General features: G+C 45.9%; 5 protein-coding genes across 7 annotated transcripts in view; 2 read left to right on the top strand and 3 right to left on the bottom strand.

Moving 5' to 3' along the window:
* The window catches only part of LOC119184931 (uncharacterized), a 54,666-nt gene extending 49,889 nt beyond the window's left edge, over positions 1–4,777 (top strand). The window contains exons 4-5 of the mRNA XM_075868350.1: positions 1,356–1,721; positions 4,072–4,777. Of these exons, the coding sequence (XP_075724465.1) occupies positions 1,356–1,721; positions 4,072–4,734 (1,029 nt within the window). The 3' untranslated portion in view covers positions 4,735–4,777. The remainder of the gene's footprint in view (positions 1–1,355; positions 1,722–4,071) is intronic.
* A 2,012-nt stretch (positions 4,778–6,789) lies between these two features.
* Positions 6,790–36,405, top strand: LOC119164145 (retinol dehydrogenase 12-like). The gene is made up of 7 exons (XM_075891798.1): positions 6,790–7,905; positions 14,895–15,091; positions 16,822–17,061; positions 17,133–17,219; positions 23,016–23,210; positions 24,856–24,962; positions 36,075–36,405. Exons 2-7 carry the CDS (start codon positions 14,908–14,910, stop codon positions 36,279–36,281), a joined length of 1,020 nt encoding a protein of 339 aa, XP_075747913.1. The 5' UTR covers positions 6,790–7,905; positions 14,895–14,907; the 3' UTR covers positions 36,282–36,405.
* Positions 36,406–39,044: 2,639 nt separating this feature from the next.
* Positions 39,045–56,436, bottom strand: LOC119184919 (retinol dehydrogenase 12). 3 transcript variants are annotated; one of them, XM_075891777.1, is made up of 7 exons: positions 56,330–56,431; positions 47,709–47,908; positions 45,634–45,873; positions 43,112–43,204; positions 41,472–41,666; positions 40,390–40,499; positions 39,045–39,409 (listed from the first exon to the last, which is right to left on the bottom strand). In XM_075891777.1, exons 1-7 carry the CDS (start codon positions 56,374–56,376, stop codon positions 39,197–39,199), a joined length of 1,098 nt encoding a protein of 365 aa, XP_075747892.1. In that variant the 5' UTR covers positions 56,377–56,431; the 3' UTR covers positions 39,045–39,196. The 3 variants fall into 3 exon arrangements, with proteins under 3 accessions (XP_075747892.1, XP_075747901.1, XP_075747907.1); XM_075891786.1 differs by lacking the exon at positions 56,330–56,431 and adding an exon at positions 48,736–48,993; XM_075891792.1 differs by lacking the exon at positions 41,472–41,666 and having other exon boundaries at positions 56,330–56,436.
* A 3,138-nt stretch (positions 56,437–59,574) lies between these two features.
* Positions 59,575–87,668, bottom strand: LOC142813830 (retinol dehydrogenase 13-like). The gene is made up of 8 exons (XM_075891765.1): positions 87,512–87,668; positions 81,825–82,008; positions 77,988–78,227; positions 75,784–75,876; positions 72,535–72,729; positions 70,128–70,237; positions 66,619–66,703; positions 59,575–61,861 (listed from the first exon to the last, which is right to left on the bottom strand). The coding sequence occupies exons 2-8, from the start codon at positions 81,997–81,999 to the stop codon at positions 61,812–61,814; spliced, it is 948 nt and encodes a 315-aa protein (XP_075747880.1). The 5' UTR covers positions 82,000–82,008; positions 87,512–87,668; the 3' UTR covers positions 59,575–61,811.
* A 10,100-nt stretch (positions 87,669–97,768) lies between these two features.
* Positions 97,769–129,122, bottom strand: LOC142813824 (retinol dehydrogenase 12-like). The gene is made up of 7 exons (XM_075891760.1): positions 128,937–129,122; positions 124,442–124,658; positions 112,353–112,592; positions 110,424–110,516; positions 107,010–107,204; positions 104,590–104,693; positions 97,769–99,558 (listed from the first exon to the last, which is right to left on the bottom strand). The coding sequence occupies exons 2-7, from the start codon at positions 124,632–124,634 to the stop codon at positions 99,355–99,357; spliced, it is 1,029 nt and encodes a 342-aa protein (XP_075747875.1). The 5' UTR covers positions 124,635–124,658; positions 128,937–129,122; the 3' UTR covers positions 97,769–99,354.
* Between the last annotated feature and the right edge of the window lie 15,057 nt (positions 129,123–144,179).

Raw genomic sequence — 144,179 nt, 5'->3', positions numbered from 1 at the left:
GACGACATTGCCATTATGTACGATAGTATGTGGCACAAACATGGCTGCAAAATGGCATGACACTGCACTTCTTTTGGATTTTGCCGTCCTGTCGAACTTCTTCCTAGCTTGCATTTGGCACAAGGCTCTGCCAGATGGAGCGAAAGTTTGGCAAGCGTTTTATGGCCCTGTCTGTGAGGCAGTCGGCTCGAAAACGTCGAGAGGGACAAACTTGTGGTGCCGGCGTATTTTAGTCGCAGTGGCCACTACAAGAAGGATTGTTCTTTTTGGTGTGGGAATTTCATCTGATTTAATAATATCTTCGATAAATAAAAAGTCAATTTTAACTTTAAAACTCGTTTTTCCCAAAACACAAATTTTGCCATTTCTGCTAATGTGCCCCTCCTTTTTCGGGCACTTCTAGTGCTCGGATCTGCATGAAATTTTGCCCAAATTTTTTCCAAAGTATGACGAATGCAATTATCTAGTTTAAATTTTAATATTTTATAGTATAATAAAAAATTGTACGAATACCTTTACTAGGGTAGGTGACATATGGACGTTTTACGTCTATTATTTTTCACGCGTATTACATATTTTGTATGTGCTTTCCAACACTTTATTTGAAGCATCATGAACTATGAATGGTAAAAAATTACAGAATTTTAGAGATGAAAAGAGGGGGGGCAAAAGGGTTAAAGTTTTCACTTTGTCATGTTGCAGAGGTAAAAGTGTGTAACTTGCAAGAAAACTAATTATATATTTGAAACCAGCATAAAAAGTTCCATAAACAGCTCAAGTTTCATTGCTCTAGGGTGAATAATAAAGAAAAAGCGTCTTCGAGTAGCATCTCCCCTTAAAGACTACAGTATTGTAGAAATTATATGCAACATTGTACCATTTATTTGGACCGTCTAGTTACATGTATCATCAGTGCTCATCAGTGATGTTCCGAGGCTGTTCTCGGTCGAAAACTCCGGTGATCTGAGCAGGTTTGCAAGATTTTCAGGTGACTGTTTTGAACAAGTTAGGGTCAATCTGCAGTTGCATTTGTGTTTGCAAATGTGTGGTTTGTCATTGTTTAAATGCAATTGATGTTTCTATAAATAAGAGCTGAAACACGTTCTTGGTAACAGATACTGTAATAACAGACAGGATATTATCGTAGGCCCAGCTAGCGCGAACAGCAACAACTTCTAGCACGAGCCACTCCTATGTAGCGTTGACGATACGTTTCTAGTACGATAAGTACTAGAAACGCTATATTTGAAAGGCATCACAATATTTTTCCACTGTGGCTATACCTACATTCTTGTGAAATTGTCCATCTCAAAACTCGTGAAATTTCTCGTTCATGTGGTGTCGCTGTATTTCAGATGGAGCCTTGTGACAAGGGCAGCGAGATCTGGGTGCTTGGTGACATAATCACGGTGGACGAGCAGGCACACTGCATCCTGACCGAGCATGTAGCAGCAACTGATGCCAGCAGCGCAGACCATGAAGCCCTTATAGGGGGCCCCAAGCATGCATGCGCCGACTGTGGCAAGGAATTCACGACCATTTTCCACCTCCGTCGGCATAGGCGTATTCACACGGGCGAGCGGCCTTATCCATGCAAGGTGTGTGGCCAATGCTTCCGGCACAGCACGTCACTCAAGGTGCACATGCGCCGGCACACTGGCGAGGAGCCCTTCCAGTGTTCGGTGTGCTCAAAGACCTTCAAGGATCCAGCTAACTTCAAGGTGAGTTCCAACGACCAAGCACCTGCATGTAGCTACACGTTATTGAGAAAAAAAGGGGGATTCTGAAAAATATGGGGCATAAAATTGGGGGATAATTCGGCAAGGTACTGAGATTCATGAAGACTTCAATGCATACGTGTGACCAAAAGGTAAGGAGTCTTATCGATACCAAAAGCCTTATTAGGAATGAAATCATCGTGGTGAAAATGCAAATGAAGCGTGGATGTAGGCATAAGAATTTCAGCAATAGCCTACGGCTGGGCAGTGTTGGGGAGAATTCCAGTCAGATACAACATAGCCAAGTATGGCAAGTTGCAGCAAATCAGTGCTTCTTCAAGTTCAGTTGGAGGCTGCCATTGCTCAAATGCACCAAAACGTAGCAGATGGTAATATGACTGCATAGTGGGCCAAGTTGGGGCCTTGGGATGATGTCAGCATATCTAGGTGGCCCACCTGCTTGGAAGTATTAAGGTCTATAGTGACGACCTTGGCATAACTAAGTGGGACAGCTGCAGGATTGCTGGGGGTGGTGTGAACTTGAGCGTAACACAGTTGTGCAGGCGTCGGAGGGTTCTAAAGGTATTTGGGTATGGCATCCGTGATTTCCTTCTCCACCACCCACAAAGGGGAGGCAGAATTGTGGTAGACAGCTGTTGAACATGCTGCGGGTAAGCAAAGGCCAGCAGAGAGAACTGGCGTACAGTTTTCCTGTTTACTATTGTCTTAACATGTACGAGGAATGTGGAATGGTCAGAAGTGGTGGACAAGCCAGTAAGATCTGTGTTGCGTGATGGAAGACAACATTATGTGCCTGTCCAGCCTCTTGTAGTTTTGGTAAACTATTAATATTTTTTCCACAGTGAGGGGGCTTTTGGTGAGCCGCATGGTGAAGGATTCGTCGTTCATGCCTTTGATGACATTTGTGTTATCAGACTGCGACATGGTTTCGTTGGCTTTTGTGTTCAAGTTGAGCTTGTCTTCGATGTAACTTGTGGAAGCTTCACTGGCCTGCTGAGTTCATTTGCTTGAATGCTGTTCTGCTTGCTGCTTGCAAATGTTAGGGAGGCCAAACATGTCAATACTAATGATCTTGATATCGAACCAGATTAGAAGATCTGATGTGTGTGGTTGTACCACAGGCCTGCTGCACCAATGAAGTAGAAGACCGAGTTTCTCAGTGCTATTATAATTGGGTTTGCTTACGTCGCTTGTAAATCACAAGCCAGTCCTCCATGTCAGTGCGGTTCATGCCAGTGAGAACAGGCAGCTAGCAGAGACTAGGAACACCGGGACATGGGATTGTGGTTACAGCGGGAGGGAGCGTTTGTTGAGTGGCATCTTGAGGCATGGTAGAAGGCAGTATATGAGATATGTTTCATGGATGCTGAAGAGAGATTGAAATTTTTCGAGGGCCCAACTCCTCCACCTATTGTAAAGGCATTTACTGAACACCAACAAAAAAGTACATCTTCGCTTAGAAAGGTTGCTAAATTTGCAAATTCATAGCAAAACTTAACAGCAGAAAGCCGCATTGAATTTGGTGTTTGAATCACTTGGTGACACATTGTGCTGCTTGCAGCGACTTTCTCAATCGTAGTGTTTATGCTTTTCTACAAAAACAAATACATAAATGTACAGGTGATTCACTTTAGCAAATTGCTTCTAGCAACATTTGAAAATTTTAATATGTAACATTTGTGTGGTGTCACATCATGTTGAGAAGAAAAAAAAACTAGCTCATGCCAATGATTGTTGGGGTCTATGCTCTAGAAAGGTACAACTACAACCTTACAGTGTTCTATGTTCTATCTCTATGTTCTATAAGCAACATCAGTGTCACGAGGTGGTGCGACCAGTGCTGTTGTTGTGTTGACATATTCTGCGTGGAGAATTTTAAATTTTGTTTGGGAGTGCAGGTAGTAATGACTGTACGGTAAGCAGCTGTGGACGATAAAGATTTCTTGGTTAAGGATTAAGTGTCCATGTCTTGTTCTCAATGGGTCTCAGCATCACACTGTCGTGTACTGTAGGACCTAACACAACAGCTCAGCCTGCTGTGTAGTTCTGAACTGTAAAGTGTTTTGCGTAATTTCAAAGGCATCTTCAAATGTACCCTCAAACCTCGATGTAACAAACCTTGATATATTATGAAATATCGGTTATGACAAAGTAAATGAATAGTCTTAGGAATATATATTTATGTTGAGTTTTCAGATATAGCTAAGTTATTTTCGTGTAGTATGCAACTTCGTTATAATGAGGCTTGAGTGCAGTGGCTTCATTCAAGGTCTGTCCTGATTTTGGTGCTACTGCAATGCATGTGCCATATACCAAACTATTGATGCTGCAGGTTCACCAGAACTCGCATTCCAAGGAGCGGCCCTATGCATGCCGTGTGTGCGACAAGCGTTTCAATGCGGCCTCCACTCTGTATGCTCACATGAAGATACACACAGGAGAGCGGCCTTACACGTGCACCATCTGCAACCGCTCCTTCACATTCAACAACACCCTGGTGCGCCACATACGTACCCACACGGGCGAGAAGCCATACAAGTGTGAACAGTGTCCACTGCGCTTTTCCACCGCATCCAACTTGTCTTCGCATCGCAAGAAGCACTCGCAAGAGAGACAGTTTCACTGCGAGATCTGCCCGCAGGAGTTCTCCACGGCAACTGCTCTGGCCTCGCACGTCAAGACCCACACTGGCGAGCACACTCATCAATGTGAGGTGTGCTCCCGGGGATTCGCCAAGTTTGCCGGCCTGCAAGCACATATGCGCAAGCACACTGGCGAGCGAGCCTTCTTTTGTGAAGATTGTGGCAAAGGATTTACGCGTAAGCTGCACCTCAAGCAACACGTGGCGTCCGAACACGAGCCGGTCCGGCCTGTGGCCACGTGCGAGGTGTGTCATCGTGACTTTATCAATGTTGAGTCCCTCCAGGTGCACATGAAGACGCATAATGTGTCCAGGGGGACAAGTGCAATTGTTGTATACATTAACAAAAAGTGAGCTGTTGCCTTTTCACGAATAAATGATGCTCTGTTTGCATGGATACGTCATCTGGCCCTCTGCAACTGTGGACTGCCTGGAACGCTTACCACACAGGGCCTCCTTGCAATGAAAGTTCTGTTAATTTTCAACAGAACTCATTATCATTCTTTTTTGCCAGTGTGTTTATTTTGTGGTGATTAGCGAGTACAATGTATAAAAAATAATTGTTATTAAATAACGACAATCAATACACAGGTGGAGAAAAAAATAGTCTTCCTTTCTTTTTTTCAGCAGCATATATGCAGTGCATTGTCTCAGTGCAAAAAAGAGCTATAGACAGTACCCATACTAATTCTACTAATTTGTTCACAATATACACCAAGGATAAATGCAGGTGTTGCAAAAAAGTGTATTGCTGCCGTCAAGCTAATATTAGCATATGGCTGAAGTTACTTGAACATGTTTCTGCAGGCATGTCTTCTTTCAATGGACCTTTTTTAAAGACGATAGTCTTTCTTGGCGACCTTCGACAAAAAAACGTTGGTCTGTCTGTCTGTCTGTCTGTACATTTGTCTGTTTGTCCGCCCTAACGATACCTTGAGCGGCATCAAACGGCCAACCCCATCCGCAGCACCCAGCAATATTGTTCAAGGTTTAGCGTTCAAAGTTGTGCGATTGTCAATTAAAAAAGCAGATATTGCGCATATCTGAGGTGCTATAACAACATGTCAATGTTTTGTATGTCTGCCTTTATACTAGAAGAAGCACAAACAAGTAACTCTAAAGACTGTAGCGTTTATTGCGCTGCGCTGACAGTGCAACCCGATGCTCAAGAAAGTGTTTCCAACGCTTTGCTACGACGACACAGTGATGGTATCTGCCCGTCGCTTTGCATTCTACACCTTATCACCTCCAAGACTGGCGCCCATCTTTTTCCGCTGTCGTGCACGCCTTCGTTTTCGAAGATAACTGCCAGATGGAGCTCGTGTCTAACGTGCCTAGATGGGCTTGTTCACCTCCGCTACACGCTCGAGGCACTCTAATGCAGCGTCTTCAGAATACTATTCACCGATTTTCTTGCACAGAACATCAAATAAACCTTTTGTTCACTCTCTTCAAACGCAAGACTATCCTCTTTCGACGACATTTTCAGTGTAACATGTAGATTTGGGCCAATTTTTTTCTTTTTACGGGCGCGTTCTGCACATACGCACCGGAAACACTCCGACGGCACCATTCCGAAACATTTCTGGTGGCTTGTGGCCTCCGAAACCGGCTGGCACTCCATCTCGTAGGCTATGGATGCGAAGGAATGCAAAAACTCCTATGCTGTCGTGTAGACTGGAAAGCCACCCAATTTTCTTTTGGCTCTCACCGCTAACAGCGCTGTACCTATTGTGAAAAGGTCCATTCACAGCCAGAAAGTCAATACGTAATTGCAGGCCAGCCAGCAGAAAGCTTTGCATGTCAAAACATTTTCACTATCCCTCGAGGCACGATGCCTGCACCCATTCACGGAAAGGCAAGAAACTCGTTTAAGGAAGGCGGCTGCTTCGGCTACCACGTGCATTCTGGTCCTTGCAGACCAACCACGGGGTGGTCGTTTGAAGCAAAGACTTGGGCAAATTTTCGCTCGGCCGTAGATCTCCCGATGACATGCCGACAACAGGTCTGCCGATGCGTTTTATTGGTATTTTTTGGTCTGTCGTTATGTTACACTACGAAGGCATGCTGTCTCTTTTGAGGCGTCATCGCCGTCGTCGGCCTAGTGCGACGATGGGGTCTGGCGACTTCGTCGGCCGGCTACTCTTGGGCCGATGGTTTGCGTTTGCCTGGTGTCTTCATCAGGGTAGTGTTGGTGTCGTGTCCTCTTTCACTGTGGTGTAGTGGGTTACGTGTTGGGCTCGCAATGTGCAGTGCACCTAGAGATCGTAGGTTCGAGTCTCACTAGGCCATTTTTTAAACCTTTTCCTTCCCTTTTTTTGTCTTAGTGCTTGTATTTATCTATCCTTATGATCTGTGCTCGAGGAAATCCGTAAAAAACAAAGAGCCCAATTTCGGCCTAAGTTCTACTGCTTTCTTTTTTGTGAGGTGTACTGCTACTTTTTAATGTGGGGTCGTGCTACTCTGCTTTGGGCAGCGTTAAGTTACTCTGTTCTGACCCGTTCTGGAGGAATCGCTTGTATTCTGCCTCAACAAGAGGTGATTTACTCTGGAGAAGGGAGTGAAATATAGGACAAAAAAGTATACTCTCCCAAAGAGAGTGCCCAGCACTCTCTTAGTTTTTAGAGTGTAGGGGAGAGAAAATCAAGGTCAAAGTGCTAGTTTTAAATTCCGCGGCGAAATCCCCGCACGTGACGTCACGAATGTCAACATTTATTTGTCGTATTTTGCCGACAATGACTTGGCATGTTAAGAGCATGGCCCGCTGAGCGTACGTAGGCGCTAACAGATGCCCCCAAATTTTATGGCGTCGAGGCGCGGGAAAGTCAACCTGCTGTCGCTGCCCGCATTTCCTTTTTGCGCGTTTTTTCTTGTACCAAGCATCTCGCGACAAGCGATGAGATTTTGGAGCTACAAAATAGTGAAATTGGCCAACAATAGCCAAATCGTTCTGCTCTTCAGTCTCTCTTGAAGCAATGAGAAAGCGGCATAGTCCGCCAGCCGTTTATTGCTCCCCATAGAATAAGGCTGCCTTTGTGCGTGGGACCTGCCGAAATTTGATTCACTGCGACTCCGTCCATTTTTCAAGCCATGCTTCAAGGCTGAATCTGAGCCGACTCGAAGCCAACGTTCTGCTTATAGTTTATAGGCAATGAAACACTGGTAGCTCTGATGAGCTAGACTCGGTGCTGCGCAAAACGGCATTCCACGTGTTATCCCTGAAATGTGTCAAATTTTACCCCTGTCTGTAGTATGAGGAAGTAAGAGTGCATGAGGCCTGTCAGCTTGCGACGTAGAGAACGCCCCCACCATATCATGCAACGCGGCGTAATGATTGCGCGTAACCTTCGTACTGTGCCAGCATTGTGGTGAGGTCATCATGGCGTATGCTAGAGGTGAGGATGCAGGAAATAACAAATGCCTGAGCTATTGTTTCACGAGCGCTTTCGAGAAACTCTTTCGACCAAGAGCCTCACGCAGCTGTCGCTCGTGAGCGTCCGCCCGGTTTCACGTTCTTGGAAAACGGTGAGTGAACGGCATTTTGGGAACTTTAAAAAATGTTTGTCTGGTCAAAAGTTAAAAAAAAAATTATATCCCCCCCCCCCCCCCCCCAAAGAAAGCATATCCATGGAGTGAATGATCATGAGTGGGGTGAAGCTTCGGAGGGTTGTATCGACAAACTGTTGAGGGGGAGTGCTTTGACCCGTTCTGGAGGAATCTCTTGTATTCTACCTCAACAAGAGATTTCCTCTGGAAGAGAGAGTGAAATATAGGACAAAAAGGTCCTATAACAATCGTCCGCCCGCTGGCCGCGTCCGTCCATCAGCCTGCCTGTCTGTCCGTCCGTCCATGTCCAAGTGCCGTCATCTCGCATCTTTCCGTTATATATTGATGATATACAAGTACTGCACTGCCATCTAGCTGACATTCTAAGGACTAGAGCGAGAGGTGGCTACCTACATGACGGTTATTATAGCGCGAGAACAGCTCGACGACTAAGGGACAAGAATAAGACGAGTGCTTCTTGTGCCTCTGTCTTCGTTCTGTTCTCGCGCTATAACAATCGTCATGTCATACCAACTAGCCCGAACCGCCACGTGTCTAGGCTACCTACAATTACATACATCGAACATGCACGACTAGAGGAGCTTCGCCCCTGAAAAAAAAAAAAAAAGAAAGCACTCGAGGTTGCACAAGCCTTGACACAGCGAAGCTGGACCTTTGGGACGTCGAATATGATTGCTTCTATAAGTTGTTGCTAGGTCTCAGTAAGGTGATGCTGTAGTACAGCTATAAGTGATACTAGGTAGCTTCTAGGATGATTCTCAGAGCAGAGAGTTTCGAGTTAAACCACAGATATTCACAGACACGACACGGATGTTCCAACTCTGGAGACAAAAACTCGCAGTGTAACCGAGCGTTCGCACTTCCCATACATCTACGGGCACGCCTTCATTCGCGTGTCACTTCGAAGCCTTCTCGTACCTTTCCCGTTCCTTATTATTGTCGTTATATGTACCACTAGAAAGGCTAGAAGGCTAGCCTCTCTAGTACCACTAAAGTAGATTGATGATTGAGCGAAGCTGGAACGTGCGGCCTCAGTGTTTATCAGTGGGTTAATCCCAATGGTTAAATAATGTTTTCTCTAATAACTGGTTGCGTTTGTTTAGGAATGTATTGTTTTTGCCGCCCGTCTGTTGCCTTCATTTAGTAGCAGCCCGATGGCCAACTTCTGGGGCACATGCCCATTCCAATTTTTGTACACACCATATATATATATATATATATATATATATATATATATATATATATATATATATATATATATATATATATATATATATATATATATATATATATATATATATATATATATATATATATATATATATATCGAAAGCCTACCTTATGCATGGTAATCAACGGAGTAAAAATATCGAATGCGAATGTGTTTCGGGTATAAAGTCTTATGATTGCTGATAACGCCCATATAGGCACCGTTCAGTCGAGTTTTCCACTCTGACTGCAGTGCCGGAATGCATAGCATATAGTAGCATATAGCGGATTAAAAAAAAAAAAAACCTTGACGGCTTTGGTGAAAATAGAACGCGACGCGCGCGTCTCGCGCCCTGCACCTGTCGGCGTATTTTGGCCTGCACGTCTATTCTGGACGCTATCTAATTCCGCCATATTGTTAAATTTTGTAATGGTGGCATTTTAGACCAATCAAAGAGATCGTAGCAGCTCACTTGACCAATTAGCATCGATCAATGGCGACATCTGACAACATGGCAGAATTCGACAATGTCCAGAATAGCACCCCGGGATACATGGCGGACGCGCGCACGCGTTTATTTTCTGCATGCCCCTAACAGCGAATGTCAAAGACTTTAAAACGGGGCAGTATGAGCAACGCAGCTCCCTCTGGTCAGAGTGCGGTGCTTTGTCCAGCGGTCGTGGTCTGGTGGTCGGCTAGGCCTGAGGCCACAGGTCCTCAGGCCTGGCCTGAGGACCTGTGAAATCCACAGCAAATGTGTGGCAGTCACATAGCGGATTGGAGCGTCGCAAAATGAGCACGATGTGCCGTATGGACCGCGGTAATAATGCTGCGCCCAATGGGAGGTCGCAGGTGGGTAAGCGCTATATCGACACGAAAACTCCGCAACGTGACCAGGTGTTCTGTGATGTAACCTTATCGCAAAATTATTACGGCTGGCTTAACGACGAGATGGGTGATAATCACGTTTCCATCATCCGGTGAAGACAAATCAGACCACACGTTATATATTTTAAGGCGAAAACTTTAGATTCTTTATTCAACGCACCAATTGACCGTCGGCGCCGGCGTCCCACCTTGGCGGTGACAGCACGTACGAGCACAGGCGTGCACAAACGCTTACACGGTTCCCCGTCAGGGGGCAGGGGGTGAAAATTCATCGCAGCGTGCCTCCATACCTATTATGTCAACGTTTGGGGCTGACTTTGAGTCCGCCACCCACGTGTCGCAGCACCCCCTTCCTATATTGTCAATATAAGTGGGTGATCACTTTTGCGCCCCCCCCCCCCTTTTAGAAAACTAGGAAGGTGCCCTCCCTCCCCCATCCTCCACGAGCACGGCTGTGCGTACGAGTGATAAGAAAAATTATCACGTGATGGCGTCACCACGACATAAATTTGCCAAAGTTTGTGACGCCATCATGTCAGCTCATTATGGCAACGTCGCCTTACACGGTCTTCGTGATCGGCCAACCAATCACGGATGCAGTGCAAAACAAAGTGAGGTGCAGAAGTTTGAATTAAAGTACTTAAGACCCTAGAGGTAGGGCAAAACCATGTTCTATGCAGAAATCTCTCGGGAGGGGGGGGGGTAAAATAAATTTATTGACTGAAGAAAAACAACGTGTATTTCTCGTCGAGCTGTCTAAGGCGACATCACAATTAATTAAGGACCTTGCGAGTTGTTATTGCTGATGGGGGCGTAAAAGGTAAACATGTCCAGTTATTGATCTCGTCACCGATTAGTCATGTTAGTCATACAATGGCGCCGATCATAAACCAATTGAACGAGACGCTAGACTTACGCCAACTTTTATCGAGGTTTTTTTTTTTTTTTAGTACGCCACTCACATCGACGGGCACATTCCGCTTTGTATGAGCTATTTAAGGGTTTAAACTATCCGAGAAAACAGGATAAGGCAGGAGGAAGACTTAGGAAAAAAAATCTAACGCACAAAACAAAAGAGGGCTCAAAAGCATTAGCATGAGCTAGCCACTTACTGCGCACACACCCACTACATTCCAATAGTTATTTATACAATTTCTAGCTTATGATCTTCTGTAGCACATCTACATTCGTCATTCAACACGTAACTAGATTAGGTCCCCTTCGCTCATAATAAAGTGCGTCCAGAAAGCGTTCCTCAGATGGCCGAGTATGTGTGTACCATTGCGGTGATATACCAGATAGACGTAAACAAGCCAGATCTCCCTTTCGCACCGCACAAACGCGTTCTAAGCGCGGTGACTCAATGCAGTATTACGTTGCAGGGACATAGTATTCAACATCTCCAAAATAATCGCAATGTTGGCTAACAGCCGCCAAAATACGTGCGGTGGCCAGTGGTGTGCGGCAAGCTTTGTTCTAGCAAACTTCACGACTTATAGGCCAAGGTGTTCTAACTTATATACGTGCAAAAGTAAGTTTAGTACAATGCGAGTGAGACGTGTGACCAACCTTCCTGGCTCGAAAAACTCCGGCACCAAACCAGGTGTGCACGTGTCAGTTCTTTTCAGTGACATATCTTGTTGATTGTACAGAGCGTACAACCATGTCAGCACCACCATGGAAGGAGGCAACCAGCCTCATCGTAGTTAGCCGTGCACAATTGCGAGATATAGTGGGAAAAGACTTGGCAACAGCTATGATGGCCACCGTGTGGAACAACCAGACTGAGCGTGTGTCACGCTGTGACTACCGTGTGCTGATGGTGAAACGTTCAAGCCTGAGCTCGTTCATAGTCAACGCTTATGTGTATCCAGGTGGCCTCTGTGAGCCATTTGACTTCCCATTTGATTGGTGGGAGGTGTTTGCAGCTGTGGGTGCCACAAAAAACATTTCTCAGGGATGTCTGCAACAAGGCTAGGGTCCACGGCCTCCAATGATTACAAAGCCCATGACATTGTCTCACAATCGGCTCAGTTCTGAAAACCATTTGCCAAGTGACTTGGCTTACCGTATCTCTGCCATTCGGTAGACTTTCGAAGAAACGGGAGTCCTGTTGCTGACGCAATCTGCTCCCGCTCTCGGTGAAGCTATCCTCGCTGATTCAATAAGTGAAGACATATACACAACACGATTACACCAGCGGTTGAGAGAAGATCCTGTGTACCTGTTGCGCATGTGCCGGGAAAATCGTCTCTGTCGTAATGTCAGGGCCCTGCATGAGTGTTGGGACTGGTTGACACCCATCTCGGTGGGTCACCGGCGTTATGACACCAGCCGCGGCAAAGCGGCAGACACCCGCCGATTTGCCGCGGCTTCCATCGCAGAAAAAGCCCACGTATGTATGTATGTATGTATGTATGTATGTATGTATGTATGTATGTATGTATGTATGTATGTATGTATGTATGTATGTATGTATGTATGTATGTATGTATGTATGTATGTATGTATGTATGTATGTATGTATGTATGTATGTATGTATGTATGTATGTATGTATGTGTGTATGTATGTATGTATGTATGTATGTATGTATGTATGTAACCGGCTGTGCCCTTTAGATCGGGTGGTGGCTCACGCCACCTAGCCATGAAGTTAAGTACTATCACTGTGTGTTTAAGGATTGAATTTCACTCGCACCTCGATCGTAGCCACCAGTCAGTTAGCCTCCTCCTGGTTATTTCTACCCGTTTAAAGTCTATCTTGCCTTCGCTGTCCCTAAACCCCAATGCTTTGAAAAATTCGGTGCCATTATCTTCGACTGTAGGGCGGAGCCCTTTACAAAACATTATCAAACGTTCAGCAGTTTCCTCCTCCTCTTCACACGCACTACATACCGTGTCTGTGCCTTCGTATTTTGCTCGGTACGTCTTGGTCCGCAATACTCCCGTTCTACCCCCGAAGAGCAGAGAATTACCCCGAGAAATATCGTAGATCTTTTCCCTTGCAATTTCCTGCTTAAAAGTTCGGTAGGTCTCCAGTAATGATTTCGCAAGCATTCCCATCTTCCGCATGTCCCTCTCTGTTTCCTTAACCTTCTTCTTAACCAATGTTTCCTTATAGCTTGATATTCTGCTGTTGTCTATATACTTGCTTGAGAGTTTTCGAGTTCGCTTCCTCCATTTAGTATCAATATTCTTCATGTACAAGTAACTGAAAACTTTCCTAGCGCAACGCTCCTCTCCCATTTTTCTCAATCGCTCCACAAATTCTATCTTGCTGCTCGCTTCCCTGCACTCAAACAATTTCCATCCCATATCACCACGTACCCCCTGATTTGGGGTATTCCGGTGTGCTCCCAAAGCAAGTATACCTATGCCACGTTGCTTAATTTCCAATCTTGCTTGAACTCCTGATATTATGCACAAGTCAAACCCGGGACCATGACACCTTTCCAAATCCCTCTCACAACGTCATACGGGTCTGGCACGACAGCGCCGCGGCCTCGAAGTTCACCGCAAAAGGCGCTCACTCCCCCATGTATTGGCGCGGCGCTTTGGACACTTCCCCATATTCTAGGTCACTCTAGCAGACCGGAGGGCAGCTGGCTGCTGGAACCATGGAGGAAGGAAAAACTGTTTTTCCTTCCTCCATGGCTGGAACCGAAGTTCAAGTTTGTGGAGCGACGACAACGCCGCGCCTGGCCCTGGCGGCGAGCTCCGGAAAACTTGAGGATAGACGCGGGAGAGGTCGCAGGCGAGTCGGTGTGTTTCGCCGAAACGGGAGCGCGTGCGACACGCGTGCAACGCGTTCTGCAGTCGGTGCGTTAGGCGCCGTGCCGTCAGCATGGCGCGCTAAAACGAGACGCTCGCCGTGCGAAGTTGCCTTTCCGCGATGGAAGAAGCGGCCCGACGGAAGCGTCGGTGAGGTCCGAAGTATTTTTGTGTTGTGGGCTGCTCCAACAATGCAGACAACACCAAGGGACGCTCTCCACGTGTAAAGCTGTTACAGTTTCCCAGCAAGTCACAGCCGGTGAACACAGCGGCGTTCGAGAAAAACAGAGAAAACATTACACGAAAGCCGAAAAAAAAAACAACAACAACGAGGCGATCACTTCAACTTGACTCGGTGTGGTTAAACTTCAGCTTGCTGCTTTGCGGCGATGCCATCGGGTCATGTACCCACGGCTCGGAGGACATAACCCTAAATCTTCTCGGACATTTCAATGCCATGACCGTATTCGCAATGCCTGTGGTTCAAAAGTTTAGTTTTTGGGTAGCTATAGGCTGAATAGGTGGCGCCATGTAGCAGGGCCCACTTGAAGCAAGCAAGCAGAATCATGGCCTCCAAGATTGTAGAGAATTGTTCAAAGTCCGTTGTTGCTGCAGTGGCTCCCGCTACTTTCCCTCTGCTGCTACTGGTGTTGGCGGCGGGCAACGTCGGGCCTGGTAACAGTGACGTCTGAAAGACCGCTTTCAGGCGCAGATTATTTGAACTGCCCTAACGCGGTACGGACCATTAAAACATGATTTTATTTCAAAATAAGCACTTCCTCGGCACAAAACTAGCACTACGAGGTTTCCGGGACACTATTTCAATAATTAACATCGTCTTGATATTCGCCTTTAGTGTCTTTTTAAGAAATTATGAAAACACCAGCAACAAAAAATCAAAGTATTTGTGAAACAGGTCACCAGAAGGTTTACATGGTTTCTTCCCATATAATCCGTCTGTCAGCCTTCGTGCCATCATAGCTGTCTGCCTACCTGTATGCTTTCCTGTTTGTATGCCTTTCAGTCTACATTTAATCTCGAGTGCCACGATGTCGTGACATGGTGCTTCTTTCACAGCACGGACTCAGACATGACTCTGGTGCACGCGGATGCTGTCGGAGATGTCTTCGTGGGCAGCCGGTTGGTGAGATGTGCGCTAGTTGTGGTCGTCGCAGGCTTGCTCGTCAAAGTGTATCAGCTCTACAACAAGGGTATTTACCGCGGCAATGTATCGATGCTCGGAAAGACCGTTATCGTGACCGGCAGCAATTCAGGTAGGTGCCGGCCGAGCGTCTCCAATGAGAGGCAGCCGCTTTTTCTGTCATCATACTAATCGTGATGTACAATGCCGCACGATCATCAATTATCTCTGCTTTCACGTGCTAACTGGGAAAGTATGCCTGTTCACAGTGGCAGAAGGGTTGGTGCAAATTCTTAATGATAAACGAATGGTCCAGGCGTTTAAAGAGCAATCTAAATAGATGCCGTGAGGAAAATATTTGAAGCTGTATATTGATGTAAAGTTGCTGCAAAACAGGGTGCAACTGAGTTTTCGCCGTTGCAAACTTTCAAATATTTGTCCCAGTTTGCCGCGTGACATGAACCGACTCCCTGTTTCTACGAAGCTGCGTGGAAACCATAAGGTGTCATGCTCGAAACGTGGTTTACCAAACTCGACTGGGACTCGCTCGCTGGATTCCGTGCCGACCGGTTGTGCCCTCGCGATCTCCGACGTCAGCGTAGCTCTGGCCGACTGGGCTCGCCCTACGTTATCTACTGACGCCGATCTCCGACGACAGCGTAGCTCTGACCTACTGGACTTGCTCTACGCCATCTCCTGACGCCGACAAGAGCTCTCGCAAGTGGTGCCCCGTCCTCGGACTCCTGTGACCGTGTTTCCATCTTTCCTATCTCTCCTATCCCCTAGATATGTCCTCGCTCGCTGGCTTAGCGCATCTCTTTTTCTCTCTCTCTCTACACCTTTATTCCTATCTTTTTAATCCCTCCTCACCCTCATCTCTTGTGAGCTACTGCTGAGGTGTAGCACCCTGATGTAGACAGTTACGGGGCTCACTTTTCTCTTCTTTTCCTTCTTATAAACATAAATGCTCCCCCCCCCCCCCCCGAACTCGACTGGCCTGCGATAGCACGTACATCGGCCACACAGGCTGGTGCGTAAGTAGGAGGCTCCAAGGGCACAACTGATGAAGCTAACTAGCCTCGTGATTGTCGGGAGAGAGGCTGCGCGCCGCTTTTTGTGGGTTAAATTATCCCTAAGAACAAAATTCTTGTTAAAAATACTTTCTTGCTGTATTTGCAATCCCGATGTGGAATCGTAAGTACTCCAAAGTGCCGTATAATTTATGCTATTGTCGTTAATTCTAGTCCTTTTAGCCTCACTTCGAGATGTGCGGTACCGCCCAAGCACTCGGTGCACATGATTAGGGCCTGTGCACGCGCTAGCCGCTCAGCCGCACCGCACGTGGCGGGACACGTGCAGCACGCAAGCGGAAGGCGAAAGAGCGGATCGGCGACGCGTTGTCGCCCTCCTCTTGCGGGCTGCACGTGTCCCGCCACGTGCGGTGCGGCTGAACGGCTAGCGCGTGTACATGCCCTTGACAAGAGAAGCTACAGCGTGCGCCCTATGCTGAGTATTCCTTTGTTAACTTTTAGTGGAGCTGGGTGGCGATATGTGGGATATGAGCGATTTCTGTGGCACATAAAGGAGTTTTACAGCGGGCTGTTACGGTTCAGGTTTGCCTATAGACATACAGAAAGAAAGGGGCAGAAACACCTAACATAGTAAGCGGTGGCAAAGAGTCAGGTGAAAAGGTAAAAGCCTAGGCAAGTCAGAACCAGCTATAGAGGCAATCCTGCATCTCTTTTGTGACACAGTCTTGCGCGTATTGAAGCAGGCTGCGCTGTTCTTTTTTTTTTTTTGTGCTGTACGTTCTACAATTCGAGCAGTAGCATGTTCGCTGTGAACAGTTGCGAAAGTTTCCAGGAATTGGCAAGGAGACGGCCAAGGAACTGGCTCGGCGGAGGGCCCGCGTCATCTTGGCCTGCCGAAATGTACAGCGGGCCCACAAGGCGGCTCAAGAAATCTTTGCCGATACGGGAGAAACGGTGCTCGTCAAGCAGCTCGACCTGTGCTCGTTCAAGTCGGTGCGGCTCTTCGCGGAAGACATCATCCGGACGGAGCCCAGGCTCGACGTTCTCGTCAATAACGCGGGCAACATACCGGGCAAGTATATAGCAGCAGCGAGTCGTGCTCCTCTTGCCGCTCATAACGGCGTGGCGTTGCTTGCGATGCAGACAAGCTGCTTCTCACCGAAGACGGCTACGAGGTGGGCCTGCAAAGTAACTACCTGGGTCATTTCCTGCTCACCATTCTGCTGACAGGTTCGCCTTTTATTCTTATTTCTACGTGGACAAGCCGCGGGAGGCCGCGGCTTGTTCACGCGTGCGCGCGCGATCACTGAGAAAGGTGCGCATTCGAAGAAAAAAAAAAGAGAAAAAAATGGCCTCGTATCTGCATGTAATCCACAAATGTCGTCAAAAGACCTTAGTCTTGCGCGTGGAGAGTGAACAAAACATGTATTTGATGTCCTGCGCAAGAAAATCGGTGAATGGTATTTTGGAGGCGCTGCGTTAGAGTGCCTCGAGTCAAGTCACGTCACAGAGCGCCATCTGGCAGTGTTTTTTGAAAAACAAAGCGCGTGGCCCTGAGACGGGCGTGCGCGCCCGTCTCAGAGGTGATAAGGTGTAAAACGCTAAGCGACGGGTAGGGGCCACCACCATGTTTTCTTAGCAAAGCGTCGGAAATACTCGCCTTTCCGTACGAGCGTTGCATGGTCAGCGCAGCGTGATAAACGCTACGGTCCTTAGAATTACTTACGTATGCCTTTTCCAGTAAAATACGAACATGCAGAATATATACGTGTTCTTACGGTGCCTCAGATATACGCAATAATTGCTTTTTAATTGACAATCGCACACGTGTGAACGCTGATTCTTGAGCAACATTTGTGGGCGCTGCTGATGGGTTCGGCCGTTCGGGGTATCGGCTGGTGCTGTTTAAAGTGCCCGGTTCATGGTAACGGTGGACAAACACACAAATATACAGACAGACAGACAGACAGACAGACAGACAGCGTAAAGTTTTTTTTGTCGAAGGTCCCCAAGAAAGACTATCGTCTTTAAAAAGTGCTCAAGGTCACAAGGCGCACGCGACGTTTTTTTTTGTGCCCCTGCCATCTCTCTCTGCTTAGCTTTCGGCGCTTTCGTCGGGGCGAGAGAAGAGAGAATGCAATTGCTGCATGCGACAAATCTTTACAACTCCACTCGCACCGGACGGTTTTTAAATTTTTTTGCGGCGTTGAATTCGTGAGACAGTAAGCTCTTCCAGGGAATTCGTTTTATGGTTACTTGAAACATTGTTTCAGGACCCCTTTAACAAGTGAGAACAGAGAATCGCGAAGAACGGGACCGCGCACAACGACAAGCAATTACGGAATTCCTGAAAGCACGTGGTAGTTGACTCGTGTAATTACTCGCTCCATGCAATGCGGCGTCTCCGAATCACGGCTGTCCCTAAAGTGCCCGCAGGGAAAAGTTGTGCACTGTAATTGGCGCTATGAAAAAAAAACCTACAGACGTTTTTCGTCGCGACAAAAAAAAAAAAGAATGCGTTCCCGCCTTACGTTAGCCTAAAAACAAGCAAAAGGTAACGCGTGTTACTGATGCCATTATTACGGTCACAAATTTGAATCATATTGTGTCTTCACTACAGGCGCGCTTGTGTCTTCACTGTGAGCGGCGCGCTTCTTTCGTGAACGCGGCCGCGGCAGCGAGAGAATTGACGTTCGTGCTCATATTGTGTCTTCACTACAGGTACCCACAGTAAAAAAATGTCATACAGGTGAAATTCATTTTTCATGACACTCCTAGTCGAAACAAGGATTTTATAATACCAATGTTCTGAAAAGGGAATAATTTGCACATATATGCCGGATAGCGGCATATGAAGTTGCCTGTAGCCAGTGAAGCGTTACATGTGGTGGATTCTAACATGGTAGGACCGATTTTTACATTTGTACATTAAGCCCGAAATTTCATCACAAACGCTGTCCTCCCAGGAAACGTCACTCAAACTCGCAATACATTTACTGTAATTCTGATGATGTGCTTCTGCTAATGACACACTCAAATATTGTAGTCACATAGAAATGCTTAAACAATCAGTTACAGACAAGAAAAAAAAATCGAACACACGCGGTTTTTCGTTTTTAACCTGTATAATTGCCTAAAAAAATTGATGGTGTTTATACGGAGTAGCTCAAGGTCAGCCTTGTTCACTCAAAAATAAGTATCTGTAGAGATGAACGGGCATATTGCCGTTAGAAGAAAGCAGATTTTCTTTCGAGAACATGGTTAATGTACCAGCGCCACAGTATTGCAGGGAGGACTTTCTAATAACTATTAAGTAACAGCTGCATTTTAAAGCTTGTGGGATCTCTATGTGGAGAGCACGCCACACTCTTGGAGTGAACGGACACAGGAGACGCGGTCGGAATGAACCAAACAACTCACATTTATTTAACTACTTTTAGAAACTACGATATCATCCGCCGAATTATTACATTGACTTCGATCAACACGCTAAACAACCATACACAGTACTACACAGCACTCAAAAACACAACAAATACTAGGTTCACGGCCGACTGCAGGTGTTCAGAAAAGAGTACTTGTTGCATTCAAGACGTTTCTTGAGGTATCAGATATTTTTTGGAAATTTTGACCTACCGTATGCGATGTCGTCTTCATACAAAAGGACGTATGTAATATTTATATAGTGTGTTTAATATGTGGAATCATCTGTCTCAGTGCAAACTGACCTTGTATGTGGAAGTTGTGTACATATGTATCTAGTGTGAACTCATTTTGTATGTGGAAATAGTGTACACACGTATCTATTAGGCGAATATGAGCGGTCATGTGAGAAGAACCGATCGTGTGTGTGAAACATATGAACCTAATAACTTTATGTGAACTGACCTCTGAAGTTTTGTTAATGTGTACTTTCACATCGTATGTTGTACCGATTCGCATTTTGTGCCCTTATTGTTGATCGCACGGCATATTTTGCCATCTAAGAGAAAAGGAGTAGCCGGTGCCACTATAATGGCACCAACCTCTCCTATTTCATCATTTTAATAAAAAAAAACACAAGACCACACACAAGGCGGCTTTGCCAACACTTGACTCGCCACAAGGGCCCACGGCAGACGGCCCGCAGTGCCGTAATCCGCAGACCAACCACTTAAGACAACCGTTCGCGCCAACCGCCACCTGCCAAAGAGGAACGCTTGTCTCTCCTCTGCACCACAAAGGCTTACCGCCAGGTGTCACCGCCGGCCCTACCGTTCTAACCACCATGATGATGATGTTAGTTGTGGTGATAAGCGCTTGCGAACACAACGCCACCTAGCGTTCGGTAGTCGTGTACCCGAAATGCGGCCTCTGCGCGAAACACGTGCGCCACGAGGCGCGAACAACTTTACGGGGGTGATAGCACCTCCACAAGCTGTAATCATAGACCTTACTTTGATTCTATATGGATACGTACGCGTCTGCGCTAAATGGGTGCTGAACGTATACGCATTGAAAGTTACTTTCAACGCCCGGGAGCCGGTAGCAGTGCGCGCTGCAGCGAATTCCGTCAGGAGCGAAAGCGGCGAGGCGGACACGCGGAATAATTTAAGTATAGTAACGAGCTACGTAAAACCTCACGGTTAACAAAAAAATGTTAACGTTATACCCGTTAGGTAGCGTGTATGTAACGAAGTTGCCGAAAAAAAAACGTGATTGATTCCTCTCTTTAGAAATCGGTATAACGCAAAAGTGAAACGTTTCCTCGCAGAGGTAGTTGAGCATAAAATGTGCGTTGTTTCGCCACAAGGGTGAAGTAATGAATGCTGCACTAACAAGAACGACAGACAGTTCGAAACTTGCAGCGCATACCTAAAGCAGAAAGCACGCATGAAATAAGCACACACTAGGATGAGTGCGGACAAACAACTGTCACAATTCTTACTTCCTATGTGTGAGCGGCGCGCTTCTTTCGTGAACGCGGCCGTGGCAGCGAGGGAATTGACGTTCGTGATCTCTAACTACTGTAACTTCAAATCAAACTTGCGGCGGAAGCACAAGAGGTACGAGGCACCCGAATCCCGAGATGAGCGCGTGCAAGTGAGCCACCACGCTAGAGAACTTCATACGCACTTCATGTGGAGACGCGCGGGGTGGCGTGTCGTTGTAGAAGTAAATTATAACCATACGTCGGCAAACTCACTCAAACTAACTCTCTCTCTCTCTCAGATCAGAACATGAGTATGAGCCCGAGTGAGTCCGTGTGTGGTATTTTGGTGAGTTCGAGTGAGTCCAGTTGAAAAAAATTTCAGTAATTTTGTGTGCGAGCGAGTTCCGTTGAGGAAAGCGTTGGTGAATACAAGTCCTAGGGAGCGCTAGCCACCAAATCATACATATTTAGTGAGTCAGTCTGTGCGAGTTCCATGCTTTTGTTTTTACCGACCTATGGTCTTACCTAGAAATCTTGGGCATTGCTATCAAGCTTGCCTGTGCTCATGATTATACTCACGTCTACTCTTACTTATTTCAGTGCACTAGTGTTCATACACAGCATTAATAGTTATTGATTAGAGGCATGAAAAGAAATGTGCTTAACCTCCCCCCCCCCCCGATCTCTTTAACGGGAAGGTGAAAATTCCTTTGTTGAATTTAAACCGTTGATAACTCTTATTTGAGGTACCACATCAAAAGGCGCCACGTACAGCACCGATTATATGGGATATTGGCGTTAAATATGAATGACACCATGATCGAAAAAAAAAAAACTACTTTAGCGCTAACGCACTCGCGAGTCGATTCACTCTGGCTAGCTCAAGCTGAGCTCAGGCTCAGCTCGAGCCTTGATCGTTTGACGCCTTTATTAGGTGCTAAATGTAATTGTACAGCTCACAGAAAGCGCGTCGCGGGTAATTATATAGGCTGTGCTGTTTATTTGACATATATGTTCCTATTTATTGCTGGTCAATTGTTCATAAAATAAATTGGCCGTTTATCTTCGTTCTTCACTCTAAATGTCGTCCAAAGAGTATTGTGTTCTGCCGGCCAAGCGGTCATTTATGTTTTGTCTTGCCCGAGACAGCGCCTCCTCTGTGTTGAATCGGCCGCACCTGGCTGGCATTGTTAAAATAGGGGAGGCGCTGCACGAGATATGGACGCCATGCGGCAGTGCTGTAGGGAAACATGAGCTTGTGCAGAGCGCGAAGCCACTGTCAGGTAGCAGCACCATATCGTCGGTAGATCGCTTTTTTGTGTGCATAGTCTGACATTTTCGGCGCAGGGTGAGAAACACAAGGGTGTTTAGAATTACTCATCTGTGTGTTTCCTACTAAAGGAACACACCACCTAATACTTACGTATTGATGTAGCGCCTCAGATATACTTAATATTTGCTTTTTGATCGATCATGTTCACAAGTATCTATGCAGCCACCAGTTGAAGATCGCTGGGCGTTCAGCAAGTGCATAAACTTTGACAGGTTGGCTGAATCGTGTGACAGACAGACAGACAGACAGACAGACAGACAGACAGACAGACAGACAGACAGACAGACAGACAGACAGAATGTTTGCGTTGAAGTATCCCAAGGAAGACCAAGCGTAGCTTGCACTAGTGGCACAAAGCTAAAAGGGCACAACGGAGTTGATGATATGACGTTACTCAGCGGGCGCACACTCTTGGCGAGAAAGACGAGACGAGTGCAGGTGCGCCATGCGCATGCGCTGTAGGCTAAGCTCGTAGCGGAGATCCGGTGATGCGAACGCGAGCATGGACCACACCTTTCTCGGGCAGACCGAATGCGAAGCTGTGCGAACCGACACCAGTGGTTGCTAGGCAACACGAGGTTCGTTATCGCAGCATTTGTCCGTGATGAACGTATTACGGGCTTGTGCATTTCCGTGCTAAGATTCAGTTGATAGCGCAGTGTCTGTGTGTTCTCATCGGTTGTCCCGATGTTCCGAGCTCAGAACACGATCAGAAAAGCTAAGTTTGCAGGGTAATCTGACTTGGTTGTCGCGTGTAGACCACTTGAAAACCACTTTGCAGAACTTCTGAAGAAGAGCGCACCCAGCCGCGTGGTGAACATGTCTTCGGTGCTTCACCACTTCGGCACCACGTGGCGCCTAGAGGAGCAGGCGAAGGGCACGTACACGTGGAGGACGCCGTTGCTCACCTACTGCAACGCCAAGATGGCCATGGTGCTTTTTACCCGGGCGCTGGCGCCTCGGCTGAAGCCGCATGGTGAGTCGCGTTGTGAAGGACGACGGGAAACTGAGCTGGTTACGGCCTAATTTTCACGCGGTCACGCATTGGCTCGAGACGACCTTCAAAGGCGAAAACCATTTTCGCTTTTAAGTCGATTGTATTGGTCCCCCTATGGAGCTTTCTGCAGCTAACGTTGTTTTGCTTCGCCCACGATATCGGCTTACTGTTGACCAAAGGACAATATCATGTCGACGAGGCCGCCATATAACGTCATGAATTTTGCTGTCATGTGACGTCATGTGATGACTTCTTACGATGACTTCATTACTTGATGGTGCTTTTTTTCATCACACATGTTGACGCCCACGATCAACTAGCATTTGGGGAGTCATCTGAGGTTTTCACCGAAAAATAGCATCCGCCCACAGAACCACGGCGCTCCTGCCATTCACCTGCGTAAGGCTGGCTGTTAGCCGTTCGAGCCAAAAGTACATTTTCTCGGTTAAGGCAAATACTATGCATATTAGTTAATAAAGGTTCGTCCGCATAACCTCAAATGCGGTGTTTAGATGGACAGCGATTTCACATTCTTTAAAGTAAGTGACAGGGACGTTCAGGCTTCAGATCTAGCTAAAACAAATTACACGAGCCCGTGTTTGTATGGCCAAGTGAAAGAAGTGACGTCCCAGACATCAGCAAGAAAGATCGTACAGAGTGTTAATCCAGATTAACTGTGGGAGGGACACTGCGCACTGAGGTTCTCTTAGGCTGTGACCGATTGTAGGTCGCGAGGAAGAAAAAAAAAAGTTCATAGATGTAGCAGCGAGCGAGGCCACGACTCAACTGGCAGTTCGGTCACTTTGCAGCTGCCAGTGCCGTACAAAGAGTGGGACCTTCGGAAGGGGTGAACTTATTTGGTAGCTATTTGCCATTGTTGGTTTGAGATGATACACGCTGAAAGCGTATAAATAAGGTGAATACAGAGATAGACTTCATACGCACGGCGCTCGTGTGTGTCAAGCCTCATCTCTGTCTTCATCTTACGTGCTTTTCACCTTGTGTAGTGAATTCCTTCATCGCCGCAGACAGAGCAATGACAGGCAAGTAACAACCAGCCACGAAAGAAGGTGAAAGCAATAAGAGAAATCAACCAGTCCCACGCCGTGAGAAGTGTCGGGACAGTGACACGGCTGGCGTGCGAGTGTATGTGATTGGCTATAGTGAGATCGTAAATCAATCACTAGATTTGCAATACGCTCACATCAAGCACTAATAATGTTTCAGTTGTGTGCTCCAGTCATAATAATTTTTTTGGTCCTTTGAGAGGTTGCACAACAATGTTTAGGCTAAAATTGGGATTCATCAAAAATAACTCTTCGTGGTCACTGACACCCTAATCTGCAGTGGCACTTGAAACACTTTGAAAAATTCCTGTTATTCGCCTTGCTCTTGGCCGATCACCATATGTAAATGCCGGTCATATGCTAGAAGCATTGCCATCGTCTTTCAGTCGTCTTGGGCAAATGTATAAATGACCACGTGAGCTTGAAATGTTGTTCCTGTCGATTCCCGGAAGGTATACAGTCGAGTTGTCGCTTGCAGAGCAGATTATGCACTCACGGGTCTCCGTTCCCCTTTGCCCTGACCCCGTCCTTCATTTTCATCTGCATGGAGCGTGAAGGAGTGACAGTCAACGCCGTTCATCCTGGTGCAGTCAACACCGGAATAGCGGGGGAAGAAAGGCTCATCGCTTACCTGTTTCAGGTCCTCTTGGCTTTCTACGGAAGGGTATGAACAGCGTCTTTTTTAAGCTAACTTGCAAATGGTACACCGACCACATAGTCTCGTTATTGCTAGCCGACGATAACAAGCAAAGGTAGCATAGAAGAATTGTAAGTAGGCCTGGGATTTATGGGATCTCAGAGCTGATCAGCTTGACGGAACCACGCCTCAGCCATGGCGTCTGCTGCCTCGTTTGCATAACACTCAAAGGAAAAAAAATGAGTAAAAAAGAGCGTCTTTTTGTCCTACAAAAATAATCGCCATCTATCTTGCGTTCCTTTCCTTGCAGTATCGCCGCGTTCTTTGTATACTTTCAGGTCACGAACTACACGCGCGTTATCAGCGTGACATAGCTCTTTTGAGAGGAAAGTGGCCAGTGCCTAGTTTTCAATAAAAGAAGTGCAACCAAGCCGGATGATGATTATTGTGGTGAAACAAAAAAGACACCATTTCTACTCGATCTGCTTTCGAATGAATGTTTATGATCAGTGTTCCATGTTCATGCCTTGCTAATTTCGCCGTAGGCACTTTTCCGTATCACCGCGTTTTAACTAAAATAGAACCTATCTATATTAACAAGAAAGGTTTGCCGACAGTACCTTAATTGATGTGCTGCTTTAGCGTCTTGTTGGCAAAGTATGAGTGAGGTTTAAACGGCCTAACATTATGCTAGGTGAACATGCGACGAAATCCCGAGAACACTGCAATGACAAAAATGTATGCAGTTCCACTGAACGTGAAGAATGAAGGAAGTGCGAATCAGCAATTTGCATGTCCTTCAGCAGTGCTCGCGTTCACGGCTAAGCTCGCTGTGGCGCTTTAAGCGCGCAGGGCAGCCTACTCGGCCTGCATGACGGGAAAAGAAGCCTCCATTGGCGAAGCGGCACTCTCCGCATCTTTCTTTTCTTCCTCTTCTCCCTCACATGACTCCTTCTCACTCCCCTTTTTCACCCAATATGTATGCTTTCCTTTTCCATCCACTGCTAGAGTATACAACCTCCACCCTTGCTGTACAGTACACGGATATGCTATGATTTACCCTCACTATCCTCCTTGCAGCACTCCTCACCACCACATCTCTTTCCCACCTTCTTGCTGCACTGTATAGCTATACTGTGCTCAACCCACTGCCTCCTCTTTTTCCGCCAACTTAATCTCTCATTATTTCTCATCACCCTTACTTTTTTCTCTTTTCTATAATACCATACCGCATATGACTATGCTATGCTCTCAGCTCCCCTCCGCATATCCCTCACCCTCAAGTAACTCCTCCGTACCCTTGCCATAGTGGTTAGTACGCATGCCTGCGCATATTTTACCCGGGGTAGCTTGCACCGAGGTAGCTTGCTTTCCGCGCAGACGTTGAGCCGCCGCATGCAGTGCTCTCTCCTCCAGAGTAGCAGTTTGTTGTCGGCGTTGCCGCTGCTTCGAGATCTCTCGCCTCCGTGGTAGCTTGTTCTTTGCGTCGGCGTGGCCTTTCGCGGGGAAGGGCGCGTTCACCTGTGTTCAGAAAAATTTATTGTCACGAACATCAATAACATTCAACAGAACATTTTCTTTTTGGACATGCACTAACGATGTTGACAAAACAGACGTCATTTACATGAACATGGATATGATATGACGTTGGAATAACATGTACATTCGATGGTTCACACAAACACAACCACAAAAATGTTTCAAGGTAAACAAGAGACACAGATAAAACAGGAATATGTACATTTTGCTTATTTACATGTTGGCATGCCATTTCTGCCGGTGCATCGACACATCATCCTACCAATACCAGGCCGGCCGAAAGACAAGTTGCACTCGTCCGTCGCAGACCGACACAAAAGGGCAAGCCCAGTGCCGAAGAAATTCCTCTTCACCAAGGAAGAAGAGCTCCTCTGACAAAACAGACAGCAGCTCCGAGTACAATTGTTCTAGGATCGAATAGAGCACGTGGCGGCGGCGGCCCGCTGCAACCGCCTCGCAGCGGTTGCGCCAGAGGCAGAAAGAGCCGGCAACAATGAGAAGACAAGCGAAGCGGCCTCGCGAACAACACCCAAAAGAAACGAAGTTATTTACTCCGAGGCAGCAAAATCTGGCATGTACGGCTCTCCAAAAAAACGCGAGCAATGACACAATGCCTCAGAAAATGCTGATTTGTTTCCCGAAGGGAGCAGTTCGGACATGTTGCTGACTGGACCATTCTCGACCTTTCGAGGCGGTAAAGAGTGGGAAGCACACCCCATCCCAGGCGCCACATGAAGTCCCGGAGGTGTCCAGGCAGAAAAGAAGCCGTTAACCTGCTCCAAGACACCCGTCCAGAGCGAGCACGCTGGGCTGAGGGGACCAATGGAAGCAACAGAGCAGCAGTTGTCTCAACTATGGTTGTTCAACACATCTATGCCAGGACAGGTCGACTGAACATGGCGAAAAAATTCAACAGTTGTTGCATAAAACGCAGGAAGTGTTATTAACTGCGGCCCCCTGTTAAGGTGCACATTAGGCATCAAATGCCGAAGGTGAGTACCCAGAAAGTAATATGCAAGCGTTCGTGCGGGGGATTCCTCCACTTGCACTAGGTGCTAAAGGAAGCGCAGTGCCAGCAGCCGACAGCGTATGGACACTGAAGAGAAAGCAAAGCCTCCCTGAGAACGCTGCTGTCCCAGTGCCGCACGAGAGACCAACTCAGTGCCGCCTGACCAAAAAAAAGGAACACTAAGCAGACTGCAGTGATCGCACGATACGTAAAGATGGTTGCACGACGTGAGAAAGGTACCAAATGCGACCGCAAAATACAGTCTGCGCAAGGTGTCTCCGCTCAAGAAGCGGAAAGTAAAAATCCCGTGCATCTTGAATTTTCAGTCTTGCTTCTTCGAGAGCGTTTAACCAAACGGATTCGCAAATGCTGTAGTGGTTGTATAAAATACCTAAAATACGAAGCGACGTGGCCGGCTGAATAGGAAAACCGGCGCTAAGCCTGGAGTTTGGAGAGCCAATGAAGAAATACCGGGATTTAGAGATGTTCAACGCTGCACCTGAAATGTCGCCATACTGGGAAAATACACGCACGCTGCGCGAAAGGCTATCTTCATCTGAAAGGTACAAGGTTATATCATAAGCGAAAGCTGTGACTTTCACGACACCACTACCAGGAAGCGCAAGACCCCAGACACGTGAATCCGCGTCAAGAGCACGCAAGTATGGCTCAAGGCTGAGGACAAATAGCACAGGAGACAGTGGACATCCCTGACGGACCCCACGTGTTATGGAAAAGGCAGCACTTTCCCAGCCATCCAGAACTAGTATGCTTTTCAGACCAGTGTAGGTATTTCTAATCATTTCCACAAACGAATGAGGAAAGCCATAAAAGATATACGTGTGCTCTAGTCGGTCAAACGCTTTTTCCTGGTCCAAAGACACAAGGATACCACGCGCAGATCGCGACAGAGTATAGGCTATAATATCACGTGTGGTAAATTACAAGCTGTGTATTTCTCGTCCAAGCACTGATGAAGTCTGGTGATGACCTACCAGGGCGTTCAACAGACCCGGGCGTTCAACAAACGTTGAACGGCTACCGCCGCGAATATTTTATAGTCAACGTTAAGGAGCATGATAGGTCTCCAGTGTTCGGGATTAACAGAGGAAGCATCACCTTTTGGAATGAGCACAATGCGTTCATCTCGAAAACTGGATGGAAAGACACCATCCTCGTAACATCGCCGGATAACCGCGGTAAAGGTGGCACCAATCTCATTCCAAAATTTAAAGTAAAACTCAACAGGAAAACCGTCTGGCCCAGGGGCTGTTCCACGTTTCATAAATTTCAGTGCCGTCTTTACCTCTTCAGCCGACTGAGGGATGTGCAGGCAATCCGCAGCTTCTTGAGGAATACGGGGCAAACTTCTAAGCATTGGCGGTGTTTCATCACAGTTATTCCGCGTGGCCGAACACGACATTGCTTCAAAATGCGCCAAGAAAACAGATCGAGCACGCATAGAAAGCGGCTGTGCAGGTGGTATTTGTGCTGCCATAGAGACAGATGGCTGTGATTGCCCCCCCCCCCAAAAAAAAAACAAAAAACAAAAACGAATGTCTCGTGTAGCGCAGCACCTCGGGATGTGCACATGGGTTGTGTCTACAGCGCCATGATGCTGCCGCCAGGACGAAGCAGCAGTCAAGCGCTGAAAGCGTTCACGCTGCCAAACTCGCATCAGAAGAGAAGGCGTTTCGGCGCGCAAAGCAATATGTAGCTTCATTGCAGTGTCAGCAAGCTCTTAAGAAACGTATCGATGAAGCAAACGCCCCTACAGTGCGCAGTGCAGGCGCCACTGTGTTTAAGCGCATCCCAATCTTCAGGACCAGACGCCGTGAGTGACAAACGTATTGCGCGTGACAAATCTGATCTTGAGCGCGCGTCCTGCAGGACGCGAACATCAAGATGCCACGGCTTTTCCGAAAAAGGAAATGGAACTTCGAGCTTCAAGACAATAGGCCGATGATCAGATACGTACACAGGAGAAGGTGGGAAGGACGGAACGGATTAATCGGAGACAAACGCCTCTAACGCTCGTGGGATATAAGCCCGGTCGAGCCTGCTGGAGGATCGTCCGCGTCGCCATGTTTAAACAAAGGTATTTCCGTGCACTACATTGTGCGCGTCCAGTAATGAAAAGTGGTGGACAAGGCGTCGCAGCTCGCGTGAATTCCAAGCAGACCGGCCCCAGCCAGGACCTTGTACATCGGCTCGCGTATTTAGAACGCAGTCGAAGTCGTCAATCAGAATGACAATACGACCGTCAAGAAAAACTCATCCAGGTCTCTAAAAAATCATAAGACTGTCCAGCGTGTGATGGCCCATACACACACACAGTATCCTTAATCTGAAAGAAAAGTGGCTGCAGTCTAAAGCCAAAACCCTGCCCACACCATCGTAAAAAGCATGATGATCCCGTAATAAAGCCCGATTAAAAATATTAATACCTACTCCCGTAAAACGAGATGCAGGGAAAGAGAAATATCAATCTAGGTTGAACTTTCGTTTAAAAGCAAGCACGTCACATAACGAGAAGAAATTTGTTTCCTGCAGGCACGAAACATCACAATTTGCAGCACGGGTGACACTAATCACTTCAGCCAGCTTTGCCGGACTGCGAAAACACTGAACGGTCAATGAAATAATATGCAGTGTAGTAGCCATAATAAAAAGTAAAGACTAACCTGGACGCATAGTTCTAGACGTTGTCCTGGAAAGTGTCCAGGGGAAACTTCTTCAACCAAATCACAACGCTCTGTTCGACCCTCCGGAAGAGGGTCGAGGTTTTTCGGAACCTTGGGATTTACCACGGCTGTCACTGCGTTCATCGGAGCAAGAGCTGGAAGTGTGCCCTCGCTTGGTTTCACGTGGAGCTCCCATGTCGACGTCAAAATCGGCAAGGCTAGATAGTCCGATGCTATTATCCAGTCCCAGGCTGAAGTCGCTTTACGACGACGTGTCCTGTGGAGGTAAGGACCAAGCCGCCGGTAAGCTTGGATCCACGTCCTTGATGCTGGCAGCACTGTCCACGTCTCGGCAGGCCGGTGTAGGCACCCTTTGTGTGGGCGATTTTTTACGTGTACGACGCGATGTCGAAATGGTCGGAGCGGCAGCAACAGAAGAGGCTGTGGTATTTTCGGCACTGTTTTCCGAAATAACAGGGGTCGTAGGGTCAACTCCAACAACAGCAGCATGAGAACTGGGGTCATTTGTGCACTGAACATCGAGTGGCGTCAGAGAAGAAACGCCGACGCCGTTTGCAGGGCAGTGCGTTGCGTCTTTCGAAGCACACGGTTCCTGCACCAGCGGGAAGGCCGACGCGCCAAGCGTCGCATCGACAATCCTGCTTTCGTTGTACGCTTCATTCGAAGGAACTTGTAGGGGTGAGGCCAGCACAGCATCGGTGACCTCCTCCGCGTCCCGCAAACCGGTAGTTGTTTCCGTTGCCGGTGTCAGTGTTGGAAAGGCACCAGCGGCAGCGTCTAAGAGCGGCGGACAGGGCAAACCACAGTTGGGTGGCCGTTCCCGCAGCGTCGACACGGGCGGTCACATCCTTCACTAACGTGACCGTGCACACCGCAGCGACCACAATACGGTGTTGTGCACTGGGCTCGTAGATGGTCCCGTGAGCCGCATCTTCGACATACATGCTGGAGACCACGGTAGTCGAACGTGGTACGGTGACCAGAGAAGTGCAGGTAGTTCGGCACAGGATTAGCAGAGTTCATCTCCATTCGAACAAATCGCGTTCGAGTGAGTACGCCGCGTCGCCCACTCATCAAACCACTGGTGACAGTGAGCACCTTGTTATATGGGGATAACGCTTGGACGAGAGCTTCGTTTGAGACGAACGATGGCAGGAACAGGCAGGCGACGTTGGTCACTTGTGGGCTAATGGGGACGACTTCAACACGCTCGCCGCCAATCACCAGGCAGCCAGCATTGACGATTAGAGACATGGAGGCCATGCTCTTCACGGTGACTTGGAAGTTTTGAGCTCCCTGATGCTGCACGCAGTATACCTCTGAGAGGCCGACTATTGAGGCCGTCGCATCAACGACGGTCTCGGCACTAGTCCCCGTAGGGACAACGACGTCAAAGACAAGCGCCTTCGAAGGCGTCCAAGACGCGACGGGCCCCATGACTCCTACTGATGGACGCCCCTGACGTAGAATGCACAGGGACGTCCACGCGCTTCCAAGAAAGGTTGCTACGTCATACTCGCTGGGAGTAACATCCTTGGTTTTAGATAGGTTTAGCGAGCGTTGAGCCGCAGTGCAGTGAACTAGTATATGCCATGAACTCGAGGCGGTTAAAGGTGGGAAGTAGACACGAAGCGCAAGCCGTAAGAAAGTGTGCGTGTGCCACCTCTCGTTTAGTCCTTGGAATGTCCGCTGAATGGCGGTGCTTCTATATGCGGAATATATGACGAAAAGATGCGAAATGGTGGTACTTGGAGTGTTAACTAGATGGATGAATGGACACAGACAGATGCATGGACGCACGCAGGGATGGTTGCACGGACGGAAGGACGCATGGACGGACGCAGGGGCAGACGCATGTACGAACGGAGAGACTTACGCATGGATGGACGTGCGGACGCACGAACAGACGCATGCACGGACGGGCGGAGTGACGCACGGACGGTCACACAGACGGACGCATGAATGGATGGAAGCAAGAACGAACGGACGGACGGACGGATGCTTCGCACCACTCTCCATCATTCACCCCATGGATATGCTGCCATTTTTTTATCCGTGGCTGAAAGAGAATGTGTGGTCTGGAACGCGCTTATTCTTGATCGTCATCAGTGTCATTGTCACCATGACGGACAACGTACGCACAACGGACAAGCCTAGACCCTAAAGTGCTTCGCCCGCAAAGTAATAATAATAAAAGGTTACACAGTGTCCCACCAAAGAGAGCCATGAGTAGCATGCGAAGCAGCGCATGGGTCAACTTAATGTTCCGTTCGTCACGGGCACCCTGTCCGATGTTAACGCGTCCTTGCAAGTGGAGCACACCGTGGATTCACTAGTTTCTGCTGGTGTTACTCGTCCCGAACTGTTGTTGGAGCACGCAACGCTGGTTCATCGCCACGCCACTCGGGAGCACGTAGGTTCATCTCGTGTCGGCCAGATCTTGTTCCCCGACGCCATTGCTGAGAAAGTGTGAGAGGAAGAGGCCACAGGCTTTTAAGGCCTGTCCACACGTACCCTTTGCAGCGCGTTGGCACGTGTCTGTTTTTACGCAGCGTCACACCCTCTCCTGTATGGAGAGAGAGAGAGAGCTCGTAGCAACGCACCCAGTCCCTCTATAGGGAGAGGGCGCAGAATCACGTCAAAAAGCCACGCATTTACGCGCTGCGATGGTTACGCCGGGTCAGGCCTCTACACAGCCGCTTGCGCAGGCCCAAAAGCGCTAGCGCGTGTCGGAGCGTTCTGGCTAGGATAGAACGAGTTGGTTTATCGCGTGTCGGCAAAATCTCGTTCCCCGACGCCATTGCATGGTTACTGAGAGAGCGTAATGGGGAGAGGCCATAGCGTCTTACCCAGCCCCTTATATAGGCCGGAACGCGCTAGCGCGTGAGCACGTTCTGGCAATGCTTGGGTGGGCTGTTGCGCATACGCAATAAGGGTGGTCACACTGCACACCACTGGATTCAACTCCACCATAAGCTGCATGCTTCGCATCTAAAACAACGATGAGCTCCTTGAATGGAACTATAGGTGTTGAACATTTTTAGCCAACTCGTGAACATCTAGGTCAAGTTTGCTTTCCGAAAGGTGCGGAAAGTCGTGGAAGTGTTCATCGGTTAGTTTGGGGGGGGGGGGGGGGGTTATGACTTGTAGCTTGGCCCGTATAATACAGCCTCGCGGAGCTTCAGCTTGCCGATTCTAGTTCATTGTTATGCCTGTTTGACGTTACACATGAATATGCTATGCTTTACCATCTTAATTTCTCCTTTCCATTTTCCTTAACCTCAAATAACTTGTCACCATTACTTCTCTTTCCCGCCCCGTGACTTTGCTATATATCTTCTTGCCTGCGTGACAACCTTCTAGAGAGCAAATGACTCTTTTTTACTGGACAAGGACTGACTCCGCAACACGCTGGCTTGGTCTTACTGGGAGAGGCGCTTCGCCGTTTTGTGTCCCCTGTGATCATATCGGCGACATGAAACATTTTATCTGGCTGTGCCCGAGTTTTGAGAGGGAAAGAGCAGCGATGGTATGCAGCTTGCAAAAGGGTTGTCACTGGAACGGGACAGTTGAAGATGTAATTTTCCCCTAAGGGCCCGCGGCAACGAGGAAAAGCTTGCAACGTATTTTTATGACTTTCCTGCGGTATACAACGGGCTGTGTGACCTTTGGTGACGGACCGCTCTTATTCAGGAGGTGCTCACGCGGAACAATTGCCGGCCATTTAGGTCAGTCTAATCCCGGCTGTTGCAACACCACCACAACCGCCAAGCGGTGACAAGTGGTGACAACATACCTCTTCCCCTTCCCCTCCTGCTCAGCTTCACTCTGTTTCCAGCGCCTTACTATACATGGCTATGCTATACGCGAGTTTCCCTGCGTTACGCCAAACGTCATGACTCATGAGACGACGACGACAGCATATACGGCAGCCGGTGCCGCAAAAGTGCTCCCAACTTGAAAGCGGAATTCCCGGCCCTGTTAGCGGCTGCGGATAAGCTTTTCTTGCCCGCTTCGTAGCTACTAAATGTGAGCAATACACGATTCTAACAGATTAAAAGCAAATTCTTTCTTTGCACATTGGTTTTATTGAAATGTAACAGCTCAAACAAAAAAAAAATAATATCAGGATTTTACAGGCCAAAAGTACGATACGATTATGAGGTGTCCGCCGTAGTGGAGGGCTACGGAAATATCAATCTGGTGTTCTCTAACGTGCGCTGACATTGCAGAGATCGCGGGCCTCTAGCGTTCCACCTCCGATTGTGTGACCACTGGGTCTGCATGGGATCGAAGCCGTGACCGTCGAGTGAGCAGCCGAACGCCGCTGGACGAACAACGCAAACAAACCGCGGCCACAGAAGAGGTACACGACGCTGATATACTTACATCTGTCCATACTGCGGAGCATACAGCTCTTGTAAATGCCAATGCGAAATGTGGGAAACACAATGAAAGAACGCGAATACAAAGCCGACGAAGCAGAACGCAAAAACGACAATTCAAAGACACAAGAAGTCGTGTGACTTAGTTTGCATTCGGAAACGCGAAAGCCTCGCCGACAAGGTCTTCATCAAAGAAAGAAAGAATAGAGGTGCTGAACAACATACCACCAAATGTCTTGATATACTTACACGCTACCAGGCTGATACGTGCGCGTAGTACTTGAGGCTTTGATTCGAATAGTCGGCCGTTCAAACGGTCTACAGTTTCATACGTGGGTGTTTTTACCATCTAGATTTTCCAATCTGTGGGTGTAAACGGTCATTGCCTGTCGTCTATAACATCCGCAAGACACAGGTGTGAAACAAACCTGTACAGTGGAACACTTGACAAACGGCGCTTTCGGCCAGACACACCTTACCGATGTTACAAATAGGTGTGCGCCACTTTCCCAGTTTATTGAAGGCACGATGACGCAACTCGCACGCCGTGCCTACTTGCCTTTGTTTTCTTCAAATTGTGGAAAAGTTCAAAGGCATTCGATGGCCAAGCGAAATTTCGACGGCGCGGCAAACACATGAAATGACCATACAGAAGCGACGAAGACTTTTTGTCGGTTTTGGTTTTGCTGTAGACGCAAAATATTATTTTTTCTCTCTATCAAATCAACTGTCATTGTCTGTTAAAAAACGCTTAAAACAAATCAGTGACGTGTCTTTCTAGAACACAGCAGGCTCACCTGTTAGCACATCCCCCCTCCCCCCTTCATTAAAGTCTTATCTGACCATATTGTTGGTACTTATCGCAACTTGGTAATTCTTTGGAAAGCACTCTCATATTCACCCACGCATCCACTTAAGAAATATACACACCAGACACAGCACCACCCCAACATTTATTATTATTATTATTAAGTGAATGTCACCAAGTTTTGATGTTGCCTTCGCCTGGTTGCCATGGCAATGACCGAGTCCTTTGCAAGGCATGGAAGCCAAAAGGGTGACCTACCCCATTTTCTGTTCCATCGCAAAGCTCCTATTTATTAGCATTTTCCCTTGTACTGCACGAATATTGGACTACGCGGTGTAACTACGTGGCGTAAGTTAGCGCAAAGAAAAATATTTATATGCGCATGCACGGTTAAGTCCTGTGCGCCCTTTTTAGTTGATTGCGTAGCGTTGTTCTCTTGTGCTCGCATGTGTTACTTTATCTGTTATGACGAAATTTAAACAAATAGTTCAGAATTCAGGTAATCTCGTGTTAGATTAACAAACTTTTAACGCTGATTGATTGATATGTGGTGTTTAACGTTTCCAAACCACCATATCATTATGAGAGACGCCGTAGTGGAGGACTCCGGAAAATACTTCTAGCGCCAACTCTCACAAAGTGTCGAAGAGTGCTGAAGCTCTCCCTAAGCTCACGTGCTATTTCACCTTGCAGACGGTGTGGGAGGGAGTCCAGACGTGCCTGTACGCTGCCGTGGATGATCGCTTCGAAAGGGACACAGGCCTTTACTTGGACGAATGTGCACGTGGCTTTGTGAGTCACAGGGCGCTAAATAAGGAGTGCGTGGAGAGCACCTTCGCTCGGAGCATCAGCCTCTGCCACCTGGACCCAATCCTAGTGGAGAAGATTTTTCAGGCGTAGCAATAGCTTCACAATAACGCCGCCGATTGATGGGCTTTGACTATTTGGGCGCAGGCTCGCTTGATTGCAGTCAAGGTGATTACACATGATGTGCAGAAGAAAAAAAAGATGAGCATGCCTGCGGCCTCTATTGTCTTTGTTAAGAAAATGCTCTTTCATACGTGCTACTAGCACAGGAAGTGCGACCTTTTGCGACTCAAGTGACCGATGTTGACACGTGAGCACGACCCTGTATACGTAAACACAAAAAACTCTTATCTGCTCGTTTTGTTGGCTCGTAAGTTGAGCAGATGTCTTGTTCCTGCTCACGCGATTGTCTCAGAGCTTTGCAACGGCAGGGGCGATTGAGAAATGAATCAGCGAGCGACTAGGAGCCAAGTGGAGCCAAAGCAGTCGACGTGCGATCGAAACGGCTGGTTGCGACCATTCGCGACCAGTTGCTTTGCAACTAAGGCTAGCGATCGTTGCTAGTCAGCGGTGTGAACGAGCCTAATTAACACACGATTATTATATTCAACTGGTAGTTATAAACGTGGCAGAAACACACATGTTGATTACTAGAATTCCTAAGGAAACCTTTGTAGTTTTATAGTTAGCCTACGTGTCTCAGCCACTGAACGGTGCACAGTCGCTAAGACGACGAAAAATGTTGGTGCATGAGAGACTTACGCGTCAGAGCCCGAAGAGCCGTCTGGCCCCATCGTGCCTGATTGTGGAGCCTCCTCTGATGGCGTTGCATATACTTCTTCGACCTACCACACAGTCGACTCGGACCTGACTCAGCGGCTTTGACGCCGCGCCCTTTTGGCGGTGGAGTCGGGCGAACGCCACGTTTTTATACTTCATACAAGCAGCCTGCGCTGCTCTTGTTTGTTTCTTTGTTTCCTCATCGCGTAGCCTCCACGACAGATTTACCGAGACTTCACTATCTCAGCACTTTGACAAGGATTCCAGGATTGCAGAAATATAAATGAATAAATAAATAAATGAATGAATAAATAAATAAATAAATGAAAGGCAAAGCTTCACCTGGACATCACACGCTGGCTCGTACCGAATACAGTAGATTGATCAAGCAGTACACTCTATGTTTTATGTGTTTATCAGTGTATACACCATAACCAACACCCAGTACCTGAATTATATGGCATGCCAGGCGAAAAGCCAGACAGACATCTCCAGCTCTTCATTAAAATATTTCTCTCCTTTTAACGCGGAGCTGTGATGCTTTTTGTGCGTCCGCGTGGATCGTTCAGAAAGCTCCAGTGGGCACACGTCGCAAAAAAATGGGCAAGAACGACTATCGAGTATAAGAGCTTACGGGAGCAATATAAATGCGTTGCAGGTGAAAAAAAAAAAAAGGGAAGTGAGACTGAGCAGGAGGGAATCAGAGTAACTCTGGGAGGGAATGAGGGGTAGTAATTTTTTTGTTTTTTCTTCAGTCTATGCCAAGTACCCACTTTGAGGAATTGGCCGAGAAGGCGAGGTTGAAAACTTCAGATGGTATTTGAAGAGTGTTAGGCGATTTAAAAATAAAAAAAAATGAAAATGGCAATAATTTGTAATACATCAAATTAAGACTATAAGTATTATGTTATGGGGCTCGTATTTCATACTGCCGTATTGAAGAGATAAGTTAGATTTTACTTTACTTTAATAACGAATATTTATAAATTTATTTGCAGTACTGTCAGTCTCTACTGAGACCATAGCAGGTGGGCACGTTTTATAAGCAGGTAATATTTTAAATAGAAGATTAAAATGGCACTCGTTTGTAGTGATAACGGAATTACACACGGCATCAAGGTATTCCCGTGGAAAAATCCCAAACCTGAGGCACCGAAGCTTATCCATATTTTGTTAGGACTGTGCACAGTGCTCACATGACTTGAAAGGACAGGACATGACAAGGACAGGGTTCTGTGAGTGCTGCACAGTCCTAAGCATGAACGCATACCAACTGTCTAGTCCTTTTAAGGAGAGACGGTTACGGGTGGCACTGTTCCTTATCATAACTGCTTGGAGATATAATAATATTAATAATAATAATAATAATAATAATAATAATAATAATAATAATAATAATAATAATAATAATAATAATAATAATAATAATAATAATAATAATAATAATAATAATAATAATAATAATAATAAGGGCTATTGAAAGGCCGACCTTGTGATTTTCTTTCACGTGCACTAACATCGTGCAGTACACACACCTCTATCATTTCACCTCCATCGAAATGGAACTCCTGCGGCTGGAATCGAACCCGCAACCTTCGGGTCAGCTGTCGAGGACCTAACCGTCCTACTACCGTGGCGGACAGAAAAAGGAATAGGGGAGGGTATGAAGCATGACATAGTCGCGTGTAGTAGGCGTTGGTGCAGTAAGTACAGTATAACAAGGGTTCTGTAAGAGAACTGAAGGTGAGGAAGCGTGATGTGGGGTTGAGACGCAGAGAAGGAAAGGGGTATAACATAGCACAGTCTTGCACAGGTCAGTATATAGCAGGGCGTGGGAAAAGGACGTAAGCGTGAAGAGGAGTGAAAGAAGGAGAGGAACGCCACCGGCTTCGAACCCACAAATTCGAAAGTGGCTGGTTCGGATTTCACCTAAGGAATTGTTGATATTTCCTCTTCTTTAACTTTTCTCACTTTTGATCATAATTACTACAGTTAGGTTAACGATGTGCGCTATATACTTTGCTTGGCCTATTGGATTCAATTCGCTGTGCCTAACAGGGAAAGAAATCCCCAGAAAACATTTCCATTCTTTCGTTTATGACAGCACACCTTCAGACACAAGCTGCATTTTAAATAATTCTTTAAATGAATGAGGCTGAGTTCTTTATATAAATGCAAAACGAAAAAAAAAAACACTTGAAGGTGCGTTGGAGTGAGTGACGATGAGCTCATGACTGGGTTCCTAGGAGGCGATCCGGGTCAAAGCCGACCAGCCGGAGGGAAGTGCCGAACACTTCTTCGGCCAGCGCCCGGTCCTCGAGCAGCGGGTTTCGGTATCGCTTGGCAGCGGGAGCACATTCTTCGAAGAATTCGCCCGTGGTCGTCTCCAACGCCGGGTCCACCGACACCTGGATTGTGGTCTGCGCACCTTGCAGCGGTGTCTGTCACGTAAAGGCGCCACTGATCATTATCTGCGCACAAACACTTCCTGAAAATCATTTACACAGTCTACTGTGCTTGGCTGCCGCATACTTTTAGCATTGCGAAGTTTATATTAAGACCTGATCTTAAAAAAATGTAACCTGTTCCACCCTGCTTCACTATAACCAGGGGCGAAATTTGCCACTTGGGTTTGGTAATAGTCCCGGGAGCAGTCAAATAGGCCTCTTAAAGAAGCCTTGGAACACCCAGACAGACATTTTAGAGCAGGCTTGGAGCACCGAGAAATGCCTTTTCAAGCAAGTTTAGACCAGTCGCAGGGAACATTCAGAGCATAAGAAGCCCTGTTGCAAAACACTTGTGAATCAATATTTGTCCTGTGCTGCACTTCCAAACACCAAGCTAAATTATGCAATAGCATTGTTATTGTGACATAAATTATATGGACAGTCTCGACGGATTGTTGTCGCCGTCATGTCCTGCATTAAGTCCAAATTGATAACACAGTCCCGCACATGTACGTTCTACCAGCGGGTAAAAGCGCGCGAGAGGGGATGACGAACGCGGCTAAAGCAGTGATCAAAAGAGTTGGCCCATCTCGGTTGCTCGGAGATCACATGCGATAAAACCATCCCTCTCGGAAGGCCTGCCGTCGAAGCAGAGAGGAAACAGCCCGCCCGTCATGAAAGAGCGTGAAAAGAGAGGAGGCGTGAGGGGGGAGGGTCTTGGGTGTAGCGTCGCTTGATCAGCAAACAGTGAACTTCGATGTGTCAACTGTGAACTTCCCTTCACTATAGGCGGTCGCAATGGCATGGTGCACACGCTGTAGCTCCGCAGCCATCAGCGGGCGGCTTCAATACACTTTTACGTGCTGCGCACTCATTGCGAAGAGACTATGCGAAAAGTGTAGGCCTTCCTGGAGTGGCCGTATTCGCTTGCACGAGCGGACATTCTGCTGACGAAGCGAGAATGGCGTGCCCACCTTTCCTTTGGTGTGTGATAGAAGATGAAAGAGCACTCTCCGGATAAAGGATCCGTGGCTTGCGATGGGCGTCTGCACAAGGCCTGGATGAAGGGAGTTTACAGTGACCCCTGCAAGCGAATGGACCAAAATTGTTATATGCATTAGCGAGTACTGTGGCAAGCAGCGATCCTGCGCAGATAGCGCAACTGGTCATCATGTTCGGTCAAAACGAACACCACCGCGCGTTTCTGTGTTTTTTTTTTATTTCAACGAAGCTTCGAATATCGGCTTGGTAACCTCGCATTCTATTCCGTTGATTTATATTATTTCAGGAAAACTCCAACAGAAGTGGATACATTTGGGTATTACACAAAGTAGAAAGTTGAGTAGACATTCAACAGCAAATCATTTTTGGTATCGCAGCTTAGTAATAAGGAACGCAATCTTATCGTTCGGCCTTGATAACAAACATTTCCAATATTTTCAACGTATTCTTTTGGCAGAGAATGAGTCATTGACGTAGTTTCTTGAAATCAGCGATTAAAGAGTGAATTGTCGACACACACACACACACACACACACACACACACACACACACACACACACACACACACACACACACACACACACACACAACATATATATATATATATATATATATATATATATATATATATATATATATATATATATATATATATATATATATATATATATATAATAGTGTGGAGGAAAGCCGTAATTGTTTCAGTTATTCCAATTTATTTTAGTTAGAAAAGTGGTTAAACGAATTAGTGGGACCCCTGTGAGCACAAATTTAGAGCGTTTATGCTGTGACAGGGCTCATACGAGAACAAAAGGGTCAGGACCACCTCTTCGTTTTTTTCTTCGTCCCTCACCCCCCCCCCCCCCCCCCATAATATAAGTGGCTGGATCCTCCCGGTCTCTTACACGTGGAATCCCTTACAATAGGAATTAACTTACACGTGGAATTACTGAAGGTGAAAATTATCTTAAACATGGAAATACCAGAAGTAAGGAAACGTTGATTCGGCACGAAAATTAAGTGGGCCTTGACAAAGAGCTTGCGCTACACGTACCGGTGTCCTTGACCTTGTCGGCCAGTGCGACCGTGTAGAGGCACATGGCCAGCTTGCTGTTGGCGTACGGGGCGAAGGGAGTGCGCAGCGTGCATTTTCCTCGCGCCTTGGCCTCCAGCTGCGACACGTCGCCGATGGTGTGCGAGTCCGAGGACACGTTCACTATCCGGCTTGGCGCACTCTTTTGCAGTTTGTCTGGGAACGTTGACGCGACAGGAACGGTTTATGATCAAAGCGTCTTGCACAAACTTTACAAGAAGGAACTAAACACGGCGGCAAAAGACGCACAAAGCACGTCAGTGTGAAGTAACTACTGTTTAACACATAGGCAAACATATATGTGACACATGAAGTGATAATAGGCAAAGGTAATGGAATAAATGGATGGCGTATGAGGGAGACCACATCTCTTACACAGAGTGTAACATATATATGTACAGAGACCACACGCGTGCGCAGTCAGCCCTGCGTATACCTGCGCCACCTATACTCGTTTATTATCTTCTATTAGGCCAAGCTTCGTATCCCGGCTGCGGCGGCTGCATTTCCGATGGAGGCGGAAATGTTGTAGGCCCGTGTGCTCAGATTTGGGTGCACGTTAAAGAACCCCAGGTGGTCTAAATTTCCGGAGCCCTCCACTACGGCGTCTCTCATAATCATATAGTGGTTTTGGGACGTTAAACCCCACATATCAATCAATCTATTAGGCCAAGCATTGTCGACGAGGTGCTTACATACGTGGCCCGTGCTGTAGATTTTATTGCAAAGACTTCAAAGAACCCCACTTTCGTCTACTTGCCAGAACTGTGCGAAAACTTGGTTTTCTTCAAACATTGGACTACACGAGTTCTGCTGCAGTGTATCGCCAGATGCCCAGGAGCTGAGGACATAGTTGTAAAAGTGCTGCCACAACCTGTCGTTCACGCCCTTTCCCACCTGTCAAACGTAATGATCGAGCACCGCTGGAAAGGTGGGGTCCTATTCGCTGTGCACTGCACCGAAACAGCTGATAGGATTTTGCGCATGCGTGAACGGTCACAACGAGAGGAACGAGGATGTAGTGCCCTCGACCAGACATGAAAAACGATTCGTTTAATGCGTGAAAAACGTCGTGTACAGGATCCCACTGTCCTGCGGAGCTCTAATACCTGCTCTAATATGCGAAGTATTTCTTAGCGAACCTTTGCGCCTTTGAGCGTATCCGTCCACCCGTCCGTCCATCCACCCATCGTAGAGCGCAGTGGCGCACTTGGTTTGAAACCGAGGACAGTAAAGAAATGTTTTATTTTGTAGGGGCACATTTCCTTGCAGCGATGATCGTATTATGTCACTTCGAGTGGTCACAAATGCGCCACAATATCCCCGCCTACCAACGTGCCCATAAGTCAGGTAAAACAATATATAGGCAGTGAACGGTGCGAAAAAAATGTGTATACTTAAGGAGGTCACCTTGTGCACACGAAAAGAGTGCTCACTTCGTGAACACTCTGACACAAAGAACTGCGGCAGTACATATACTGTGTGGCCCCTCTGTACGAGACATTTGAGCGAATGATGGGCACTGGCTCTCTCGTTGACATCTTCAGCTTTGGACAATACTAAGAAACGATATCTGTCATACCAATATCTGATCAACTCACCCAGCAGCAGTAGAGTCAGCAGCACCGGAGATAAGTGATTTATTTGGAAGCAGGCCTCGAAGCCGTCTTCTGTGTACGTGAACTCCTCCGAGCCTGGCAAGAAGGAAGAGAATGACGCTTCATAAAGGGTGCGCTTGAAGATAAAGCGTGGAAATAAAGCATGGAAAGCAAGTTCGACCACACTTTTTTGTATGTTCGTTCATGCGCTTGACATCTGTGCGTGTATATATACGCAAGCAAAACTGAAAAATTTCTGTGGGGTTCGAACCCCACTGAAATTGCCGCTACAGCATCTGCTGTCCACAAGGCAGAAGTCGTGTGCATTTGGATAGCGCTTAATCACCTTGTTCATTTTGGTGATGCCGAACTGTGCATGCACAGTGCCAGCGGTTGAGTACGGAAACAATATCTGCGCCGGTTGTCGGTAGCGTTTAACTTGTACCACCAGAGTCCTTTAATGCTTTCCCTCTGGTCGTAAAATTCTGACGCAACGGTATGCGAAAGATTCACATAGTGCCCGCTGGTGCCGCCATCATGGCACTGGTGTAGCTATGGGAGCGCAGCGTGGGAGGTGCACGGCGGCTATCTGGAAAGACAATCGCCGTTAGCAGTGTTAGAACAGCGTGTTGATGTGTGCGCTCGTCCTCTTGCTTCACCATGAACGTGTGTGCCCCTGTGGGAACGTGGACAGCTAGTCACGTCATGTATGATCCCGCCAAAACTACGTAATATGTGTGTAGTTTTGGGAATCAACTGAAATCGAAGAACAACAACCAAGTCTAGCCATACTTTGTATTGCTAGCAAAAAAACACCAGGCCTGCGTGGAACGCGTAGCACAGTCATAGCGAAAGCTGGAAGAACGGCCTTTCTAGAGCCCCTTTTTAAACACTATTTGGGTAGCTGCTACAAAAACACTTGCAGGGCACCTCCTATGCCATAAATTATCATAATTTTTGTGTAGCAGGGAGGGATTCACTATGCCATCCATCGTTATTCTTCGAGGGTTCGTGGCATTCGCTTTACACGCCTGCAAAGAATTTTGTGCAATTTTTTGATGCCGTGGCTGGCAACGATGAATAATTATGCATGAAGCTTTTGTAACGGATTGGAGCAGTCGCCGACGCACTCGCTACGTGATTCGCATTGTGTGACACCTGGTTGTTTCTTCGCTGTTTTGAAACGTTTTATATTACTCATGTAAAAGCGATACATTCCCGACATGATGCTTGCCTAGAGTGAGTTTTCAGCGGAGTTTGAAGCGTTGGTGTGTCTGCTCGGTAGCATACTGGGCTGGCACGCAGATGACCTGGACTCGAAGCCCATCGTGTCAGTGGGGCCGTTCTTTATTCAATTAGTTTTTCTCTTATTTCACGCAGCTCATTTTTCAGCAGCTCATTTTCCCCCATGCCGTAACACTCTGGAATGCACTGCCAGATAACATTGTTTTTGGCAGGGACCGCTCAACATTTCGCGAAAAACTAACTCTTTTCCAAAATCCAAATACGATGTCCTAACAGCACATTAACTATTGCGTTTAGAGTTGTTTTACTGTACTCCTAGAATTTATTTATCGCCTATTATTTTTTTTTATGTTTTGTTATGCGTGTTATTTCCGTTCGTGTTCTTTATTTGCTCATTCATTGCAATCAGTGTGTGCCCTCATATTGTTACATTGGTTAGGAACTTACAACCTGGATGTATGACCCCCCTCCCCCTCATGTAATGTCTTCGGGCTCTTAAGGTTCAATAAATGAAATAAATGAATAAATGAAATGAATTGATAGGGGTTACGAACACCGGCGGCTGTGGGCTACTGTGGCGCCAAAAACGACCCTTCTTGCGATATTAAAGCAGTTTTCGCTGTAAAACAGAGCATACGTTTTTGCACTAGTAGCACAAGCGTAGAAGAAGCAAAGTCGAACCCTAGGTGCGCTGTTGGTTCCAGTCCTGGGCCACGAGTGTGAGCTAAGGGTGTGAGGTTCACACATTTTTATTAGAGTGCAGCACTTGGCGCCCCTTCTCGCGGAGTGGTGTCGCCATTGGCTGACTTCGCTGACAAAGCGAACGAGGACGAAAGAGAGTGAACGCGGAGTCTCTCGATATCTATCGCCCCCGAGCCAATGGCCTCCAACCTCACTTTCTTCCTCCGTCAAGGGCATTGGCCTCTCCGTCGGAGCTTGTGCGCATACAGGGCTAGCCTCGCTTAACGGAGGTGTCGGCTTTTCATTTGACTCGCGATGCCTATAATGCTCAGTTTCCAGGGCGTAGCATTCGAGCGCTTGCGGAAGTTTCTGTGGCATTTCTACAACTGCGCACAGCCGAGTTGGCGCTGCTCCAACTCGAAGCGGCGCTCAGAATTCACATCAGGGATCATCGTAATCGACAGGTCAATTTTTACCGGTATATATGCGTGCGGCTTTCGCTATAAATGTACCCTTGCTAATGTTTCGCGCTATACACGAGACGATGGAGTGCTACCAACTGTACCAACAAAACTGCGTGCCGAAACGAAGCCACTCACTGTTTATCAGGCCGGCGTTGTTGATGAGCACGTCGAGTCTCTCTTCACTTTCGTTAATTTCATCGCAAAACTCCTTCACAGACTCCAACGAGTCCAGCACAAGCTTTTTGACCACGACCGGCTGGTTCGTCTCGTCACTGATCTGCTGGGCAACCTCTTTGGCCTTCTCCACGTTGCGACAGGCAAGGATGACGCGGGCCTTGCGTCGCGCGAGCTCCTTGGCTGTCTCCAAGCCGATGCCTGTATTATAAAGGGAAGCTTAGTTTTACTCATAAGTGGCTTATGCACCTTTGAGATTGCGACAAAAGTACGTGAAGTACATTTTCTAGAAGCAATAGTTACATTGCATGGTAAAATGCTGTAGGTCCATGTGGGGTGCGCGCTTAAGAAATGCAGGTGGTCGATATTTCAGGAGCCTTTCACTACGGCGTCTCTCATAATCATATGGGGGGTTTGGGACCTTAAACCTCACATGTAAATTGCACGTGCATAGTTCGCCTTAAAAATAGAGTTCTAAATAAATTTAAACAGATGACAAGAATGACTTTAATCAGTGCAATAAGTTCGTCATTCAGTACTTGCCTCAATTGTGCTTTTTTATGCTTATTGGCAAATCATGTAAAATTCTGCAACAAGTGTGGTCATGCAAGTTTCCGAGCGTTACACCGAGCAATTGTGTTTCACCTACGACACTTAATGTAGAACAATATACATTAGTAAACGTCGGTATGCAGTAGTATGCGTCAGTATACAAGTATTGGGCACAATGTTTCTTTGGATGACCTATTACCTGGTAAAGTTTCATAATGTACAACATACAGCTGATACTCTGGTGGTATGCGTATAGGCTATATTACACTCCTTTCGTTTGTCGCCGAAACTTGGGTAAATCAGTCCCGATTCCACGCAGTGCATACGTTATCTTTCGACTCATGGGAAAATTACGTGGTGCATACTTTATTCGATCCGCATTCGACTTTTGCTGTCTCTGTTTAATCGCCACATATGTGGAGTCAAGAGTGGGAGGTGCAACCTAACACTAAAAGAAAAAAAAGTGTTATCAATAAATATGAGCAGAAAGAAAAAAAAACATTTAATTTTATTCTGTAGATACTTCCATCACTAGGATTAACAAAGTTAACTCAGTACAAACTCCTCGGCTTCACGATAATTAATACACCCAGTTGGAACACTCATATTTCGAGCATTTGCACATCCACGTTTCGTAAGCTGTGCTTTTTTTTGCGACACAAGTTGGAGCATAGACCATTTGACACCAAACTGCTAGCATATTCCTCAATTATAAAACCCAAGCTCGAGTACGCGTCCATTGTTTAGGGCACTCGCACTAAACGAAATATCACAGCGCTGGTGATGCTACAATGAAAAATCAGTAAGGTTTATTTATTCTAAACATCATCAAACTGCCTCTCGTACTCAACAAATGAGTCATCATGAAAAAAAGCATTACAATTACAACGGCAAATAGACAGAATGAAATGTATCCTCAACTTGAAACATAGCGATTTATTACTCAAACCTAAGCTTCACGTAACGCCATTGACACACGAACTACAAGGCATCGGCATGAAGAATCACTAACAACATACAGCATTGAAACTAACATTTCAAACTTATCGTTTTTCTCGCGAACAATTATCGATGGTAATTCATTGCCTATGTCATTGCTTCAATGCACAAGCACAACAGGAAATCTTCAGTATTGATGTTATTTTGTGTTATCTATATTATTTTTTCCAGTTTCCTTTGTATTTTTCTTCCTATTTTTCTATTGTACGTGGCCTCACTTCTACTGACTATGGAAATGATGCGACAAGTCCCTATGGCGTTTTTATTTCGAAGCACTGAACTTGTTCATGTATTACATTTCTGAGTGTACTTTTGCTTCTCCCGCAAAGCCTTCGAATGGGTCTGTGGTATCTCGTTAATGAAAAAAAAAATATCTCGATAACTAATCATGCGGTCTCTCTCCGTCCCCAAGGTTCTCCCAGTTGCAAATTATTTCACCGGTATCATGACATGCTGTTGGCGCAGCCGTCTTTAACGAGGCTCACCTGACGTGGCGCCAGTGATGATGACAGTCTTGCCTTCCATGGACGCATCCGAGGAACACATGGCGTGCCGCTCAAACAGATGGCTGGTGCTCAGCGGAGCCACTCTCGCGAGAAACATCCACTCCGAGAGAAGGCCGTAGAGCCGAGAGAAGGCGCTACGGCACTGCTTCATCGACGGGCTATCTTTCTCCATTCCTGCACTGTGTAGCGCAGGAAGACTTGCATATGCTTGCTTCATAAAAATAAATTTTCATTGGACACCACAGCTTGTCCCCCTCGCAAACAAGCAGCAGTCTTTTGGGACAGTCATACGAAAACAAAAAAAAAGCAAATTTGAAGGAAGAATTTGTATTAATAACAGTGAACCAAATGAATGAATCATTCACAATACGCATAGGACGCTTACAAGTGCACACAACTATTTAAGAATGAGCATTGCAGTACACTAGTCTGGGGAATATGATGACGAACGGTTTTATAAAAATTAGCTCAAACGAAGAAAAAAAACACATAAGTGCTTTGGCTGGAAATAGCCGCAACCTGTTGACATGACATTGCGACATTTTCATGTGAAATTTTTATGTGTCCCGTCTCCTCCATTAAGGTACCTTTCTCTATAGCGACTTGCACAGACACGAGAGCGAGACCATCAAGCCGCAATTTGGCCGTCCGGCTACTGAAAGAGATGTTGACGTCGATATGTTGTGTCGTGCAACAGCCGGGGAACGTCGTCTATACGGTCTCGGGGTTTGGGGCAAAAAGGCTCATTAAGCTGGAACTTCCGTTATAAAGAGATTTTTGTATGGCCCGCCTTTCAACTTCGAGGATATTCGAACCCGGCGTGATGCGTCGTGACACGAAATTCATCACACACGATGAACGGGTGTGTGCAATGAAAATCGGACAACGGACGGGTGGCGCAAAGCAAGGGGGTCAGGAAAAGAAAAAGACAGACACGCACAGAGAGAAAAAGCTAGATAAATAAAATTCTTACGAGGCGGCGCGATTCGAACCCCTGTATACTCACGGTAAGATGGCAAGTAACTTCACCACTCGGCTATCCTGGCACACTAACAGAACGTAGAACAGCCTCGTAATGATGATGATTTGTGGAGTTTAGCGTCCCAAAACCACCATATGATGATGAGAGACGCCGTAGTGGAAGACTCCGGAAATTTCGACCACCTGGGGATCTTTAACGTGCACCCAAATCTGAGCACACGGGCCTAGAACATTTCCGCCTCCATCGGAAATGCAGCCGCTGAAGCCGGGATTTGATCTCACGACCTGCAGGTCAGCAGCCGAGTACCTTAGTCACTAGACCACCGCGGCGGGGCAGAACAGCCTCGTATAACAAGAGGATAGGAAAGAAGATGAGAGTGAAGAAAGAGGTGAATGAGAGGCAAAAGAAGGAAGAGAGTGATCCATACTATATAAAGCAAAATCAAAGAAATAGAAAAGTGGAGAGAGTGAATGAGAAAAATAAAGACAGGTAGAAAGAGGAAGAAAAAATATGGCTGATTTCTCCTTCTAAGAATCGGTATAACACGAAAGTGAAACATGTTTTCAAAGAAGCAATTAAGTGTTCATTGTCCATTGTTTGGTCTCAAGGGTGAAGGAATGGATGCTGCAGAAACTAATTATGATGTCACGTGAAGAATAAGAAGCACCTGATAACTTGCAGCGGCAAGCTCAAGCAGAAAGCACGTACGAAGTGAGCATACAAAGGAGGAGCGACAACTGTCACAGCTCGACACTACAAGTGCGCTCCTCAAACAGAAAGACGCGCTATACTAACGAACACGTATACACATAACGAGCGCAAAGTGTCCCAATTCTGAATTCTTCATGTGCGAGCAGCGTGCTCCTTTTGTGAACGCGGCCGAGGCAGTGAGCGAAGTGACCTTCGGGCTCTCTTTGAACGACTGCAGCTTCGAAGCAAGCTGGCAGTGGAAGAGGCACAAAGAGCCCGAATCACAGATAAGTGCGCGCGCACGAGCGACCACGCCTGGAGGAGGCACGCGCGCATCGCTGGGCGACGACCTGACTACCTTTAAAGCGCGCCCTTCGCGCCATCGCGGTACTGATGACTAAAACGGGCTAAATTATCTAATACCTGTGGGCCACCAATGGTGTAAATAAAATGCGCGCTGTAAAGTGAGATATCGTCGGTTCGAAGCCCGGAGCGGAACTTTTAAATGCGAAGCATTTCGTACAGCGAAATTGAGCGTATCTATCTATCTAGCCGCTTACGTTTGGGTGCCTTCGTGGTAACCCCCTAAACTTGGCATGAACCAGCATTGACATGGGAGGGTATGATGGTTTGAGGAATATGGCGCACTGGCAGAGACATGAATAATGTCACAATCCCGTCGCGTACGTCGTCAAACACTTCCTGCCAGACAGCGGCACATACCCATGGGCGCGTATGTGCCGCTGGTATGCGGGTATGTGCCACAAGTGATTGACACTTAGTATGTACCCAGGAACGATGATAACACACATGGGCAATTTTAGCGCGCGAGCATTAGGAAATACCCGACATTGGTAGCGTCGACCCGACGAATGCAAAGAATGTTAGCGTCCCAGCTGGAATCGAACCCAAGCATTCTGCGTGGCAATGAAGCACTTTACCACAGAGCTACGCCAGGTCTCGAAACTACTTTTCAAGTAGACGCTAATCTTCGTGAAACGTCAAAAGTGGCTGCAGAGCTGCCTACCCAATTTTATAAACATTACATGCCTTTGATACAGCCGTGACGCCGGGTTAACGTCAATTATGGTTAGTTGCCATGCGCTGAAGTTGATATATGTAGCAGTGTATAGGGCAAGCGTCCTCGTGAGCATCAGCGCTTCAGATCAGTTTCTGGTATTGCTAATACGCATGTTCTAGTTAGCGTCGTTGTGCAAGTGCAAACAACTGGTTATATGAACATCCGCAACTCTTCAACATATGTTTGTGCGTGCAACATTTGTACATATATTTAGCGTCATATCATGACGTGCTGCGCAATAAAAAAATTGCATCACGGTCACCTTCCCTCCGCATGCTTCGCATAACGTCGATTCCCAGGTACGTGGGATCTGCCAATTTTTTTCTTGTTTTTTTTACAATTTGCTGTTATATGTTTTACAACGTAATAACTGTGACGGAAATACGTCAGCGGAGCTGTGGTGATCCCGGCATAAAGCACTTGCGTGTTAAAGGAAAGACAGCACGAGAGCAAAAAAGAAACAGAAATAAATGATGACAAAATAAATGCGGGAAGCTTGCACTAAATCACACAAATTAAGCATGGTACAGTAAAGATGGTGCCAGAAAAAACGTGCTTACAAAATAGCAAAATCGAACAAGAACGCGTCACAAGATAGCGGAAACCGGCGTTATATAGCCTAAAGACTGGGCGGTAGACCAGCCTCGCCATGTCAAGCTTCACATGACTTTGTGCACAGTTTTTGTTCTCGACATCTGTCATCTTCATTTTAGCGTGTGAATATGCGGTGTTTTCATATGCCTGAAGCAAAAGTCGGTGGGCAGCACAGATTACCCTTGGCGTTCGCAAGTCAAATAGCAAGCTGAGCGGTGGTTTGCAAAGCGGCGCCCGAGGGAGGCTTTGAGGTCGTCCATGCACGGATTGATTGATTGATTTTGTGGGGTTTAACGTCCCAAAACCACTATTTGATTATGAGAGACGCCGTAGTGGAGGGCTCCGAAAATTTTGACCACCTGGGATTCTTTAACGTGGACGCAAATCTGAGTACACGGGTCCATGCACGGAATAAACGTCTGTAGTCGTGAACCATATACGATGGAAGATATCCAGACATCTAAGTGCTTTCGAGTGGACTCCTCACATACAGAAAATGCCTTCTTAAAGTCTGCTCCTGCCAGTCTCACCCAATTTAGTTCACACCTGATCAACGTGCTCCAAGCCAGCTCGACAGATCGGCTCGGTGGATATAAGTGGTGTGCAAGGAACGTCTCAAGCAGGGAGGCACAAAAGAAAGTTGAATAAACTGATTCGTCTATGGAGGGAATGTGCGGCAGGTGGTCTGTCACGAGATGTCTCAGGAAGCGCTTCTTTATGTACAATATTTCCCAATCACGACGTTGCATAAACCTCGTTTCGCAATATAGTCATAGCTGGCGGAATGGCGTTATAGAAAATTCTTGGAGATCTGCCAAGGCACACTTTCTTCGTCCATGTCCTTCGTTGTGCTTTGCGAATTTTCCCCGTGCCTGTATCACCACCATTAAATTCATTCCTAGATGCTTTCATGTACAGCCCTTTTTATGAAATGCGTATGCTACCAGTATTAGCCGCCCACTTTTTTGCCCAGTCAAGTGAGCATCCGCAGTTCACACAATGGAGCGACAAATCGCTCCCCTACTTATATTCTATCAGAAGTTGTTCTCGGGCTCTTTGTATTTAGAGGAAATTTATTTTATCGCGGTACGTAAGAAAAAAACAGAAAACAGTGTGTACGCATTAAGGACGCATCGATGGCCGAATTTAGAGACTGTTTCGTGCTGCATAGGGCCATTCTGAGCCCTTCCCAATTGACGAGTCTGCAGACTGACCGTAACTTGTCGAAAAAAAAAAACAGGAACGCGCAATTAGCAGTACGCTGCGTGGGTGACAGTCGGGTGTATTCTGGAAGGAATTGAAGTCCTTTAATAGCATGTTGGGGAAAGCCACGTCGGTCAGTATTGACTATTGAAACTCGAGACAGCCTTGAGAAAACACAACCTTGATCCCGAGGGTGGCGAATCTTGCTGCTCGCTTGAGGGGTCTTGAGTGGTTGGAACTGAAGGGACCTTTCTCTGAGCAAACAGATGACAGAAGGAACGTGCGCGCTGGCAGTCTTCTAAAAAAGGCCGCTTAAAGAGACGTTAAACGTGTACTTTCTGAAATACCATTCGCAAAACCTCATAGACGCTTGTTTCGTGTGAAGAAAATGCTATAGATTTGAAAAAAAAAATCACGCTTTACTAGTTCGCACACAGTTAGAGCGATTCAAACTTCCCACCCCCAAAAGACTTATGACGTAAGCATTTTAAAAAGCCGCTTTTAACCGGCACGACACCAGCACTTGCCGTTATTTGGCGACGTCGCACCTTCACCAGAAAGGCACGCAAAAAATATTCGGCAAATCCCAGTGATTTTCGGAGTCGATGTCATGGGTATATCGTGGGCAGGCCCGTAGTGAGATTTTTTTCCGCCGGGGGGTGTGGGAACACTTTCTGAATGTCTTGAATACACGAAGAAAGTACCTGAAGGCCTGCCTGGACCGCATAAGGAATGCCTGACGTGGAAAAAGGGGCGGGGGGAGGGGTTCATAGAGCACTCTTTCCTGGCTACTGGATCTATCACGGGTTTAATAAGCACGTCGACTAGATGGATGAATAAGGAGCATCTTATGGTCCGACGTAACGACCGTATTCACATTAGAGCACATGTACCAGTTTATTGAAAGGAAGTGCGCGCTACGGTGTTATGATGTGCATATTACAAGAAGATGCTCTAGCCGTATTCCTACGAGCTGTGCTATGATTTACTATAGCATGGTGAGGAAGAGAAGTTAATAGACGTCTAATGCTTATTACATTGGTATAAACGTGAACATGACATCCACAGTTGACGTTGGCGCGATATGGCATCATTATAGGGTTTTTCTTGTAAGACGTTACAAGCACTGCATTTTTGTAGTAGCACACTTGAGTGCCAAGCAGACTGCCTGGGTTCGATTCCAGCTCTAAATGTCTTTTCCTATCTTTCCGTAGCTCCGACTTTTTTCCTCACCTACAACACTGCTGACGCCTTCTCCGCAAAAGTTGTGCCACAAAAGTTGCACAACACGATCGCGTAAACATTTTCATAGTTCTGTCATCGCCATTCCTGCTTTTACACAAGCTGTCAATCTCCTGTGGTTTATACTCGCCTTCCATGGGCCGTGGCATGCCCATATGCGCCACACGTGACTGAATGAAGGGTTTCATGATGCACGCGTCACGCGTCTCCCGCAATTGATGTAAATAACTGTTCATAGTGTAGTAATAGTAGTGTTCATAGTGTTCATAGTAATCAACTAATGCTCTCTCATGCAAACTTTGGTAGGCGTCTAGTTAAGGAGCACGGCACCGCCGCGGTGGTCCAATGGCTAAATTACTCGACTGCTAATCCGAAGGGGGTGGGATCAAATCCCGGCTTCGGCGGCTGTATTTTCGATGAAGGCGAACATGTTTGAGTCCCGTGTACTCAGATTTAGGTGCACGCTAAAAAAAACACAGGTGATCAAAATTTTCTGACCTCTCCACTACAGTTTCTCTCATAATCATAACCGGGGTTTCGGATTATTAAACTGCAGATATTATTTATAAAGAAAATGACCACGAGAGTGCCCAGACGTAGGCAGCTGATAGATAGATAGATAGATAGATAGATAGATAGATAGATAGATAGATAGATAGATAGGAAGTAAATGTTCGAAGTGCCTTAGCTTTGCAAAGGAAGGCTTCACACTTGGTACTACCTGTTGGTTTCTGTATACTTCACTGGCCTCCGCTGCCTACATTGCAATGCTATGTTTTTCGCGGAAGGAAAAATTACGAAGGAGAGCTGAGCAGTTAAAAACTACTTTGTACTGAGTTTGCTCTGAGATGAGAAGGATGGATGAATGGTTCACGAAACCAGCCATCAGGATGATATGTAGCCCTAACAGTTAATATTTTTAACATTAGAAGAATTTCTATATTATTTTTTCACTTCCTTTACGTGGGCACGAGGCATCCTGAGAAGACTGAAGCGCTGTGGGGGAAAGGGTGCGTAAAGCGAGTTGCTTACGTATAGGGTTGGTTTCGTATGTGAAAATGCGGTGAACCCACGAGTAGATTTTCGTTGTCCGTCACACTGCCGTAAAAGTGTGGCACATAGACATTTAGTGGAAGTGAGTTTCCTCCGTGCATGGTTCTTATCGGAAAGTGATTTATTTCGTTGCTACACGGCTGCTCTAGGCGAAGTGGCGTGTACAGTTTGGGCATTTAAAGACGTTACGTGGACGTGTAATTCTCACTGATTGGAACATAGAACGAGTTGAGCGAGCCAGCCATGCCTTCATGGTGATATGTGACAAAAAAACCCCTTGAAATGCAACCATGCACGCTGCCAAAGCAGAGCCTGAAGGAAAACGAAACCTTTCGACCAACCTCGTCGTCAAGAAGTTATTTTCCCTATGGACCGAAAGTCACAAGCAGCCTTTTCGTACCGTCTTCTAGTTCCTGCAGTGGCCGTATTTATTATGGCTAGTAAGAGTACCAGTTATCATATACCCTAGTGCGTAATATCGGGTTAGTGTTGAAATGTCCCTCTATATGGGGGCGCAAAGCGTGTTGTATGTTATAATTTCTCGGTTACAAAAGCGCTGCGTTCCCGCGTCTGAGACGTTCTTCACAAATAACGTTTCACTGCAGCATAAATTTGTGTAATGTTAAATTAGAGGATAAATTTCTTACTTCGCCACGTAACGTAACCAAACTACTACAGCAACGAAAAAATTCTGTTTGCGATGGCCACTACTAATGGGCGCAGGTGTTCATAATGCGTTGAAAAGTTACTTCTAGGCACTTACTACACGTCACCAAGTGATTTTGAGGACGTCGTAGACATGCGCCAAGACAGAATAATAGGACAATAAGACAATGGGAGTTAATTAAAATGTCTCGAGCCGCATCACGAGACTTCCGTAAAACGTCCGCATGTATAGTCACGTGTGCGTCGTGAAGAGTTTGTGGGATCGAACATCCTGTAATAATAATAATAATAATAATAATAATAATAATAATAATAATAATAATAATAATAATAATAATAATAATAATAATAATAATAATAATAATAATAATAATAATAATAATAATAATAATAATAATAATAATAATAATAATAATAATAATAATAATAATAATAATAATAATAATAATAATAATAATAATTGTGGGGATTCGACGTCCTAGAATCAAGATATGATTGTGACAGACGCCATGCATAGTGCAGGCCTCCGGAAATTTCGACCATCTCGTGCTCTTATAACGTGCGCCGACATCCCACAGCACATGGACCTCTAGCCTTTTGACTCCACCGAAACGGGCTGTCATGGCAGGGATCGAACCAGCAACCTTCGCGAATCAGAGGCGAGGCGTAGCTTGTAACTGCTAGCGTTTTTAAAACACAGTATTTCGACGTGGCTATCACTGTTCAATTTCACATGCCTCTATCTATCAAGCATTTATATTTACATGGTCCAGGACTATCGCAGCTGCGCATAGAAGAACGGGCTAGGTCAGTAAACACACCATAAGATGTCAGCCCAATTCAAATCGTAAAAACATTGGGAAGTCATATAACAAGAGTTACATAAGTAATACGACCAAAGTAGCTCGCAGAAAAAAAAATAGAGCTTAGTTAAGTCTGTTTGAGCACCCAAAAACTCGTCTCTATAAGGTAACGAACGAATATGACCTGGTGACACACTGCTATGGTCCGGCGCAAAGGAGCAATCAAAAGCGGTGGACATATGTGTGAATCGCCGGCGAATTAAGTATGCGAAGGTAAGGAACTTACCGCAGCACGCAGCGACAGCAGACTGACGCCGCACTTTCGTTTATCATTCCGAGTCAACACGTAGCCGGCGTCCTTGGCGAGACGGGCTCGTCAGCGGACTCGGAGAGGAGGACCGAGGCCACGCTTCCTTCGACTTTCTTTACATATAAATATAAAAGACACCCGGAAAGTCTCTTCGAGCCAATAAAGGCCGAAATCAGCATGGTATGCGCCACACGTGCCTCGGAAAATCCCTCCAGTACTAAGACACGCGCTAATTGGTTCTTTATAGGTTGGTACGATCAAGTCTCGAGGTGAAAAGGGAACGTCGTTTTGTATTTTGAATTCACCGCCTGCAATTCTTCGATGGCAATGAGTGCAGTAAGTTATTAATTAAGATAAGTGTGGTGAGGAAGAGGAAGATGACTATAATCTACACAGCAGCTTATTGACCCGTCCGTCTTGCTACCATCACCGCAGAAGACGCCCAGGGACTGTGGGCAGCATCTCGCTGAATTGCTCTCGGATCATCCGTCGTTCGGCAGCCGACACGTGGCCCGAACGTTAGTGCAATGAAGGATGGGAACCGGGGTGGATGCTGTTGAGTGATGCTCGACGTAAGCCCCAAGGTTGGCCCAGAACCTCGACCAAATGTCTCACGACAATTTATTACGAAGGAGTGATGCCTTCTGACCCGCAGGGCGCGGGTTCGAATCTCGGCTGCGGCGGCTGCATTTCCGATGGAGGCGGAAATGTTGTAGGCCCGTGTGCTCAGATTTGGGTGCACGTTAAAGAACCCCAGGTGGTCTAAATTTCCGGAGCCCTCCACTACGGCGTCTCTCATAATCATATAGTGGTTTTGGGACGTTAAACCCCACATATCAATCAATCAGGAGTGATGCCTTAAACAACTGAGGTAGCTGCGACGGAACTACAGAAGTAGTTAATCTAAACAACTATTTTAGCGTATACTATAGTCGGACTATATACTGTATACTATATACATATGCGGCGGACGTCCACTGATGGACGTCCGCCGCATCGAAGAGTAAACGCTCGCACGCAATGGCTTTGCACACTTTTCCAATACGCACATTGTACGCCAGATCATTGTCGAAGGGCAGATCACAACAGATACCCTGGCCATTCAGAGGCGACTAATGGATAGTCACGTTTTATTGTAAACTGTCTGAACTTGCGAGATGTCAACTGCATGTGGCCATCATCATGCGGCATGTGGTCCTTCATCAGTGCAGACTTCAATGGGTATACCGTGACGAGCAACATTGTACCTAGTGTGTCCACTACGACCTGGCTTGTTGACTGAGGCAACTGTTCCACTTCGGGGTAGTTGGAATAGGCATAGTAGGCAACCAGGTAACACTTCCCCCCATGGTAGCCATCAATAAATAGCATAGTCCCTTGCTTGCTAGCGTCTCGCGTTGTTGTGTCCTTACTGAGCACGTAAATTAGAACATGGTGTCAGAAGTGTAACAGACAAACTTGGTGCTGAAGGTGGACAGCCTAGTACCACCCGAGCCATTTGTACTGACAAATGCTCCAGCTGACAACTGGAAAAAGTTCCGCCAACGAATTGAACTCTACTTCAAAGCTACCGAGACCAACAAGAAACGAACGCCAGCGCCATCTTTTTTCACGTCGCGGGCCCAAAAGCAGTTGAAGTGTTTAACACCTTATCTCTACCAGCAGAACAACGAGATAACTATGACTCGATCGTCAAAGCCTTCGAAGGCTACTGCACGCCTCGGTGCAACGAGACATTCGAAAGGTGCGTTATGCGCAGTCGGCAACAACAGGAGGGTGAACCATTCGAACAGTTTTTGCGCGATATGCAGTTGAAAGCGCAGACTTGTAATTTTGGCGAAATCAAGGACTCGATGGTGAGGGACCAGATAGTGTGCGGTATCTTCGACAAGAAGCTACGTGCACTCCTGCTGCAGGAGAAGGACTTGACCCTAGAATCAGCTGTAGAAATCTGAAAAGCCGCGGAACTGGCAGCAACGCTAAACCATGATCTTGAAAGCGAAGCGAAGGTGCTGCAGAGAGTCGAAAAAATGGTAAACGCTGCCGGACAGTCTTGCACGAGCGGACAGCGTCGACGCTGCGGCTACTGTGGCAAGATTCACGAACCAAGACGCTGTCCAGCGTTTAGAAAAACGTGCACGCTGTCCATTTTGCTGCAGGGGTAGACGCCGTGTGCATAAATTAGGCGTCGTTGCAACTGAAGATGCATGGGAGGAGTTCTCGGATGCTACGGATGAAGACGTTCAAGTTCTTACGGCGCAAATCAGGAACGTTTCCGGAAATCAGGATTGGACTGTGGCAGGTGACCTTGCCGGGCATCCGACAGAAGTGAAAGTGGATACAGGCGCGCAAGCGAACATCTTGCCGTACTCGTACTTTCGCAGGATGCGTTCGCCGACCATGGTGCGGCCATCGACCACAGTGCTTGCTATGAAGGAAGCAAAATACATCATTTGGACGTTATCAGTTTGCCACTACATCTAGGAAAGCAGCAAGAGAATGCCATTTTTTTGTGGTCAAGAGAGGCAAGCAAGTCCTGCTCGGATTGAATGCAGCTGGGCGCTTCGGGCTTTAAAGCTAATTTCGATGGCGTGGTGGCACGACTTGTCTAGGGCGTTCGAGAGGCATATATACACGTGATAGTTCTTTTAACATGTTTACTGTGGCAGGATACGTAAGGAAGCAGATGCTTGCAAGAGCGAGGCTGGGTTTGGTGGTGAATAAAAAAAAAACGAACATAAAAGTGTGACAAAGTCGTGGTTGTTTTTTCTACCACAACCTGTCCCACCGACTGAACAAAATTGGGAAGCGGGCACGTTCAAGTTTCACGTAAAATTTAGGGTAAAAAATTGAGAACAAACATTTTATTCTGTAAAGCTTTCGCGGTAATAATGCTTTTATTGCATGAAGATTCCTTTGTTGAGCCAGAGAGTCAGTATGAAACTTAGATTAAATGAAGCTAACTAATATTCATTGCGTGATCGCTGATGCTTTGATTTCCGTTCAGTATGAGCTTCCGAGGCAGTGGATGCGTACTCGAGCTTCGGCCTGGTGTCGCAAAAAAGAAGAGCTTGCGAAACGTGGATGCGGCAATGTTTGAAATATGGCTTTCAAACCGAGTTGATTACATAAAAATTGCGGCTAAGTGCGCTTGTTGGTACGTGCACTAGTTGTTCAAAGTAGCGCAGAAACGGGACACAGAAGAGACCACACGGCTCAGGTACCGACTTCCAACAGAGATTTATTGCGCAAACGCGAAATATAAAGGCAGAAAATAGACAAAAGAAGACACGTGATACATAAGGTAAAATGATGACTAGGGGTTGCAGGCTTTTTAAGGTGTTAACACTGTAGATGTGTGACTTCTTTATCAAGTAACTAGATGGACCGTCAACTAACGCTAGAACGGCCCCGCTTGATAAGGGCGAATGCTTCAATGATCTCGTGCATGCGCTGGTCCGAACGCTTTCTGATGATGTTGGCTTGATTAAAATTCAGATTGTGATTGCATGACCTGCAATGCAGCGCGACGTTGCTGCCTTGCTTTGGCTTGACATATTTGGCGTGCACCCTGAGGCGAAGGCAGCGTCCCTGCGTAAGAGTGGCCGCAGCTCAGAGGGATGTTAAAATGACTCCCTTGACGCAAGTGGTAACGGGCTTCTTGTGTTTTTAGGAGTGAAGATCCTCTTAGATTAACGTTGATCCGCGTCAAGTGTAACCGGCACTATCTCCCGAACAGTATAATAGATGGTGCTGTCTCATAAACGTACACACAAACTGCAGTTGAATGAGAATATTATAGATGGCGCTGTACCGCTACCCTATGATTAGCTGCTGCACGGGCTGTGCCTAGGGGTGCGGGGAACGAGTGCCTCTCTTTGTCATTTGTGTCGTCAACGTACGTGCTGGATCGTTGTTGGGGCATACACGAAGTGGAGAGGCGGGCGCGGAGGTCCACGGCGGCTTGTGCTCATCGCCAGACAGACAGACAGACAGACAGACAGACAGACAGACAGACAGACAGACAGACAGACAGACAGACAGACAGACAGACAGACAGACAGACAGACAGACAGACAGACAGACAGACAGACAGATGGATGAATGCACGGACAGACGCGTCGCTTTACTAATCATCATTCACTCCGTGGGCGTGCTTTGAGTTTTTTCTAGCACGCTTTTTTTGAAGGTTCCCACTCTAACCTATACTTCACCCAACTAACCAATACTTCACCCGCACTAACCAATGCCTGCACTAACCAATTCTTCAACGGCATTTCAATCTCGTGCGTGCACGACATTATTGAAGTGCATTGCAGGGGCCGATCCAGCGATTCTCCTCTTTACAATGTTTGAGTGGGCTATCATGAGAATTGATTGATTTGTGGGGTTTAACATCCCCAAACCATCATATGATTATGAGACATGCCCTAGTGTAGGGCTCCGGAAATTTAGGCCACCTGGGGTTCTTTAACGTGCAACCAAAGCTAAGTACACGGGCCTACAACATTTTCCCCTCCATCGAAAATACGGCCGCCGCAGCCGGGATTTGATCCCGCGACCTGCGGATCAGTAGCCGAGTACCTTAGCCACTGGACCACCGTGGCGGGGCCAATCATGAGAATGACAAGAGGCTTTTGCTAGTGCGAGGTGCATACCTCTAGCATAGATGTTAATTTCTGAACAAAATAAGCAGGTCAAGAAACCACAATGCGCCATTCTCCGACAGCTCCTTTGTGTGCGTGAGGCTATTCATTGTTTTCCCAAAGATCTCATGAACAATCTGCACTACTGTACAGTGGCATAGCCAGGGGGGGGGGGGCAGACTGGCTCGTTGTCACAGTGACTGATGTGAATATCGTCACAGTGATTGATGTGAAGTTACATTTGAGATGCTACGCGTGAAGCCTGATGAGCCATTGATAGTTTTTAGTGCTCTAGGAAAGAATGAAGGAGAAAAGAAACGCCGGTCACCAAGAAACTTGGTGACCAGTGCGGCGAGCTGTGGGCATAAGGAGAGCGAATAGGTGAAAGAAGGCGCGACATATATGGAGGGAACGGCGTCAAGTTGCACTCGGTCGGCCGGGATGAAGTGCACGTTATGCGAAGCATGGATGAGTGGCACTGTTATTCTCAATGAGTTAGAGCAAACTTGAGATACTGCGGCCGAGTCACAGGTTGCAGATGCACATTTCGACCTGACGAATGACTCAAGTATTTTTCTGCGAGCATTGCGTAAGTACCCTTTGAAAGCCCAAGCAACAAACACCTTTAGTCTTCTGATTCACGTTTTCAATGCTGGAGAGTTAATGCGTAGGGAAAAAACTATAGCCCGAGTAGCTGCTGGGAAGAGCGTAGTAAGTGTTCGGCGAGGTGGTGGTCGGCCAAGTGCGCGCTCCGGTATCGAGGCGCGGCAGGCGCGCAGTTCTCGAAGTATTCGCCGCTCGTGTTCGCCAGCTCAGGATCCACGGCAAGCCGCACCGATGTCTGCGCTCCTTCCAGCGGCGTCTGCGCCAGAAAAGCATCAGGAATTTGCGTAGGTCAGCAAAAAAATGTGCGGCTCACTCAGCCTAACTGAAGAAATATGTTTTTCCTCGAGGGCTCACTTGGACTCCGACTCCCCAAATGTTTCCTCAACCGGACTCACTCAGACTCAAGCTCACTAAGAATTTTCTCAGTGTACGCATTTGCTAACCTATGTTCTGGTGAGTCGGCTGCATTGTACGTATTGAATGTTGCATTTTTACACTTTCTCCTTTTAATTTTTTTTTGCTTTGTGCCAAGTTACGATGTTTTCTTTCACTATTGAATTGATTTTTGAAACTGCTTGTGTGTGCCCAGCTGAGCAACTCCTGTTTTGGCATGTGTGCTAACAGGATGAATAAATAAAAAAACAAACAAATAAAAAATTTTGAAGCCCTTATGCAGAACTCAATTTGCCATCTCACCATATGTAATTTTTCGACGTCATTTCCGTAACGGAAGTACATCCACTGAAGCCTTGGGGTAACATGGCTTAAAACGCTTTCATAGTAAAAAATAAAGGCAAAAAAACGGATCAGGTCTAGTCATGTATCGTACAGGATAGCGGGTGAGTAGGACCGGTTTGGCAACCAGTGTTCTCCTCCTTTCTGGAATACGCGCGACGGTGCTAGCCACCCTAACGGTGTGCAGTGTTCGGGCAGGTGCTTGAATAAGTGGCGTTGAATCAGAAATTATTTTATTATGTCATGCGGGAGCGTTACAAATTGTTAATATGCAGAAGGAATTTGTCGAGGAATTTCGAAGCGTTTTAGGTCAACCAGCGGATTTTCTTCTTCCTTGCCATGTAAACGAGCGAAAGGCCAGCGGGACTGTGCCGTTTTCGTTGTTGTAACAATTACGAGAAAAAAGAAGGAAATTGCTGTCTGAATACATGCGACGTGAATCACCAAACGCGGAATGTTTGCGGCTGCGAACTCTCCAAGGTACATTGTTTGTCTTACCTGCAGCATACGGGTTTGGAATAGGCAAGGTGTCGCAAGATATTTATGGTGCTCAGTGTTCGAAACAGTTGGACAATTATCGGATGGCCAGATAGCCGAATAAACATAAGTGATATTTCTGAGCATAAGTGATAAACACAATAATAACGTTAATAAAAATAAGTGGTTGTGCGAGATATTTCTCGCTCGGCCCTATCCACTATGTGAGTGCGAAACTCCAAGCAGCACTCGTGGACTGACATTCCTAAGTAGTGACGTATATTGTCGGTTAATTTTAATCAAAGCTAAATATGATGTGTCTGGCGTGATAGCTCGGCTCAACGCGGAGGTCGCTGCAGTTGATCTAGTGATACTAATACTAGTTCGGTCAAGAAATCCCCCGCGTCATAGCTGCGCTACCGGCATCAAACATTTAAATTGAGCTCCGTACCGGCCTTGCGAAACCCAAACATTCAGTGAACACTTCATTAAAAAGAACGGGGTGGGATCCTTGTTGTGAGGCTACAACTTCCACAAGACAGCTGAGTGTATCGCAGTTCGCAGACGACATACGATATGAAAGCCGAGCACAAAGAAAAAAAAGTTTTTTTTTGTAGCTTTGCGTGAGTTGAGCAATGTTTTCTTACTGCTTGAGGAAGACAATTTTTTTTACATGTTCACAAACCATGTCCGAAGATTCATGCAGTGATATTACACATAGTTAGTTCTCTTCTAAGTAATGAAACAAAACCACGTTGTTACGCTTGCCTAGTGTAAAAGGGCTAATTTTGTTGCTTAGATTTGCAAATGACAACACTAATAAAAATGTCTGGAGTGTTACGTGTCACAATTACGATATCACAATGAGAGACTCCGTAGTGGAGTGATTTGGGAATTTCGGCCATCTGACGTTCTTTAACGGGCACTGATGACATCGCACCGTACACGGGCCTCTATATCATTTCACTTCTACCAAAATGCAGCTGCAACGACCGGGATCGAAACCACGACCTTCTGGTTAGCAGCTGAGCACCCTAGCCACTGTTCCACAGAGGTGGATTGCAAACGACAACACATAATTCGCAAAAAAATACAATACAGGTGGTAGATGAAGTGATTAAAAAAATTAACACGGATCCCCTTCGATGCCGATCATGTAGACTCCAGTCCAGTCCGGGCACACACTTTGTGCCTCGTCTAAGTAGTGCGCTCTCATTTCAAAACAAGGGTTTGAATCCCGGCTGCGGCGGCTGCATTTCCGATGGAGGCGGAAATGTTGTTGGCCCGTGTGCTCAGATTTGGGTGCACGTTAAAGAACCCTAGGTGGTCGAAATTTCCGGAGCCCTCCACTACGGCGTCTCTCATAATCATATAGTGGTTTTGGGACGTTAAACTCCACATATTGATCAATCAGTCAATCATTTCAAAACAATCATGTATCACCAACTCACCCAATCAACCATATTGACAGAAGAAACTTTCTAAACATCTTCGACTGATCATCGCCGAAAGGCCATCCAATATCAAACTACTTTAATAGAAGGAAAGAAAGAAAGGAAAGATTAAAAAAAGCGCGCTGGCATGCCGACATCAGCGTCGTTTTTACGCACCAGCATCCACCTGTAAACAGCTGCATTTTTGTACACAACGGAGGGGGGGGGGGCACTAAGCGAGTGAGTAATAAGTAGTCTTTGAAAAGCCTAGAAACAAGACGAAAACAGATTGTGAGCAACAAACAGATGCCGTTCGTGCCGCGACATCGAGACTGCGCGCCACGACCACGCAGAAGTGGTAGTTGGTGTGACAGCATAAACAAAGCAAAACTGCTAGCCGGCTGTAGTTGGAACGAATTCATCTTTTAGCCGCTTTGCGCGAGACAAAAAAAGACGAACAAAGGAGTGTGAGCAAACGAGCGCCATCGAACAACTTGTTTATTTTTGAAAATGCATCTGCACAGTAGCCAACATGATCTGTGCGCTCTCGTCAGAAAAGCACATCACTCGCGCATTTAACAAACACGTATGATCGAGAGATCTGAGAGGCGGCGACAGGTAAGGCATTTCAAGGATTGCCTGATGGTGGCCTGTACGTCTTCATCCCAACGTCTTTTCAATGTTAACGTCTTTGTGAGTGGTGCAGACAAAGAAATTTGTTGACTGAGGTTCTGTGGAACGACGTGCGTCACAACCTGCCGAATAAGAAGAAAAAAGAGATAGCCGAAGGAAGCCTTATAATACTAGAAGGTGCAAAGGTGGAAAAGCGACATCAAAAAGTTTTCAAGGGGGCACCAAAGCTTTGCGTGAAAACATTTTCGGGTGTGTCCGTGAAAAAGAAAAGGAATAGTGTCTCATGGAGTGTGTGGACGTGGTGGCCAAGGATGAGGTGAGCCGTAGTTTTAACACTAACGCCGACAGGACTGAAAAGTGTTTGGCCGATGCATAACTTCGTGTTGTACAGGCAGACAAAGAAGGCTTTTTTGTCGTTTTATCGAACGATTTTTGTTTAGATAAGGCTCCCCAGGCAGTGAAAAAGTAAAGAAATGCGACGTAGATGTATACAACGTAAAAAGAATGCAGTGGATCTACTAAAAAAAAGTGCAGTCAAGCTCGTGTCATAAGTAAAAAAAAAAACTCGAAAAGAATGAAATCGGACATAATTGTTTTTCTGCTCATACACATAAGGAATGTACTCAGGTTTTTGTAATGGGATTCCTGCAGAAAATGAATGGCTTGGTGGTACCAGATCTGTTCATATTGGTCAACTCTGAAGGACTTGTTAAGTTTCAGACGTCGGATAGTTTAAGTGGTTGCAACGGGAGGTTCAGTGCAGACGTTCAGGACCTTCTTTATTGCTTGCCGCGAGGACTCCTGATGAGCTTGGTTAATGATTGCCTAACAAAGGAGAAAGACGAATTAGTATTCAGCAACGGACGTGAGATGACTGTGGCGTATTTCCTAGAACTTCAGAATTTTTACTTACGCCATACTTTTGCAGGGCTCTGTGATGACACAAGCAAAGGGTGTGATCATTGGATCTAAAGTAGCTCCCATTCTTAGGAGCATTTTTCTGAGAGGCGTTGACAGAGAGTAGGGAAGTGATTTGACAGGAGAGAGAGAGAAGGAATGTAGGAAAGGTTGGGAGGTTAACTACACTATGCGTCCAGTTTGCTACCCTACACATGGGGAGGGGGAGAGGGGAGTAAAAGAGAGAGAAGATTAGACACATGCGACATCACTAACGCACAAAGTATACAGATGTGATCACTTAGTTTTTGGGCAAGATGAGCAGCAGTTTGAGAATAGTGCGGTAGTAGCCTTGCCCCGCCGTGGTGATCTAGTGGCCAAGGTACTCGGCTGCTAAACCGCAGGTCGCGGGATCGAGCCCCGGCTGCGGCGGCTGCATTTTTGATGTAGGCGAAAATGCTACAGGCGTGTGTGCTCAGATTTGAGTGCACGTTAAAGAACCCCCGGTGGTCAAAATATCCGGAGTGCTCCACTGCGGCGTCTTTCATAATCATATGGGTGTTTTGGGACGTTGAACTCCACATATCAATCAATGTGGTAGAAGGCTTCAATCCTCGCGGAAAGGGCTCAAGGTTCACGTCGGAAGTTCCCATTGACAACAATTGCGGATTTCTTGATGTCAAGATAGAATTTCTACTGGGACACGTGTGCCGATATTTCTCGCCCAGAGCGGAAAAACTGCTTTTGAACATCACCTTTAACCATTCTAGACATCAAAAGAGTGACATTGTCATGTCTCGTTTCCATTCAGCGCAGAAAAAAAATCGTGTGTTCATACCGCTGACACCACGTTTCTCGAGCAAGTTGATCGGTTGAGTGAGGCAGGGGACCCGCTCACTGCGATGAAGGCCTCGTGCGCTAGGCTAATGAAAAAAAAACAAACAAACAGGAAAATGAACTACATATGTAAATCCGAGACAAAGGTGCTCAAGCTCCAAGGTAGCAGTGATTCCGTATGTTCATGGCATTTTACACAGGCTTGAAAAGGCGGCAGTAAACTACGGAGTACAAGTGGTGTTTGCAGCCGAAAACAAAATAGGGGGCGTGTGTTTTAAGGTTAAAAAAATGTTTGAAAATGAGGAAGGAGCAATAAAGAAATGTAACATTAAACATTCATGTAAAAACCAGTTCGTATATTGCGCGAAAAAAATTTGGTATACTACAGCATCTCTATGGCGTGTGGTCATGCGTACGTGGGGTAGACTGGGAGATTCTGCACACTTGTACACTCCCAAAAAGCCGCCCGAGCACGCATATGGATGTGCATTGTCAGGAATGTATGAGTACACCTCAGTCAAGCAGCGCTAGCGTTTAGTTCAAACACCGGAATAAAATAGTGAGGGAAATTTTTCAAGCCCATTGGATTGAAAAACTAAACGCAAATTGCGTCAGCCATCTTTCCATTGCTTCATTTGGCAACGAAATTTCATTCCTTTCTTCATAACTTTAGTGACCATATTTTATCCTTCCTAGTTGTTTGCTAGATGTGCATTGCATTTGACGTAGTCTGTTGCTTTGGACGCTCTGATCGGAGAAATCACGATCACACATGTTTGCTATATGCGCTAGTGACGTGTTTTTTTTTTTTTTGACGAGAATGAGCGGACCGTGTTGGTTACTTTAGCAGATGCATTTTCAAAAGTAAACCAGTTGTTAGATTGCCCTCATTGTCCCTTCGTCCCCGGTTGTCTTGTGCGAAGTGGCTAAAAGGTGACACATAAAAGAACTGTGAATGAAAAAATAATACATTTGGACGTTACATTTCACTAAAAAATTAATTATATGTCGAAAAGGTGCCAGCACTTGCTTGCCCTGTTAAAACAAGTCAAAATATTTGCACGTTTCTTTAAAGGAAAGACAGTTCCGAAAATATGTCACATGCACCACTGTGATCACGTTAGCGCCATCCTATATAAACAAAAACTTCGATTCAACTGATCAGACCTCTTGAAGTCTCACAGACTCAATTTCTACCAAGACTGGATCATTTCATACAAAATCTAGCACGTGAGAGTGAGAAAAAAGCGTGGCTGATTCCTCTATATAGGAATCAGTATAATAAGAAAGTGAAACGTGTTTTTACAAATGTAGTTGAGCGTTTATTGTTTATTGTTTCAGCAACAGCAACAAATGGCGAAGTCAGGTTAGGAACATCAAGCAGCTCGAAACTTATAGCGCACACTTCGAGCAAAAAGCATGCATGAAATGAGCATACACAGGACGAACGCGGACTAACCACAGTCACAGCTCAACACTTAATTTATATGTAGGGTTTAACGTCCCAAAACCACCATATGTTTATGAGAGACACCGTAGTGGAGGGCTCCAGAAATTTCAACCACCTGGGGTTCTTTAACGTGCACCCAAATGTGAGAACACAGGCCTACAACATTTCCGCCTCCATCAAAAATGCAGCCGCCACAGCCGGGATTTGATCCCGCGACCTGCGGGTCGGCAGCCGAGTACCTTAGTCACTAGACCACCGGGGCGGTGCCAGCTCGGCACTTAAAGCGTGCTTTCCTAATAGAAAGAAAGACGCATGAAACGAGCGCACAAGAGACACAGGACAAGCGTGAACAACTGCCACAATTCTTCCTGCGTCGTGTTCCAGCAGCGCGTTCCTTTCGTAAACGTAATCGTGGCAGAGGTGGCAGAGTGCAAAGTGACCTTGGCCTTCTCCCGAATTTCGAGTGTGATAAACGCGCGCGTAGGAGAGATAACGTGCGGCGCTGCGTGGAGACGACGACCTTTAGAGCGCACCCATCGTTAAAGTCAACGCGAGCCTGTCGCGCCATCTCCCCACTGATAATGAAAGCGCGCGAAAGTTTCAAAACTCTGAGGACTGCCAAACACTTTATGGTGTATATAAATGGCTTGCCGTTAGCATACCAGACAACATACGCTCTGTGGCGTAGTGGCTTGCGCCGCGCGCTAAGAGTCGAGCCGTTGCTTGTTTGATTCCGTGTGACAGATAGATACTTGCCTTCTGATTTTTTTTCTTTGCCATCTTTTAGTATATATTTTTGAACGTCACTTCCGTGACGGAAGTACGTCAGCGGAGCCGTTGTGGACCCTGGCATAAAACACTTTCACGTTAAAAAAAGAAAGTGATTGCAACCGCAGTCAAACGCATAGCTGCTGCACCATGAACAACACAAACACGAAGCTTCGCATAATCTAGTACTTTACACGACTAGAGATGGCGTCGCCCGCTAGGCAATATGTCCTCGCCCGCAAAAAAAAAACAAACAAACAAAAAGCTCAGTAGCATGGAATGGGTAGGACAGAGGAAGATGGCTAAAAGACTAGCCAAGTCAGGACGAGCCATAAGTGCCCGCAAGCTATGCGGTGACTAGCCTTGCCCGATTAAATGCAAGCTGCGCAAAAAATAAATAACTTATCATCACAGTGACTTATGAGTAATTTTTGGTCACAAGCTCTCTCTCTCTCTCTTTCTAAAGCGAAAATTCACACGGCCGTGCGAAATGATAACTCGGCGTTGCACTGTACACATAAATTAGCCAAGCGCCACCACTCGCCACGGGTTTACTGAAGGAAGGAAGAGAGGAAAGGAAAGCCGGGGATTTCAACCAGTCTAGAAAGACCGGTATGCTACCCTACGCTTGACAAAGGGACGAGACGAGTTTTAAAGATGGAGAAAGAGAGAGATAAAGAGAGAGCACGCGCACACAGTCCCACTTCATAGTCATCATAACACCATAAGTCTATAATCACCGGTGCAGGTCTATTGCCTTCAAAAAGTTGAGCACCGGCTTCCTCCACTGAAGATAAAGAAGTGAACAGGTGGGTGGCACAAACTTAGAAAAGGGCTTCAAGTGAAGATAGATTTTAGGTCCATGGTGGAAACTGTGATAAACTTTCGTGGCTCTGTTTCGGGACATTGTCACAGGAGCGCATTCTACGCAGTTCGCGATATTGTTCAGGCTGCCAAGCGTATCACTCTATAAATCTCCACTCTAATAAATGCTGTTGTGTCGCAATATTACGTGTTTTAACACATGGATTCTGAATGGTTGGGTGAAGTAAACGCAGCTGTCTGGTCATCTCAAAATCTCAAAATTTCGCTTTTTCTTTTCTTCTCTCTCTTTCTCTGGTCTTTCTTACTTTATTCGCATTTCAATATAAGTCTATTGATAAGTATTGTTGTAATGATCATAAGAAAGTTACGCTCCAGAGTGGACATATGCCATATTTCAGAGCAATCAAATCAAATCAAACAAATTGGTACCCCTGTACATACATAGAGAATTAATGGTTGGGGCTCACCTTTCCTTTGATGCTGAGCACGAAGTCGAAGAGGAACTTCCGCAGGCCCGGTCCCTCGTCCACGATGTGCGTCTTGACGGCACCGGGGTGGACGGAGTTCACCGTCACGCCTGCGCAATTAGCACTCACTCAGCGCGCTGGTGGTTTCTCGTTGTGACGCTAACGCAGTTTTTTGTTTGTTCCTGCCAGCTGTGAAATATGTATCTGCAGAAAACAAGTGGGCGCACGCGCAGCAGGAGTTTGGTAAGCCTCACTACCGAGTACAGCAGGTGTGAACGTTAAACGAGAACTCTGTGTGGCCAAGTGGGGCATGTGAAACGCGGGAAACAGAGAGTGGGAGTAAGAAAGACATGGGAAGGAACAGAAGATAGAGAAAAAAAACACCTCAAAACAAAGAGAAAGCGACAAAAAAGGAAAAATAAAACATAAAGCGAATAAAGACATAAAAAGATAGAAAGACAGAGGAAAACGTAGAAAGAGAAAAACAGCAAGCACATCAAAAAGACAGAAAAAAAAAACAGGAAGAGCAAGAGAGAACGAAAGATGAAGAAGTGGAGAGAGAGACAAAAAAAGAGAAGGCAAACATAGAGTAAAAAAGAGAAAGAAATAGAGATAGAGGAGAAGAAATGAATAAAAGCAACAGACACCAAAAAAAAAAATGTGGTTTATGCACTTTCTAGAAATCGTTACAATAACACGAAAGTAAAACGTGTCGTCGCAGGCGTAGTTGAACACTCATAGTGCATTTTTTTCACCACAAATGCGAAGGAACGAATGGTGCAGTAACGAATTGCAATGCCACGTGAGGGGTGGCAACTAGCTCGAAACTTGCAGCGCGCACCTCAAGCGGAAAGCACGCACGAAATGAGCATGTATAGACAGGACCAGTGCAGACGAACAGCTGTTAGAGCTCGAGGCCTAAATCACGCTGCTCAAAACAGAAAGACGCACAAAACAACGCACAACTATACACAGGATGAGTGCGAACATATGTCACAACTCTTACTTCGTGGGTAAGCAGCGCGCCCTTCGTAAACGGGGCCACGTGATGGGATCCGGCAGCACTTTCGTATTAAAAAAGGAAACCTAAAAAAAGCAGAGAGAAAGAAAAAAGAAAGAGGAACAAGGAAGTACTACCAGCTACGCTCTTTCTATTTTTTTCCGAGCGACCAATAGCCTGCCAGACATTGTGACATGCTACTGTCCAGTGAGGCGAGCAGTGACTGACACTCTTGTTTATTAAGCAGCAACTTCTGGTCGACCAGGAACATCCAATTTGTGTAAAATAAAAATAGTTCTTTTACGATCATCCAATGTTCGCGCAAGGTGTTGCGAAATGCATTGACGCTACAAGTAGGAGGACGTTGAAGTGGATACAGAAACGTGCAACGCGTGCCTAGCATGCTGTAAGCACGTAAGCATCCATGTCACGTATTCTAGCATGTTACGAAAACATCATAAGAAATACGAACAGCGCGGTACCTGCGGCCCTGCGCACTTCGCTGTTAAGATTAGTTTTTATCATACTGTCACCTTAATGGGACGAAGGACTGCCTTTCTACGCATAATGCGCGAGTTTAATGTGTTTTTGTCAACAGATAGGCTACAAGCGCTTTAAAGAAATCTGCCAGATACCACACATTGTAGAAAACATTGAAATGCGAAGTAGCCAGCAAAGAGTTTCATAAATCGCCTTGTTTGTCCTTGAGCCAGATGAAAGTCATTCATATCACGAAATGGAGTTCAACATACATAACATGTTTGTCATGCATGCATGCTCATAGAACCTGGTATATGTCAGGCGAAAAAATGCACTTACGCCTATTCTGGTACAGATAGCGCCTAAACTGTCATTTATGTTCGCAAACCCGCGTCATACCGCACTAGTTTTGGTATACATTCAGTGATAATTTGCTCCTTGGCCGAGTGCGCTTCGGCTGCCGATTTTGAGCGAGTTTAACTCCAGCATGAGCAAGTTTTGGAACGTGTGCCTGTGATGGCCGCTTCTTGCTGTCATAACTGAATAAGAAACAGTCAAATAAAATTGCACCTGACGGAAAAAAACTGGTTATCAAACGCTGCTCGTGATGCTCTGCAGCAGATACCCACTGGGGAATTTTCGTGGAACTTGAATCCCAAGAAAAAAGTACTTAGCATCCCATCATATTTACTATTTTGCGGTGCCTGGTTACATGAGCCAAACAGCCTATGTATGTCACACATATGATGAGACATCTGAATGACGACGATGTCTCAGACGTCGTTTATATGCTGAGCGAAGTCAATTCTTCATTGTTTTTTTTTTGATCCACCATTGAGTTCCGGCAGTTGCCGCCACCACCGAGACATGGAATTTGTGGTGGTATGTTCGAACCATCACCTCCACAGAACCAAATCAGTGGCGTACCAGTGCCTCGAAGCCTGTCAGCCAGTGCGATTGTGACCAAGCAGAGTGCCAGCTTGGCGTTCCCGTAGAGGGCTGTGGGATTGGTGACCAGGTTAACGCCTCGCGCCATCTGCCTCACGTCTCCAACTTGTCCCAATCGGTGGTAGTCGGAGGACACGTTGATGATTCTGCTCGGCGAACTCTTCTTCAGCAAGTCTGTGCAGAAACACCAGTCACCTATGTTGTCCTTTAGTGGCACCGAGTGGCAGAGTTTTCTGGTGGGTGCACAGAATATATATCCCCATTAAAAATAAAAGGTATGGAAAGGGTCACGCTAAGGATTTTATGTCATCGAACGGAAAATATATGGTCAGCCTTAAGTCAGAATTCGAATCCTTCTCCTCGCGTTGGAAGCATTATTACGCACGGAGAAAGGAACAGCCGTCCTTGAACGTAGAAAATTCGCAAAGTCTAGAAGAACGCAAAAGCCTCCCTTTGTAGCTATTTTACCTTACGTTTTTTATTGGGAGTGTGTGACTAGTAAAATTTTATTTTCAATCGAATCGAAACGAATAGCGTCGAATATTGGCATAAAATACCAAATATCGAATAAAAAATTTAATAAAACATTTGATTGAAAATAAAAAACATAACAAATAAATTAAGTCTGCTCACGTCCTCGACGACATTACGTGGTGAGAGATTGCTGCAGGAAGATTACAAATTGCCATATGTGCAGGTATGTTCGTAGAAGAGCCGTCGTTGAAGTTAGCAGCAGCAGCAGTCATAACCTCTAATGGCTAACAGAGGGAAATATGGTGGCGAGCTTTTTTTTTTTTTCGTTTATGGCTCCCCAAAACGGTAATGTTGTGCTTGTTCACAGCAGCGTTCCAACTGCCCGCGCCGGAATGATGAGATTTTCCGAAACAATCAGTGGAATGTAGTGCGGCAGTGGCAACAAATTTTCACGTGCCAAGCCTATCAGAGAAGATTTGGCGGGCCAAAGTGAAGTCGTTTTACGGCGCTTGCGAAATACGTGACTGAACTACGCAAACAGGCCCATGGTCTCGTTTCGGAAGCGTTGTTGGGAAGGGCTTGACGGTTTCCTGGCGCGTTCCGTTTTTTCGCGTGGAAATAAAATAATCTTCTTTAAAATAAACATGCACCTGCTTTTGAGGTAGGATATCAGTGAAAGTTTAAACGCTTACCATGACGACGTTAGAGTTAGCTTCAGCCACTCCCCTAACCAAGAGTAGCGTAACGAGAAATTTTGAAGGGGGTAGGAGATGTCAATTGCACTTTACGTACGTTCGCGCGTGCGTGTGTATATATATACACAAACAAAACTGAAAGATTCCGGAACGTACGTGATTTGTGTTTCGCGTCGTGTTGGCATGGCGGCTCGTCGACAAGGGGCAGTTCGAGCCGCCTGCTGCTTCGAGTGCGATAACATCGACTTAGAACACTGCTAATATGTGGCACAGAAAGGCGATGGCGTCAATGGCTGAATGACACACAGTAATTGATTGAATTGGGGTATACAGAAGGACGCACCAGCGTAAGGCGGAACACCTACCCACGTTCACAGCTCAAGCTGCAAACTCAGACTCTCGCGTTCTTGGAAAGCATGAGCACAGGCTTAGGTTACCCTTACGCTGCTTTCTCTCGTCAAATGACGGCGCTTTGAAAGTGCATATAAAGCACCAGTGTTTATTAGGTGCCATCTTTGCGCAACAGTCACCATATGCTGTGTGCAAATGTATGTTATAGCTACTTCAGCTGCCATAAAGGTTAGTAATCATCGGGTTGAAGATAGACGTCAACGTACGCATGCATTCACGCCCAACGGTGCTGTAGCTGCCAAACACCGATATTTGAGGACCTTTTTTTTTTTCAAAATGGGCCAAGTCTAGATCTCAAACTAGCTCAAATAGGGCTCTATTGGCCCATGCATATTTCTAACTTTCCTCTAAAACAATAATAATAAATTAATACCAATTAGTAATTTATTATTACCGTTTTAGAAGAAAGTTGAGAGTATGTATGGGACAATGCAGCCATATTTGACCTAGTTTAAGTTCTCAACTTGGCCCATTGAAAAAAAAAGCTCCTCATAGATTGTCATTCTTTCATGCATTAATGTACAATAAACTATCAACCTCTCGTGTTTATTAACAACAAACCACTCAACAACAACTACTCAAGCGATGTTTACCTTCGTGTTTTATTAATTCACATGACTAGGTAATCATCCATGCTTTTCTTGCTTTGCTTGTTTTTATTATGCGAGCGTCGACAAAAAAGAAAGATCGAACCGCTTGGATGGTCATTGGTGAAGACGCGAACTCGTCCCACACACAGCGAGTCTAGGCCGCCGGCCCGGTTACACTTTACATCCTGGATTTGCTTGTCGAGAGTGGAGCTATACATACAGAAGCGATGATGCCTTTGCTGAACCTACTCGGGCAGTGTTCTTCTCAAACGAATACAGGTGGTCAAACATTTTTTTTAGTCACGCTGCGAAGCCTGATTAAACCGTCGATTAAACGCGCAGCTCGCGATTGTTATGGTTTTTTTTTTGCTTTATTTCGCTCACGCTGCTTTACCGTTAAATGTCCCATTCACAAGGAACGAAACGCCTTGAGATATTCGGCGTAACCAAGAGGTGCTTTAGTTGCCTGCGCTAACTCACGCTAGATCTCCTTGATTCTGTAGCTTAAAATATGCCAACTGCGTGAGATGCCACAGTGAGTTTAGGGTATATAAAACAGTTTTGGTTTCTCTTTCCCTCTTGGATGATTTGAAATTTACGTTATTTAACGTAAGTATAGTAAACAGGGTGACGCCGCCTTTGTCACCTTTGTTTTCTAAGTTTATTCACGAGGCATCAATAAGCGTGTCATTAGTAGGGCTGCAGTGTATGTTTGCATTGCGTGCGCGTCACCACATGTCAAACTACGAGACAAGATGTTTCACTAAGCAGTGACATTGTGCTTAACACGTCCGACACTGGTGGTGAATTATACACAATCTCACGAAGAGGAGGAGGAGGAGGAGGAGGAGGGGGGGGGAGAAGGAGGAGGGAGAAGGAGGAAGGACAGGGAGGTTAGCAGTTCTCAGACCGGCTGGCTATCCTGTGCTGGGGAAGGGGTAAGGGGAATAAAAGACATCCTGCAACGGGAAATTACCATTGAAATCCCGCGCATACTCGCTGTCAAGGGTTGTTTGAAATTGGCAAAAAAAAAAAGAAAGTAGAAATGCCACGCTTACCAAGAAGAAGAAGCGTGAGCAATAAGGGTGCTAGGAAGTTTGCCTGGAAGATCTCCTCAAACCCGTCTTCAGTCAGTTTGACCTTCTTTGAATCTGTGATCAAGATGATAAAAAATACAGTTAGCATCATAGCGGGAATAGTGCTTACCAATAACTAGTAATGAGTTGTACGTGTCGAGTGGACTTATCGTTGTGTATGTGTGTTGTTATGAAAGTAGTTTGCTTCACAACACGAAGAGGCGGCTGTCGGGATCTATCCATTGAAGCTGAAGCGATGTGGCGAGTGATGGAAACACGTCATTACTTTCGTGCGAAGTTTCTGCCTTTCGCTGCTCCCTAAAGCTAGAAATAATTTTATCTTTACCTTTTCATCCGCTATTCTACGTCATTAGGTTAGCCGAAGATGTAATTACTGGTACGCATATTTGACTCTCGACTGAGGACCACTCTCTACTATTACATCTGTTTACCTTGGTTTTAATTACTACTCCAAAACAACAACGAAATATTATACAGCCTAAAGACAGCGCCTTTCTATTCTTCAGCAGTTAGAGTGTTTTCGCGTTTACTTTTGATGCACTCAAACCGCCCGCGACATATGCACTCAACGTAACAATCCCATGTACGAGCACCCGATCACGCTAAGTTGCGAAGTGGTCGTTAATGAAAACCAGCATACAATGAATCCAAAGAAAGCATATAAGGAACGTTAATTGCACTGTTTAAAGTGTGTTGTAATAAATGCGACAGAAGTGTGAGGAACGTTCAGCAGACAAGAAGACAACTCGCCACCGGCAGGAATCGAACCTTGCAACCTCCGGATTACGCGCGCGATCCTCTTACCACTTGAGCTGACGGCGGTCGCACGCCTTACTAATTTATTGGGTGATTATATGCGTGCAAAGCAGGAATCTATTTATGGGCATGCAAGTGCGAGTGTGTCAGTGCCACTCGTAGCTATGGCAGCGAGTGTAGTATATACACTCTTTCTGTTCGCCGGCTGGCGTCACGTATCACGAGAGCCTTTACTGAGCGGAGAGCTGACCAATGAGTCCTCGCGTGCTACCGAAGGCTTCAAGGATGGCAGAATGGGACCCTCGCTATCAATTATTGGATAAGTGAGAAGAACTTTGAAGGCTCGTTTGTTCGTTGTGGCGTAAGCCATGAAATAGCTAAACCAACCACCACAGTGCTCCCGTGGAGCAAACGCTGAGTTAACAGCATCATCTGATACAAGACCGTTGTTCTATGCTACAGCACGGCGTTCTGCCTCGTCCACATAAGTTTTAACGCGACCGTGTTAGAGTGCGTGCTCGAAGAAAAAAGCCAATGGTGTCAAATTTAGAAATAAACTGCCACTCACTTGTTTTGAACAAATACTTGGTTAAATTGGATTTAGTGCCTTGTTAATGACGTCGACTCGCGTTGATGACAACATGAAACGCGATGGATACGGCTGGAGGATGAAAATTACTTCGTTAAATTAGGTTTCGTTAGATGGAGCCTTGACTCTCTTCTTATAAACTGTATCAGCACTGTGAATTCGCGGATGATGTATGTGTGTACACACAGATCCATCTCGCAACTTATATCGCCTTTAAAATGCTGGACGCAACCGAAGACGTTTCCACTGTTCTTTGTTCAATGAATAACCGCCTCAGTAACGCTGATTTCTCATCCGCGACAGGAAGTGGCAGATACCCTTCATAAGGAGCCATTTGGGACTTTCCTTAAATGGCTGTGTTGACATGTGGTGCTCCCATAAAAAAGCTTTAAATCAATCAATCAATCAATCAATCAATCAATCAATCAATCAATCAATCAATCAATCAATCAATCAATCAACCGCTGCTGATTTATAACAGCTGCCATGTAAAAATTTTGCCGTTCTGCCTTCGTAGCGATGGACCCAACGGGACTTCAAACGGTTACAAGTCAGTTTGGCATTCGCCAGGGTAAAGAAAAGTTACTCATTGATTGATCGTTTGAGTGAATGGTGAATTCATCAATCGATCAGTCAATCACTCGATAACATTTCTTCACTTTGAGTGAGACACGACAAAGCTGACGTGCAGCTGACGTGCAGCTTGCTTGCCTTTACAAATGCTGAATTTACTGATTTGGCCGTTTCGATGGCTCACTTCGGAAGCAAAACCCCGTCCATCGACATCGGCATAGACGGCACCGACAATTTTCGAACTTACGTCCGATCGCCCCGGCGTTGTTGATGAGCACGTCCAGCCGGTCCTCTGTGCGGACGACGTCGTCGCAGAACTTGCGGACCGACTTGAACGAAGTCATGTCCAGCGCTTTGACGACCACCCGCTGTTTCGTCTGCTCGAATATCTGCTCCGCCGTGTGCTGCGCCTTCTCGGCGTTTCGGCAGGCTATGATGACTCTTGCTTTTCTGCGGGCCAGCTCCATGGCTGTCTCCTTGCCGATGCCTGCGTGAAGAAACGGGTCTCACCGAGGATGCTGCACTGTGCCGTTTTGACGTTTAAGCGGCCTTGCGATTATGCCATTTTCAAACACACACACACACGCGCGAGCACACACACAAACACACGAACGTCTGTGCGTCGTCAAATGACCATGCGCGTCCTTGTTCATTGCACTAGTAGCGCAATCTGGAACCATTATTATTATTTATTTATTTACAATACTGTTAGCCATCGCGAGCTGTTACAGAGGTGGGAAAGCAAGCTATACAGTGCTATGTATTATTGTATTCCAGACGTCGCTGAAAAACTTCAGCTGACTCACAAGCAACAAATACACTATTATCGGAGTCAGTGTATGACCTAGCATGTCTTGCTTGTAAATACAAGCTTTTGCTAGAGATGCAAAGTTTTCGCTAGTAGTACTAAGTGTGGCTAGACTTTGCCTATTGTTCTTCACACTGCGTACAGGCCGCGTGGTTTTTTCTGTAGAATGTCACGCGAATAGTTGCGTGATGTTACGTGATTTCAGCAACACGACTAGCTGTTTCGTGGTTTGGGGAAAGAATGTGTCACGTCACTCTGAGTTGGCGTTACTTGAAGTTATTCACATGACCACCTGTCACCTTGTTGATGGCGGGAACGTGTCGCGTGGATAGCTGTTACGGAATGTAGTGATATTCGTCACGTGACTAGCATGTTACGTCATGTTGTGTAATTCTTGGTAACGTGAGCAGTTATGTCATGTCAGATTATTCTACTCACGTGAATAGGGCTTGATGCTGTGCAACTGCAGTCAAAGGACTAGATGTTAGAGGATTTTTCAGTGACGTCACTATAGTTTCGTGATATTTAGGTAATTTTGGTCACGTGAACAGTTGTTACATGATGCTACGTACTTTTTAGCCGCGCGATTCGCTGTTACGCGATGTTCCGTGATTCTTAGTCGCCTAACAAACACGTTATCATACTGGATGTGAACGGCAACGCTGCGAAGTTGGTGACACGGAAAAAGGACCGCACTGACGAAGCGCGCATCTAACAGCTGGTTTATCGAAACAAAAGAATAAAACAAATGGGGGGAAGCAGGGGACATACGATGGTCAAATTGGACATACAAAGAAGAGGGCACCGTCAACAATTCGTGCCTTTATTTAGTATTTTAGTTTCAATAAATCAGTTGTTAGCTGCGCTTAATCTGTGTCCTCCCTGTTTAGCGTGTTATCAACTTCGCAGCGCTGCCTTTCGCGTCCAGTAGGTTCCGACTAGCCTCCACACAAGCTCTTCTGAACGTCATCGTACTTATTGTATTGTATTCCGGGCCGGAAATGTCGGCGCACGTGTTCTAGGAGTGAAGCAAAAGTTGAAGATTGCCCAGTTGGAGAGGCTAGCCAGCACGCGCACAGGACGGAGTATCCTTGACAAGTTGGGGATAAATTACCATAGGCAACAAGGAACTAAAGTGTCGGTTTCAAAGGTGATCAGGGAAAAGATCCAGGTCCCCAATCTGCCCAAAAACATGCACCCCGAATTTAATCAGGGCAGAAGAGAAATCCGTGCTAGAACTCTGCTTAAGGCCTACGGCAGAGACAAGGAAGCGTTGTTCGTAGACGCAGCGGAGTACCCTAGTCACAAATCCTACGTTGCGGTAGTAATAAACACCGACCGCAAATGCGTAAACGCGTGCTCCATACGCTCGGATAATTCAGAAATCATGGAAGAGGTGGCTATTGCACAGGCCATAATTTCCCCAAAGTGTAGGTATGTCATCAGCGACTCGCAGTCAGGAATCCATAACTATGCACGAGGAAGAATATCTCCCGAGGCAGCCAACATACTCCTCCGCAAGGCAAATCTCATATCATCCGAGGAATTCGAAGAAAGGTATATTATATGGTTCCCAGCCCACAACCCGTGTGCGTCGCTCATTCCCAACCTCAACGAGGAGGCTCACCGCGTATCGCGAGGTCTCACTTACCGCACTCGCAATGGAGCTTCACATGAGGTACTGGGAGGAGATGAGTGATGGGAGAGGGACAGAATGTTTAGGTTCTGCGACATTATCCAATTCTACCGAAAGTCGAGGCGCAGATTTCCACCACCTAGCTCCACATTAGACAGATCTCAGGAGGTTGACTGGAGGCGACTTCAAACTAGAACATTTCCCAACCCGAAGCACCTAAATCGCATCTACCCCGAACTATACCCAGATGACTCGTGTAAACTATGTAGCATGAGGCGCGCCTCCCTAGAGCATATGTTATGGGAATGCACACAGATACAGGACGCCAATGCAGTCTCCCCAGAACAGCTTGGGGCGCGGTGGAGAGCCGCGCTGATCAGCTCAGATCAGACAGATCAAATATGGGCCATCCAGCGAGCACGGGAGGCGGCTGAGAGACAGGGTCTCTCCACCGCCCCTGGTGCGGCTTAGGCCCACGCCTCAATCCGCTGGTTAAATAAAGTTTGCTCACTCAATGCGAGCACTTCCAAGTTCATGATGATGATGATGATTGCCGTTCGTGCTACCCACAGCAACGAAAAGCAGAAAAAGCTCCATTCTTCAAATAAGTTCCCCCATAAGTTTGTTGACGAGGCTACTAATCGTTATCGTGATCGTTATTGTGATCGTTATCTTATTCATAGTGTGAAATTAATTTTCTTCCGAGGGTCTATATACTTGGCAATGCAACCAACAACACGAATTTTTAGTCACATCCTCACACAGCTTACCAGTTACATTTAAATCATGGCCCAGATTCGTGGCGGGGTTCTTTACGTACAGGCAAGCTCAGTTGACAAATTCGCTTGAAAGTGTTCTCAACTCTAAAATAAAAGCAGCGCAAAAAAGAACACCACAAGAAGAAAAAACGATGCATTGGTATACCGCCTTTTTGCGCTGCTTTTACTGTGAAGATGAAACAACTTGCGCTGTTTTGTATACGCCGTTGCAGTTCTCAACTCTCGGGAAAAATTTTCATGTCACCGCATCAAAAGGTAGTGGCAGACTGGAGGAGTATTTTTGATGTTGAAAATAAAGATATCGTACTAGGTCTTCACAGAGACGTTGTTCAGATCCAGCCCATGCATGCTCAAAGGGGGGGGGGGTGGTGATATTGTGGGCGTCTCATGCCAGGAGTGGCTCATGCCAGGAGTACAGCACAAGCGCACACTCGCAACTGAAAGTTTATTGAAGGTGCAACAAATATAGAGCTTACAAAAATTGTCACATCATACAAGTTTCCTTTGCCTAAAAGAAGAAAAAAACAACAGAAAAATCAACCAAATTCCGCAAAATGTCTTAAAAATATCACCAAGGCGCGTGCTAATGTGCGAGTGTGCGCTTGTATTGTTGTTCTCTCCTCCAGTCGTAAAGCACCGCGCCCCACTTCTATCTTCCATAATGAACCACTACCAACTAGGCCAAATGGCTGTTTTGCTACAATGAAATTCAGACAATAATTCGCAAGAATGATCTGCGCCTAGTGCGTAGTCGCGAATACAGCTTCGCCCAATGTTTTATTTAGAAGTGCATTGCTGCCACCCTTTCATCTTTAGGCGAATGTCACGTTCTCAGTCAAGGTTGTACGTAACAAAACCAACCTGAGGTGGCCCCCGTAACGATGACTGTCTTTCCTTCCATGGACGCCTCTGAATGACACATGGCGTGCTTGTCCCACAAATGTTCGATGGCCAGCAGCACGATCTTCACAAACAGAAGAAGCTCGGCCACGACCGCCCGCAGGTCCAGCTTCTTCTCTGGCTGAACAGTGTCCATTGTCCTTTCCTGTACGTGTTAGCACAGTCCTAAATAATGATTGGAGTATGCGTCTAAATATTATTATTGCATTTAAACACAAATATTGAGAAAAGTGTTAATCACATTTAAGTATTAGTATGATCCCGAAGTGAAATATGAACATATCTTTTTTCCACGATAAGTACACGGGTTATTAAAAATTAGTGCTGCTGAATCCGGCTGGCTAGTGAAAGGGTCATAATGGGAACGCTTTTTTTCTCTTTGATAAATTTTCTGTCACTGCATGAGTTTCCGTGCAACTGATATTCAATATCGAATACCCATGTGCAGCAGGACAGAAACTTGTGATGACTGGTACAATTGTATCGTTGAAGTGGTGCAACAAAACGCAGAAGAGGAGCGCTGCTTCATGGAAAAAAAATGAACTAGACAGGGCAGCGCTCGTCCTGTGTGCTCGTGCCTTCATTGTCTATTGCAGGGCTTCAAGGAAGGACAACAAAGACCCAGACAGGACAGCGACCATCTCGTGTGTCCATGTCTTCATTGTCTACGTCTCGTTGCACTGCTTCAAGGAAGGGCTACAATGGACCCAGACAGGACAGCGCCCGTCTCGTGTGTTCGTGCCTTCATTGTCTACGTCTCGTTGCCCTGCTTCAAAGAAGGAGAAGAAAGGACCCAGACAGGACAGCGCTCGTCTTGTGCGTCTGTGCCTTTATTGCCGTCTTATTGTGTGTCGATGTCCCCGTAATCCGAATTGTACATTAATAAGCCTCTTTCATTTTCTTTACTATCACCTGCTTTTGTGGTTGGGCATTAGTATAAGGGCTGGCACAACCTGTATTGCCAGAAGCAAAGCTGCTGAGATGAAGAGACATTTCACGCCTTTTCCCCTGTTGAAGCACGTGCATGAGCAGATGCATTGTGAACAAGGTGGATTCTGCTTGCTGCCACTAGTTTCCTCATTAACCCAATCAGTAAAACAATGGACCCGGAAGGCTTTGGTAACGGGTCGGATCCACGTAGAAGGACTACTTTCTTATCCAAAAGCTTTTTACTAAAAATCCGCGCGGAATTTCTCGTGATTTTAGGTGGATTGTTTCTGACTTTCACTTTCATAATAATTACACTGATAACAATGTGATGACAAAACGTGATTATATACGGGCGGATGTTTACTTGAAAAAATTATAATATGACAGACAAGGGTGAGGCCCTCACAGCAGCTCAGGCTGTTGTTGAGGAGGGCGATGGAGCTTTCCTTGATGGAGTCAGATCACTATCATTGTCTTCCTACGTTTATAAACTACGTGTCTAAGAAAGCAAACAAGAAGTTTGTAGACAAGGTCGACGAGCTTGAGCAGTAAAGCCATTTGAAAAATGTAAAGTCAGTCGACAACGTCAGTCGACAACGTCGTCGACAAATCGGCTGACAACGTCTATATCGTAGTAAATATACCGAGCGAAATACATGGACAATAACTTGTGGTGCTGACATTGACAGATGTGATAAATTAGCGACGTGCATGACTGATGAAACAAGCGACGCTATTGTTTGTTTCATGCACTGTGGTAGTCAGCAGATGGTTCTTCCAAGATTTAGAAAAGAACAGGTTACAGGCGAGATTCTGGGACTCTAGGAGCTGATCGGATGCAGTATGTTGATGAACATTCAAGAAATCATGACTGGTAGATTGCTATTATCCCTCAAGAGAAATGTATATAGCAGCTGCATCTTGCTGGTATTCACCTACGGAGCAGAAAGCTGGATTTACCAACACGCCCATCTGGCAGTCATCCTAGAAAGCTGGAGGCTTACGATGAGGGTTCGGCTTAAATTGAAGACGACGCAGTGAGTGATGGAAAGGAAAATGGTGGAAATAATCTTAGGAGACAAGGAGAAGGCAGAGCGGGTGAGGGAAGAAACCGAGGTTAAAGATATCATATTTAGTTGAAATCAAGAAGACCAAATGGACATGGGCCGGGAACATAGCACGTAGTTAGGAACCACTGGTCACAGGCGCGTAGCCAGACATTTTTTTTTCGAGGGGAGGGGTGCACCTTGATTTCTTGGAGGGCACCCCCTTGAAATGACATTTTTCGTTCTCCATTCTATGGCGGAAAAATATTCGGGAGCGGTGGGGGCACGGGCCTGGTGTACAACCCCCTGGCTACGCCCCTGGCTACGCCCCTGGCTGGTCATTAGGGGAACTGAGCCGATTACCAGAGAAGGCAGGTGGGTGAGGGGGAGACAGAAAGTTAGGTGATCAGATGACATTGCGAAGTTTGCGGGTATAAAGTGGCAAAAGCAAGCAGAAGATCGAGTTGACTGGCGGAACATGGGGGAGACCTTGGTGCAGCAGCGGGATGAGTCAGGCTGATGATGATGAGGATTATGATGAACAAGCAACTATTGTAAGCCACCATTCCTCGCAAGAAACGTGTCTTATAAATTCATGCGCCCGGCGGATGGCGTGTTTTTCGCCAGCATGAGTCTACCGGTAGGATTGCCGATGAGGGCGATTCGTGCAAGACTTGAAAGTATACAGCTGCGTCATCGTGCGGTTAGACGATCACGGCGCCGTTTCAATCGTCAACTTGTTACCTTTAAAACTTGGAGTCCTTTAACGTTAAGCTCTGCAATCGATGGCAGAGCATGTACGTTGCTCACTTAACATAGGACGCATTAAAAATGAACGCGTTGATGGCTTTCTCTTTTTAATTAACACGTAATTTTGATGCATTTTATTTACTTAGACTTGATTACCTATATATGATGACCGGCATAATTTCACCAGACATATCACAGTCCTATATACGGTGCAATCGAAGATGCCTTGAAAAGCTGCTACCGGCATTCTCTTACCGAAGGATATTCGATAATGAGTTCTAAATTGAATGGTTAACATCATAAATGCCCAATACTGTCGTCAGGGCAATTTATGAGTTGCAGACTGGAAACGAGGAATGTTTTTTTGATATTCTAAAAAAACATCGCGAAAACACGAATTGCACCAGTCTCACGTCTGTACTTATGGTAGAGAATAGCTTGTTGCCCCAGTGGAATGCCTAGATATCTAAGTAATGGTATCTAATTGATATCGTGTTGAAATTAAGTTACCCTATATAAACAAACGACTCTCGATACTGCCATTAACAGATACCAACTGACAATGGTAACAAGGAAGGTGTAGGTCAGTAGAGGGACTTGTTGGGCGAGTGGAAAAGTTGTTGAGAGGTTAGGGTTGAGTGCGGTTTTTTCTGCTGCATACAAGCTTGGCCTTATTTTTGCGGCTGTGGGTAAGAAGCTATCAGGACAGAGGAAGCAGGACCACGGGTGTGACATCAAACACCGTGATAAATTGGTCGAGTGTTGCAAAAAGGTAGTATATGATACACCATTAGCATGCGGGAAATGCCCTGTTGGGCAGACGGGTTGGTGTTTGAACTATATAGATTATTATATCATAACACTTCATTGAGAGGGACTCCTTGTTCTAATCATTCTTTATATTGCAGGGAGTGCGGCTGCGCACCCTTGCTATAAGAAAGTAAGGTTCTCGCAAGATAAAAAGGAAGGTTGCACGAGAAATTGAGGAAGCATACGTTATTAACAGATCGGGTGAGACATTCGTAGCAAAACTTTTTATTGTGTTGCATGCCACTGAGTTAGATTATTTGAGCGTCTGCCACTAATAGAATTTACTTTTCACTAATGTGACTCGTGACTGTGCCTTTTTAGTTATATATGTGTGTGCCTTTCGAATAAAATCAGTTGATAGTTTGGGGTTGTCTGTCTCCCGTCTTTATTTCGCGCTAAAAGCTACCGTAAGAAGGTGTAAGGTACGTTGTTTGTGGAATTTTAACTATATTTACTATATAATGTCGCAGTTATAATGTAAATGTGAAGAAAGTGAAGGGGGCGAAAAAAACAACAACAACTTGGCACCGTCAAGGACAGAGCCTGCAATCTTCGAAAAACACATTAGATGCTTTGCCGATTGAGTCACAACCGCGGTCGTCATACCGTTCAATTTTATGGGGTATTTCTGAGCATGCAAACGAGAAAGTGTAGCTACAACGATGATTCCAGAACACTTTTTTTTTTGCCAGCTATCATCACGTAGCACGGAATTTTTCGGCGAGTTGGCAGATGTCCAACAAGCCCTCGCATACTACCTGAACGCACCAGGCCTGCAAGAACGAGACCCCCGCTATGAATGAACAAAATGAGAAAATTGTCGAGGTTGTTTGTTTGACACAAACCTAATGAACTCCAATAGACAGTGAAACCCAGGACGGTTTAGTTATACAGCGCATTGACAGTGAAGCTGAAGAGGGTAAGCGTATTGTAACTAGAAATCGTGCAGAAATGCAACGTCATGCTGTCGTCACTAAACACCACCAAACGACGCGAAACCCCAGAATACTGCGCTGCTCTTCATACTGCAGTAGTTACGATATAAACGTGAAATAAGTAAAAGGGGGTGAAAGGACAACCATCGACGTAGCTCAAATGGTAAGAGCGTCGGACGCGTCATCCAAAGATTACGGGTTTGGCCTCTGCCGGCGGCAACTGCCATCTTCGTCCATTTAACTTTCTTCCCGTTTGTAGCGTAGTTACTAGAGTACACTTAGGAGAGCATAAATGACGTCTCCTTCCTTGGCTGAACTGTTTAATGGTTTTCATTTAACTTGTGCCTAACACAGAAACGAGCCTTTAAAGGGGAGTACACTAAAGAGCAAAATCAATTTTTCTTGTATATAGTACAATATCACAGCCTTAAGAAGACCACTCTTACCGTGACATGACGCTTGATAAGTGAGAAAAAAAAAACGCGCGAAAAGAAAATGGGAGTGCGGAGACGCCAATCTGTGATTTCCGTACCAAGCAACGTGACGACTTGAAATTATTCACAATACAGCTTTGAAAGAGTAAATTTGCTGTATAAACTAAGTTTCCTTTAGAGTCTGCAACGTGAGCTCTCGAAGAAAAAATCAATTCCATCGAATGGTTGCACAACTTTTGCATTGAACGTATTGCGCTGTACTTAGCCTTGTAATGTCTGGTCGATAAACAGTCATTAAGGAATAAGAGAATGTTGTGAATAGTTCAAGCTAAGTGAAATGATGCTGAGTCAACTGCAGTTGCGCAGTACAGCTGTTTGCAAGGCTTAGAGCTCAAACGCCGTCAACGGGGCTGCCATTCTCAATGTACTGGGTTGTACAGAAAAAGGCGAACAACGCATTTAGAACGTTTTTGTAGCAAACTTTTAATAGCTCGTAAAAATAGAGAAATGGCTTCTCAATCATTCTATATCTGGCTTCTATTTTCGTTGGTGAAAATTTTCGTGGATATATTGAAATAACGGCTGAAGTTAACTTATAATGTATTCCCATAGACAACAAACAGTTGGTGTTAAGCACGGAATACTCCGTAAAGAAGTACGTTCCAAGGTTAGGCAAACACTAGTAAAGCTTGATCGGAAGAGGCAAGACAATTTATAAACAAGACCAGGTGTTGACTACTTACGGCTGGCGCTCCTTCTGCCTCGAAATCTCGGCAGCCTCCGTTGACACTGGTCGAAAGAAATTCAGACGCTACAGGAAACGGCTGCTCGATTTGAAAGAGAGAAATATTGCGCGTTAAAAGGAAGAGAGCCACCGAGCGAACGTGCACGTATAAAAACACACGTAGTTGGCGGCCTTGGAGAGGCGGTTCTTTCAAGGCGCGCCAAACGCCGAAAGGGGAACGCCACTCCGATATGCAAACGGTGCTGGTACACAATTGCCGGTGAATCACATCCTCTTCGAACGCTTCCATTCAAGGTGTCAGCAGAATACTGCCAAGTGGTGGCGTGGCTGCAAGCGAGTCTATTGGGATTTCTCGAAGGCACAATTTCTCGTGCCACAAAAGTGGGTAATTGTCCATTCCGCCACTGATGACTTTTCCGCCGCCTTGCGGATTTTCACAAATGTGATTTTCTATATTGAGTGGACATATTGTTGGGGACAAATGGTCATTGATAACATAAACGAAAGTGACATCTTTCTGTTTTGAATGCGAGCCAGTTCTTAGACTTCGGCGACTTTGAGCAATTCCATACAAAAAAAAAAAATCGAGTACTGGAGCATTATTTCTGCCACACAGCCGCAATCGTCATCTGGCTGGGAGCAAGGAGGCACCAGCGCGGACAACCACGAGAGAAACGGCGTACACACAAGCCAGGCGTTTGTTTGTAGTCTCTCACGTCTCCGCTGATGCTTTTATTACACCGTAATGAATAAATTCGGCCTAAGAGAAGTATTGTTGGCGTCATCTGTCTTGCTGCTCATGCTTACTTTTTTTAAAGAAATGTGGCTCTCGCCATTTTCTTATCAGTAATGATATGCCACTCTGACGTGCTGTACTCCACAAACTCTTCATTTTTATCTATCTATCTATCTATCTATCTATCTATCTATCTATCTATCTATCTATCTATCTATCTATCTATCTATCTATCTATCTATCTATCTATCTATCTATCTATCTATCTATCTATCTATCTATCTATCTATCTATCTATCTATCTATCTATCTATCTATCTATCTATCTATCTATCTATCTATCTATCTATCTATCTATCTATCTATCTATCTATCTATCTATCTATCTATCTATCTATCTATCTATCTATCTATCTATCTATCTATCTATCTATCTATCTATCTATCTATCTATCTATCTATCTATCTATCTATCTATCTATCTATCTATCTATCTATCTATCTATCTATCTATCTATCTATCTATCTATCTAATCTCATGTCTGGGCAGTATCAAGTACACATATGTCTTACAAACTATATATAGAATGTACTAGAGCAGAGATTGTACTGAATACAGTATACTTTCCGAGATTATATCTTAAGATCGATACATTCGCAAATTTGTTATCGTTGATCTAAAGAATATACAGTGTTGACGTTATCGAGAGAACAAAAGTGGCTAAATACGTTACTATTGCACTAACGAAAAAATAAACGAATTACTGCCCTATATTACCTAAAAAAAGAAGAACGCACAGCTGTTACTTCGGGGTCAGAAATTTGAATCAGCGCCTCTTCGATGCAGGAGTGAACAGTAAAACTGCTATAAAGCTCATAGTTACATTTCACATAAAATTAATAGCCAAATAAAAGATATAACTAGAAGTACTGATTAACGAGAAAAAAATGGAGTACCCTTCATATGCCTTCGCGAAGGCGACGTTCTCGCGTGCACGCACAGACGCTATGGCCTTCCTAATCACTAGCCCACCATTGAATATTGCTCCTTGGTCTAGACCTTAACTGTGCCGCAAGGAAAGCATTAATGCGAACACCCTCCGCCTCAAACACCCTCCGGCTCCAACAATATAATGCTCATCGAGAGACCTTCAAAAAAAAAAACGATAAAAAAACAACAACATGGCACGCCTGCCAAGACCGAGTGATGAATATCTTGTTCTTGATTGCCCGCTATGGAGGACTGGAATGTGCAGTGGCGTTGTACACTGACCTCAAACATTAGCTTGAGGAGTTATACTACACGCAGATAAAAGAAGTTTAAATGTGCCTTTTGGATAAGAGTGGCATTGTTGCACACTTGGCTAGCTCGATGTCCACAATGCGCGTCATATATATCAGCGCTACGAGCTAATTTCAAATGCTGATGCACAGCGCGTGTTCTCGTAGGAATTTTGCAAAAAACAGAAATCAGCAACGAAATGAAGATATGTCTTCAACCAAATATCAGTATGCTTAGCTGAACGGGAATTATGGTAATCATTGTCAGCTCGCGTCTACTTCTGTGATTAATGTTCATGCTGATTTATTGGCTGGAATGTTCTAACCTTACTGTGTCTTTGGTGATTGCTCGATCTATTCTATATGGACATATGCAGGCGCCCGGAAGTTCTAATGAGTTCATTTATTTGTAATTTTATTTACGGTTTAAACACCAAGCAAGATGAGAATAAAACTGCTGTTGTATTTTATTTCTGACTGAAAATATTATTTATTGTTCAAAAATAAAACACTTTAATAAGGTCAATTTTCTGCCATTGGCAACAGGTAATAATACTCTTACAGGACTTGTAAACGGGGTTTGACAGGGCTTTGTTTACAGGGCAACTGCGTGCCGGTACATCACGTCGTTCTTCTCTTCACTTTTCTGGTGTTGTCGCTGCTGTTGCTTCGTTAGAATAGACCCACTGTAGCATTGCTCCTCTCTCAGACGAAGCTTAGCGTGAGAAGTCGGCTGGTCAGTCACTGAGTGAACTGCTTTAGGTGGGCTACGTCATGCGTATCATCGGTCTTAGATGATCGTCTCTCATCGTTATTGAGGCGTGCGATTCTATCATGCACCTCACTAAGGCGCTTAGTTACGACAGATGGTTCTCATAGTCGGCTAGTAGTTTTTGCGTATGTGCTGCCGAATGTGCTGTGTTTATCTCTCTTCCATCTCTGCTCTCTATCTTTCATCTCCTCCACCCCCCTCCCACGCGCAGGGTAGCAAACCGACTGCATATAGGCTGGTTAACCTCCCTGTCGTTCTTTTTTCCTATTCTCCTTGGGAAAGTCCACGTTTAAGGGCAGGAGCCCATATATCCACACTAAGTCTGCAGGCTCATAGGTTACTTGCCGGTGTCTGCTGACCTATCTTGACTTCGACCGTTTTAGTGAAGCCAGAGTACGCAATCGAGCGAGTCTCCAAGCCTCCTACATCCGGTAAATGGTTTACGCCATGAAAGAGTCGTCATGACTACAGAAAGAAAAGATCGTATACGCTCAACGAACGTAAAGAAGAAAAAAAAACGAGCTGTATCCAGGGGTTTCATGCTGCGCAGTGTTATAACCATATGTGACGAACGGAAAGCTCTTCGTCTCAGTTCTGGTCGTCCGAGCTAAAATACATAGATATCATGTTCACAAGTGTTCTGTTCATGCGCTCAGTCAAGCCATTGGTCTGTGGGTGATAAGACGTCGAATACTGCAGATTGAAGGCTCAATGACGCAGCAGTTCTTCAACCACATCGGCCCTGAGCCGACAGCCACGTTTACTGATTACCGCAAGAGGGGGACCACGATGAAGTATTAGGCAATGCAGCATGAACTGTGACACTTCACCTGCCGTTGCAGAGGATAGTGCTGCGTCTCGCAGGACCGAGTCAGGTACTACGTAAGGCAGTGATGTTGTACTTTTGCAGACACAGAATCCGCCGTGCAAGGCGTCCTGATGAATCCCAAAGATCGACGAGCCAGCGCACAGAGAGTGATGGTTGGTGATGATCGAAGGCTAACGCTCGTTAGTATGACCGAAATCACTGAGCCTCGAAAATAGCAGCGAGACATTCTTTTTCAATTACCGCTCGTGTTTGCTTAATGATCGGCTTGCGTGGGCCAGGACATGTTCCCTGTTACCCAATCGTACTACCAGTGCAGCACTAATACTGATGACATTTGTCTCTCTGTGGACCTCTGTATGCGCGGCAGGATTAAAATGTCCTAGTATCGACAGTGACGTAAGCAAGAAATGAAGCTGCCGAAAGGAAGCTGAACACTCGGGCGTCTACTCGAATAGCACGCTCTTGTGCAGAAGGCTCATCAAGGGATAAGTGCATGACTTCAGCAAAGCGAGGAATGAATCTCATTAAGAGCAGAACCCCGAGATGCTGTGAAGTTCTTTCACAGACTAAGGTGTCTCAAATGATTCAACAGACTCTGTCTTTGCAGGGTCAGAGCTGGCACCATCTTTATCCATAAGGTGTCCTAGCATCAAGGCTTGGTGCCCACCGAAATAGCACGTCTTAGAGTTGAGCATAAGACAGGCATTTCGCATACAACTTAGCCCAATGCCTAGACATTCGTTGTGCTCGTGGAATGTACAGGCGTGAGCGTAAGTATAAGATCACGTGGCTGAAGGCGCCATCAAGTGAAGAGACGCCTGCTGCGGTGCGCATGCGCGTCCCGTTGTATCAGGTGGCCTCTCTTGTCGCTCTGCTCTCCCCGACGCGCTCGTAGCCAAAACGACATCAAATCAAATTTGTGCCGTTTTTTTGACATAGTAGCTGCTACGGCACCGGTTCCAGCGCCGGGCTCTCCTCGGAATTCATACCGGTTGATTAACACATTTAAGTGTAGCCAGCCTCGCAAGCAGGCTGGCAACGCTGGTGGCAGATTTCGGAAGGTGCCTTGGCGAAATTGGGGTCTGGAAGTTGGACGTGTTCACAATTACGTTGAAATGTGCCGATTGTTAGATTGGTACGGCGTTGGTGAAAGCGCTTCTAATCATTGCCATCGATGGTCATCACACAATCTAGAGATGTGTCATGGGATACCTGCACATACGAGGAAGCTGAAATGTGCGATGCGGCACGATCATTTTATTTCAGTTAGCCGGCATGGGATATCTGTCCTGATCGTTGTAACATCTATATCCTGTTGTCGTCGAATAAGTGCTGTAGAACCACTACGAGTTACCGCTGCCATAGTGAGATATGACAAGTGTTTTGTTTGCTTGTTTCAACAATAAATCAATATGGCACATAACCACTGTGCATCGTTCTTCACTATTCTGTTGGTCTCGCTGCTGATGCTTAACTAGATTAGACCAACTGTAACGATATTGAATGGCTTCGCTACTTTTGTTACTTACTTTTATATTGAGTTCTGACACTTTTTCCAGCCTACCCAACGGTGACTCTTGCATACAGGACGCTGCCGTCAACATGTTACTTGCGAAGTACATTCAGCCTAGAACCGAAATAATCAATTTATGTCAAAGTTACGAGTAGCTATATGCATCGCTTGTTGATTTGCGCCCTTTATCACACAACGGAAATGTGGCTGGTTTTGGCCGCCATTTCCGACCAGTTCGCACTGCTTGCGAATATGAAAGCGTTCGTAAGGGAGGAAGTTACACGCAAACTGTCTTTGATACCCTTTGCTCATCCGTTGCATGTACAACAACCCGCTTGGGACGTCACGCTTCCGCCCCACCGTGCTCGCGTGCAATAAATAATCATTTTGCCAGACCAACACGTACACCTTCTTACGCCGGCAACACCGGGGCCAGCACCACCCAGCTACGCCAAGGTCGTTGCCAGACCTAATCCGCTCACTCCTTGTATACCTCCTCGTTAGGTGGACGCCGTAGCTGGACCTTGTGTGCAGCCTGTCAGGGAGCCCCAGCACTAGCCGCTACGTGAAGTGCCTCGTCCGATGAGAAGGACCGCTAGAACCCGGTGGCGCTACTGGGACACCGGTGCGCCACCTCCGAGAACCAGTGCTGCATCGCGGACAACCGCCCTGTTGGTTTGCGTTTGGCTACGATGGTCACGTTACACGTTACTATATAATATGGCGCAGCCGCCTGGCGCCGCGCCATCCGTGACAAGCCGTCAGACCCGTCCGCATTACCGCCATCCTATATATACCACTGTCGCCAATATACCACCCACCGCCTAACACCCGCCGCTCCTTGGCTCCGCGCCATCGATCATTGTTGCTGATGTAACCTCGTCCCGTCACTCAGGAAGAAGAAAGATAACCGTCGTACTTCGACATGCAATGACAGCGGCATCGTCGAAATGACCTTGTCGCAGCGCGTCCATTGTGATAGAGGTGCTTTTCGCTGGTATCCGCGCATCTGCCCTTGTGGACAAAGAAGCCGTCGTGTGTTATGCACGCCATATTTTACCGCTTCAGAAAATCACAATGTCCCTTTCTGGACTGTCTCTACGCACAACCCGTGCTCACATTTTCACTCCTTAGCGTCTTTCACAGCTCCTGTAGACAATGGGGACGTTGTGTACGCCATTAAATTCGCAATTATTCATTTCTGTTTTCCAAACGTCTTCCCTGTCTGGGACTTCTAGTCGTGCCAGAATGCCGTTATCTACTGCGCATAAGTTCGAAGAGGGAAATGTATTGGCACTGTGGAAGCCATTTGTGATGAGCAAGCTATTGACGCTCGCCATGACACGTACTGTGTAACCTGCCCTAATTTTAGTGCTATAGCTCTACAGTGGAGCGATGTATGATTCCTCCATATCTGGAACCTTTACAGTGGACCAGCGTTCCCAGCTCCTGCCATTCTTGGAACAACTTTGCTTTGCCTACATCGTGGGGCAGCCTTTCTTGGGCCGGACGTCTGCCCTCTCTCTCGAAATCGTCCTCTCTCTCATGTCCCTGTCTATAGCGCTCAACATGTCAAAAATTGAGGCTGGCTCACTATCACAACTGCGCTAGCACCCGCGTTACATTTCCTCGTCAGAATACGGTGTGATGAGCGAACAAGTCGACGATATGCGACAGATCAAAGTAACTGGACCTTCCAAAAGTCCATGAATATCTCCTGCCGTCGTTGTTTTAAAAAAAAAAGGGAATAGTATTGCGAGGATCATCAGCGCCTCAACAAGATCACTCACAACGACGTTTATTTCCTACCCCGCATAGACGACGCAGTGACAGCCTACAAGGAGCTGAATTCTTTTCATCTCTGCATTCGCGCTCAGCATAATGGCTAGTGCTCATGGCAGAGATCAATCAGCTGGAGACAGTCTTCGTCCTGCCCGATGGCCTGTATACGAATTCAACGTCATGTTCATCAAGTGGATTTCGTATACAATGCTCCCACGACATTTGATCGCATGATGGTCGCAGTAATGCAAGGCTTGGAGTGGCACACGTGATTATGCTATAGCTTGAAGACATTGTTGCCTTCTCTCCCGACTTCACAATCTAACTCAAACGACTTCAGCGTGTTTCGATATGCTTGCCAAACTCCGGTCTCCAACTCCGGTCCGGTTTCCCGCTCGGCAACTATGTCATAGCCAAGGATTAAATTCTTCCCGGAACTGCATGCCGAACACCGAGCCGTTGCTGAATTCTCTATGCGAATGTGCATCGAAATATAGTTACGCTTCGAGGAGACCGTCAAGGCAGAAAGGGGCCGTTTGTTAGGTCAGAAGGGTGACCTCAAGAGCAGCCGACTACTTGGTTGGTTGGTCGGTTGCCAATGATTAAACTGGCGCGACCCACTATGGAGATCGGCCATGAAACGGGTGGTGCCTTGTTCTATAAATAGTTTTGTTTAGATTGTTATTGTTAAATAGTTTATGAACTATTCGATAATATTTCTATAAAAATAGATGGTTTTTGAAGTAACTCATTAGCTTAATGCAAGGAAAATAAGAAAATAAGAAAATAAGAAAATAAGGAAAGAAATTAGGAATAAGCTTCGTTAGCGATCCACCTGATCCTCGTCTTCCTTTCTAACCCGGAGCGCCAAGCACGTTCACCGTGGTATTCCATATACGCAGAAATATTAAGCAATTCTCATCGGCTTGTGTTAGTACCTTGGTTCTATGGTTCGTACTTCAGACGCTTTATCCGTAATCTAGCCACCATAATTTCACCCCTGACGAAGATCCCTGGCACCAACGGGCACTTCACCTTGTGGTCACCAGACTGTGACGGGGCGTTTACGAATCTCCGTCGCTTGTTGACGTCTCTGCACACTTCGCGCCACTTCGGGCACATGGCCGCTCCACAAAAGTGCACACATATGCCACTCGGCGCAAACGGGTTCCCCTGAATATGTCACGATTAATTATACAAGTCGAGCGCTTGCCAAAACTGAGAGCTGTCACAACGTGACGAAGGAAAAAAAAAATGCCTTGCATTTGGCACCACCTCTTCGAAACTTGGGTCTGGAAATATCCAAATCAATTCGGTGCCTTTACTCGGGCCTACAGTCACAGGGATGTTTACTACGCCATAGAGTAATTGATCAGTCAGACCAAAAGAATATAGAGCTAAGTTCTTCATTCTCTTAAACATTTGAATATCATTATTCAGTAATTATTTGTTGAGTAACCAATATCTAGGATATACGAGTAGAATTGCGAAGAAAAAAATTCACCTAACACTCGGCCAATCATTAGCATTGGGTAAGAGCCATGAGATGAGGAGAAGAAGAAGAAGCTCTTACTAAGATCCGGCTGCATCGGGACTATATTTATGCAAGTCGAACGCTTACCTAACCGAGAGTAATCACACCGTGAAGGAATAAGAATGCCTTGCAATCATCCAAGCTCTTACTAAGATCCGGCTGCATCGGGACTATATTTATGCAAGTCGAACGCTTAACTAACCGAGAGTAATCACACCGTGAAGGAATAAGAATGCCTTGCAATCATCTAAGCTCTTACTAAGATCCGGCCGCATTTATACGGCCCCACACTTGATGCGGCATGAATCACCACTTGCCTCGTTGTCGGCCGTCGTTAACCGTCTTATACCCGTGCCACACGGGCAGAGAAAATGGCATTTATTCCCGAATGCCTTTAGATTTATTGCCATTCGCGCGGTGCCACACGGGCGAACCAAATGGCATTCGTCCGAATGCCATTCGCCACCAAATGCCTTCGCCAGAACTCAGTTGACTGAGAAATGCCTACTCTCGACGACACAGCTCGCGAAGTGCAGTTTACATTAAAGTATACAAAACAAATCATATTCAGCTAAAAATAAAATTTCCCGTCTTTTATTTGCACTAAACTTTCAGAAAATTGCTTTGAACGTTATACGAAGATCAGGTTTAAATGGTTTGAAATTAATTGAAGTTCAATGTACTGAAGCTGGCGCATAATAACTCATCTCTGCTCCAGAATTATTCGCTCTTGAGCACGATGCTTTGCACGGAAACACACACGTGCTTCCATGAAAAAAATGAACTGTGCGAACATCTTCTTCTGAGAGATGCGACAGGTGTGATGCGACAGGCGCCATTTCCTATTTACGCTGTGGATTTGACTAGTGTTGGCTTAGGTTGCTACGGTCGGCTTCAACGTCGTAAAACCAAGCAAGAAACTAAAACTTAGGGCAGCGTAATATGCTTATTTCTACATTTAATGATTATCTGATGTGTATGAAGCTTGTAAACGCTTGTTTATTTTTTATTGCTACTCACCCAATGCTCACTTGAAAGGTGCTGCGATCGACATCATCAAGTCAAATGTCATTCACTTTGGACATGTAGCAGCGCCGCCGAAAAAAATGTCATTCGGGAACTGAATGCTTTCGCCACCGAATGTCATCTTCTATGCCCGTGTGGCACGGGTATTACCTATTGGACACTTCGCCGGCAGGAGCACGACATCCGTAGGTTGTATCACAACGAATAACTCACGCAGTATCTTTCTGGGGATAGCGACTGCTGCTTAGTATTTCATCTTACTGTTTCTTATTTCTGTCGAGCTTGTTGTCTCTCTTACAAAGTACTGTTATTCTTGCAGCCTTCACCATTTAGGAAATATATCGGCTAAGATGCACAAACTATGTACGTGTACAAATAACTCCGTCATCTCAGATAGTACGTTTCACAAGTACCATCTGTATCCCGGTTGGATCAATACTTCACGAGCTTTTAACACTCAAAAGAACACCATGAAAATTTGTCGGCTGAAAAAAAGAAATGCTGAAAATTGGCGAAACGCGCACTGAGCCATGCAAAGCTTGAACCAGCCCTCCTGCTGCCCCTTCTGTGGATCCGTACTGACGGTGTACCACTCCACGTGGGAATGCTCTGCCCCACAGGGCGTTCCTCCCATTCCCAATCCCACCCCTTCCTCTTGGGAGTCTGCACTGCTCAGCTTACGCCGGCAGAAACAGCAGCAGCTGGTCCAGCGGGCTCGCAGGGTCGCGCAAGGCAATAGCGCCCTGGACTGAGGGCCCCACCCAAAGAAGGCTCAATGTGCATTCATTATTAATAAATGTTTATTCTCTCTCTCTCTCTCTCTCTTGAACCAGCAAAGCTGGACGATTCTGAAGTCTAACCCATCGAGGCGCAGTGTGCACATGTGTGGACGCAACTTCCTTTTGTCAGTTTCTCGGACCAGTGAGAAAAGAAGGGCAAGATACACTGCGCATACGATCAGTTGAACCTTATGCATTGTCAACGCTACTGGATTAAACCCCAATGTGCTGCGTAAATCTGCAGATGATTATTTTAGTGAAAGCAGAGTGGTGTTCGACGGGTCGCTTGACGTGCCGCGTTCCAGGACCAACTTTATAAGTATTACTTTTCTTTGCTCAAATTGAACACAGCCAAAAACGAATGGCGCGTGCATTTAAGGCCTAAGATTTCATACTTTATGTGTAAAATTGAACATGACTGACTGCAGATATATTTAGGTATGCACAAATTACGAATAATAAGCAAAGCTAACCGAAAACAACCTATTTTTTAATTTTTTTAATGTACTGTCGTGCATATCAGAATGTTGTGCAAAATTTATACTTTTGCGGACACTTCATCGCAGTTTGCGCCTGAAGGGCTAATCTGGTTCATTCCAGGTTGCTTCTAGGCCTTAGATAGATGATGCAGGTCCTAGATTGCATCTAGGTTGTTGCTATATATACTGTAGCTATAGGTGACGCTAGCTTGTTTCTACGTTGATTCTCCGAAGAGAGATGCTCGAGTTGAACGCAGACACGACACGGTCGTGTAAACTCCAGAGACAAAAGCTCGTGCTAATACCGAACATTCGTATCCCACGCATATCCACGGCTACATCGTCGTTGGCGCAGGCCTTTAATCGCCTCCGGGCCTTCTCGCAGCCACTGTTGCCTTTCCCGCTGCCTAGTATTCTGTTGTACGTACTCGGGGTCTTCGGCACGCCACCGTCACTTCGCAAGCCATTTATAAGCCTAGCTCTTGACTTCCTCACTTGATCATCGAGAAGCACCACTGCCGGAAATATGTTACGTACGGTGTGCGCACTTATTTATTTATACATACTGCAGCCAGACAGACCGACAATGAACAACAATTCAGACAGACCGACAATTTATGTGATCCTGAGGAGCTTTCGCGAAATCTCCTATCGGGGACCAGCGGAAGCCGCTGGTCGCGTCCAGGTCGGGGCTGAGACACCGTGATGTTCTGCCCTTTCTTGGGTCCTCTGTCTGGATTGCCTGGATTTGTGCCTGGAGTGATGGGCTCCGGAGTGCCTCTTCCCAGTCGGCTTCGCTGGATAGAGGGCCGTTAGGTAACGCGGGGCATTGCCAAAGCGTGTGCGCTAAGGCACAATATATTTGATTACATTCCGGACAACTTGAGTCAACGTCTGTGGAGATACGACTGAGAAGGCCCCGCAAGGGGAACGAGCCTGTCTGGAGCATTCTAAGTGTAATTGACTGAGACCTATCTAACTGCAGCCAAACAGGGATTTGTATACCTACACTTGATAAGCACTCTCTTACACAAATCAAATGGAACTACACGCGAGCCGTAAGTGTTACGAGTTCAGCGAGCCTATCTGCTTTTACATTTTCGATGCATGCTATAATTTTCCTATGAGAGAGTTGACCATGTCTTCGTCGAGGTGCACCAGACGTGCAGAGTGCCAGAAGAAGCGCTCGCACTTCCTCCGGTTGGCCGCCTGCCTGCTTATCCAGGCCCGCCGGCAGTCCGAGTAGTAGTGGCCCGTCCCCACCTTGGGCTCGACGGCCAGGTGGATGGACGTCTGCGCCCCTTCCTCGGCAGTCTGCACGAGAAAAGCCGTACATTCAAAGTGAGAACGAACCACAAAAAGGCACAGCTAGAGACTTTCTGCTTACAGCCCTAACACAAAAAAAAGGACGCTTGAAGAGATAGGACAAGTATGCACAGCCCAACCGAAAACTGCCATAGTTGTTTTACTTTAACTCGACCCTATGTTGGTTCTTCTTCAGCTGGCTATTCAGTCCTTGGCCACTGCAGCGAGAAAAGTGACATTCGTACAATCTATAGCTTGAGCGGAAACATTAGTGTGGGAACACGCAAGAAAAAACACCTCGAGTGATAAGCACTATAGAGCACAGGCGACCACTTTCTCTATGTCAAAGTACAAGCCCGAGACACACATATGAACCCCGGCGGAACACTAAAGAGTCTTAGAATTGGGAACCCATACAATTGGCACCGGCACGTGAAGCCACGGCTGGCGTTCCCTGATGGCGTTGATTCTGGTCCCTAAAATAAAACTTCATTTGGGTGCGTAGTAGGTACATATTTCTGAGTCTAAAATGAAATTACAGCGCGAACGTACTGCTTTCACTCTGAGGCCATACGATGAAACGTCTTCACGTATATATATATATATATATATATATATATATATATATATATATATATATATATATATATATATATATATAATATATATTATGTTGTGCGCATGCGTGGTATGGTTGCGGGGACATACTGGGGCTTGGGGCTTGGGCCTACAACAGCCCAACCATTCCCGCTAGCCCGCACCACCATGAGCCACACGACGCTCTTCCGGATGGATGGATGGATTGATATGGCTGTACCCTTTAGATCAGGCGGCGGCTAGCGGCACCTAGTCGTTATACTTAGTGAACACACAACTAGATTTATCTTCTTCTCCCTTTCAATAGTGAAGTTGAGGACTGTTACTTTGCAGGGAAAAATTTAATTTTCACTCGTGCTTTGATTTCAGCCACCAATCAGATAACCTCCTTCTAGTTAATTCTACCTGCTTAAAGTATGTTTTGCCCTCCCTGTCCCTAAACCCCAGTGCTTTGAAGAACTCTGCGCCATCATCCTGAACTATAGGGTGAAGCCCTTTACAGAACATTATCAAGTGTTCGGCAGTTTCTTCTTCCTCCCCACACGCACTGCATACAGTGTCTCCCCTTCGTATTTGGCCCGATATGTCTTGGTTCGCAATACTCCCGTCCTGGCATCAAACAGTAGTGATCTACCACGATTATTATCATAGATCCTTTCCTGGGCAATTTCCAGCTTACAAGTTCGATATATCTCTAGTGCGGACTTCTTAATCATGCCAATTCTCCTCATATCGGTCTCAGCTTCCTTCACCTTTTTCTTAACCGATAACTCTTTTTGGTTTCTGGTTTGCTTCCTTCATTTTGTATCGACATTCTTCATGTACAAGTAGCTGAACGTTATTTGCCCTTCACACTCTTCGGTACTGTTGCAAATGATCAAATCATGCCTTTCACACATATCCATGATCATTTTGCCTGTTGGGTCGGTATAACTATCTATATCTTCTATGTGCGCATTCATATCTTTTAGTATAATTATCACGCACTCGCCTCCTGATTCCTCAACGTCTTTTGATATACACTCTACCATTGTCTGGTTTTCCTTTCTGACCTTTGCTCCCGTCCACAAGTACACCAAACCAAAGAGTGTCATTTGCCCTGCCAATTTTTCTTTTAGCCATAAATGTTCCTTGCACTCCTGCTTGACCCTTTGCCAGTCTGTACTTTTATTAATGAATGCCCCAATACCACCCCCCTTTCTGCTGCCTTCTGTTCTATTACAATATTGCCACGCGTAGTCCGGATTGTTAGGAGGTTGTTCCATGTCCCTAAGATGTGTTTCTACAAAACCGTATACCATCGGCCTCTCCTCTCTTAGCTGTTCTTCTATCTCTTCCCACTTCAGCCTGTTCCTAGCACCCTGCATGTTAATATACCCTATGTCTGAATGGGCTCGGCCTTCGTGGCTACGTGTATTTCTGCTCGGACTCTACCTATCTTCGATACTGGTGCCACTTTGGAATCGTATCTTACCATACCACCTGGCAAAGAGTATCCCTGGTTGTTTCCCTCGTTTCTAGCTATCCTGCACCCCGAGGATCCCGCGTGCCCCCTAAAAAAGCTACTGCGCGTCCTGCAAGTCGCCAACCCATTTCATGAGCTAGCCGTCCATCGAAGTGAATTCTGTCTCGTTGAAATCCACCACACATATGCACCTCTCTGTTTATTTTCACCGCTTCTAAGCCTTTCTCTCGACTCCTCCGCCATATCTCTTGGTTTGCGTTGACAACCACTCTTTGCAGGTTGCCGTCACGCACCGGTACCTCCGGTATTGTGCATATCGGTATACCTGTACCTGAGGAGAAGTGGCACGCATGTCATCGACCTCTTTCGCCAGTGTGGTCGCTAGTCCTGCCGTATCTTCATTTAATACATCGTTTAGATCACCTGAAATTATCACTTTCGTCTATCAGCTGCAGTTTTGAGCTTTGCGCTCGCTTGCCTCACGACTGCTTCCAGCTTGCGTCCTGGGAACGTCCCTACTGCAACCTTCTTGTCACCTCTTACCCTCTCTTTGATTGCTTCTGCGCATCGATTTAAATTCGAGTCCCCGGCGATTATCACATGCTGTGACTTTTCAGCTAGAGCGTCTTGCACGTGGGCGTTACTTAAACCTGCGACGCAGGCTGCTTTGTCCCATCCCAGCCGCGCCACTACTTCGCTGAAGCTGGGTTTTGCGACAATTGAACCGGCTGAACCTGTTTTTTTCCAAACTTGCTTGCTCTTTCTTGTCCGCCGTTCTGGTTGCCGGTTCCCTACTGTTCTTTTCGTAGGCCGCTCCTTTGTTCACCTTGGCTAGTGCTTCCTCGGCGGAATTCAGCCTTTCTCCCGTTGCCCTCGTTTTCTCTTGCTTTGTCGCCAACGCAGTCTTCAGCTCGGCGATTCTCATCAGCAGTTCACTCTGGGCAACAATCATCTTCTCTGTTTTTTCCTCGACCTCACATTGCCTACACTTCGCGTCAGCCTCTTCTTCATTCGCTTTTGCACTTGGGTTCATTTTCAAACCCACCCCGTATCCTGAACACTTTAGTCTTTTTAACCATGTCTTTCTGACACGAATTGTCCTTATGACTTGTCTCACTCGATAATTACAAAACACGATCCCTGGCCCTTTATTCCTTGCCAACTGCCCCCAAGTGGCGTGGTCATGCAATCTCAAAACGGAAAACAGCCCTGGCCGTCAGTGATACGAAGGAAACGCAGCCAAGGCAACGATGCAGCATGACCCGCATCGCGCACAATTTTAATTTCATCACGTGTGGCGTCCAGTGAGTTTCATCCAACGTCACGTGGGTCCGTATTCTGGCCTTAGTGTCCTAGAAAATGAATGGCGCCTACAGTGTGGTTCTTCAAGGCATCGCGTAGGGGAGCGAGCTATCAGATGTTCGAATCCCCGGTCGTGCGCTTCGGAAAAATCTTTCTCTTTAATTATTTTTATTCTATGCTTTTATTTATATTACCACGTGAATTTTGTTGATGTATTCGAATTTCACCCGTGAGGACTGTTTGCAGCGCTCGGTGCCCCGCCGCGGTGGTCTAGGGGCTAAGGTACTGGGCTCCCGCAGGTCGCGGGATCTAATCCCGGCTGCGGCGGCTGCATTTCCGATGGAGGCGAAAATGTTGTAGGCCCTTGTGCTCAGATTTGGGCGCACGTTAAAAAACCCCAGGTGGTCGAAATTTCCGGAGCCCTCCACTACAGCGTCTCTCATAATAATATGGTGGTTTCGGGACGTTAAACCCCACAAATCAATCAATCAACGCTCGGTGCAGATTGCGTCGCTATGTCGGAGAAGCTTTGCGATTGTTTTAAGATAATTTCGTTCGGATTGTGCTGGGGACTTGAATTAAGCCTAACTTATTCCATAGTTCAAGCGGCCACCAGTGATAAAGCGGAAATCTTCAATAGCACATATATAAAAGCCGACGCGCCTTTACGTTTGTCAGATTATCGATGGCCGACGCTCTGTTCACCGCTATCACTGTACAGCGTGAATTGCTTGTCCATTATCTTTTCATTTTCTAGGCAGAAACCCGCCCAAATCAAAAATGTTTAGCCTCAACACATCTGCTGCTGTCTTTATGGACGAGACAACCATGTAACATCTGGTGGAGCTGCTGGTTCCTTTGTGTTCCAGATGCCTACGAAAAGCTTAAAAGCAAGCCTACAGCTTACTACGAAGCCCTCGTGCAGCAGTGAGTTAGCTGCCAGGGTCGTCGTTGGGCCGACACTAAAAGATGCCAGCCAACCAGCCAGACTGCTGGATGGACGGATGGATAGACGGACGGACGAACGGACGGACGGACGGACGGACGGACGGACGGACGGACGGACGGACGGAGAATGCTCCTTCATTTCTCATCATTTACTTGGAATATTTACGAATAATAAAACATTACGTTGTGTGCATACAGTGTTTGTCACATCTTCACATGATCGACTGGGCAAGATTCACGTACGAGTCACGGTTTCCTAATGTACCTGTGGAGTTTCGCCAACTCCATGAATATGCTGTGATTTTTTTCACGTTACCACTCAATCATTAGGCTCGGCTTGTGACTTCAACGCTGTAAAAGCTCCTTAACAAATGAACGCATGTTAGTCTGTCTGACGGCGTCTACTGCGTCCGTGTGTTCCGAGAACGACCTTTTCGAGACCGAGACCAGCGCTTGTGGTTTAAAGTGTTACGCAGCGAAAGCGATGAGTGCTAGTGTAGACGAGTGACCATCGCAATGACCTCTACGATTCGTTGTACTATGGTTACGGACTCGCGAGCTGCCACTAGAACATTCATGAACCGCTGGGTGTGCAAGGATGCCTTTCGCGTTCTCTCAGCTGCATTTTGAACAGGTAAACGACATCCAATTTGGTTACCTGGTCACGTGGGCAGTGATACTCATGAAACCATCCCTAACGCCAATGAACGAAAAAGTGGGCAACTCACCTTTCCTCCAATAGCCAAGAGCAAGCTGAAGAAAAGACCTCCGGGCGAGTTGGTTGCGATGTCCGTCTTTACATCGCCAGGGTGCAGAGCGTTCACTGTGACGCCTGCGGAGAAATCCAAACATTCATCATGCATTGGTACATTCTATAGCCAAGGCTAATTGTCATGGTCAGGCTTCACACAATTGAATTCAAATCGATATGCAGAAATTGCAATGGTTGACAGTCATCAGTGTGTGATATGGATCCAAGTGAATCGAAAAGCTCTTGAGCGATCTATACCACTTGAACACGCGGTTAATCCGCGGAGTGTTAAATTTTCAACACAGCACAGTGCGTATGCTACGGCCACATAGAAAAAAAGGGTAGGTGTAGGCACACCCATGACATTAATACCACTCATAATATACATACATTACCCCTCCCGCAACCGCTGTCCCCAATTTCTCATTATCATCTATGACAATTTTCTTGAGTTTCCTCCTACTTATCACATCCACTCTTTTTTTTATCAGTTGCCTTAGGAAATTTGTCACGGCAATGTTCGGGCCCTCATGCACGGCTTTTTGGGAATTAATTTCTGTATGTATACTTACATTAGGAACAACATTCATATTGTTACGAGGTCACTGACTTCTGTATAAACGCAATTACAGAGGGACAACCTCAGGCGAGAATCACAATGACTGATTGGCACACTCGCGCGCCTGTCAGCTCATTCTGTCCTTCATCTTCCTTTACTTCGTAACAGGAACCCCAGGCGTTGGAGCGCTTGGGGTTCCTGTTACGAAGAAATAGGGTTTCATGCGCGAAACATGAACAATGTCAACAAGTGACGAACTTGGTGTCGTATTGGAGTGCAATGGCGCTATCTCGTAGTTGACGTCGCTAACTTTACGTAAGACTAATAGGGTCCTGCGTATCGAGACAAAAGTTTTTCGGAGAGACCTACACGGCGACACGGTGACCAGAGGAGCACGCGGTCACCTGGGGCAAACGTTATATTACGATGCCGGTGGTCGTAGCGGGCTTTTTGCATATCCTGTGACCTGGTGAGACGAGACTGGTCAAGTTTACGAGCCATGTTAGCCCGATCAATGGCTTCGCGAGCGTACTCGTAAGTTCGAGCGTACTCGCAAGGGTTCAAAGTTATCAAAGTGCGCATTTTTCTGGTGTATTGTTTCCAGTGCTCTTGTGTTTGTGCACAACCAGTGTTGTATTGTCTTTTTACTAGCGGTTATTTTCTGTGGAATAAATGTTCGCGTTCAATTGCACGTGAACAAATTTGTTTTGCTGGGTGCAGTAACAGGTTCAAAGTTACCTAACTGTGTATTTTTCTGGTGTATTGTACCGAGTGCTCTTGTGTTTGTGTACAACTAGTGTTGTATTGTCTACTAGATAAGAAATGTCTAGTATGTCGTCTTTAAGTATGTTCCGATTGTTCAGTGTTTGTATGCAATTAACGCCATTTTTTCAAAATGTACTAACTGAATTTTATAAAGGCCTCGAGGCCCCTTCAAGCATTTCTGCCTCCAGCCACTCTTAGACGTTCTGACAAATATGTCGTTGTACAAATGTGAAACTGAAGACTGTATTGTGTATCCAAGAACTGATGTCCTTCTGCTTTTGTCTCGTATGAGACTGGCAATATCGAAAATAAATAAATAACTAAATATATGTGCAGTTAAACGTGGGAGCATCAGTCAGTGCCACCAGTAGCCATTACAGTGCGTATGAAACTATCATCTTTTGTCTGTTGGTGTCCCGTAGCACGTGATCTTATTACGAACTGGTAGCTGACCAATAATATCTTGGCTGAATGCATGAAGGCTGCCAGAGCGAGTACCTTTACTATAAAAAAAATTAAAGTCAAAGCCTTTTTTTTCTGTTGAATAGACAGACAATGATGATTGCTATCAAAGTTATTTAGCTCTCGTGCGGTGTATACTGCAATATTATTCACTCTCGTGTGCTCGTAATTTACGATTGTTTATTGTTGTTGATTGGCAGATAACTTTGATCGAGTACAAATTACACTTCCTGGGGTAATTAGCAAGTTTTTTTGTAGGCTTATTAGCTATATACTCTTTAGTGCACCTTTTATCAAAGCTCTGTAGTGTATTCCCCCGTCCTTTTTAGTTGTGAATGGTTTCAATTTCGTTTCTCCCCCCTCCCCTTACAGTGATGCCACAAAGTGCCACAAGTACGACATGACTAAAACAAATGTGAACGATCTCTGACGATGACAACCACATCTAGATGAAATTACTGGATAGCGCGCGTTCCACACAAAGAAAGGTACTGATAGTTTTTTTCCCTCATGTTAATTTCGTGCCAGCCCACATTCACGCGAACTGGCCCAGTAATGAATTCTGTTAAGGGCAATCTGGCTATTGGCAGAGAGAGGCCTTCGGTGCGTACCAGTGTGGCGTAGCTTGTGTGCCAGGGAGCGCGTGAAGGCGACCTGGGCGAGCTTGCTGCAGGCGTACGAGTAGGTCGGGTGGCGCACGGCAGTCAGGCCGCGCGCCAGCTTGTCGGGATCGTCAAGAGTGCCCAAGTGGTGCACGGTCGACGAGACGTTCACCACCCGGCTCGGTGCACTCTTCCGCAGCAGCCCTGCACACCAACATCGTCGTAATGAAAGGCACAGCAAGTTTATGTGCTTACGTGGCATTCTTACGGAAACATAAACTGGGGCCGAGACTTCGAAAATTGAAAGGCACTCGGAAGAGCAATATGTTACCCTGTGGTCGTACTACTCAAGCTGGACGCTGGCCACCATCAATTCGCAACTGAAACTACATTGAAACAAAAAACACGTATACATATGAAAGCACACGCCATCTGCACATCCCTTGAATTCGCATTCTAATGAACTGCCGCTACAATTAAACAAGGATTCTGTGCCGAGCAAGAAAGACAAACTCGTAAGTTCAAACGAGACAGAATCATTCAAATGACAGGCTTTGAATTGCACCTTCTTTGTTCAGGTGATGTATTTCTCTGCTTCTGGTTTTTCTTTTCAAAAAAATTTTATTAGAGAGTGTGCAGTGATTCCCTTTTCTTTCTTCATTTTGTGTTGGTGTTTCAGGTGGAACGCTATAACAACTCGCCTAAATGTCTACGCTTCTACTGCACGTGACGTACGGCTTTTCTGACCCCCATGCATTGTAGTCATAATTGTTTGAGTCTGACGTCCCAGACCCACCGATAATAATTGTCAGAATTGTTCATCCAGAAACCGCGATATGGATAATGATAGACGTTCCCGTGGAGGACTTTAGAGGTTTCGACCAACAGGCTAACGTGCACCTAAAGCTATAGGTGCACAGACCCCTGACATTACACCTACGGCCGCCACGGCCGGGATTCGATGCCGTGACTTCGGAGTCAGAGGTCAATCATCATAACCACTACATCCAACGCAGCGGGTAAGGCTTGCGTTGTCATTCGGTACCGCGACAGCCCTTTTGAAGCTTATCTTACTGGTTTAGTAGACAGTATCTCTTCAACGCCGCCTATTCGGAACAGGTTTAGAAGTCTTCGGCGCCAATTATACAGCACCACTTCATCCTTGATGAACCAAGCCACGATTGCCGTACCGAGAATAAGTTGTGAGATTGCGGAAATACTACATCAAATGTGACGCCGCGAAAACGTGTCTCAAGGCTCCGGTGAAAGGAAAACTTGGCTTTGTTCAGCAAACAATAGGTCCCGCCTCGCCAAGGTCGACTGCTGCTAAACGAGTGCTGCTTGTGAAGTGCCCTCAGCGAGACTCTATTGCAGCACTCGAGAAAAACAAAACAAATACATGAGAAGGCTGCGTTTAAAAAAGGCTTTCCTGGTGTTTTCACCTCTTCTAACAAAAGACAAGGGCTTGTCCATTTTGCTTTCTGACCAGGCATCCCGTCTCAAATCTGGACTCTGCTTTCTAGCATCTGCACATGAGCAGTTTTTTTGTAGAAAAGCTCATCCTTTGACAAGCAGAGTTCGCCAAAACAGGCCGCGCCTTTCGGCAGTTTGTGAATACTTCAAAAGAAGGTTCACTCAAACTATAGAATAGCACAGCCGTGCGACCATTTGCACTGGCAATCTCAAAGCGACCCTACGCCTAGTTCAGTGACGATGTGCGTATACGATTGTACGCATAAAACATGGAGGCGCGTACACAAACCACGTGTTTGACATTTGTACGGGCTTCCTGAGTGGAAAGCTGTCGGTCATTTAACTTCATTGTGCCGAGTATAGCTCCCGATACTCTGCCATGCTCGAGAATCGTTCGACGTACTGCGGTACAGGACCACTGTCAAAGGTGTTTTCCTTTGCTCGAAACGAATACAACCACAAAGCAAACCGGGTATATGTGTATAGAGGCTGCGGTTTGATACTTTTTATGCGAAAATTGAAGTTTACTAATTAGAGAATAATTGTATAGTTAATTACTCGCTAATTAATAGTATCTACTAAGAGTCGCGTCAAACAACGTATTGCCCGGCTTTCTTTCTTGGGATGCAACATTGGATACCTTGAAGTTATGCTGCGTGAACACCATTTCTACACTCCATCAGGCGCCGCGGAATGGATCAGTGGTTGACGCCTCGCTTTCATGACACTCCATGCGAATTCGCACCGCAAGGAGTTCACACCTGCTCGCATTGTCATCACCCGGTAAGATAAGCTGACTTCCTGTTCCTGCACATTTTATTGGTTCAGAGGTCGTGAGGCCGCGATATCAAACAGCGAGCGACTGAACCAAAGCAGTGGCTTTGTGACTAACTTGGTCGTGAAACAAAAACTATAGTCGCATGAGTGAACGAGCCGTAAGGCTTATTGTGCACGTGGGATCGCGATTTCACGTGTCAGCATCAGCGAGAACGCGCGGGCTACCTGCCGTGGTATCCTATAGTATAGGTGGCTTGAAAACACGTGTTCACTTTCTGGCTGTCTTTCGCTGTGGACTGAATTAGAGAACACCTGTGTAGTTCACGTGTACGTAAAGAAGCCCGATGTCTTTCGGTGCGTATCATGGTTTCAGCGCATGAAGCACCAGGAAATATTTTTAGACAGTAATCGAGGGAATTGACAATTGAAGAGAAAAACCAGAAGGATTCCCAGAAAGCCGTAGCCAAAAAAAAATGAGAAAGAAAAAAATTGTCCGGGAATTCAACATGGGATCGGCGGCTGCATTTCGGGGTGGTCACTCGGCTTACAAGGTAACCACTATGGACTACTCGAAGCACATAGATGAGACTGAATATGACCACATTGTAGAAGGACTGCTCCATTACATCACAGTGCCTTCAAATGAACAATACGAAGCAAAAATTATTAAAAGACACACTCTCAACTGATACATCATTGAAGAATGGTCAAACGTGCACAGAGTACGAGGAACCATGATATGCACGAAACACACAGATACACCAAGGCATCTTCAACATAATCAAGGGTGACATGCACCAACTAGCCCTACAATAAGTTTTACTAAAGGCAATTCCTGTGCAGAGAAGGCTTAACGAATTTTCTTGTGCATGTAGTCACTTCCAGTGGCTCCTCCTATTCTTCGAATTTGCAATCTCAGCATCAGAACGAGCCCACAAATAATAATAATAATAATAATAATAATAATAATAATAATAATAATAATAATAATAATAATAATAATAATAATAATAATAATAATAATAATAATAATAATAATAATAATAATAATAATAATAATAATAATAATAATAATAATGACAAACCTGGCGTGCGTGGCCGGGAAGCAGCTAGTGAAAATAGGTATTACCCTTCAAGTGTCTCGAAAATGGGCTGAAATCTTATCGTACTTACCGAGGAGCCTCATCGTTAACAAGTAGTGGCTGAGATAATTGGACTGGTAACACAATTCATAGCCGTCTTCAGTCAGCCTGACCGCTTTGGAGTCTGAAACAAAAGGGAAATAAATGTAGGCTTTACATTCTATGCCAGCCAGTTTCATCCTGCCTCGAATGCTGGCCACCGAGAAAGAGAATATGGCAAATCATATGAATTCCTATAAGACACGTGAATGCCAGCTAGCATGTTATGCGTATTGCTAAGAGCCGCACGAAAGTGTCACAAAAAGTGACAAAGTTGTTGCGACGACAAACTGGAAAAAAGTGGGCATTCAAGCTTGAAGTGTTTTCGAGAGCGTATTTCGCGGTACAATGTTTAGGGTTGGTTCAAACGATGAACACAGGTAGAATAAAACTCGAGGATGATCTCGCAACCTCTACAGATCGCGAGATTGGCCCGTGGAAGCAAAGGCTGCTTGAGTTCACGAGTTCACTTTCAAAAGAAAGGCGTTTGCTGAGGCTATGGCTTTTGCTGAGAAGAAAGATGATGCAAATAACTGCCCTCGCGTGCTTTGGTGCACGACGTGCCGCCTAATTCGCAATGGGAGTGATTTGATGATGCTCTGACCTAACCGCCGACAAAAGTTCAGGAACCGCCTTCGGGGTCCTTTTAAACCGTGCATATATTCACGCATTATGTCGAACACGGTTTCTCTGAACATTATTTCACTGGGAATGTCGCAGTAGCTGCTGATAATAGTTTCAAGAGTTGACGTGTCCCCCTGAGAGATGTCTGACTGCGCACCCAACAGGTAACCATGACGGACAGTTGCACTCCCTGCCCCCCCCCCCCCCCACCCCGTTTTTTGTTCTCCTAGGGCGACAAAAATATTTTCGAATTATTTATACGGTAAAAAATATATGAAATGTCTAATTATTTACTTCGCTTCTATACTTATCTTTCGGTTTTGAGCCTCGCGCAAACCGTACATTTATTTACTACGGAAGACCTCGTGGCAGCTCTTGCGTTTTCGTTTATTAAGAGAATAAGCGTTGTCGAAATGAAGCAGGACCATACAAAGTAAGTATTTGAGTCACTATAAGCGCTAACTCACTCACATTTAAAGGTAAATTTGCTTTATTATCCATACTTCAAGCCATCGTTATACATAATACCAACCACAATAATTAGAACTGTCACTTACATACGTGGTAGAATATATGTTGATTACAATCAACATTATCAAGAGGTATGTTTCGTAATTCGGAGCAGAACAGTAACATTACAGTAATAAATTTTGTGCATACAGCAATTTTGTGAATACAGCATACATCAGGTCTGGTTACCAGACCTGATGTGGTGCTCAGTTAAGAAACTTTCCCGCGGAATTTTGTGACTTTACCATGACAATGAGAAATATGGCGTATATAGTGGAGGACTCCGGGAAGTTCGACCATCTGCAGTGGTTCATTTTAACGTGCAGTGACATTGCACTTCACACCAGCCTCTAACTTTTCACCTCCATCAAAATGCGACTGCCACGATCGAACCCACAGCCATGCGCCATAACCACTGCTCCACCATGACAGCCATTTAAAATACAAACCTCTAACCAAAATTGGGCACTCTATTTTTTATTAAATATTTTCGATGTGGGCTCCAAATAAGACCCGCATATTGTAATGCTGGCTGGACTAGAATTTTGCACCCTGTTAATACTCTGGTCAATGAAGCACGACTCTGTTTCCGTTTAAAAAAATACCACGTTTTCGAGTGCAATGCTGCAAACACTTTCTATGTGTGGTTCCAAACTTAAATTGCTTGTGAGTTTAGCTCCTAAGTATTTCACTTCCTGCCTTTTACTTTTCTTTAATATATAGGCCTCGTAAATAGTATAAGCGGCTCAGTCCGGTAGAGCACAGTACGTTTAGCGGCACAGCATACCTGTGACGATGCCAGCGTTGTTGACGAGTACGTCGAGTCGCGACTCCGTCTTCAAAACGTCGTCGCAGAAGTCATTCACCGATTTGAACGAGGCGAGGTCTAGCTCCTTGATGACCACCGACTGTCCCGTGCTCTCGAATATCTCCCGGGCTGCCCGCTTGGCCTTGTCCATGTTGCGGCAGGCCAGGATCACACGGGCCTTTCTCCGTGCTAGCTCCATGGCTGTGGCCTTACCGATGCCTGTGGTTGTCACGAGCACTGCTCAATGCGGAGCATTCTTCGGCAGTTTCAAGAAAACATGCGAGTCAGCAGGGACGGCACACCAATGGAACTCTGCAAGTAACTGTGAGAAAACTTGTGCGCTTCTCTCTTTCTCTCTCTGTCTTATATATATATATATATATATATATATATATATATATATATATATATATATATATATATATATATATATATATATATATATATATATATATACATTTGTTCTAATTCCTTCCCCTATACATTCCTCGTCATTATCGTCTGTTAGATCTCAATAATATGTGTGTGTGTGTGTTTACATATTGTGTGTCATGCGTGCTATTTTGACCTATATTAGTATTTCAGCCGCACAGACTGGTTGCAACGCTATATATGGTTGCAACGTATATATATATATATATATATATATATATATATATATATACACATTTGTTCTAATACCTTCCTTTATACATTCCTCGGCATTATCGTCTGTTAGATCTCAATAATATGTGTGTGTGTGTGTGTGTGTGTTTACATATTGTGTGTCATGCGTGCTCTTTTGACCTATATTAGTATTTCAGCCGCACAGACTGGTTGCAACGCTATATATGGTTGCAACGTATATATATATATATATATATATATATATATATATATATATATATATATATATATATATATATATATATATATATATATATATATATACATTTGTTCTAATATCTTCCCCTATACATTCCTCGGCATTATCGTCTGTTAGATCTCAATAATATGTGTGTGTGTGTGTTTACATATTGTGTGTCATGCGTGCTATTTTGACCTATATTAGTATTTCAGCCGCACAGACTGGTTGCAACGCTATATATGGTTGCAACGTATATATATATATATATATATATATATATATATATATATATATATATATATATATATACATTTGTTCTAATATCTTCCCCTATACATTCCTCGTCATTATCGTCTGTTAGATCTCAATAATATGTGTGTGTGTGTGTTTACATATTGTGTGTCATGCGTGCTATTTTGACCTATATTAGTATTTCAGCCGCACAGACTGGTTGCAACGCTATATATGGTTGCAACGTATATATATATATATATATATATATATATATATATATATATATATATATATATATATATATATATATATATATATATATATATATATATATATACATTTGTTCTAATTCCTTCCCCTATACATTCCTCGTCATTATCGTCTGTTAGATCTCAATAATATGTGTGTGTGTGTGTTTACATATTGTGTGTCATGCGTGCTATTTTGACCTATATTAGTATTTCAGCCGCACAGACTGGTTGCAACGCTATATATGGTTGCAACGTATATATATATATATATATATATATATATATATATATATATATATATACACACATTTGTTCTAATACCTTCCTTTATACATTCCTCGGCATTATCGTCTGTTAGATCTCAATAATATGTGTGTGTGTGTGTGTGTGTGTGTTTACATATTGTGTGTCATGCGTGCTCTTTTGACCTATATTAGTATTTCAGCCGCACAGACTGGTTGCAACGCTATATATGGTTGCAACGTATATATATATATATATATATATATATATATATATATATATATATATATATATATATATATATATATATATATATATATATATATATATATATATATATACATTTGTTCTAATATCTTCCCCTATACATTCCTCGGCATTATCGTCTGTTAGATCTCAATAATGTGTGTGTGTGTGTGTGTGTGTGTGTGTTTACATATTGTGTGTCATGCGTGCTATTTTGACCTATATTAGTATTTCAGCCGCACAGACTGGTTGCAACGCTATATATGGTTGCAACGTATATTGACGCGCGTATGTGCCAGTGGTGAGGACAACGAAGGAGCGCGAGTGTCTTTGGCCGAGGGCAAAAGACGAAGAAGTCGTTGCAGTCTGTTTCCTGCGATCGATAAATCGTATTTGTTTGAGGCGCTTTGTGTGCTCGTCAATCTCGCGTCGTCACACTGGTGGAAGTGTTGGGTACGTCTTCATGCTTGGCACCCCTTCGCGGACCCGACATTCAAGCCCGGAATCACTACCACCCGTCGACACACCAGTCCACCGTTCCAGCCGCCGTCTGCGAGGCCTAGCTCCCGAGCTCAATCCCTTTCCAGAAACTGCCAGCAATCGCTTGCCTCCTTCAACCACCATGGCCACTGCAGCTACATCGCACATGACACTTCAGAATCCCATGATTCCTGACTGCTTTCATGGTGAGACCTATGAAGATGCACAAGACTGGCTGGACCAGTTCGAACGCTGCGCGAAGTACAACCAGTGGGCCACCCCAGAAGACAAGCTCGCGAATGTCTACTTTTACCTGAAAGACAACGCCCAGACGTGGTACATCAACAGGGAAAGAAGCATGGCTACGTGGGACGACTTCCGCAACCAGCTGATTGACACCTTTAGCAGTCTTGACAGAAAGGAGAATGCGCAACGTCTCTTGGAAGCTCGAATTCAAAAACCAAATGAGAGCGTCGCTATGTTCGCCGAGGACATGACCCGTCTTTTCGGCAGGGCGGATCCCGAGATGCCGGAAGACAGGAAGCTGCGGTATCTAATGCGAGGCGTGAAGGAGCAACTGTTTGCTGGGCTTGTGAGAAATCCGCCAACAACAGTAGCGGAGTTCACGAAAGAAGCCACAGCTATTGAACGGGCCCTACAGCAACGGTACCGCCAGCAGAACCCGGTCAACGTTCGAGCGAGCAGCCCTGTCACGACTGCGGCGAGCCTCTGCGACAACGACAGGCCTCTGCGGGAAGTCATCCGGGAGATTTTGAGGGAGGAGCTTCGGCAGTTTGGTTTAATTCCAGCAACTGAACCGACGCCGGCATTGTCTTTTGTCGCTGATGTTGTCCGGGATGAGGTCCGCCATGCTCTCTCTTCATCCGGCTATAATGGTGTGCGACGACATTTTACTTATGCTGATGCAGTCCGACGCCCCGTCGTCGCTCCTTCAGCACAGCAGACCCCAATGACTGGACCACCACCAACCCTGCAAACACAGCCACTGTCAGCACCGACTACTTTCGCAACCTCACCGATTCCTCCGACAAGACGAATGCCATATAACCAACATGCCCCACAACGTAGCCCCACAACGTGGCCCAATAGTGAGTCTCCACTTACCTACCAGCGCCGGAAAACCGATTTGTGGCGTACCGCTGACCGTCGACCGGTATGCTTTCATTGTGGCGAAGCTGGGCACGTCTACAGAGTTTGCCACTATCGCGACGCTCAGTACTCGAGATTTCCTCGCTACCCTGATTAGATTGCGTACGACGATCAACGCATGTACAACTACGCCCATGTGAACACACCGCCGCAGAATCCAGTAATGCCCAGATCACGTTCTCCATCTCCTGCGCGGCCCAGTTCACCTAATCGTCGCAGTTTTGCCGACGTCACCAGGGGCAGGTCCCCTAGCTCGCGACGGGGAAACTAGACGCAGCGACCTCGGGGGGTGGGGTTGCCAATATTCGAAATTCCGAACAGCACCCATTGCAGACAAGTGACAGCTCGAAGCCATTGATACCGAAGAAGACGACAGCAGCGACTAATTCGACGAATGAGACAACTGCCGACGTAACCGACGTTATCAGCGCTGACCTCGTCGTTCACATTGACGGCCACCAAGTGACGGCACTAGTGGACACTGGCTCCCACTTTTCTATAATAAGCCTACAGCTAGCCGAAAGACTAAAGAAGGTGAAAATGCCATGGCAGGGACCCAATATAAGAACTGCAGGAGGTCAGTTGATGACACCGGTTGGAAAGTGCACGGCCTGACTTTTCATTGCTGGTTCCACCTTTGTCGCCACCGCGTCATTCTCCACGAGTGCTGTAAACAGCTCATATTCGGAATGGATTTTTTGCGCGAATACGGGGCTGTGATTGACATCCGTGACAGAAGCGTAACGTTCACTGTAAGCTCGGAGACTGCTACAGATGAGGAACACCAGCCACCTCGCTTCCGTAGTGCCGATGATGACATCATACTGCCGCCATGAAGTTGTTCTCTCGTATCCGTACACTGTGACAAATTACAAAATGGTACTGGCATCGCTGAACACATCAAGGAGCTCGCATTCACTAGCAGCATTTCTGTTGCCAGGGCTGTCATCACTGTTATTGACGGATACGCTGAACTGCTATTGACAAATTTCAGCAGAGAACGCCGACACATAGTTAAAGGCACGGCTATTGCCTATTTTGACGAACTCTCGCAAACAGAAGATTGTCATTTAGTGGAGCAAGCAGCAGCGCCTACTATCACTACACCGACACCTGTAGACGTTGGTCCAATGTTATCTCCCATTGAGCGAGACTGCCTTCTCACGCTGATCAACAAGTTCCACGGCTGCTTCTCATCCACATCAAGAGTTGGTCAAACGGCACTGACGAAACACCGCATCATCACGGATTCCGATGCCAGACCCATCCGGCAAAATCCTTATCGAGTCGCCCCAAAGGAGCGTGAGGTAATTCAAAAACAGGTGAAAACGATGCTAGAAGATGGTGTTATTCGGCCGTCTAACAGTCCTTGGGCATCACCTGTAGTACTCGTCAAAAAGAAGGACGGTAGCTTGCGTTTCTGCGTCGACTACCGTAAGCTTAATCAGATAACAAAGAAGGACGTCTACCCTCTGCCGCGTATTGATGATTCATTGGATAGACTACGAAACGCACGCTACTTTTCGTCTATGGACTTAAAAAGCGGCTACTGGCAAATTGAAGTGGATGAGAGAAATCGTGAGAAGACCGCCTTTGTTACGCCCGACGGACTTTATGAATTTCAGGTTCTTCCTTTCGGTTTGTGTTCGGCGCCAGCAACATTCCAGCGTCTCATGGACACGGTTCTGTCGGGACTTAAGTGGCAAACCTGCTTGGTGTACCTCGATGACGTGATTGTCTTTTCGGCGACTTTCGAGGAACACTTACGAAGGCTCGAAGCAGTTTTTGAAGCAATACGCTTGGCTGGTCTTACTCTAAAACCAGAAAAGTGCCACTTCGGCTTCCACGAACTTCGATTCCTCGGTCATGTCGTGAGCAGCCAAGGGATCCGACCCGACCCGGATAAAATTGCCGCCGTGGCAAACTTCCCGACGCCATCAGACAAAAAATCAGTGCGACGTTTTTTAGGACTCTGTGCCTATTACCGGCGGTTTATTGCTAATTTTTCGCGCATCGCATGGCCATTGACACAGCTTACTCGGGATACCCCCTTCAGATGGGGCGAAGACCAACAGCAGGCATTTCACGAGCTTCGTCAGCGAATGCAAACACCCCCCGTGCTGGCCCACTTCGATGAAGACGCGCCCACAATACTTCATACAGACGCTAGTAATGTGGGTCTTGGAGCAGTGCTCGTACAGTCGAAGGACAATAATGAAAACGTGATCGCCTATGCCAGCAGGACGCTGTCCCGAGCTGAAGCTAATTACACTACGACGGAAAAAGAATGTCTTGCAATGGTATGAGCAGTCCTGAAGTTTCGTCCTTATTTGTACGGCCGCCCATTCACCGTTATCAGCGATCACCACTCTCTCTGTTGGTTAGTCAACTTGAAAGATCCGTCTGGCCGCCTTGCACGATGGAGTCTTCGGCTCCAAGAATTTGACTTCACTGTTGCCTACAAGTCGGGAAAACGACACACCGATGCCGACTGTCTTTCTCGGTCTCCTGTTGAGACGGCATCCCCGGACAACGACGATGACGACGCGGCCTTTCTCGGAATTGTGGACACTGCCACCTTTTCTCAACAGCAGCGTGGCGATGCTGAGCTGCTACCACTTATAGATTACCTACAAGGGCGAGTGAATAGCGTTCCGAAGTTATTTGCGAGAGGGCTGCCGTCGTACTGCTTGCGAAATGACGTTCTTTATAAGAGGAACTTTTCACCCACCGGCAGCAGCTACTTGCTCGTCGTTCCTTCTTTGCTTCGCCGTGAGGTACTGCAAGCCTGTCACGACGAACCTACCGCTGGTCACTTGGGTTACGCAAGAACATTGGCGAGGATAAGGCAGAACTATTACTGGCCAAGACTTACCGAAGTTGTCAAAACTTACGTGCAGGCATGTCTAGATTGCCAGCGCCGCAAGCCACCATCCATCAAACCAGCTGGCCTGCTGCAGCCTGTTCGAGTGCCGGCGACACCGTTTGCACAAATTGGCATGGATTTTTTGGGTCCCTTCCCAAAGTCTGCCACTGGAAACAGGTGGATAATTGTCGCCACGGATTACCTGACCCGATACGCGGAGACAGGCGCTCTGCCACGGGCAACGGCAGCTGAAGCGGCGCAATTTTTCATCGAAGCCATCGTCTTAAGACACGGTGCCCCCGAAATAGTCATCACCGACAGAGGTACTGCGTTCATGGCCGAGCTTTTGGACACCATTTTCCGACTAAGTGGTACAGCTCACAGGAAGACAACGGCGTATCATCCCCAGGCCAACGGGCACACCGAACGCCTCAACAAGACCCTGGCTGACATGATAAGCATGTACGTAGATGTAGAGCACAAGAACTGGGACATCATTTTGCCCTACGTCACGTTCGCGTACAACACGGCTCGTCAAGAGACCACTGGGAAGACACCCTTTAGTCTCCTTTACGGACGCGAGGTTACAACAACGTTAGACGCAATGCTCCCTCATGAAAATGATGGCAATGAGACAGACGCCGAAGAGTTTACCCAGCTAGCAGAAGAAGCCAGACAACTTGCCAGGTTGCGAATCACCAAACAGCAAGACGACGATGCCAAGTATTACAACCTCCGGCACAGACCCGTCATATACAACGTGGACGACAAAGTATGGGTCTGGACACCTGTTCGTCAGCGTGGGCTTTCCGAAAAGCTGTTGCGAAGATACCTCGGACCCTACAAGGTTCTGCGACGCATTAGTGACGTAAACTACGAGGTTGTTCCGGACGGCGTGCAGTGTTCAAAGCGGCGCAGACATTCACCAGAAATTGTCCACGTGCTTCGGATGAAGCCTTACTTTCAGTGACTAACTGTGCAGTTTTGGTTTCGCCTTGCTTCTCAAACGTTTAACATCGGGACGATGTTTTTTTAAAGAGGGAATAATGACGCGCGTATGTGCCAGTGGTGAGGACAACGAAGGAGCGCGAGTGTATATATATATATATATATATATATACCTTTGTTCTAATACATTCCTCGGCATTATCGTCTGTTAGATCTCAATAATATGTGTGTGTGTGTGTGTGTTTACATATTGTGTGTCATGCGTGCTATTTCGACCTATATTAGTATTTCAGCTGCACAGACTGGTTGCAACGCTCGGCGTATAGACCACGCCATAATATTTCAGAACCACCTAGCCGCGGTGTTCTAGTGGCTAAGGTACTCGGCTGCTAACCCGCAGGTCACGGGATTGAATCCCGGCGGAGGCGGCTGCATTTTTGAAGGAGGCGTAAATGCTGTAGGCTCGCGAGCTCAGATTTAGGTGCGCGTTGAAGAACCCCAGGTGGTCGAAATTTGCGGAGCCCTCCACTATGGCGTCTCTCATATTCATATGGTGCTTTTGGGAAGTTAAACCCCACATATCAATCAATCAATGTTTCAGAATTTTTGCTAATATTGTTTTTATTGATTGTCTGCAGCTTACGCGGCCATCATCGTTAAAGATTGAATCTTCGTTGACACATATGTATAAAAGCTGGCGCGCTTTACCACTTGTCAGATTATCTGTTCCCCTATGATCAGTGTATAGTGTATATTCCTGCTTGAGTTTTCATTTCCGGGACACAAGTTTGCCTAAATAAAGAAACATGACATCTTTTGGAGGTGTCGTTTATGTTCCGCGCGACCACGTCAAGCTGTGAACACAGCCCAAGTCGCAAAGAAGACATAGACGCCAGCCCCGACCTGTGAGCCAGACGCATTCAGCAAAGTCGAAGAACGGAGTACGGGACCCGGAATTCGATGAGACCCGGAAGACAAAGGCCGTGTCCACTACGGCCACAACGATGACAGGCCTAGTGCCACCGCTCGCGACAGTCAGGCTGCAACAATGCAAGGAGCCGCCAACCTAGTGTGGATCATCATTTGAAGACCGTAGAGGCGTGCGAACAATATCTACGTATGGCCAATTGAAGTGTACGGCTTCAATATCTGGAGCAGTGAGGTCAAGCTACGGCACATCTATTTGGCCTCGGAAGACGTTGCTGGGACCTGGTTCTAGAATCAAAAGAGGGCACTAGTAAAACTCCCACCATCAGGTCATCTTCTACTACTCATACAAATCACAATACTCGTGACTGAATACACTTGAATCTACGCATATGCCGCCACTCTCAAAAGACACACGCACCCTTTTCTACACGAGCAATAGAGACGGCAACATCCAGACGTTCTTGCGACACGATTTCGCACTTCTGAGGGGCCGATGTTCATCGATGCTGCCGATTGCCACGCCGGCAATTTTCTTGCCCTCTCAGTTGTAAACTCGCTAGGCCATACGGCTGCCTCTATTTACGCTTCTTCTTTTGAGGAGGCGAAGGAAGCCGCATAATTCTCAAATGTGTGTCCACGGACACCAAGGCGCCTTCCAAGTCATTTTCGGGGTCCGCAAAACGCAACCTCAAGCAAAAAGAAAAAGGCTTTTTCGGGAGCCCGCTATGTCCTGTGACAGCAGCCCGTTCCGCTTTTGTGTGGTGTGTTTCACCGCTTGTTGGTATTGCAATGCGGCGGAGCTGACTCCCGCTGTCCCTTTCCAATGAGATTGCTCTAAAGCTTTTGTTGTGATTTGCAACAGGATATGATTTTTTCAAGGTTGTATATGTGACTAACGAAGCATAGGTATAGAAACCACTTGAATGTGGCTGCAGACCACCAGACCACACAAGTTATTGACAAACTGTTGAGATCCGGCGTGACACCTTAGTTCAGGCGTCTCAAATGCGCGTCCCGCGAACCTCTTGCTTGCCGCCTGCACATGACTGTTTTCACTCCAGTTTTTTTGTATTTTCTTGTGAAAGTATGTTCATGCGCCACGCGTACAGGACAGTTCTAAAGCATTGTTTTCGTAAGGCACCTCGCGTGGTCACCATGTGTTCTTGCATAACCGTGAAACAACTCTATATTCAAAAGTTGGTCTACAGGCTTTAGTCACATTGGAGATAGGTACGGATATGTTGCTGGAATGTTGGCGCCAAACCTCCTTCAGAAATAACCCGTATCTGAGATATGGGAAAGGTTATTTTTAGGGGCAAAGATCCTTAAGCTGTGGGTCGTGCGTCCGCGATGTATGTATGTATGTATGTATGTATGTATGTATGTATGTATGTATGTATGTATGTATGTATGTATGTATGTATGTATGTATGTATGTATGTATGTATGTATGTATGTATGTATGTATGTATGTATGTATGTATGTATGTATGTATGTATGTAGGTAGGTAGGTAGGTAGGTAGGTAGGTAGATAGGTAGGTAGGTAGGTAGGTAGGTAGGTAGGTAGGTATGTGGATAGCCACCTTTCGTTTAGTCCTTGGAATGTCCGCTGGAAGGCGGTACTTCTATGTGATGAATATATGATGAAAAGATGCGAGATGGCGGTACTCGGGGTGTCCACTAGATGGACGGATGAACGGATGCATGGGCGGACCGACAGAGAAGCAAATGGACGGACGCGTGGACGGACAGACAGATAGATGCACGGAAGAACGCAGGGACGAACGCAGAGGCAGACGCACGGACGGATGGGTGGATGCTTCGCCCCACTCATCATCTTTCAATCCGTGGATGTGCTGTGATTTTTTCCTTCAAATGGCGAAGTGTGTTGACACTTTCTACAAAACAAACGTCTGTGGGTGTAACATCGGCCGTTTCAAACTATCATATATATATATATATATATATATATATATATATATATATATATATATATATATATATATATATATATATATATATATATATATATATATATATATATATATATATATATATATATATATATATATATATATATAGCACGCCCACTGCAAGTGCATTTGCGCAGCGCCCACAAGGTCATAATTATTCTTTTTGCGAATCAGCGAAGGGACCACTAGGCGTCCGCAATGCAACACACGATTCTACACAGCTGCTCACGTTCTAGATGCTTTTGCTGCTGATCGTGATGATTAGATATGACAGCGCTTCATGATGGGTGGTCCTTTACGACACCCACTCATGGCGAAACTCCAATGTTTTGACACCTGACATGATTCTACGCTTCTGCCACGCAATATTACGCGCGTCAATCACATCCCGTGACATTTAGAATGACTTTCGTTCTGAAGTAGTTTCCAGAAATGGCGTGCCTCTACGGTATAGCACCTGCTTGCTGCACTGGAGGCCCGAGTTTGATAGGCTCTCGCACCGAAGATTTTTATTACGTATATTATTTGCATCTTTCTCTGATTTTTTTTTGGTCATGAACAACGTTTACTTTTCGTTCACAACCAACGCCAACACTGAAATTTCAGTGACGCAACTTCTTTAACGCCATTGTGGTAAAAAATAATAATGTTTTTACCTACCTCACCATGATAGGTGTAGTTTAACGTCTCAAATCCACCATATGGTTATGAGAGACGCCGTAGCGGAGGGCTGCGGAAATATCGAACAACTGGGGTTCCTTAACGTGCACCTAAGTATGAGCACACGGGCCTACAACACTTTCGCCTCCATCAAGAATGCAGCCGCCGCAGCCGGGATTTGGTCCCACGACTTGCGGGTCAGCAGCCGAGTATCCTTAACCACTAGACCACCGCGGCGGGGCTACCTACCTTACCAATTGAAACGTATGCGTCTGAGCGCATACGCCAAGATAGACGGACAGAAATGGTCAATGTACCTTCGGCTGACATAGAAAAGTGTTTGCATTTAGTAACGTCAGAAACTATAAGTCACCAACACACTGGTAAGAAATCTGTGACGTCGGTAAGCTGTTCAATCAGGTTGCTCGCTTGTCCGACGTCGCTCGCCCACGCAGCGGGCCACGAGCAAGAGTGCCCGAACATTGATATCTATAGCGATTCGCTAAATTCAAAACCACCTGATAAACTGTACACATTACGCAGACATCTCAATTTTCACATCTTTATTATTTATTTAGTGCAAAATTGTCAATGCCGTGAGCGCCCGTTTAAATGCTTGAAGACGAGGCGCCAGAAAGATGCTTTCAGCGTGGCGCATTTTAAACCTCCTATCAAGTTATACAATTCACTAGATCATCAGAGAAAGACGAAAGAGCTTTATTTAAAAAAAAAGCAGGCAATCGCGTCAGTCATTGCTCGTCGCCTCTAGCCGTCGGCCAGAATTCCTTGAGACAATGGTGCTTGACTAATGATGTTTTCCTGAATGTTGGGACCTGGGCTGCGGAGCAGGGCCTCCCAGGATTTTAGAATGTGTGAACCATCGTCCTGACTCGTAGTGTAACGATTCCATTCTATACAGGGGCAACACCCATAGTCTATTTCTTTTAATGGCACGCATGCAGTCATGGTAACCAATCTGTATGGTGTAAAGAAACCCGGCTGGACATGCGGTGAGACCAACGGGAAGCAGGTTTCTTGGAAGGCACAACGAGAGACACGCATACCACGACGTTGTTCCTGCCATGAAGCGTTCGCGTGGTGTGGAACCATTTCCGGTATGAGCCCAGCTTAGGCCAAGTAAGGATGTGAAGTGTAGCGCCATCGTAAAACACACACGAATCAAATCAAGTCAAAGGGCATGCCGAAACGAGACGCTCACCTGCGTTAGCACCCGTAACGACCACGGTCTTGCCTTCCATACTGGCCTTGGATCGGCACACTCCTTTGCGCACCATGAGAGCGAGTACGCACAACGTGCCCACTTGGAGCAAGAACAGTGCCTCGCGCACGGTGCGCCATATGGCGGCGAACACCTTCTGGTGGCTGGCCGTCGGCAGCTCTTCGACGCCCATGGTCCTCTTCACGCTCGGCTGTTGCTGCACAGGCAACGCTAGTCATTCGCACATTTCGGCAAGACAGACATATTTGGGGTTCTCTGTTAGTTAACATTTTCAACCACGGAGCTGTTTAAGCGTGGCAATATTCCGGGCGACGTTGGCGCAATCGCAGGTGGGTATGCGCCACCCGCCGAGCGATGGCGTCACCATGCGTCGTCTAGCAATGCGTTGGAGGTAGAAAAGGAAGAGGAGGGGAGAAGGAGATCAAATAAAATTTTTTGGTGAGGTGTGATTAACATTGGGTTCCTACGATCGGAAGGCGAGTCTCGTGTCCACAGGCTATCCAGGTGCGCTAGGCCATCCAGGCACGCTATAATAAACATATGATTGCGTTGCTGTGGGTGAAAAAGAAACGCAGCAAAAGAGAGAGTATTAGAGAAAGAAACAAAAGTAGAAAAAAACAGATATGTAAGGAAGGCATAGCATACCCATGAATAGCCAGGGGGTGGGAAGGTGAGGAGGAAAAGAAAGTAAATAAAGAGAACAAAGCATTGTATAATTCTGTGTAGGTTAGAAAAAGTGTGGCAAAGAGATGTGATGTGGAGGTGAATAGGACCGATGTTATTGTGAGGAGCAAGGGAAGGAGGAGGCTAGAGGGTGCGCCATATAGCACATCCATGTACAGTGTAGCATAGCAAGGGATGGGGAAACTATATAGGCGTGTACGTGCGCCAACAGATTTTGGGGTGTGTAGATTTGAGCCCCCTTCCTCCTTCTCACATGGATACGCCACTAGACGTGACCGTGGATGGATGGGTCACGTGACTTGTGACGTGATTCTGATCCCTCCGCAGCGGATATGCCCACATGACAGGAGAGACTGCACGCTGCAAGCGAAGATTTCGTCATTGGTCTGCAAGGTTCGCAACGGTGAATTGGGCTTCCGTCGCTTCACGAATCGCTTCGCACGAACCGTAGCGGGGACGTGGGAACGGGTGACGTACTGTGACGTAGTACGCAAACCCCGGGGTCGAATCGCCATTTCATCTGTCGTGTGCACACAGCTTTAGAAGGCTGCCGGATCCTCGACACACATTTGCTTCTTGCGCTTGGTCATCCGGGCCTGTTCTTGTGCCCGGACTGCAACATCAACCCGGCGAACGCGAGTTCTCTGAAGCTTCTGCTGCCTGCGCTGTTCTTCAAAAGTTCACTGCTGTTCGGGAGTTCGCACTACCGGTGGTACCCATGTGGTGGTTAAAAAATTGAAACTGTTGCGCGAGCTCGACGGAATGGCTGTGATGGGATGAACGACGTCGCTGACGGCGCAGCCAATGACAGCGTGCTTGAGAGAGAACGACTTAACTGACGGCGCAGCCAATGACAGCGTGCTTGGGAGAGAACGACTTAACTGACGGCGCAGCCAATGACAGCGTGCTTGAGAGAGAACGACTTAACTGACGGCGCAGCCAATGACAGCGTGCTTGGGAGAGAACGACTTAACTGACTGCGCAGCCAATGACAGCGTGCTTGAGAGAGAACGACTTAACTGACGGCGCAGCCAATGACAGCGTGCTTGAGAGAGAACGACTTAACTGACGGCGCAGCCAATGACAGCGTGCTTGGGAGAGAACGACTTAACTGACGGCGCAGCCAATGACAGCGTGCTTGAGAGAGAACGACTTAACTGACGGCGCAGCCAATGACAGCGTGCTTGGGAGAGAACGACTTAACTGACTGCGCAGCCAATGACAGCGTGCTTGAGAGAGAACGACTTAACTGACGGCGCAGCCAATGACAGCGTGCTTGAGAGAGAACGACTTAACTGACGGCGCAGCCAATGACAGCGTGCTTGAGAGAGAACGACTTAACTGACGGCGCAGCCAATGACAGCGTGCTTGAGAGAGAACGACTTAACTGACGGCGCAGCCAATGACAGCGTGCTTGGGAGAGAACGACTTAACTGACTGCGCAGCCAATGACAGCGTGCTTGAGAGAGAACGACTTAACTGACGGCGCAGCCAATGACAGCGTGCTTGGGAGAGAACGACTTAACTGACTGCGCAGCCAATGACAGCGTGCTTGAGAGAGAACGACTTAACTGACGGCGCAGCCAATGACAGCGTGCTTGAGAGAGAACGACTTAACTGACGGCGCAGCCAATGACAGCGTGCTTGGGAGAGAACGACTTAACTGACTGCGCAGCCAATGACAGCGTGCTTGGGAGAGAACGACTTAACTGACGGCGCAGCCAATGACAGCGTGCTTGAGAGAGAACGACTTAACTGACGGCGCAGCCAATGACAGCGTGCTTGGGAGAGAACGACTTAACTGACTGCGCAGCCAATGACAGCGTGCTTGAGAGAGAACGACTTAACTGACGGCGCAGCCAATGACAGCGTGCTTGAGAGAGAACGACTTAACTGACGGCGCAGCCAATGACAGCGTGCTTGGGAGAGAACGACTTAACTGACGGCGCAGCCAATGACAGCGTGCTTGAGAGAGAACGACTTAACTGACGGCGCAGCCAATGACAGCGTGCTTGGGAGAGAACGACTTAACTGACTGCGCAGCCAATGACAGCGTGCTTGAGAGAGAACGACTTAACTGACGGCGCAGCCAATGACAGCGTGCTTGAGAGAGAATGACTTAACTGACGGCGCAGCCAATGACAGCGTGCTTGGGAGAGAACGACTTAACTGACTGCGCAGCCAATGACAGCGTGCTTGAGAGAGAACGACTTAACTGACGGCGCAGCCAATGACAGCGTGCTTGAGAGAGAACGACTTAACTGACGGCGCAGCCAATGACAGCGTGCTTGGGAGAGAACGACTTAACTGACGGCGCAGCCAATGACAGCGTGCTTGAGAGAGAACGACTTAACTGACGGCGCAGCCAATGACAGCGTGCTTGGGAGAGAACGACTTAACTGACTGCGCAGCCAATGACAGCGTGCTTGAGAGAGAACGACTTAACTGACGGCGCAGCCAATGACAGCGTGCTTGAGAGAGAACGACTTAACTGACGGCGCAGCCAATGACAGCGTGTTTGGAGAGAACGACTTAACTGACTGCGCAGCCAATGACAGCGTGCTTGAGAGAGAACGACTTAACTGACGGCGCAGCCAATGACAGCGTGCTTGGGAGAGAACGACTTAACTGACTGCGCAGCCAATGACAGCGTGCTTGGGAGAGAACGACTTAACTGACGGCGCAGCCAATGACAGCGTGCTTGGGAGAGAACGACTTAACTGACTGCGCAGCCAATGACAGCGTGTTTGAGAGAGAACGACTTAACTGACTGCGCAGCCAATGACAGCGTGCTTGAGAGAGAACGACTTAACTGACGGCGCAGCCAATGACAGCGTGCTTGGGAGAGAACGACTTAACTGACGGCGCAGCCAATGACAGCGTGCTTGAGAGAGAACGACTTAACTGACTGCGCAGCCAATAAAAAAATAATCTTTGATGCATGTGGCGAATGGTTTTTTTATTTCGCCTTGCCATAAACAGATTTCTTTGTAAAAGCATGGTTCACTCTTCCATAATAGGAATCGGTACCTTAAAAGTGAATTGTTACATTAAAAATGCTGACCTGCTTTACTGAAAATGTGTATGGCTTATTCAGCTCTGTGTTATCATTTCATATTGCGCTAGTGTTCCGAGCTCTGGGAATCTCTCATTACACGTGTTGATTTGGAGTCTTTATACGGTTGTCAAAGTATACGGTCGTCAAAGCTGGTGATACATATTATACCTTTTACTTGTATTGTGGCTCATTTTCGCCGTCCAGTGGTTCAAGTAAAGGTATTGCTTAGGCATCACTGTTTAGTACATTTTGTTGGTAATGAATGCAGAAAGCTTGAAAACAGCAATTTGTTTTAAGTGAGAAGCATATTTTAGTGCTGACCATCGCAAAGTCGTGCGATGTTTCCCGTTGCTTCGTCTTCACTGCACAGGTCGTCAGCGTGGGATTCCGACTGATGCCTTTTCGAAGCGCCTAATACAAGTTGCATAATTAACTGCTGGGTATTTCATTAAGTAATGCTTCTGCGTGCGGCGTCAAAGCTGGACTAGTTCAAAAACGATCCCCTGCGGCCTTTACAACGCTGCCGCTACGTTGGACCCCATGACTGATCCCGTTCTTCGCGCTCTGAAAGGAAACACCTTCCTATTATTCGCTGATGTCGCTGTTTCAGGGGCGAAGCTTTATGACACGAAAAATAGGAAATTTCAGAATCGTAGACTACAAATTTGAAACTATTAACAACAACAAAAACTCCACCATGGTCTATGAATGGTTGAAAGAACGAATACTTACCTAGGAACGGCGTTGAGCATAATTTTACTCCAAATTCCACCGGTGTCGCACTTCTAGAGAAGCCCCACTCTCGAACGACTACATTTGAAGCTCACTGCGAAGTGCGCAAAGAGTGGCAGCTCTGGTTAACAACTGTATTGAATAAAGCTGGAGAGACCACAAAGGGTGGCCATGACGGCAAAGGAAGCAAACGCGCGAAAAAGTCGCACGAAATTACACGCACACACGACGGACCGGTTCCTCATGGTCGCGTGTCATCATGTGACGTCACCAAAAGAAAGCATTGTTCCACACATTCTGCTAAAAGGCAGCGGAAAAGGCAAATCGTCCTCTTCTTTACAGCCATGGTGACGCCAGCTGCGCAAACAATAAAAGGAAGGCTGCCAAGAAAGCCACAGAGCGAAAAAAAAAAGTGCAACCCGGCCGGTCTCAGAAAAATATAAGTGCTTTAATGACTGCTGTTACACTTCGTCACACGGAAAGTTGCACATTACATGCGGGATCATTGTCCGCCTTCATTTCCATATACAGTAATAAACGATGGGGCATGTGTGGCCAAACCAGGGTATTATTATGGGTAACACAGTAGTGGTGCCCTCTGAATAAATTTCTAAGCACTTATGATTGATTAAGGTACTCGTAAGTCCAAGTACATTGCAGATATCACGTTCCTTACCCATCAGGAGTTGGCCGGGATTCCCACCTGCGTCATCCAGCTTGCAGTCTGATGACTTAGCGGTCAAGCTTCCATGGCGGTTAGTTTCTACAAGTTAGTAGTACATTTAAAAAATAAGTAGTACCTTTAAAAATAAAAAAAATTCGAGTACCTTTAAAAAATATGCTTGCCGATTCTCAGCTCAGCGAGTCCTTGGAAGGACGCATACATATACCACATAAGTTGCTGATTGATAGACGATTGTAAGTATACTGTAATTGATTTTTAACAAATCCAAATCCCCAGGCTTGACAACGTCTCAAATACACTGTAATCGCATCTGCATGATTAGAGAAGTCTACGAACCTTTTCGACCACAGCATGACTACTAGTGAGAAGCTCTCGCTACGACTGTCACTATTTTAGAAAGCACTTGCCTACCAGTCCTTGGCTTTAGAAGGACACGAATGAGGCATTGTTTATTACTTTACGCTGTTAATGAGTGCTGACAAAAATTAACATTTTTTCGGTTTGTTGCTGTAAACAAAAACGCTGGTTTAGAGGAACCTTAAACAAGTTTTGTGGTGGCTGGGAATGCTCCGAATCTATGGTTATTACTACTATCTTATACATACATTTTTGGTTTCGACATCAAGAACGTGGCGTCTCAGTGACGTGTCATAGCAATGGGACGTCGCACGCGAAGTATTTGCTGCAAGTGTGCCATGCACTAGTGGTGCACGTGAAGAACGATCAGTGAATTGTCGTCTATTGACCTTGATATTGATTTCTGTAACTTAGGCCTCATCGAAGACTGAGAGCTCCCAAATGCGAAGAAACTGTGTTGAAGCGTTTGGGATGATGTCCATCGCAGTGGGACTGCCTTGCAGATGCCGAGCAATGTAATATTTTGTATGAATGTAATGTATATTATACGTGTTGTCTGACTACTGTGTGTGGATACCATTGACACTATATACCGAGAAAACGAAAAATGTTCTTTTTGTGATGTCCTCAAATCCTGCCTGTACTACTTTAATATGATCACCTCACGCACAGGTCATAATTAGTATTGAGCAACACATGTGCCATTCTCGTCATTTTAAGGCATATATAAGGTGTTCAATGTAACAAGAAATAAATTAGTAAAATCTATCTATCTATCTATCTATCTATCTATCTATCTATCTATCTATCTATCTATCTATCTATCTATCTATCTATCTATCTATCTATCTATCTATCTATCTATCTATCTATCTATCTATCTATCTATCTATCTATCTATCTATCTATCTATCTATCTATCTATGTATGTATGTATGTATGTATGTATGTATGTATGTATGTATGTATGTATGTATGTATGTATGTATGTATGTATGTATGTATGTATGTATGTATGTATGTATGTATGTATGTATGTATGTATGTATGTATGTATGTATGTATGTATGTATGTATGTATGTCTACGTCTGGGTGCTCCCGTGATCGCCACTTTGATTTGTTGTAGACCGAAGTTGGTATGGGAGGTTAGGAGAGTTGGAGGAATATGACTGTCTGGTCACGACATGAACAACGTAAAAATGCTGTTGCGTACATCGTCAGACCCTTTCCTCTAGATACGTGTGGCACATACCCGTATTCCACGGGCCGCGTGGTGCTTGAGTATGCGCCACAGGTGACTGGCAGTATATATCTACCCAGAAACGGCGAGTGCAGACATTGGCCGGGAATAGGCCTTTATTGATTCGGTAGTCGATTCTCACGCGTTCAGGCTAAAAACATGGGAGGCTCTACATCGGATCACATGCCTGCACAAACTGCGAAATTCTGCTTAAGCCAACCAAGAATTGTTTTTATTTTAGTAACTGTTGCTCCTTTGAAGAGTATCGGGAAGGGGGGGGGGGGGGGGGATTAACTTCACACTTATCTCTAAAATGGAGGAGAGGCTGGGGCCGGTTATGTGGTGAGAAGAGGAGGCCAGTACAAACACATGGTTGCGCTGCTACGAAGGAGGTCGGCGGGAATCCCTTTGTATACTGCAGCCTCCAGCACGCGCTGAAAGAGCCGGCGTTACTCCCTTAAAAAAGCAACCTCGATATCCCCTTTCTTCTTTACTTCTTGGAGTGTACGTACGTAAACCTATGTCACACACGTCATGCAGGGTTAACGTCAACTGTGGTTCCAATATTGACTCCACTTTAACAGCAGTCCGATAAACATTACCTTTATGTTTCTGTGATACAGCAACCTATGTTCAAGCGTTGCTTGACCCTGGAGAAGTACGGCGAGAAACGTTAAGTCTGATATCCACACGCCACACTGTAAAGCGCAATTCATTTTGATCATACCGCCGTCTTTGTTCTAAAGTACGTGCTGACGTTCTATCAGACCATAGATTATCCAGTGTAGTCACCAGTGGACGCCAGTGTTACCAGTAGACGTTGCAAGCATTTATTGCAGCAACAATATGTTTACATGCGTCAAGCACACGCCAAAGACCACCCATATAGGGCTTAGTTTCAAATTGACGCAAGAGGGTTTTTTTACCTTATGCGAGTGAAGTGCAGTCAGCTATGTGGATTCCATATCGGTGGTCGTAGCAGACGATGCCACCGTCCAGGCGGTGTCGAAGCTATTATGAGAAACGTAATATTTGTACAGCAGTTACTTAGCTCTTTTAACGCGCGATAGCGTCAAAGAGCTGGTTTCGCAGAAATCCCGGCGTCAGTGTCGTTGGTTGTGAGCGAAAAATCATCCTATGCGTTGCCGAACTATTGAGTACGATGCAAATAAAGAAACAAAAAAAAAATCCTGGGTTTGAGTGGGGCTCGAACCCCCGTCGTTGGCGTAGCAAGGGACGTTCTGCACTTTAAAAGGTAAAGGAGGAATAGGCGTTTTGATGTTGCTCCTTTAGAGGAGTAACTAACCTGCCACACCCACTGCACCATTTTGGGAGTAACTGCGAAAGAGAAAAACGCGCTCCCTCAGTGACTCCTAAAAGCAGAAACAGTTATTTTGCGCAAAAAAAATCTGGTTTTGGTTGCCGTAACCAGCCTTTGCAAGTGCAGCAGGTATTTGGTTAGATGTACAATAGTCACATTCAGGTACAAATTTCGGAAAACTTGCAGCGTTTAAACCCACGAGATCCGAACTCACTACCATTTGGTCAGCATGCGCGTACACTAACCACTACGCCACACCATGTGACGGCACCGTCTGATAGGAAACAGGCTTGTGTAGACACCAGTGGGACGTGTGCACCCGGCGCAAAAATTCCTTCAGTTACTCCCAAAAAGAGCCCCTTACTCCACGAGGAGGAAACTGGCCTTGTTTGCCGTGCCGTGGGCAATTTTTTGCGCGCATTCCGTCTTTAGGAGGAGCAAATAGCCCTTTTCGGGGGTAACGGCGTAGTTCCTTCGCAAAACGTTTTAGAGTGCACAACACGGCCACGCGTTTTTTTTTCCTTAGATGATATTTGATACAAATGTGGCTAACGTATACACATAGCGTACAACATACATAAAGTCAATACGACAAATGTACAATGGACATTGTAAAGGAAATCTCATGCAACACAATGTCTAAATGGGTATTTGAGCAGCACACTTCACGAACTCAGTATACCAGTCCAGCTGAAATTGTAGTTGGCCACAAAAGTCTTTTAGGCGCACCGTCATTTGTACAAAGTTGAAAGGGGAAGGTATATTCAATATGTTCACTAGCAAACGCGTGGCCGTTGCATCGCGAGAACACCATTCCTTGCGATGCAAGGGCCACGCGTTTGCTGGTGAACATATTGAACATAACTTCCCCTGCTTGGAAATGTAGTGAAAGCGAGGCATGCTTTACAAACAGACGCGTCCTGTATACATGATTCTCAAGACAACATGAAATCTTGCCGTAGTAATGTGAGGAACAAGCGCCCATTGCAATCGGGCGTCAGAACATGTGATGATGATGATGATGATGATGATGATGATGATGATGATGATGATGATTTGATCATTGGCACCTACCCACTCTGAGGGATATGCCATGAGTCGGGCGGATCATACACACTGAATTTGAATGAATAGGTTTTAAATAAAGTCCGGCAGTTTTACCGGGCGAGGTGGGTGAAGAGGGGATTAACCCCTGTCCCTTCCAATTCTCCTTCGATTATGATGGCGGTGCCTCAGGTGATCGCTCGAAGTCCTTGCACCCGGGCGGCATCTTCAGCTTGCCGGACGGCCCAAATCTGGTCGGCCAGCTCGTCGCTTGTGAGAGCCGCCTCCCAGTGGCAGCGAAGCTGACGCTGCCGATCGGCTACAGTGACTGCAGCCGTGGTGGAGGCCGGGCCCTGCCCTCGCGCGGTGGTGGCAGCAGCAATTGGCCTCGTAGTTTGTCTCTGCCCCTTCGCAACATGCGTTGCGAAGGGAGCGGTGGCAGTGACCTTAATTTATGAATAATATTTAGTAAGAGCTAAACTAATTATTAGATGATTTTTTATGTAACGTTAATTATGAATATTTGTAATTTTAAGTCGCGCTATATAGTGTAATCTCCCAGAAACTAAAGATCTTTTGACTAGGAAGGCTGAATAAAGAATTCTTAGTAGTTGATACACTACCAAACCTATTCGAGTCGCATATAAACTTTTCGACAGCTTTGAAAATATTCCTGTCCGAGTGCCTCAGCGCAAAGGCCCCAAATGATAGAGAACTACCGACGTAACCGGTAGACCACATTGCCGCAATATAATTTCGATACGTTTTCTGTGTAAGGAAAAACGTCGGCAGCTCAACAAGAAGTGTTCGATAGTTTCGAGTTCATTACACCACTCTGTTACGTCTACGAGAGGGGTTTATTCAGAGCCGACGTAACGGTCGACTCGACGGTATACAGCAGTGAACGCGCACCAGCGAGCTCGTGCCACCAACCGAACGTCCTCTTCTGCCACCACCCTGTTCCCCGCTACTCAGGTGCACATACCTAAATTACATATGTGGAAACATTATGAGCAATAAAGGGAGACCGCCAAACCCACTATGTGCATGTAAAAATTTATATTTGCAATTCTACAACGCATTCTGGTTATTTAAACTTCAGCTCGTCTTGCTGCACACCATTTTCTGCTCCAAGGGTGCAAAAAGTCTGGTGATGAATCGAGAATTTGAGTAAACACAGATAATGCATACTTTCTCAACCTTGCCGCAGCAACAAACGCCGTAACAGGAAGAAGAGAGAGAACTGGACCTGTCAGAGAAGATTTCGCCAGAGTCCGCAACTTCATTGAGCACAATTCCTTTGTGTCCCGGCCTCCAAATTAATCGCAGGTTTCGCAAATGATGAGGAACAAGTAATCGCAGTAATCTTAGAATATCCGAATCTGTTGAAGCAGTTAGTGCCAAACACAACGACAATAAATCTGTAACTACAGCCACAGAAGCAATGGTTAAAGTAATTTTACGTAGGGCTAATATAACAGGCAAGAACTCGGCCAAAAATATTTCGGTGTAATCAGGAAGCCTAACAGAAAACGACCAGTTTAGTAGTGCCACCGCGGCCTCTGCGAAGCATCAGTTGCTATCACAATCGTAGAACCAATTTGATTTAAGTGCTCTTGAAAAATGTCATTTAGAAGATTACTAGGTAGTAATTTCGCATTGTTAGAAAATATATCGTCGTAAGATACGCCTAATTCACTGAACCTGCCACTCATAGGCACTATATCATTAAGCTTTATCTGTAACGGGTTCAAAAGTTTCTGGGTAAAGATTACCTGAGGGGTATGAAAGCGAGGCCATGTTATATTAAAAAAGAGAGCTGGATCACTAATTAACATATAATCTTCTCGTCTTATAGACAAGTCATAGACTCTTAGGAATGTTGGAATATTTAATAATTTGAACCTAACAGGTAAAGAGGAATTCGTGATTCCTTATATAGAACAGAGTTTGCTACAAATTTGGGTAACCACAGGCACCAGCGAAGTGCTTGGCGCTCACTTAGAACGAACGGACGGATCTTCCATGCTGGTACGCCAGAAAATAAGGCACACCCAAACTCCAGTACAGGGCGTATGTACATCCGGTAAATCATTATTAAGGCGTCTGTCCGCATGCCCCATCGACTGTTACTAATCCTTCTAAGTAGGACTAACGCACGTGACACTTTAGTCACCGTATGTTAAATATGCATCCTCCAGTGGAGCTTTCCATTATAGATGATTCCGAGGTACTTGAGTGTTTGCACTTGAGTAATATCTGCTTGGTGAAATGAGAGTGATATATTTACATTGTCTTGCGGGGAGAACGCTAGAACTGCACATTTCTGTACATTAAGAGTTAAACAAATGCTGTATAGCCAAGCTTCCAAGGTAGATAAGTATCCGTGTAAAAATGTATAAAGTGATTAGTGATTATATGTAATTTGCAGATGCAAAAAATGCTATGTCATACGCGTGAACATACGTGTTCACTCTTTGATGACGAGGAATGGAGCTAGGCGAGATATCAAAGAGTGTAGCGGAGAAAAATCTACTCCTTGAGGAACACCTCGTGCTTGTCTGAATTTCTCTGTTGATATCCCACCCTGTACGCAGTAAAACTCCCTGTCCAGCAAGAACTCTGTGGTCCACGCAATAAAAAAGTCAGGCAAGCAAATCTCTCTCATCCTTCTTAGTAAAATTGGGTATTCTACAGTGTATCGTAGGCTTTAGAGACATCTAGTGTAACTAATGCTGCGTACTGTTTCTGCAGCCGTGCTATCTGTATTCTGCTCTCCAAATCAACGTGAGCACACCAGATAGACATTCCTGTTCTAAAACCAATTTGGCAGGGACTTAATAGTTTATTAACAGTAACAAAATTAGCTATGCGAGCATAGCTCAATCAATTTTACAAAATTGGATGTTAACAAAATTGGTCGAATGTTGTCTACAGTAAGTCCCTTGTTCTTATCTTTAAGCAGGGGTATCACTTTAGCTACCGCCCACAAAGAAGGAATCCAAGAGTGTTTTATAGAATAATTTACGGTATCCAATAACACATTCAGAGCGACATACAAGAAGATTTTCAGCATTTTCGTAGTGATACCATCAGGGCCTGGTGCTGCCGCTGGTAAACGTGCTACAACTGACGAGAGGACTGACAATGATATATCTTCTGTATTTTCGAGAGTGTCTTGCCTCACAAGAGGTGAATGAATGCAGGTAGAAAATCTAGCCTCCAAACACCTCGCGATTTCACCTAGGGAATCTTCGATTTCTTGAGTAGTATGTACTACTGAGTCTGCATTTAAAGAACGTGGGATTAATTTGACAGATCTAAGATACCGGAACAATGCGCTTTTATCGTTTGATTTTGAAAGGAATGCCAAATGATGAACGTCATTATTACGCGTCAGAACGCTTGAAACTCGCTGCAATTACCTTGTAGTTGTTCCAGTTACTAGGAGACCGATTGTGCATGATTTGCTTCCACGCTGCTTTCCGGCGTTTGTAGTCCGTCGAGCAGTCGTCATTCCACCAAATATTAGCTGTAGGGTCGTTTCTTCATTGTATTTTGAACTCCGACGAGCAGAGTCAAAAATATTGCATATTTTACCTGTGCTGCTGGGATTTTCAGCTAAAAATGTAAAAATTGACTGCAAATTCATTTTAAACCTATTGTGATCAGTAATCGAACGAACAAGACACTGTGCATTATACTGTGACCCGTGGGTCTCAAATATCACGGGAATGTGGTCGCTAATCGAACCAGTGTCAACAGTCTCCCAGGAGAACACCGAAAGTCCTGGACCCGAAAACGTAAGATCTAGCACCGAACGGGACTGGCCCCGTAAAAATGTTAATGATACAGTATTGTGACAGGTGAAATTGTTCAATGCCGCCCAGTCCCATAGATGTTTTCCATTCTGGTCCGTTCTGAATCCCCATGATATATGATGAGAGTTGAAATCTCCAGCTAGCACAACCGTTTTTCCACAGTTTAGAAGAACTGAATCTAGTGACTGAGTATTTAGCACACCCAAAGGAAAATATGCATTAACCAAAAAAAAAATTTGAGACCTCCTGGAAGAGTTAGTTCTACTGCTAATATTTTACTTTCTGTAGACATTAGCTGAAAGGATAGCCTTGCTTTATGGCAGAATTTATTAGACAGACGAGTGAGTAAAACACCTCCTCTAGATGGACGATCTAACCGAAATGGTCGGTATTTACGCAGACTAAAGAATTTATCTGGAGATAACCAAGTTTCTTGTAATATGATAACATCTGGATGAATCTGAGAAATTAAAACGTTGAGATCAGTAGAAGCAGCAAATACGGATCAACAGTTCCACTGCAGCACTCTCATCTATCTTCCGGTGACAAAAGCACCGTAGAGGCTACAGCCTCCTCCAAAATGTTAGCTGTACTTTTGACCTGAGATAGAACTTTCTGTAACTTATAGCTAGTACAGGTATCGGAAACCTTTAGCGGAGGCCCCTTTCGTTTCTGTGCACGCAGGTCAACATGCTTGCACATTCCTGTAAATATGCATGGTAGATTTGTGAGCCTGAAGAGCTGCCACTCTTTGCAGACAAGGTGGAACTAGGACCCTCATTCGAGGGTATCCTCTGAACATTGTCTACTTGTGAGGGAACATTTCCTTGGCTGTGACCTACTGGCGGAGCACTAGCCACTTGTGGCAACAGCCCCACTTGTGACGCTAGCATTCGGACACAGTCTCTACAACACGCTCCATCAGTTTCGCCATCTGCCATCACTTGCGAAATATTCGCCTCAATCATTGCCTGGTGCCGTGCAGTTACGCCAGCATAACCATGTTCTCTTTCTTGTAATTACCCTAATGACTTCGTGGTTTAAAGCCGGTTACCCTCTACAGAAGGCACACACGCTACTGCGTCTGGTTCCTTAAGGCCACGTAATGGGTGCATAGCAAGTTCTAAAAGGTTTCATGCACTAAGTGTTTGAAGCACGCACTAGGAAAAGAAGATCGCTATCACGTTCAAACACTAAAAAGAAGCTTTAGGGTCCCCTAACTTTTTCTCGATGTAGGTCGCATGTCATAGGTAGGAAATCACAATCATCTAAAACCGGCACGCTTTGTCTTCGTCCCTTTTTTCATCGTCATTCATCCTCTTCTGCTTCGTTCCCACACCATAACTGCCGATTTCTCCGGCATGAAATGCAATACCTTTTTATCGACTAGAAAACAAGTACAGAGGGAGAGATCGAAAATTATGAAGAAATAGAATTAAATATAGCCCAAGAGAGAAATTCTTAGCGAAAAAAAAAATTGTTGACCAGTTGAGATGGGAACCCGCGTGCTCACGATCCGAATGGGAGCATCGTAACGAGGCCCCACTGAGGTGGTCTAGTGGCCAAAGTACTGGGCTGCTGACCCGCAGGTCGCGGGATTGAATCCCGGCTGCGGCGGCTGCGTTTCCGATGGAGGCGGAAATGTTGTAGGCCCGTCTGCTCACATTTGGGTTCACGTTAGAGAGGCCCAGGTGGTCGAAGTTTCCGGAGCCCTCCACTACGGCGTCTTTCATAATCATACGGTGGTTTCGGGATGTTGAACCACACATATCAATCAAAGCATCGTAACGAGTCGGCTATCCAGGCACGTCAGGAAGTTGGGAAAGGGAAGTGCACGTGAACAGGACAGATTTGAGAGAGAAGGATGAAAATTAAGGGACAGCGAGTACTGAGAGAGAGAGAGAGAGAGAAAGTAAAGGTATAGGAATACATAGAAGGAAAAAAAAATAAGTCAGAAGGCGAGATAACTACGGAGAGAGAGAAAGAAAAAAAAATTAAATTAACGACATAGGTTATGCGATACGTGCTCAGATAACGTGGCCTTGGCATGCAATGTGGACGTCTTCTCTTGAACTCCTGCTCAGCAATAAACCGGGACGGCTAAAGAAAGCAGTGCACAACATGCGGCTCGACATGTTACGTGTGTATGTAGATATAAATTTAGACCGGTATGCGAAGGCCAAACAAGTAGCTGTTTCCATGGCATGACGCAGCTTGAATGTACGCTTCTAGTGCTGGTGTGACACGTGGTCGCGATCCTGATATTGGCCACGCACCTTCGAGAGTGTGATAAGTTATACCACGTGATTCATTAAGAAAGAGGTTATTTATTAGAAAGGTGAGTTCGGCTAATTCATGCGCATTAACTAATTAGTGAAAAGAAATGCACAAGATAGAATCGACAGACAGGACGGAGCGCATATTTATACGAACGTTATTTATGGGAAATGCAGCAGGTAATTACGTCTGCATTTGTCATTTTATTTACGGCAAAACAAATTTGACCTCCTTGAAGTGGCATCTGTAAAAATAAAAAAGAAAAGTATTTACTGGCGCCTAAATCCACGCGTCTGTGTTGGCGAAGAAAATTTCGCGATACTGAATGCGTTGTGCAACTATTTGGCGGTCAGCGCCGCCCCGTTTGTTTGGCACGTGCTCCAAAGAAAGGGAAAACACCGTCTGCGGCAAAACGACGCCAAGGCCGCTTCTCGGTGCTCCCGACCTACTTTTGTCAAGTGACGTCACGTGACCGCGAAACAGCGAGGGGAGGGGAAAAGCGGTCCGTGCCTCCTTGGGCTCATTCCACTTTCGCGGGCTGCGAAAACTTCAGGGTGAGCACCACTTCTCATCGGGCAGAGCCCTGCGGTCATTGTGGCAAACTGCCTCTAAGAACGGACACGTTCGAACACTTCATGAAGCTCCGGAAGCTGAAAATTTACTCGGAAAACAACGCCCGCATAAAAAGAAAGGAAAAACAGACAACGACCCGCTTTTAACACGAAGCAATGAGGAAAACCACAATTTCTCAGAAAAAAAAAAAAACTTCTTACGCGCCGAAAAATTCGGCCTGCTCCAGTGATTGAATGCGGCACCAACGCTACGCCTTTTGCGGGGTGGTGGCTATACCAACTGAGCTCATCAGAAAGCTAGCGATTGGCAGCGCGAGGGCTAATTTATCTGCAACTTTGGCGCACATTGCCACATGTTATTTCAAAGCAGTGATTTCATGCCGACCGTAAGATGGTGGCCGTATACGGTGGCCGCCATTTTGGGCAAGGTAGAATTCTGCCACAATTACTTTGGCAAGAATTCTATCCATTCTAGACAAACCCACTGCAGGCTTACTAGAAGTTGCAGTACTTGGTGATTTATTTGCAACTCACCTGTGGCATGGAGGGAAAATATTGGGCTCGACATCTTCCGTTTTGGACAATGTGAAATCATATAATTGAATATTATTCAATATTATTATTGAATATTATCATACTGAATAATATTGAATAATATTAGCTCTATTCATGTTTGCGATTTTTTTCTACTTGTCTACAAATTTGGCACCAAAACTAATTTGCGTGTTTACTTTGGCAAGTATTGGCACATTTTCAAAGAGACCCAACGGCAGCGCTCACTGCCACACTCTAAGAAAAAAAGAAGAGTTTTTTGGCTCTCTTCTTTAGGAAAGGGGGGGGGGGGGTACTAGGCTGACCAGGTATATACGACTGCGTTTAAAGACACACGTAAACTCTCTTTGGGGTGTAATTGTACTCTATTAGGAGAGTCGTGTGACCCACAAGAGAGTTAACGTGCCTCTTTAAAGAGAGTCGTATGTGTGGCAAGTCAGGAGTAACCGAAAAGAGTGATACATACTACTTGTTTTTCGTAAGTGCAGGGGAGTTTAAATACGATGTCGTTTGAATACGATTCTACCACGCTGAATGTTTTTAAAGACGATAGCCTTTCTTGGGGACCTCCGACGCAAAAATTTTGACGTGCGCGCACACCCGTCTCAAAGCCACGTGCTTTGTTTTCTAAAAAAACTGCCAGATGGCGCTCATGTCTCACGCGTGACGTGACTTGATGCGCTTGTTCACCTCCACTGCACACTCGAGGGACTCTAACGCCGCGCCTCCAGAATACCATTCACCGATTTTAATGCGCAGAACATCAAATGAATGTCTTGTTCACTCTCTCCACACACAAGACTATCGTCTTTCGACGACATTTGCAGATTACCATGCAGTTACGGGGCCAATTTTTTATTACGGATTGTACCAGTACTTTCTGGGTTGTGGCACAACAAGGAGTTAACGAAATTTAGCACGCAGTCCTTGGGTATACCGCGCTGGAACAGCCAGGTAAAAATGCGCTTACAATTTTTCGTTACACTGTATATTAGATGTCCCAGGTGGGAGTAATATGCTTGCCCTAAGTTACTAACATTTTGCGCACGCTGCAATCGCATTCTTTCTTCTCCCGTCCTGAGTGACGAAAGTGGCGGAAAATTCAGCAGGGAGGGATGGCATGGGGAAAAAAATACGTCACTTGGGCCTCATGCCCTTGAGCACTTTTTCTTTCTTCCTTTTTTTACTTTCAATAGAGCGGCTTTTCAGTGCTATCGCACTCGGACGCGCGGACAAGTCGCGGCTTCTCGCGGAGGCTGAACCACCGAGCACGCCATGCTTGAATCAGCCAATGGCAGATAACAGTGGCCGTAACGAGTGATTTTTGAGCTTGTAGAATCAGAGTTTGTTGTGAACTCTAGCCCACCTGCTACGCTATAGTATTTGGTTCTGATTGATTGATATGTGGGGTTTAACGTCCCAAAACCACCATATGATTACGAGAGACGCCGTAGGGGAGGACTTTGGAAATTTCGACAACCTGGGGTTCTTTAACGTGCACCCAAATCTGAGTACACGGGCCTACAACATTTCCGCCTCCATCGGAAATGCAGCCACCGCAGCCGAGATTCGATCCCGCGACGTGCGGGTCAGCAGCCGAGTACCTTAGTCATTAGACCACCGCGGCGGGGCTGTGAATTTTAATTTGGAAAATACTGCTTCTACACAATCTACAAATGGCAGCATAAGTCGGAAAATTGGTACCCATCCAGACTCATTCAAGGAATTACTCTGCTCTGAAGGCTCACCCGCACACAGGCTCGCCAGGATTTTACTCCGCCGGAATATGTCGGACTCGCTGAACTTTAATTCGACCGGACTCACTCGGGCTCAACCTCACCGGCATACTACTCAGCCGGACCCAGTCCTACTCACCCGAGTCTGAGTATAAGCCAGAGTGAGTCGACTCGTAAGACTATTACAGCATTCACACTGAGAAAATCTCTATGTGTATGACATCCAAAGCCAAGTAATCAAGTAATCAGTGCTCTGTATATTCTAATACGAGTTATAAGTGGTTTTATTCATTAAGGGTGTTTTTGTGAAGTATATGCGACTCGCATGGCAAAAAAATTATTCCCCCCTCTACTCCCCTTTAACTTACGCCTCCGACCAACAAATATGAGGTGGTGCCTCGTTGATATCACTGAATAAACTTGAGTGTAAATTTAAGACGATATAACCTGACAGTAATGCCGAAGATAAGTAGAAAGGAGTCTGGTAGTAATGCGAAGGGGATTCTATTACTTATAGATAGCGACGTCACAGTCCAATGTTTTTCTATTCTTTCGCGTGATCGCGTAGTTGGAAGCTGTCAGCTCAGCGTGTTCAGTATCACTTGTTAGCTAAGTTCCGGTGACGACTAATAAAATCGGACTTGAGATTGACTAGCGACCATTTTAAAGCACCTAATTTACTCATGATGCTGCGCACAATAACGTTTGGAAAAGTTATTTTGTGCTATGGGTCGGTGGACGATGGCTTAACCCCCGAAGTTTAGAATGAACGTTTTTGATGTTCCGTTTGTGTGGGTATGTCTGGTGGTGGAAAATGTAAGCCGCGTTTGTGGTCACGGGAACTAACTAGTGGTGATTAGTCTTCTGCAGATGGCTGATATGAAGACACTGGTTTACGATACGAAAAGAGACAGGGGGATAAACGTTTGAGATGCGTCAAGTGATGCTGTGCCTTGAAAGTGTTTAGCACTCTAGATTATGTGTCCCACGTGTAAACGTCATCAATGACGGAGGGCTTATTCAAGACGTGACAAATATGATCACTTTTTTTTTTAAAGTCAATCCATCATTGGGGTTGTTTGCGTGTTTTGTCATAGTGTACTCTCGTTTTGTACGCTTAGTAGTGTTTTTTCAATTTGCAGCCCTTTATTCCACAAAACGAATTCAACTTTCTGATTAAAACTTCAGCAAGGATTGAAGGCTTCTTATCTGGCGAAAAAACAACCTAGGTAGAGATTCCTAAAAAAATAAAAAAAAACTGATATACCAAAATGGCTTAAACACAGCTCCTTTACGATTCTTTCAGACGCCTGTCACGACTCGAACCATCAGCTTAGCGACTTGGTAAATAACTAGGTTAAACCAGCGTGGTTGGTTTTGCAAGTCATCTATCATTTGCACTGAGTTCCTGAAAGCGCCTACTCTGGATTTGCTACCTGTCACCTCTGACTGTAATTCATCAATCATGACTTGCATCTTGGAAATGTGTAGCGTATTCGCGGATGAGTGCTGGGTCAAAATTGATTGAAGTTCATTTTCGAGGTCGCCTGTTCTTTTCGTGAGACATTGAAAATGTTTCAAAATGATGTGAAGCAGCCAAACTTGCTTGACAGAATCAAGAAGGCTCACTTTGCCAG

Source organism: Rhipicephalus microplus, chromosome 1 (genome assembly GCF_043290135.1).
Source record: "Rhipicephalus microplus isolate Deutch F79 chromosome 1, USDA_Rmic, whole genome shotgun sequence".
Taxonomy (NCBI): Eukaryota; Metazoa; Arthropoda; class Arachnida; order Ixodida; family Ixodidae; genus Rhipicephalus; species Rhipicephalus microplus.
This window is presented reverse-complemented; position numbering and strand designations above follow the sequence as displayed.

What these genes read in the sequence shown, in the direction of transcription:
- LOC119164145 (XM_075891798.1), top strand. Translation starts at nt 14,908, where the DNA reads ATGACTCTGGTGCACGCGGATGCTGTCGGAGATGTCTTCGTGGGCAGC. An exon ending in GCTCACCATTCTGCTGACAG is followed by an intron (nt 17,220 to 23,015) that starts GTTCGCCTTTTA and finishes ACCACTTTGCAG; the next exon opens with AACTTCTGAAGAAGAGCGCA. An exon ending in GCCTCGGCTGAAGCCGCATG is followed by an intron (nt 23,211 to 24,855) that starts GTGAGTCGCGTT and finishes TGGAGCGTGAAG; the next exon opens with GAGTGACAGTCAACGCCGTT.
- LOC119184919 (XM_075891777.1), bottom strand. Translation starts at nt 56,376, where the DNA reads ATGATAAACGAAAGTGCGGCGTCAGTCTGCTGTCGCTGCGTGCTGCG. An exon ending in CGACAAGGTCAAGGACACCG is followed by an intron (nt 40,500 to 41,471) that starts GTACGTGTAGCG and finishes ATTCGCTTGCAG; the next exon opens with GGGTCACTGTAAACTCCCTT. An exon ending in TATCACACACCAAAGGAAAG is followed by an intron (nt 39,410 to 40,389) that starts GTGGGCACGCCA and finishes TTTACGTGACAG; the next exon opens with ACACCGCTGCAAGGTGCGCA.
- LOC142813830 (XM_075891765.1), bottom strand. Translation starts at nt 81,999, where the DNA reads ATGGACACTGTTCAGCCAGAGAAGAAGCTGGACCTGCGGGCGGTCGTG. An exon ending in CAACGCCGGGGCGATCGGAC is followed by an intron (nt 75,877 to 77,987) that starts GTAAGTTCGAAA and finishes TCTTGATCACAG; the next exon opens with ATTCAAAGAAGGTCAAACTG. An exon ending in TGACAGGCTTCGAGGCACTG is followed by an intron (nt 70,238 to 72,534) that starts GTACGCCACTGA and finishes CTAATTGCGCAG; the next exon opens with GCGTGACGGTGAACTCCGTC.
- LOC142813824 (XM_075891760.1), bottom strand. Translation starts at nt 124,634, where the DNA reads ATGGGCGTCGAAGAGCTGCCGACGGCCAGCCACCAGAAGGTGTTCGCC. An exon ending in CGTTACGGGTGCTAACGCAG is followed by an intron (nt 112,593 to 124,441) that starts GTGAGCGTCTCG and finishes TGACAACCACAG; the next exon opens with GCATCGGTAAGGCCACAGCC. An exon ending in ACACAAGCTACGCCACACTG is followed by an intron (nt 104,694 to 107,009) that starts GTACGCACCGAA and finishes ATTTCTCCGCAG; the next exon opens with GCGTCACAGTGAACGCTCTG.